Source organism: Adiantum capillus-veneris, chromosome 16 (assembly GCF_014529385.1).
Source record: "Adiantum capillus-veneris isolate H3 chromosome 16, ASM1452938v2, whole genome shotgun sequence".
Classification (NCBI taxonomy): domain Eukaryota; kingdom Viridiplantae; phylum Streptophyta; class Polypodiopsida; order Polypodiales; family Pteridaceae; genus Adiantum; species Adiantum capillus-veneris.
In genome coordinates this window covers 10,956,940-11,101,118 of record NC_140946.1, presented here as the reverse complement: position 1 = coordinate 11,101,118, position 144,179 = coordinate 10,956,940, and the positions used below count along the sequence as shown (strand labels likewise).

The 144,179-nt window shown below is 43.1% G+C and overlaps 1 protein-coding gene across 2 annotated transcripts; it reads left to right on the top strand.

The window, feature by feature from the left end:
• The first annotated feature begins 52,517 nt into the window (after positions 1-52,517).
• LOC147438562 (uncharacterized) lies at positions 52,518-109,657 on the top strand. 2 transcript variants are annotated; one of them, XM_086484646.1, is made up of 3 exons: positions 52,518-52,629; positions 52,714-53,125; positions 108,259-109,657. In XM_086484646.1, exons 2-3 carry the CDS (start codon positions 52,717-52,719, stop codon positions 109,098-109,100), a joined length of 1,251 nt encoding a protein of 416 aa, XP_086340772.1. In that variant the 5' UTR covers positions 52,518-52,629; positions 52,714-52,716; the 3' UTR covers positions 109,101-109,657. The 2 variants fall into 2 exon arrangements, with proteins under 2 accessions (XP_086340772.1, XP_086340771.1); XM_086484645.1 differs by lacking the exon at positions 52,518-52,629 and having other exon boundaries at positions 52,639-53,125.
• Positions 109,658-144,179: the final 34,522 nt, after the last annotated feature.

Below are 144,179 nucleotides of genomic sequence, written 5' to 3'. Positions count from 1 at the left end.
CAATCCTTCACTATTAAGTCTATTCTTTCTGTGTGTGTGTGTGTGTGTGTGTGTGTGTGTGTGTTAAATATCCTAGTCTAGTTGTGTGTGTGGGTTTTGGGAGAGATAGTGAGAGTTTGGTAGGTATGTGCGTGAAGAAATTTGAATTGTTCAAGCAATCATTCTCCCGAATTTCTTCCAACAGTGGTATCAGAGGTTCTGGTTCGAGGTAATCGGCAACTGATTTCAAATTTTAAGGATCAATTTTTGAATTTGCAACATCGAGTCTGCAAATCAAGGCCTAATTGACGGTTAATTGGCAAATCGACCAATTAATTTTGCTTATCAATCATCGAGATTCTGTATGTCAAGCTTTAAGTTCAACCTAATGGCCAAATCATGTGTGGATTGTGAAGCCAAAAGGGCAAGAATCGGACCCTCCCATGCCCCTACTTTCACATAGTGTACTACATCTTTTTAATAAAAGGTGTGGCTTCAATTAACTACCCATGACCGGCCACCCAATAACCATTCAAAATATTACCCTCTAGGGGGAATTTACACTCGTCCCAAAGCCCTTATTTTATCCAATCCTTGGTTGATTACCAAAAAATTTATCCAGCCACTCAGCTCTCACAACTTTTCTCGAATCACCCACTTAAATTCCTTTGACCACCCAACTTACGTCTTATTCCGGCCGCCTACCACACTATCTTCCAATTTATTTTGTCGCCAAGTCAAAATTCCTTGTCCAACCATTTTAAAACTTCTTGGTCACACATCGAGAATGGAACGGCTACTCAAAGTTGAGGATCTGAAGTCGACCGGCAATATTTGATTAAAAGAAACGGGAGCCGACCCTCAAGCAAAGTCTATCAGGCAAATTGGAAACCCTTTACTGATTGCCATCTACAAATTGTGGAAGGAGGCTTGGAAGTGGAACCTTCCAATTTTCTTGCACGCAAGCCTGCTCAACTAATCGCCAAATTTCACCCTTGCTCTTGTGCTACACTTTTTGATTGGACACTGTCATCCAACATATTGCTAAGTGAAATATATACACACACAAAAAAAGTGAGGAAAAAAAAGCACACTAGCATGGTCCATCTTCCACAGTCACCCTCTATTGCTGAATAGTTTGCAAATTTGCAACAATCACTTGCATAATATGAAGGCATGTGAAGCCAGGAACCAGAAGAAAAGCTATTGCATGTTACTCGTACCAAAATTGAACTTAGCAAAAAAGATTTCACATTCAGATGGTACTAAAGATGTTAGCACTGTACTGGCATGGATTAGTCAACTAGACGGCTATTTTCATGATGAAGACTTTTGCAAGCGTGACATGGTAAAGTGTGCATCAAATCGTCTCACCAATGCCACTAAACATCACGATAGAAGACCTCGCATCTGGCATGCATTCATCAAAAAGTTATTTCTATCCCATTTCTTACCCACATAGTACAAAGCTAAAGCACGCCGCCAATTTGCGAAGGTAGAAATGAAGATGTACAGGCTTACACTCACCATTTTTGGAATTGTCTCATTCAACTTCAAGCTATCTAACATGTCAGCCACAAGAAATTAAAGTGTAAGTATATATTTGCATTAGCACTACAAAGTAGTGTTAAAGTAGATATGTTTGAGCCAGATTCACTGTCAAAAGCTATTAATTTGGCACTTCATGCAGAGAAAAAGAAGGCAAACATCAACTTCACGTTGATCAATCTACTAATACTAATTGTAATAAGAGAGTTTCTTTCTCTCCTAACTTTGACAAGAACAAAAATCAGAGTCATATTCTTGACCTCGTGGCAAAAACAACAATCACATGCAGCAGAGGGGCAACCAAAATAATTCCAATGATCAATGTCCTAATCAATCTTCCAAGGGTAATAAAAAGGTGAAACGTTTCAAATGTTTTCAATTTGGGTACTATGCAGATAAGTGCACAACCAACTCTGCTAAGAGCAACGGCCATACCAATGGCTAACCTAATGGAGTCGCATGCAACCACAATCAAAGACCATTCAACAAAAACCGCACAAATAGTGCAAAAATTAACCTCATGGAAGATGCTACTCCTACGACAATGAAGTCAATTACGATTTGGGCTATGATCTCGAGTATGATGCCAATGACAATCCTTCTCTAGGTATTCTTATATCCCCACACACTCTACTCAAAGCAAAAGGCACATATAAAGGTTAAGATATCACGATTCTTTTACATGATGGTAGTAGCCATGATTTCATCTCTACACAATTGGCACAACAACATTCTCTCTCTCAACTCTCTTCACCTCACAAAGTAAAGACTGTTTTTAATAATCATTGTTTCAATGGTAAACTCAAGTCACTACTGAAGTTTGCATTGGTGAATTTTTCCATACACGTACAATTCTAGTCGCACCACTGCATGGTATTGATGACTTTTCGGATGCCTTTTTGACATGAAGTTAACCCACCAATCAATTACAAAACATGCACTTTGACTCTCACCCATGAAAACAAAAACCTACTCCATTCAAGAAATCTTGGAACATCAAAAATTTCCACTGTTCTCTTACACTCAAGTCAAATGAGCAGTTTGAAATCGAGGAAAAATATATCTATTGCTTGTAAACCAACTCTCTACTCAAACTAAAACTCCTCAAGACTCTTCATGCGATGATTTTCTCTCACAATTTAAACATTGGTTCATGCATGATTTGCCTCCTGGAATACCACCATTATACCATGAAGACCATAAAATTGATATTACCCTGGGTAGTGAACTACCTTGTAGAGCACCCTATCATGTAAGCCCAGTAGCACACAAGGAGATACAAAATCAAATCATAGATTTCTTTGACTAGGGACTTACTAGACCTAGTAGTTTACCATACGTAGCTCCAATACGCCTTATTAAGAATAAAATGAAACCTTTCGTTTGTGTATTGACTATAAGGCTCTAAATATGATCACCATTAAGAATAGGTTTCCTATTCCCAGAGTGGATAACCTACTGTGGACAAGTTGAAAGGGACAAATATTTCTAGCAAAATTGGCCTTAAATAGGGATACCACCAAGTTAAAATGTTTGAGGAAGATGTTTACAAAACTGCATTCAAAACACAAACAAGGCACTATGAATTTCTTATCATGCCATTTGGACTAACAAATGCACCAGTTACTTTCACTTGTATGATGAACCGAATTTTCATTGACCATCAAGACTGTCATTGTATTTTTTTATGATATTCTTGTGTTCAAGAAATCTGAATAAGAACATAAGGAGCGTTCAACACGTGTCTTTGATCTACTCTCACAAAATTATCCATACCTGAATCCCAAAAAGAGTTTAGTTTTCCAATTTGAAATTGATTATTTCGGACACATTGTATCAAAAAAGGGAATACATGTAGACCCCAAGACAATTGAAGCTATTCAATCATGGCCTAAACCTAAAAACCTGCATGAGCTACGTTCTCTCATTGGTCTATGCAATTATTACAAAAAGTTTGTTCGTAATTCTACTTATAAATCTCATTATCTTACTCTCCTGTTAAAGAAAAACACTCCATATGTATAGACTGATTTACAAGAAAGCTCATTCACTGCGTTCAAGAATGCTTTGACTAATGCACGTGTAGTAAAATTGCCTGGTTTTGATCAATCGTTCTTTGCTGTAGTCAATGATGCTAGTGAAAAAAGTATTGGTGCAGTTCTTATGCAAGATAACTATCCACTTGCATTTGAAAGTCGTAAATTTAAATCCTGTGAATCGAAGCTCAGTACATATGACAAAGAATTGATTATTGTAATGCATACTTTGAAAATATGAAAACATTAATTAATGGGTGTTGACTTGATTACTAAAACTAATTAGCAAAGTATCAAGTATTTATTATCTCAATCCCGAATAGATGATAGGCATATTAAGTAGGTTGCTTTTATTCAAAGTTTTCAGTCCAACATTCAATACCAACCTGGTAAAGAAAATGTTGTGACTGATGCTTTGAGTCGCAGACCCTCTCTCAATAATCAATCAATTATTACGGGTACTTCATTTAATTCTATGATTGATACTTATGCACAAGATGATGATTTTAACACCCCGTGGTTGCATATGCTTGACAATACAGTGCACATATTTCTTGAATACACAATATAAGATAATTTCCTTTACTTAAAATAAAACAAAAATTGTGTGTCACAAAACCATTCAATGTTTTACTCGTTGAAGAATTACATAAACCACCTTATGCGGGACATGAAGGTTTTGTTGCTACTTTTTAGGATTTATGTCGTGATTTTTATTGGCCTACTATGAAAAGTGATATTAAACAGTATATTTCAACTTGTTTGATTAGATTAAAGCAAGAACAGGTAAGAAATTGGGTCTTTTACACTCTCTCCCCATTCTTGAAATGTTGGGTTTCCAAGCCCGTGGGAAACTCCCCTTATGGCATGCAAGCAAGCTCGGTTAAAAGTGAAGCTTTGCATGGAAAACTTTTACCTTATATATTATAAAAGCTTTTGAACTAATCAATATAGCGATTTTTTCCTTATTGTATCGACTCTCTCTGCTCTCTCTCGCATTACCCTGCTCGCCATGTTTGCACGCTTGCATCCACCTTAGCTGCACCCAACAGTGGTATCAGAGCCCAGGTCGGGTAGGGTGTTTTAGGTGGAGAGTAGGCATTGCAGGCGGGGAGCCCCGGCAGCATCTCAAGACGCAGGTGACTCGGCAGCATCTCAAGACGTAGGTGACCCGGGAGCATCTCAAGACGAAGGTGACATGTTCACTTAGGCGGGCAACAATCTGCAAGTGGAATATAGAAACGCCATAGGTACAAGTCGACTCTGGTGGTCATAGCCCAAGCAGTGTCGCAGGGCATTTTAAAATGCTTCCACAAGAGCTTCAAGGCGGGATAGTTGCGTAGTGACAGTTGCAATAGAATCCTCTCCTTTTTTTTCTGGCATATCAAAACGTCACGATGCAGCAAGCATATCAAAAGGCATCTCAAAACGCCTGTGAAGAGGGAGTATAACACATCATAGTCGACAAGCAAACTCATGAAGAGATTGTCTAGGGTGGTTGCTTGCATATAAAGCATAGCAAAGCATATCAAAATGCTGCAAATCAACGATATACACGAGGTTAATTAAGTCAAAGAGTCTATCGACGAAGACAACCTCTCAACATATAAACCGAAGGTAAAAACAATGCAATAACCAACAAGAACTCCGCAAATCAAAGTAAAGGGATATCTGATGCGAAAGAATCTTTGGAGCGTCGTCAAGCCTCTATCAACAGACGAAGCAGGCACATCTGTTGCTGTTTTACGAGAGCACTATCTGCCGAGCAACAACGCAAGGACAAGCAAGCATTAGGTATTATTATGACATCTCTCGAAGACAATTTTATTCATTACTTAGATGATGTGCAATCTTCTTTTTTTGTTAAAGCAAAACTCACAATTGTGAGTGAATTATATTGAGCAGCCCAAAAAATTACAAGGTCTTGTCATGCTCATGTTCGACCATGACAACATCCATGGACCATAATTACATCGGCTATCAGGGTAGCCACCCCTACCAACCCGCCCCCTCATCCTTGATACACAAGGTCCATAATCTTGTCATTCTGAGATCTTTTATTTATCGATGGCCAAGATTTGCCCCCATCCTATGCATTCCATCTGCTGACAAGAAGGCACAAGTAGTCCTAGACCAATCCTTCGAGTGATGCTTGCGCCCGAGTGTCCATATTAGCACTTTGCTTTCTTGTATAATTTCTGTGAAGCTTGCCACCTCAAAACCTCCTTAAAAAACACGGCGGTTCCTTGTCTGCCATACATTATGTAGGAAGAAGTATCTGACGATCTCAGTGCTGACAAGGAGTGCAGGACTATCTGAATTCTTACCTCCAAGGAATAGGTCAGTCTTGAAAAAACTAATTTTCCATGTTCTTTGGATCCACTTGCATATTTTCCCAGCGAGGCCTTTGATAGCTGGGCAGTCCATGAATAGGTGGGCCAGATCTTCACTAGCTAACCTGCACCTGCACCCGAAGCATCGATCTGACCCAATCCCTCTCTCTTGAATCTTCACCCCCGTCGGTAGAGCACCCCAAATAACTTGATGACGTGCAATCTTCTAGCGCTGCCTGGATACAACTAGAGAAAGTTTTTGGTGCTAAAGCTAAGTATTCAATGATGAGTCTAAAGATGGAGTTGTACTCTCTTGCTATGCGTGCCGATGAAAACATTACTATCTTTAGTTAACCAATTAAAGAGTATTAAAACTCAACTTGTTTATGTCTAAGCCCTAGTGCCAGAAGAAGATCTCACAACTGTTTTGTTAAAAAGTTTTCCTGATAAATTCCATCAGATTGTTATTGTTTTAAAATAGAAAGATCCACTATCCTCCTTGGATGGTATCATCAATTAATTGCAGGAAGAAGAAAGAAGGGTATCCCGTACCAATTCTCCCATTATACCTAGTGCATATACAGTCTCCAATGCAGTATCCCCCATAAGTTCTTTTGATACTCCCAGTGCCTATACAATCACTAATTGTGCTTCTACTTTATCTTCATCTCGACCATCCATTGGTACCAAATCTTGTGCCATTATACCTAGTGCATATATACAGTCTCCAATGTAGTATCCCCCATCATTTCTTCTGATACTCCCAGTGCCTATGTAATCACTAATATTGTGCTTCTACCTCAGCTTCATCTCGATCATCCATTGGTACCAAATCTTGTGCCATTTGTGGGTGCAACAATCACCAGACAACTGTTTCAAGAAGAATCCTCGTGTTCACTGTGGTAAAATAAATCATCCTTCAAATAAATGCTTTTAAAAGGGTAAAAATCAGATTCATGTGATTCATGGAGACATCGAATCTCAAATATTTTCTGTTGACAATGATGTTTTCTAGATCAACTCTTTTCATGTTTTTCATAAGCAAAATAAATTATACGGGCTATAGAAACTGCCACACATGAGTGGTAAGACCTCCCAAAATTTTAGTTTTTTGTTTAAGTCCTATTTTTGTCACACTTCTCATGAGGTTACTGGGTACACCTTAAACCCAAGGTTTGGCAGTGAACCAAAAACTCCATTTATTGGTAGCTAATTTTTTAATCTACATCCTATCTGCTCAAGGGAGGGTTCATTATCATAGCACCAGGTTATGGATACACCAAAATCCTTGGTTGTGAGAGAACCTAAAACTCACAATTACCAAGTATACCAAAAACTTGAGATATCATGAGAGTGATGTAGTTCGGGCTTGAGGGGGGGATTGTTGGGTTTCCAAGACCGTGGGAAACTCCCCTTATGGCATGCAAGCAAGCTGAGTTAAAAGTGAATCTTTGCATGGAAAACTTTTATCTTATATATTGTAAAACCTTTTGAAGTAGTCAATATAGCGAGTTTTTTCTTATTGTGTCGACTCTCTCTGCTCTCTCTTGCGTTACCTTCTGCTCGCTATGTTTGTATGCCTGCATCCACCTTAGTTGCACCCAACATGAAAGACCTTGGGAAAACTTAACTATAGATTTTGTCATTGGTTTTCCACTCACGGTTTACAGACATGATATGATTTGCATTCTTATTGATCGTTTTTCTAAGCAAGCATATTTCATTCCATGCAAGAAAACTCTCACTGCATACAAGTTGCACTTCTCTTTCTAAAAGTTTCCTTTCTTCATCATGGTTTGCCAAAAGTAATCATATCTGATAGAGATTCCAAATTTTGTAGTGTTTTTTGGGCTTTAATTTTTGAAATTCTTGTAACTACAACCGATTTCACTTTTGCATTACATCTTGAGTCTAATGGTTAATCAGAAGTCACTAATCGCACTATCATCGATTTATTGAAATCTTATGTGTCTTCTCAACCAAAGAAATGGGATGATTACCTGCATATTTTGCAGTTTGCTTATAATAATATTACTCATTCTGCTACAGCTAAATCTCCATTTGAGATTGTGTATGGTCACTCTCTTCCTACTACTTCACGTCTTTCTAACATTGTGCATGCTCCTAATATTTTCACTGTAAATTTTTATGACATTTATAAAAGTGTTCACTCTGCTATCAAGCATTCACAAGAACTTTACACTAAGCATGCTAATAAGCACCACAAAGAACATGGATTAAAGGAAGGAGATTATGTTATGCTTCAAACCGAAAGGAGAAAAATCACAAGTGTTGATACAAATATTTTTGTAAAGCTTTCTCCTCGCTTTTATGATCCATTCAAGATTTTTGTTGTGGTAAATGATGTTTCATATCGCTTAGAACTACCTTCACACTTCTACATTCACAATGCATTTGACATTAGTGTATTACGACCCTTTTGAGGACCCCTACCCACACATCATATATATGAGGATCCACCCACACTTGTAGATCAAGAAGTGCAACTCATTCCTACCTAAACAGTTGGACCATCACTACACGCGCTGTCATGGTTTACAATCATTATCTTTTGACTTTAAAGGCCACCCTATAAAAGATACTAAATGGAAACATGAATATTTTTTTGAAACTTTTCAGATTTTCTCCACACATTTCATCACTCAGGATCCCATTGATCCTCTGTTGAACAACTAAGGACAATTCCTATCCCTGGTGGGAGGGATGTTATGATATTGGGTACCCTCTTGTTATATGTGGCTAACTAGAATTGAGATAGTTGACGGGTAATAGTTAATTACTGTGTTGTCTTTTTATTTTTACTAATAGTGAGTTGATGATGTGTAGATTGAAACTGTAGCAGTCGAGAAGAAGGCGTCGTAAATAAATAATTATCTCAGCCATTTTCATTTGCATAGTGTTATAGTTAATTTTGCCAATAAGCCACTATGGTTCCCTTGTAAATACTTAGTAAGAACTCACCATATAGAGGGTTATGGAATAAGTGATAGCCACCACTCATAGACTAAAGTGGAGGTAAGTGTAAAAGGAGCCTCCATATTTTGGCACCAATAAGCCAATAATAAAAATTAAATACCAAACTCCACAAGAGTTTCCGTAGAGTTTCGGGATATAATCTTTAGGACATTCATGTGCAAGATTCCTCTGTCTCCACTCTTATGCTATGTTGTGTATTCACAAATCATGTCTACGCCTCTTTCTCTTATAATCTTGTGTGTGAGTGTGTGTGTGTGTGTGTGTGTGTGTGTGTGTGTGTGTGTGTGTGTGTGTGTGTGTGTGTGTGTGTGTGTGTGTGTGTGTGTTGTCCTGGTCTAGGTGTATATTTGGGTTTTGGGAGAGATGGTGAGAGGTTGATTGGTATGCGTGTGAGGAAATTCGAATTGTTCAGGCAGCCGCTCTCTTGGAATTGTCCCGATATTCAATACAACGTTTCATTTCATTTCTCTCTCCCTCCACACACAAAACAGTGTGAACATTCTTATTGGCACTTTTAAAATAAGGCGATCTTTTGACAGATCGCTTAGGTATGCTAAAACATATCATGCTATAAATAAAACAACACCTCAAACCAACATAATTGTGTCCAATTAGATGATGCTAAAATGCTTTGGTGCTTATCTCTTTTTTTTTAATGCTCATTAGAGCTTATTTTGAATGAGCTCAAAAAAATACATGCAAACTTTGGCATATCCTTTGCACATGGGCTTCCAACATATACAAAAAAAACAGTTAAATGGGCACATAGCCCCTTGAGGGATTTGATGCATTGACCCTCAACATTTTACAAAATCTTTGATATTGCGCTATATTTTTGACAAGGATCTGTCTTCTTCTTGGCAAGACGCTTCCTACTACTTGACAGAAGCCATTCGTAAGTTTCCAACACTAGTTCTGCATGCAACACTCCACTCTTTTTCTAGAAAAGTTGCTTAAACCCATATCGCTTTCAGAACACAAATTTTTATCCTTAGATCTTTATTGTCCAAGAGCTTGGAGCCAAACACTAGGTCTTGTTTAAACAAAGGGGTGCCTAGCTGGCAAAACACCTATCTTTGGTGCTTTATCTATTAAAAGATTTAAAGGAAAAGGTGTTTTGGTACTATTCGCCTTCTTTCTAGTGAGCAAGGGATTCTCTATACGTGTCGTTTGTTTTTCCTATCTGGTTAGGGGTAATTATAACCAATTATTCAATAAAGAAGACTCTCCCTCTAGCTCCCCTCTTGCTTCAAATCCAGCAAGTTTGGGGAAATTGTGTGTGTGTGTGTGTGTGTGTGTGTGTCTACCCTACAAGGAGGGGGAAGGGGTTCACTGTGTGTAAATTATGTATATTTAAAGACTATCTTTACAATTTTAATCTATGATTTTTTTACGAATGAAATACATCTTTTTTCTATTCAATCTATAAACTTCTTCACAATTCTACTTCACGGTACCATTTTGTATGTGAAAATGTGATTAAAAATGAAATTGAATAATCCCTTATGTTGCATAGATATGCATGATTATTAAGTTGGACCCCCCCCCCCCCCCCCCCCCCCCCCCCCCCCCACAAAGATAAGCTCGTCAGCCAATTAACATCGTCAAACTATGACAATGTGATATTAATGCATAAGGCAGATGAGATAACACATTGAGTTGGAAGAGATAATGATGGCTTGATTAAGCAGTGGTTGAATGTAGAGTGGAGGAAAATATGAGGGACTAAAGTAGCTAATGTACGTATCTAAGGTAAATTGAGGTCCTTGAACAAGTTTTCAACTGGGATTGGGATGAAGCGAGGCATGGTGAGGGGATGGGAGACTATGCTCTCACGTTCAATTTTTGGAAAGCCACACGGTTTTTAACAATATAAGTAAAAATCATTTTGTGAAATATGGTGTAGCCACAACGATTGAAAATGACACAACCAAAACATGCAACATCAATATTCGAGGCTTGCTACTCTATGGCGCTTTTGACTGGCCCTTTGATGGTGTTAACCGTTTGTTTGGTGACCGGAGGCTTCGACAGGAAAGAAAGAGAACTGTCTCCATGCAACCTAGCCTATACATTACTAGTGAGATTTGAAACAGACATAAACTTCTTATGAAATAAATCCTCTCTCTCTCACACACAAACACACAAGAGGTTTCATTGAAAATGAAAGCATAAAGTACTGGGGAGATTTGAAACTGGTAAATCAATTAAACAAATTATCAAATGGATTGGTGCATAGCATCGAATGAAACCAAATCCATAATAAGTACAAAGATGCAACGAAAGATGTAGTGCGCACATGGGTCGTTCAGCCAAATGTTCGCTACCCTTCAATGGCCGCTAACTTGAACATGCTCATGCATACATGGTGAGCGTTTGCAAGTTTCATGGCAAGGAGGCAAAAGGAAGTCTCTTGATTGGTTGGTACCTAATGAGCACCGTTAACGCTTGGTGAATGCATGGAGATGAGGGGGACTTGATTACATATATTACGACCGTTCATGGCACGGTACATCTCAATCCAAAATAAGGTGGGTCACCCTCTTCAAAATCCATCGAACGGAAGCCGTGAACGCTTCATGTGCACACTACAAGAGATAAATCGTTCATTATATGAATGCTTAAAAAGCGTCGTCAAAGAAATCTCAAGAGAAATCTAATCACGGATGTGCCAAGAAAGGTTTGCCTCAGCTTAACCTTCCATTGGTTTGAAAATAGATTAAGCCAATTTTAAATGAGGATAAGAGGAAGAAAAATCGTTAAAAAACCCAAGGGAATCAATTAAACTATCACAAATTTGCAAAATCCTATCATGAGTACTTCTAGTTTGCATCTTATTTTTGTCCCAATCGCACAAATCGTGTGCGAGTCAAAGCAAACGTTTGTGACCACTACCAAGGTCGCTTGATTGTACTCAAATCCATGACCCGGGTCACAACGGTCGAGTGCTCAACCAACCAAGCTAGCTCCTTTGGGCACTTTTGGTTTGCATCTTCATGAGGAGGAAATTTGGCCGACTAGAAAATACTCTCCTGCACACTGCTTATCATGCTTTGTTTTATCTTACAACAATCTGATCATTATTTTCTTAAAAATTCATCATTATTTTGAAATTGAGTACAAAATTTTTCCCCTTCACACACTTTTTCCTTGATACACCAAAAATCCTTTTTTTACAAAATTCTATGACTTAGTTGGGGGTTCTGTAATAGAAAGGTGAAGTGACTATTGAGTTGACTTCTCACTCACCATCATACGAGAGAGGAGGGAGGTAGCCGGGTAAGAGAGAAGAAACCCACTTGCACACTTTCACGATGCAATTATTCACTTTCAGAGAAGAAACCCGGGTAGCTGTTGTTGAGTTACACCCTCCCCTTTCACTAACTGCAGTTACATTTCATCTTCTTACCCCCCCCCCCCCCCCTTCCTCGGTGTGTGCGTGATGTCTTGTCTTTTCAAAGGGTCTAATCACCCTCCCTCCTACAATTACCCCCTCTCGTGGATGCCCCTCAGCACTAAAGGGCACGGGTAGAGAGAGATGGGATCCGCGGTGGAGGTCGAAAGGGGGAATCTCGAGGTGAATTGAGGATGGTAAAAAAGAGACGCCCATCGCAAGCACGGGGACTTGAACCCTCGCCACCACCATGAGAGCCCAATGCACTAACCGCTACGCCTGCGATGGACAAGTTGACATGTAGGCAAACCATAAAATGATAAATAAACTTGGACAGGCTCCCTGCTTGTCCAAGTTTACTTTTTCGTGTCTTAGTTTACCCTGGCCATCCTATGGCTACGCGCATCCCGATCCCCGTGTCCTAGCTTCGTTGTCATGGCTCCCACCGCTTGGGCTTCATTAAAGTGCCCGTGCCCTTTAGTGCTGAGGGTGGAGGCCCCTTCTAATTGCATTACAATTACCCCCTCTATGGTGGGAGCCCGTAAACAACTATGGGTTCGATGGTTGTTTTAATCCTCTAACCTAGTGAGTCCTCTAGATCTAATTTTAGGTGAAAGTCAAATGACTTAGTTACATCCAAATGGAAAACAAATCTAAACCCCAAACAATCCGTCAAAAAACAACATTATATCTTTAGACCATGGTCGCCTGGTTGACTATTGTGCCACACATAACTAGCGTTATAGACCAACCTACCGACCAATTTGGCCCCTTTTCTTTGGCTGCTTCGCGGCTAGAAAATAAGCTTGCCCAACCGGTAATTGACAAACGGCCAAAAAGAATTTTGCCCAAACGATAAATGTTTTTCACTTCATTTGCATTTAATTGCAACTACTCCACTACTTCAACCCAACTTGTTGCCATCCAAGTAAACATGCTCAAAACTATCTTGCCTTTTAATTTGCAAAAATAAGTGCAAACCTCAACCTCAAGAGTACATGTAATAAAGTCTTGCAAGCTATTGACAGGTCTCTAGCATTTTAGTAGTCAATACCATCACCACCGTTAAGATGTTGCTTGAAGGTGCAAAATAGCTAGTGAAGACCTAGCCCACCTTTTCATGGGATGCCTGGCAATCAGTGGCATGGCTGGAAAAATATGCAAGTGGATTCAAAGGACATGGCAAATTAAGTTCTTCAAGAGTGATATGTTCTTTGGTAGTAACAGTTTGGGAAGTCCTGCTCTTCTTGTCTGCACTGAAATAATCAGGTACTACTTCTTTCACCATATTTGGCAAGCACGGAACCATCGCGTGTTTGAGGGGGATCTTGCTGTGGCAAGCTTTTGTGAAATCATACAAGAGAGCAGAGTGACGATCCACAGGATCGGAGGCAAAGAAGCCTCGGAGGATTGGTCTAGAACAATACATGTCATGATGACATCTTGTAATAAGTAAAGCCTAGGAGTAGTTGTGGTTTCTCTGTCAAGTAGAAAACTTGTAATCCTTTGACCCTCAAGGCTCAGTCTGAGCTCGAGGTTGGTGTATATTTCTGATGTTCTTAATACTATCTGCTCACAATTGTGAGTTTTGCACCAAAAAAAAACGGGGGCTTGAAGGTCATATTTTTGGCAATGCTATCTTTTTGGTTGTCAATGCAATCATAGTAGAGGAAATTGATGAAGTAATTTGATGGTTCTCTTCTTTCTATTTAATGATAGGCATCCTTTCACCTAATTGTTGCTACACCATGGTGCAAGTAGGTAGTAAGTAATCCGTGCCAATTTTGGTTTTGGGCTGTATAAAAGGGAATCGAGGGCAGATGCTTCCATGGCTCAAAAGTTAAAAAGAGGAAAAGTCGCACGTGGAGGCACGAGGTGGGTGTCGTGTGTCTGACAACCTGTAGAGCCGAGTCAGCCGATGTGCAGATCCTGTGCAAGGGAAGCCCAAGCTGTAGTGCCAGCACCCTCTTTCTCTACTTCCGTATCGTTTCTGCGCAAGGCAAGCCCCATTGAAGAAGTAACATCGGCCCACTTTGGTCTTTTTGAGGAGGTTGCTGCGTGTGGAGCCGCAGCTGGAAGCATACGCAGAAAGCGTTGTCTGTGTTCTCTGTCTAAGAAGGAAAAAGGGGCACATATAACGAGGACAACAGAGATAGAACCAAAGTTTGCTTTGCCCACGAGCTTGGTGAACATAAGTTGGATAAGCGATGAGTTGAGGAAGTCGCTTGGCCTGGCATAGGGAAGCACTTATGGTCTATAGTGTAGGAAGTTTTTCTTGGGGAGGGAAGGGAGTTAGGGGAAGGGAAAGGCACACAGTGTTGTGCCGACCAAGCCATGGCAAGAGAGGGGGGATGAGCTATGCGCAGACAACAGTAGGTAGAAACAGATTTTGGGTCATATAAAAAGATGACAATGCGAAGGAAGATTGGGAATGCAGGGAGACAGACGGAGGCAAAGACAAGAAGAGTTTGTCTGCTGTGGAGAGCGACCGGGAAATGGCTTCCACGAATGCAGAGAGAGACGAATGCGAACACATAGAGGGAGATTCTTCCTGCTATGGCATGTGTGAGGACGAAGGTCCGACCGGGGAGAGAGGTTGTGCAAGCGAAACAGGCAGTGCTTAGGCTGAAGTTGTGCAGTAAGGAGACGACGACGAAGTTCGAACACAGAGGGGACGCAGTACAGGCGATGGCGACAGCTAGTGAGATTCGCAAAGATTCTAAAGAAATCTCGGGTGAATTAAGAGAATGAATGCATGCATAGATGGGAGTTGGGAGAGCTAGGGTTTGGGTTTTTGGTGGGTGGGGGCGGGGGCGGGGGGGGGGTAGATCGACTTGAGCAAGAGATAGGAGATGGTAGGATTCAAGAGGTACACAACCAAGCAATTCTTCCAAACACATGAGTATTTGAAGGCCTCCTTGCATCCTCCTTATGCAAGGCTCCTCTAGCCTTCTCCATGCAAAAAGGCGATAACTTACATTGGTGATGATTTGGCATTTGCATGCTTTTAACGTGGATGTAAAGACTCGAAGGAGTCTCATGATCTTGCAAAAGCAAGCTATAAGAACTTCCAAATGTGGATGCATGTGCCATGATTCATGTGCACAAGCGCAAGTGTACACACACATACGCATACATATTTCTCTTAAAAGGGAGATCGCATTTGTGCTCGTGAAAACGTGTATAAACATCCTTCACATTATACATGTGGATAGCCACTCAAACATTATTTGTGTGTTCTCTCATAGCTTTGTTGCATTGCAATTGTCAACAGATCATATAATTCATATTTCTTACCAATTGCCACCATATTCAAACTCTCCCTCTAAGGCAAGCCCTCTCGTCGGTGATGCGTGAACCTGGGTGTCCCGACAGGGATCTCTAGCAACGTGTCGACAGGGGTACGGACGTCAGGTGTCTCCACTGGAGTATGGGCCCCGAAGCGAGGAGTGTCCACTGGAGTGACTCCTGGGGGAGTAGCTAGTGGTGTGTAGCTGCTAGGAACGGCCGTCAGCCGCGCAAAACCTGGTGTCGACGGCAATGTCATGGCTGGTGTCGGGGCGGGCAAAGAAGGGGAGGGTAAAGGGCCTCATCGAACACGAGGCGGTGTCGAAGCATCGGCGGTGGCATCCCCACAACAACCGCCACCGCCACCACTAGAGCGCCGGTGCCTAGACGAGTGTGAAGATCATCTCGTTGACACGGAAGCTTCGGAGCATGTTGAATGCTCCGAAATAGAGGGAGATGCGGCCGGAGTAGGAACGCGCGATGGTGCGCCAGAGCGATGACGCTCCACGTACCACTGTCTCTGCTCGGGTGACAAAGAAGAAAGAAACTACTCATCATCCATACCTGCATTAAACACACAAACATTTAAACTTAATATTGAATGAATGGAGAAGAAAACATGGACAAGTAGATAGATAGATAGATAGATAGAGAGAGAGAGGGGACTCATAAAGGGGGAGGGATTCCTGTGTAGAGAGATTTTGTTGAATTTCTATGAATTTGTAAAAGCACTGCGCTCCGGGTGCAATGGAGACTGAAGCTACATCGCGAAGGTTTGCTTATAGAAGTTGCTTGCTCCACCACTAAATCTAATTGATCAGGTGAAAGAGACGCTAAGAAGTAGTAGTAGTGCTTCTTAGTGTCTCTTTCACCCGATCAGCTAGATCTAGTGGTGGGACGAGCAGCATCTATATTGAGCAAACCAGCTTCGCGATTGCAGCTTTAGTCTCCATCCCACTCGGAGCGCAATGCTTGTCGTCCCTGCTTGTGAGAACATACTTAGAGCATACATACCTGGACTCATAATGGGGGAGGGATTCCTGTGTACAGAGATTTCGTTGAATTTCTGTGAATTTGTAAAAGCACTGCGCTCCAGGTGCTATGGAGACTGAAGCTGCAATCGTGAAGGAAGTGCATCTCTGCTCACAGATGTTGCTTGCCCCACCACTAAATCTAGTTGATCGGGTGAAAGAGACGCTAGGAAGCAGTAGTAGTGCTTCTTAGCGTCTCTTTTACCCGATCAACTAGATCTAGCGGTGGGACGAGCAGCATCTATGAGCAGAGACAGATCACTTCCTTTGCGATTGCAGCTTCAGTCACCATCGCACTCAGAGCGCAGTGCTCGTCGTCCCTGCTTGTGAGAATATACCTAGAGCATATGTACCTGGAGTGGACACAAAGACCATTAAATACAATGACGCAATGATGCATATAGACATGAATGGACAAAAAGCCACGTGAATACAATATATATTATAAAACGGAGCAAAATTGTTCAGATACAATATTTATGGCTTTAAGAGGTCTCTCTCTCATCCTCGCAAAGCTCAGCATAACTTCCTATATCTATATAGAGCTCTCCGTTTAAACAAATGTCCTCCGTTTTATTTTGTAGATCCTCTGCATGCACCCCATAGAGAGTAGTAGCTTGATGCTCGTCTACCACCACCTCAGAGGCTTCTGACTGAGCATCTTCTCCGATCTCCTCCATTGATGCCGCTGTGATTGGCACATGGTGGCCTTCATACGTCCGTGCACTACGAGGGGCTACCTCTATGACATACCACCAGTTTGATGCAGACTTTGTAGGATGAAATATCACCTGCCAGAGCCACATAACTTACATGAGAGCTTCCAAGCACATAAATTCTAAAATGGGATGTTAACTATTTACATACTTACTTGTTCACAATGCTCGGGTAGTACGAAAGTGTCTCTTAGGTAAGTCCATTTCTTAGTTGAATCCACCTCAAGAAAACCAAACTCTCCTCTATGCACAGTAGCGTTGCGACCCTCCGTGATTATCTTGAACCATTTCACGTCGAACAAGTCGACAAAAAATCCTCTATAATCGATCCTCAAAATCTCTTGTAGCGTGCCGAAGTAAGTGAGTTCCGCCACCATAGGATCTGCATCAGAGTACCGTCGTCGACTAGACTGTTCAAATTTTGCCATGATTCCACAATCTTGAGTAAAACGCTTTTTGTCGATCCGTTCCACCCTAAAATGTCGACCTTTACACCATGCTGCTGTGTATGACTTATACTACAACGAATAAAGATTATGAGTGGCCGTTCAAACATCTAGAAAGTCACTAGTCGTACATTGCAAACTTACTTTGGTCACGCAACCCCGAGAGTACTCACATTCCTCCTGAGTCACTTCTTCACCGCATTGTTGTGCGCTTTTCAATTGGTTGTGCAACCATCTTAAGCTCATGAATGTTGGTAGGCTCTCCAGACCCGTCGGATAGTGCATTGGTGGTCGTCTTCCCTGTCTCCACTCGATTCGTGCCCTTTGTCGCTCTTGCTTTGCATCCTCATATTGTGAAATCCACTTTTGCATCACTGGATTGTGAAGCATGCAAAATCGGTTGATTTTAGTCTCTAGATCTTCCGTCATCTTTTTCTCAACACCGAGATTGCGCATGCCAATCCCAGATATGCGCTCATCATCTATGGTTCGCCATAGTGTGTCTCGAGCTTTATCAAATCCGTCTAGCCACTCTCCAATGTACACTTGGGACTCTGATACCAGCCAACCTTCTGCCATGCTACCCTCCGGACGTGCTTTCTGACGCACATATCCCTTGAGCGTTTTCATGAAACGTTCTAAAAAGAACGTCCATCTGGAATGTACTGTGCCAGCTATTTCCACCTCATCAACTATGTGAACAAGAAGATGCACCTGAATGGTTAGCATGGTAGTAGGAAAGTGTTTCTCAAACATGCACACTACCTCCACGGCGTTTAGTTTGGCGAATGGTATAGAGTCTACGTTGATCTCCTTTTGTGAGATCCATTGCACCAACTTCGCAAGTTTGTAGATTGTGTTACGGACGTCAAGAGACAAACAGCCCTCAATGGCCACCGGTAAAATAAACAGCAAAACATGTGCAGCAATGATATTAAAGTCCACACACAAATTTGTTACACAATTCCCACTATGAACATACTTGACACATTTTATGCTAGTCGTGTGACTTCAAACGGGTAAGCTTTCCTTCTTTAGTAAAACACGTTTGGAGCGAGTGCATTACGCCAGTGGGGGTCCGCAAAGATCGAATGGTCTCTTTTACTTTGCGTTCTTGGGCTCCTGTGAAAATCCATGGTGCTTTAGGGAGTTTTATCGATCCATCGGACGCTGTTTGCAGCCAATATTGCTCCATACGACCCACATTTCTAAGGTCAACCCTGGCTCCCAAAGTATCTTTCGTGCCGGTCAGATGGTCCCATAGTAGATTACCCACATTCTTGAATATGTGCATTGGCCGATCGAGCAAGTGATTGATCATGAGTCGGGGCCAGTATGGTAACTCGTACCATAGAGATAGTCTCTTCATCCCTGGGGGCAAACCGTCATCACACATCTCCTTCTGCTCTAACCATGCTTGTGCAGACATCCTCGGTGGCTCTCTTCCCAAAAAACCGTCGCATAACACATGATTCTCTGGAAGATACGCTTGATGACCTTCGTAGGTTTGCTTTTCAATGAGGGCGCCCTACGTGCATTCAGTCTAGGTCCACATGTGACACATGCTCTGTATCCGCTTGTTTGAAGCCCCGCATGTATACACATGATAATAGATAAGCTTGAGAAAAACCAAGATTTACAGTGTTTGAGTGAGGAGTGTAAATCACCTGAGCATTCTGTTAGTCCGGGATAGTCATGCATGGTCCACATTAGAATGCCTATGATCAAAGCATTCCGTCGACCTGTGTTTCGGCTCATATCCACCACTTCTATACCAATCCACAATTGTTGTAGATCTTCCAATAGTGGACGAAGATACACATCCATATTCTTCACTTTATATCGCCCCGGCACAATCAAGCTTAGCCATAGGTGCCCCTTCTTCGTAGTCAACCACGGGGGAATGTTTTAGTTGACGATGACAACGGGCCATACACTGTAAGATGTTGATCTTTGACGAAATGGATTTACCCCATCCATAGCCAGGCCTAAGCACAAATTTCGAGCTTCCCTGGCAAAATCCGACCATGTTTCATGTATATGTTTCCAGGCTGCGCAATCTGCAAGAATCCATAGCACACCATTCGAAGATTTATTCTCCTCATGCCATGATGCTAGGGCGGCCATGGACTTACATTTGAAGGAATGCTTGATGCGAGGAAGCAGAGAAAAATGTCGCAAAACCTTTTGCAGAATTTTTGTTCCGTGGAGATCTACTCGATATCTCTCGGAATCACATTTCGAACACTTCTCCCTGTCTATGTATTCCCCTCTGAAAAGAATGCAGTCGTTAGGACAAGCATGGATCGAATTGTAATCCATCCCCAAGTTTCGTAAAATATTTCTTGCTTCCTCTAAGGAATCTGGCATCACATTATCAGCTGGCAGTATGTGCTCTTTGAGCAATCTACACAACGAGCAAAATACGGTACAATTGTGTAAAAATCTATCGGATCATTATACATCTAGAGTTTTTTAATAAAGTAAACTAATTGTAATAGATCACCTGAAAAGAGTTGTGATGCTAGTGTCACTCCATCCGAACTTTGCCTGCATGTTGAGAAGAACCAGGAGCGCCTTCAATCTAGACACACGTGCTCCATTATACAATGGTGTATCGGCTTCACTTTTCATATCATCATAGATAAGCCTTTCTGAATCCATGATCGTCTCGATCATTTCATCGATCTCGGGCTCAAACATTGCCTCGTTGGGAATGTGGTCTACATGATCATCCCCCGAGCTGTCAGAGGCTACATCTTGTGGCCTCACATATGCTGCTTGACCAAAGCGCCTGCGAACACGTCTATTGGGTTGCAAGATTGCTGCATGTTGGCCAGCGTTAGAGTCCGGTGAGTTATAATTGGTAACAACTCGATCTATAATAGATGGATCGAACTCGCCAAATTCACGAATGTGCTACAAAGAAACGCGTCTTGTCCGTCGCACAGCATGCTTGCATTGATTACAAGGACATAAGATCCTCGTTGAGAGATAGGTGTTTCGATTGGACGGCCCCACATCCTCGTCACTACTCAAAACCTTATAACCTGGACAACAAATTTAATCTTCTATTGGCATTCTTTGTTATCTCTCTCTCTCTCTCTCTCTCTCTCTCTCTCTCTCTCTCTTTGTTCACACTGTAAACTACCTCACATTCTCTAGTCATGTCCAATCCCTGCACACCTCGGTCTAGAGGTGCACGGAGATCAGAACCACTGGGTTATAATCTTGTCTTTATTGTTCAATGCCTAGATTTGTGGGTACAAGAAATCTACACACCCACGTCTACATGATAGTGCATGTAGTGGACAAAACCCCTTTGCCTCTTCTCTAGCTATAGCATTTCACAGCATCTTAACGTCTTTTCACAGTAGATCTTTGTCTGCAACATGCAGGTACGCCATTCTTGCAATGTAGCTGATTCCTGCTCAAAGCACTTAATTCTTACTCTAGATTTGACGGGCTGTGGTGTGTGTGTGTGTGTGTGTGTGTGTGTGTGTGTGTGTGTGTGTGTGTGAGACCCTTAAAATCGTCATCTTGCATCACTAATTTCTGTGTAGGCTCAATTTGATCTTCCATTGGCTAATCATGACGGCTTATTGTATGGTAGCAGCAGTCGAACATGCAGGTGGAATTGCTGGTCCGCATGGACTGTCTAGGCTGTGAGCGTAGGAAATTTTCTCAAGTAGGAAAACGGTTTTCAGTGTTTTTCATATGAGCAAGTGTTTTTCATACAATGCTTACCATCATGAGCGCACCTTCATTGACATGCACTAAAATCTAACCTAAATCTAAAAAAAAGCTAGTCCATCGAACATAAATCTAGATCTAATTTAATCTTAAACTCAAAATAAACCTAAATCTAATTTAATTTAATGTGAATCTAAATCTAACGTAAATAAACATAAATTTAATCTAACGTATATCTAACTAAAAATAAACCTAAATCTAATCTAATCTAACTTAAATAAACCTAAATCTAACTTAACGTAAGTCTATATCTAACCTAATCTTTAACGTCTCTTGGGATAGTTTCCTACGACGTTAAAACTCTCTTCTTCTCATGTGTGTGTATGTGTGTGTGTGTGTGTGTGTGTGTGTGTGTGTGTGTGTGTGCGTACGTGCGTGCCAATAAAAAGAGGAAAATGGTATAACCTTTCTATCACCCAAGTGTGGTAGATTGGTTATGCCATTTCCCTCTTGAATAGCAGGTCTTGAGTTCAACTCCTCGTCGGCTAGATCTTTAAGGTCTCTTGAATTAGTTTCCTACGATGTTAAATTAAACTCTCTTCTTCTCGTGTGTATGTGTGTGTGTGTGTGGGGGGGGGGGGGGGGGGGGGGGGGGGGGGGGTTGTGCGCGCCAATAAAAGGAGGAAAATGGTATAACCTTTCTATCACCCAAGTGTGATAGATTGGTTATGCCATTTCCCTCTTGAATAACAGGTCTTGAGTTCAACTCCTCGTCGACTAGATCTTTAAGGTCTCTTGGGATAGTTTCCTACAACGTTAAGACTCTCTTCTTCTTCTTCTTCTTCTTCTTCTGTCTCTCTCTCTCTCTCTCTCAAAAACACAATGTGTGTGTGTGAGAGAGAGAGAGAGGGAGAGAGAAAGAGGGGAAGGGAACATGAGAGTGAGGAGAGGGAAGGAGCATACCTCTGTGTGTGTGTATGTGTATGTGTGTGGAGAAGAAAGAGAGAGAGAGGGAGAGCGTGGGTTACCTTTGCTTGCTTGAGCGTGCGCCGAAAACTCAGATCTGAGATCTGATTTTTCGGACGCTCTCAGTTATTTTGTAACTTAGCAAGGCTCATAGCGACGTCCATAGCGACGCGGTGGGTTTTCACATTTGAGCGTCGCACTGCGAGCGTCACTAATATTAAGTACCTCTTGTAGTGTTACAATCGAGCTTAGTTTTGGAACAAAGGCAGGGACCAAGATGACCGGACTTTCTTGACCTCCCTTATCTATCGAAGACATCTCTCTCTCTCTCTCTCTCTCTCTCTCTCTCTCTCTCAAAAACACAATGTGTGTGTGTGTGTGTGTGTGTGAGAGAGAGAGAGAGAGGGAGAGAGAAAGAGGGGAAGGGAACATGAGAGTGAGAAGACGGAAGGAGCATACCTGGATCTCCTTCCTCTCCTCATGTGTGTGTGTGTGTGTGTGTGTGTGTGTGTGTGTGTGTGGAGAAGAAAGAGAGAGAGAGGGAGAGCGCGGGTTACCTTTGCTTGCTTGAGCGCACACCGAAAACTCAGATATGAGATCTGATTTTTCGGACGCTCTCGGTTATTTTGTAACTTAGCGAGGCTCATAGCGACGCCGTGGGTTTTAACATTTGAGCGTCGCACTGCGAGCGTCGCTAATATTAAGTACCTCTTGTAGTGTTACAATCGAGCTTAGTTTTGAAACAAAGGTTGGGACCAAGATGACCGGACTTTCTTGATCTCCCTTATCTATTGAAGACATCTCTCTCTCTCTCTCTCTCTCTCTCTCTCTCTCTCTCTCTCTCTCTGATGAGTCAAGGGCAGGCAGCATGCATACACAAAAACTCAAGTGTATGTTGTATAGCAACGTGTGACTTCTCTCTCTCTCTCTCTCTCTCTCTCTCTCTCTCTCTCTCTCTCTCTCTCTCACACACACACACACACACACACACTCATTTGTGGATGATGAACGTTATGTGGCATCACCATTGTAGGTGCACGGTAGTATTCTGGTGCTTGGGTCAAGCGAGGGGGCCTAAGCTATATGCTCTCAAGGGACCATGACCTTCCCTTAGCCACACCAGATGCACACAGACTTGGTGACAATCACAATAATAGCCTCTTCCTTTCCTTTTGACAGTGCACTATATACCTTTACACTTAAAATCTTTGCTAGTAGCTTGTGAGTCTCCCCTTATCTTCACATTTGCCCCCGATGCTCTCTACATCCAGTATTGTTTTCTTGTATGTTCTTCTTGCTCGCAGACACATCCCGTCCACTTGCTTCTTCTTGCCCACAGACACATCCCAACCACTTCCTCTTTTGCACCTCGCCTTACATTTGCATTGATCTCTTGCCTCCTCTTTTGATGAATTGTAAATGCAAGCAACCTTGGTTGCTCGTGGGGGGGAGTGATGGCATACATCAACGGGTTGCAACGGGTTGCTCTCTATTAAAAACATGAAGAAGAGGGCGAGAGCAAGAGAAGTTGCAAAAAAATGAAGCAGATTGTGCAACTTGCAAGACCGTCATAGAGCCGAGAAAGAAAGGATAATGCATTCAAAAATCGTCTTTATGAGAGGGGTAGAAACTCGGCTGCCACCATGGCCTACTTTTGGGGCTGCTTGTCTTTAGAGAGGGGTAGCAACTCGACTACCACGATGTCCTACTTTTGGGACCGCTACTTTTTCACAATCTCCTACTTTTGGGCAAGCTAGTTCTTCCATGATCTAGCTAGATTCCCTGCAAGACCACTGTGTATCACTTTATTGAGAGAGAGAGAGAGAGAGAGAGAGAGAGAGAGAGAGAGAGGTTTGAGGGGGAGGGATGGACTTGCTGACACCTGTCCCCAATTCCACCAGCCTTAAAGAATGTATTAGATTCAAAGAGAGAGAAAGGCCATCAACATATGCCAAATCATATGAAAATTTGAGATTTTGTGTTTGCTTGCCCTCGTAATCTGTGGGATTTTTTATCAAGTGTAGTACTCATCATGTAGTAGATGTAAGTAGCAAACAATAGTTGTGCCTTCACAACTAGCTCTTTTCACACCCCACTCCTCTAGTAATTGACTGACACCATTTGTGGTAATTAATGCACTCAATGACAACCAAGAAATAGGGCAACAGAGCTGTCTAGCACATATGCACAACCAAGCTCTTAGTGATGTGTGTAATACATGCATGAAAAGCATGCACAATTGTATATATCTGATTGTTTAAACCAGAGAAGGCATCAGTGCCCACAATTCCAAGTTCTATCAACAATCACAAAAGCATGCACAATATTTTATATAAACCAAAGAAGTTATCACTGCTCATCAATGCTCATTGCTCACATATCCACGTTTGTAATGTAAATTTCTTGGTTCGTAATGGAATAAGGTGGCAAGGCCTCGGGAGTATTTGAGACACCCTTGTCAAGTGGGATCAATGGTCGACGATTTTTGAATGATCTTGATCATCTGTTTATTCTTAGGAATAAAAAGATTTCGATCGATTGAGCCCCCGTGACTTGAACCCACCACCTACCACACCGGAGACCAAGGCTCTTCCATTAAGCTATCGCGCGCTACTTGAAATGGAGTAGAGAACGTTCGGTCATATACCAACCACTTGAAGATCACTTTGGGATGCTCGAGGTCACACCATGATCACTTTGAAATAAGTGGGTTCACAAGGTGATCACATGTTGATTGGGATTCACAAGGGGATCACTTGGCGATCAAGTTGATGTTCTCATCAAGTTTACGTGGAGTTCACTTTAATTGTGATCTCATAGTGATCAGTTGGGGATTAATCCGTCATCAAACGAGGCAAAACCAATCCCGCCACCCCCAATCAATAGGGACCATAGATCGCACCTGGCACAGGGGGTGTCAATTAATCACGAGGGTGACAAGGGAGCAAAGTGGACCCCACATATCCACCAATACAAAAGTGGGAGCGTAGGTAAGCCTCGCTTGTAATTTCATTGGATTTTTATTTTCAAATAATTTTATCCTAGTTATATAAATAAATCCCTGTATACGCCATAAGTTATTTTGCAAATCCCGGTTGTCTAAGTGGTAAGTAGGTTGCCCTGATAAAATATGGCTGAATTATTTTCTTTTTTGATCAGTGACTGGGAGGTATGACTGTTCCCGTTGACTTTGGATACTTTGGCTTAGAGTCTAGAGTCTAGACCAAGTCGTTACATACTAATAAATATGATATATCTAGTCAAACGAAAGTTTAAAGGGACACTAATAACTATACCAATATTAAAACCCTCCCCTATTACCAAGTTTGCTTTTGACTTTGAGAGACCATTGGGGAGTCAATCAATCACTATCAATTAATAGGATAAGTTTGAGAAAATGTTCAAATTTTGTAATAGAAGTTGGAAAGACATTTTTGCTGCCACTGTCCACCAGGGCTAAAATAATACATTTTCCCATAACTGAAGAAAATAAGGGCAAACTTGAAATTCTACCGGTTTTTAGGTCAAAAATTGAAGTTTCTGCCAATACTTACACCAAAATTTGTGTAAATTTGCCAGTTTTCTTCAAGGCAAGCTCAATATCTATCCGGGATTTTATGATTTTAATCGGTTAACATACACTGTACTCGTTTTTTTTCTAACATTGTTGTCCACCATTAGGTGTGTCAATAAACACTTAGAATCCCAAACCAAAACCCCTCAAGTAAGTCCTAGAGTTTTTCAAAGTAGGTAGCCACATTTATATATGTTGCCATGTACAGCTCATATAGTGATTACGCAAGGGAGTCTGATAGGAGGTCGGGATTGCACATCGAAGCACGGATGGTGAGGGCATTCGAGGTTGGTCATATGTTTGCCCCTGCCTCCCCATTACTATACATCAAGCGGCAAGCCCCTAGTTTTCTGCAAAAGAATCTCAAACATTAATGAAAAGGAAAATTGAACACCAACGTCCTCCCCCCCTTCCCCCCCCTTTCTCTTCCCTCAAAAAAGAAAGGGGAAAAAAAAAACACACACACACACACACACACACACACAAGCCAAAAGCACATGTGTAACATTTAATGGCCTAGTACTTGTGTGTAGCGGAAAATAGCATAGACATAGTGAGCATTTCATTAGAAAAGCTTCCTAATGAACATAGCAATAGTGCTTGGATGGAGAGCAACAAAAAGCATAACACCTAGTTAGATAGGCATGAACAATACTTCAAAAGAGAGAGAAATTAAGCTATTGACAACAGTTGAGGACCGGATTTATATGGAGCTGGTCCCCCCTCCAAAAGGCTTTGTATTATAGGTTTCCCCCATCAAGGGAGACATTTTACAATACAATTCTTTGTGTTCCTTCAATAAGTAGCTAGTGCAATGAAGATGGAAGCTTCAAGCACTAAGCAAACACTTATAAAACACAACATCAATTCCCTCACGGTCTCAGATCCAAGACCTCACACACCTTCGAAGATGGTGAGAGCTAGCGGGGTATGAGAATAGATTGAGAGGAAGAAGGAGTAGTCTTACGAGAAAGTGTATCTCCTCACATAATCACTCATAAAATCTTATCATAGCTTAGTAATTAGCATGGTAGAGGAGATGAGCATGCATTGAAGCTTGGCTCTTGGTTGGATTTGCATCACAAAGCCAAGAGTTGTTGGTGTAGGCCTCCCTTCTCACAAGCTTGGAGTAGATGATGAGCTTTCCCTTAAATCTTGAGAAGGAGAGATAGAGAGTCTTCTTGCTTCACTCATGAGATTATGTAAGTGTGATAATGCCTTGCCAAAATCAGCCCCCTCTCTCTCTTGGTCGACCCCTCTTGCAAAATACTCATGCTCACACCCCATTCGACCCTGCAAAGCTTAGCCAATGAAAATTGAGAAGCATAAGTGATAGCCTTGTGACATGTGGCCCCCTTTCCCCTTTTGTGAGAGCTTTAGGTAATTAAATAATGCAACTAGACTCTCATTGGACCCCTTTGTCTTGTGGCCAATAGGAATCAGGTAAGCCATTCGGCTGCTGAATGCTCATTGGACCCCTTAGGAGACTGTCCAATAGTCTTCTAAAGAGCTGAATTCTTATTGGTTCTTGTATTAAGTGTTTTTAAATGAATTAAATTAAATTTACTCTAGCTTAATTCTCATTTGGTCCACCTCTATGGCCATCCAATAGGATTTGAGTGCACCTTGTGGGCAACTGGGCTAGGGAGATGATATGTGTCCATTATGCCCTTTGTGTAAAGGGAAGCTTTTGAGTGTGTGTGTGTGTGTGTGTGTGTGTGTGTGTGTGTGTGTGTGTTCTCTCACCTTTTCTCTCTCTTCCCCTACCTTTAGGGCTCGCCTCCTCCTATGTAGGAGTCTTGAAGACTTTTGTGTACACTCACAAAGTATCCAATTCCACTAAGCTTGACCATTTGGACTTACCTTTGAATTTTGGAACCTTAGCATTTTGGAAGTCTTAATGGGCTGAACCTTAGGGTCTTTAAAGCCCATTGTTACACATTGCTCTTTTGCAAATGGACCCCTTTGGATCCCTATTTTCCCTCCTTGGGATCCCTATTATGGTCGGTCTGCCAACTTAACCAATATTCTAGCTTCTTCTCCCCTGGTACTTCCCCAATTAAATGATCAGTTTAACATGAGAAATTATTTAGGAGAATTAGATATTAGTTATTATGACATTACCTCTCTCTTGAAATCATAGTCGTCCTCGACTATGGGGTAGAGAAGGTAAAGCCTATTCATTAGTCCTTTTTCTAGCGGCTAGAGGATCCCTATCTTACCCTACAACATCGTTCCAGAATGGATGACTAATCCATTTGATGCTTGAGAGCCTAAGGCTGCCGCAAGCATGTCTGCGCATTAGTCTTGTCAATCTTCCATAGTAGAGTGACAAGCTCTACTTGGTGTTTGGAAGACGTCATTTGCAGTGTACATACTACTTAACATTTGTGCACAATAAAGAGAAAGAAAGTCTTATAAGATTTAAACATTTGTTCATTTTAAACATTTGTACATTTGCTTACTCTAGGGAAGCATTGTAAGCATTGACAAGGTTTAGGTTATCCTTTAATTGTATGCCTTGCATCCATCTAGCATCTTCAAAAGGATAATTCTTAAACTTAATAAGATACCATCGGATAGTCTTACCGCCTCTTAATACCTTGTCTTCATATCGGAGAATGGGCTCGGGCTGCATCACCTCTTCTTGTCCTCGATCTTCGGTGGGTCTTCAATAATTGGTTCTTGAGGTGGCTCTCCTTTGTAAGGCTTTAATAGGCTCACATGGAAAGCATTGTGTATGAGCCAATGACTGGGAAACTTGAGTTGATAGGCCATCTCATTGATTGGTCTAAGAATCTAGAAGGGACCATAGTACTTTTTTGCTAACTTAGCATAGTACTTTTGGTGTCCCGTAGGATTCTTGGCCGTTGTGTGCCTTAATCGAGCCTTGGGAAAGTTTAGCAAGACCCAATCATTTTTTTAAAAGGCTTGGCTCTTCTGTGCTTATCAGCAGCAGTCTTTTGCCTTTGCTGTAAGATAGAGATAGCATCTTTAATATTTTGGAAAGATTCTTGTAGGTCTCGGCTATACTCATTTGCAGCGAAGATCTTCCCATGTACTTTAAGTAGCAGGGGACTTTTGGATCTTCCCTCAATTACCTCCTTTTCTCGTGGACGTATGTACATTGTTGTTGTAGGCATACTCCATTAAGGGTAAGTACTTCTCCCATTGGGACCTTTGATCTACTTTTGTTACATAGGCTTTTAGTAGATCAAGAATTGTTAGGTTAGCTATTTCACTTTGGCCATCCATTTGGGGGTGATAGGCCGAAGAGAAGTTTAGCTTTGTCGCTAAATTCTCAAAGAGATCTTTCCAAAAATTACTGGTCATTCTAGGATCTCTATCCAACACTATGGACATCGGCAAGCCATGGTACTTGAATATTTGTTATATGAAGAGATTTGCCATTTGATGGGCTTTGATAGTGTTTTTGTCAGGTATAAAATGAGCTTGTTTGATGAACCAGTCTACTATTGTCCATGTTCTCGTATTTCCATGGATAGACTTAGGCAATCCAAAGATAAAATCCATGGATATGCTCTTCCATGGTGAATTAGGGATTGGCAAAGGTTGAAGCATTCCAGGTTACTTCCTTCTATCAAACTTTATCTTTTGGCATACCACACATTTAGTAGCATACTCTTGTATGTTTGCTTTCATGGCAGGCCAATAGAAATATGTTTCAATCCCTTTTAGGGTAGACTGAATCCCTCTATGCCCCGCATAAGGAGGAGCATGAGATTCATACATTAATTTCTCACGTAGTGAGTTAGTAACGTATAGTCTATTTCCATAGAGAAGATAACCATCTTGTATGGTCAATGGTTCCTCTTTCTTCTCTAGTGCAAGGGCTGAAATCACATCTCTAAAACAATGATCAATAGCATACTCATCTACCATAGAAGATAGATCATTGTGAGTTGCTATGGAAACCGCATTCACTCTCGGCCGTCTTGAGAGTGCATAGGCTACTTGATTATGCTTGCCAGCAACGTGAGCAATATGAAAATGAAATTGCAAAAGGAAATTTGCCCACCTCGTTTGTTTATCGGAGAGCTTGGTCTGCGTCATGAAGTACTTAAGGCTTTGGTGATCCGTCCGTAGAATGAAAGGAGTCCCCAGCAAATAGTGCTTCCATGAGTCTAAGGCATGTAGAACTGCGAGGATTTCCTTTTCATATATGCCTAGAGTTTGCTCAACAGGGTCGAGCCTTCGACTTTCATAGGCTATGGCATGCCCTTCTTGGAGCAAAACAGCTCTAAGGCAATGACCACAAGCATCACATTGGACCTCAAATGTCTTTGAGAGATTCAGAAGTGTAAGCACAGGTTGAGAGATAAGCTTTTCGAAAGAATTGTTCTCCTTGGTAGACCATGTATACCTAACGTTTTTCTTTGTTAGTTCATGTAATGGTCCCGCAATTTGTGAGAACTTTTCTATGAAGCGTCTATAGTAAGTGCACATACCTATAAAGCTTCTTAGTTCATGAAGATTCCTTGGATTAGGCCATCCTTGTATTACCTCTAGCTTTGATGGATCCATTTGGATGCCATCTTGATAATGTGACCTAAATATTGAATCTATTGTAAGGAAAACTCACTTTTCTTTCGATTAATTATCAAGTTTATTCTATCGTAAGACTTTAAATATTACCTGGAGGTGTTGCTTGTGTTCGTCTAGTGAATTAGAGTAGATGATAATATCATCAAAGAACACTCCATTAAAGGTTCAGTGAGGCCTGAATAGCTTCTCCATCAAGTGGTTGAATGTGGCTGGTGCATTGGTCATACCAAAAGGCATGACAATGTATTCATAAGGACCAAACGTAGTGCGAAATGCAGTCTTTACAATGTATTGATCAACTATCCTTACTTGATGGTAGCCACTTTTTAGGTCAATTCTGCTAAAGTAGGTCCACCCTTGTAGCTTATCAAATAGGTCTTCTACCCGTGGAACATAGTGATCCTATTTAGTGCTTTATAGTCGACACACATACGATATGTGTCGTCTTTCTTTTGCACTAATAGCACGGGTGAACAAAATGGAGATGAGCTAAGAAGTCCACTTTGTCCACATAGCTTTGGACATGGAGCCTCAATTTCCCAATTAAGGGAGTGATTGAAGCTTCTAGCCCCTTGAAAGCACCATCAGCGAGTAGGACATCTCTCATCTCATAGGCTTGGATGCCTAGCTTGGTGGCCAACTCTGTGGATATGAAATTATGAGTAGAACCAGGGTCATAGAGAATAAAAGCATCATGTTCTCTTACCTTTCCCCAAGCATGGCATAGAGGATATCTTTTGTGGTGAGCTTTCTCTTCTTGGATTTCAACCAAGGTAGCTCTAGGAGGCTCATGGTGGATGTTCTTTTGGGGGCAAGCGTGGTACGCATGCCCTTGCTCGCCGCATTTGAAACAATGGTTATCCTTGTGATAACGCTCAAGCTCTTCGGGAGAGAGTTTGTTTTTGCCTTTGTAAACTCCCTTCTCCTTAGCTTTTTTGTTATTGGAATTACCCTTAGGAAACTTTTGGATATTGTCCTTCCCCTTAGGCTCATTGGAACCCTTGTTTCCTGTGGGCTTAGAATTTCTTTTAGTCCCTGTTTGGAAATTGATTTGTGAAGCCACCATGGTATGGTGTATGACCGCAGATATGGGGCGTGGCCTTTGGGAGTTAACATACTCCACCATTTCTTCAGCTAAGCCTACACAAAATTGTTGTTTTTGCTCTCCAAAATCCATCTTTTTGAAGACAGTCGCTTTGAGATGTAAGTCCCAAAACTTGTCTACTTATTTGTGAATGGATTCATAGGGATAGAGCTTCAAGCTTTGCCATTCAGTGAGTACTTTGTCTTTGGCATCGGTGGCCAAAAACTGCTTTATAATGGAAGCTCTTAAAGCTTTCCATGTTCGTGGAGCTTCACTGTTTTCCCGTAGGCTAGACCACCATTGCCTGGCGGACTTTTGAAAATGCATAGCTACCTGGCGTAGCTTAGAGGACTCCATGAAGCCCTCATCTCCAAACGCTGCATCGAATTGTTGGATGAAGGCCAAGACTTTGTACGTAGCACAAAAGGTGCTTTTTCCATTACGGCATAGGATTTCCTATGGCCTCTTCTTTTGATGGTTCAAAAGTTGCACCATCGCTTTCTTCAGAAGATGAAGAATTTGAGGAAGATGGAGAAGTGGGTGACCTCTTTCTTGCCTTGGTCCTCCTTGTCTGCACCATCACTTTCTTCATAAGAGGAAGAGGATAAAGAATATGGACAAGAGGGTGACCTCTTTCTCGCCTTTTTCGTCTCTTGTCTTTTATCATCCCTCTTTGAATTATGGTGTGGAGAAGTGTGCGATGGTTTTCTCCGTTTAGGAGGTGATGGAGAGCATTTTGCCCGCTGTTTTTGTGGAGCCATCTCCATCGAGGGGGAAGGAGACTCGCTTCTTTCTCGTTCTTTTGGTGAGAGCTCTTGAGTTCTCTTTTGGGAAGGAGATGCATCATCAAGAAGTAAATTTTTGAGCCCTTCGTATGGATCCTCTTCTTCTTCCCAAATCAGAGAGATGCCTCTTTTGGAAGTCTAGCAAGGAGGCTTCCTAGGTACTCTCTTGTCATGGTGGGGAGTTTGGAGAATCCCATGAGCACACAACTGCCATTACACTTCACTTTGGAGGGATGGATTGCCCATGGCTTGTTGAAGCCTAGAAACAAGGTAGTTAACAAGCATAGGGGCATCATTAGTAGCCTGCTCATTAACAAAATCAAAGCTATCAACATTAATTTCACTCTCTTTACTATTGTTAGTCATTCTAACAATATTTAGGTGTCATATTTTTAGGTGTAATTTGGGCATTTCAAGCCCTAGTTGTTCCTCCTCTTTACCCATTTAGAAAAGCACTCAAGCTACTGTACCCGTGGCTCGAATATCATTAATTGCAAGGAATAGAAGAGAGGGTCTTTCAACACCAAAACAGTACCAGCTCCTGTCAAGCTTCTAATAGCTCAATAGTGGTTACGCCATAGGCAAGCCCCGTAGGACTCCACTATTAAGACCATAGCTCTCGACGGTGATGCCCATGCCCCGTTATCTGCACGAAGGCAGGCACACTACAAGGCTGAAAAATCCCTATTCTACTTACTCAATTGCAGTTAATAATAATAACCATTTATAGCTAGCTTGAGGATCTCCCTTCTTGAGCAAGAAAAGAGAAACCTTGTGCTCTGATACCAATGTAACATTTAATGGCCTAGTAACTTGTGTGTAGCAGAAAATAGCATAGACATAGTGAGCATTTCATTAGAAAAGATTCCTAATGAGCATATCAATAGTGCTTGTATGGATAGAGCAACAAAAAGCATAACATCTAGTTAGATAGGCATGCACAATACTTCAAAAGAGAGAGAAATTAATCTATTGACAACAATTGAGGACCTGATTTATATGGAGTCGGTCCCCCCTCCAAAAGGCTTTGTATTATACGTTTCCCCCATCAAGGGAGACATTTAACAATACAATTCTTTGTGTTCCTTCAATAAGTAGCTAGTGCAATGAAGATGGAAGCTTCAAGCACTAAGCAAACACTTATAAAACACAACATCAATTCCCTCACGGTCTCAGATCCAAGACCTCACACACCTTCGAAGATGGTGAGAGCTAGCGGGGTATGAGAATAGATTGAGAGGAAGAAGGAGTAGTCTTACGAGAAAGTGTATCTCCTCACATAATCACTCATAAAATCTTATCATAGCTTAGTAATTAGCATGGTAGAGGAGATGAGCATGCATTGAAGCTTGGCTCTTGGTTGGATTTGCATCACAAAGCCAAGAGTTGTTGGTGTAGGCCTCCCTTCTCACAAGCTTGGAGTAGATTATGAGCTTTCCGTTAAAGCTTGAGAAGCAGAGATAGAGAGTCTTCTTGCTTCACACATGAGATTGTGTGAGTGTGATAATGCCTTGCCAAAATCAGCCCCCTCTCTCTCTCTTGGTCGACCCCTCTTGCAAAATACTCATGCTCACACCCCATTGGACCCTGCAAAGCTTAGCCAATGAAAATTGAGAAGCATAAGTGATAGCCTTGTGACATGTGTCCCCCTTTCCCCTTTTGTGAGAGCTTTAGGTAATTAAATAATGCAACTAAACTCTCATTGGATCCCTTTGTCTTCTGGCCAATAGGAATCAGGTAAGCCATTGGGCTGCTGAATGCTCATTGGATCCCTTAGGAGACTGTCCAATAGTCTTCTAAAGAGCTTAATTCTTATTGCATATTTTGTTAAGTGTTTTTAAATGAATTAAACTAGATTTACTCTAGCCTAATTCTCATTGGTCCACCTCTATGGCCATCCAATAGGATTTGAGTGCACCTTGTGGGCAATTGGGCTAGGGAGATGACATGTGTCCATCATGCCCTTTGTGTGAAGGGAAGCTTTTGAGTGTGTGTGTGTGTGTGTGTGTGTGTTTGCTCTCACCTTTTCTCTCTCTTCCCCTACCTTTAGGGCTCGCCCCCTCCTATGTAGGAGTCTTGAAGACTTTTGTGTACACTCACAAAGTATCTAATTCCACTAAGCTTGACCATTTGGACTTACCTTTGAATTTTGGAACCTTAGCATTTTGGAAGTCTTAATGGGCTTAACCTTAGGGTCTTTAAAGCCCATTGTTGCACATTGCTCTTTTGCAAATGGTCCCCCCCTTTGAATCCCTATTTTCCCTCCTTTGGATCCCTACTGGGGCCGGTGTGCCAGCTTAACCAATATTCTAGCTTTTCCTCCCCTGGTACTTTCCCATATTAAATGATCAGTTTAACATGAAAAACATTTAGGAGAATTAGAATTAGTTATTATGACAACATTTTCACCTCTCATGTTAGTCAATTATCCGTTTGCAAAAGATGGGCCAAGTAAGAAAAAGAAAGCCATTAAACAAGGGGTCCCTTCCACTGTAGAGCTATGATAATTAATACCTTTTTGATCTCATATATAACCTTCACATCACCATTCATGTAATTATTCTGAAAAATTTGGAGCTCCTTAGAACCAATTAAATTTTTTTTGTGGAGAAATAAACTTACCGCTAGACTGTGCAATGAGATAAATGGACGGCTATCACTAAACCGAAGGCTCAGGGTGGGCTCGACATCATTGACCCTATCACTCATGACGGCTCTATGTGCACAAAATCTCTGCATCCTCACCATTTCAGAGGAAAGCTAGGCTATCATGGCAAGGAAAATGGTAATGGAAGCCACATGAAATCCAAAGGTGGTTCATGGTCCAACCTCAACATCCAAAGCAGACTTCTCACCCCCTTGGGTGTCAAGGCTCGAATAGGCGGATTTATTGGGAAGTTTACTGAAAAATGTTGTAAAGCCGCAGATGCTCTCAAGTGGAAGGAAGAGATTAGGTATTGGAAAGGTACGGCTAGGCACTAGTCTCCATGGGGTCCCATAGTGAAAGGCTTGAGCCTTAATAACCATTGGATTGAAATAGCCATGAGTCTGAACAACAAGGGCTTTGACACCTTGGATTCTCTGTGGAATTATCAAAAAGGGGACTGGCATTCCTTGAATTATCTAAGGTGTGTTGCAATCAATCACTCCAAGAGGAAGTCGTCATCGGTATAATTTTAGAAAAGATCTCAAACCTAACCCTTCCTCCTTGCTAGCTTGATTGGAAAGCTTGGAAGTGGTCGGGAGAAACAATTTTCTACTCGCCAAGACTTAAACTCTCTATGAGAAGCTCTGCTTTACAGAGGGGTGGTTTGAACAACTTAATAAGATCTGGTCTAAAAATTGGGAGCTTGCAAATGGAGTCAAGTAGTTGGAAACATCTGGAAGGCCAAATGTGAAGAAACAAAGTCTTCCTTTGGAGAGTTCTGTTTGGTCTCATCCCAACCGGAGATAAAGCCATTGCTAGAGGTCTAGCCGAAGGTGCTTGTATCAAATATAAGCACCCGAATGAAACCCTCACACACTTGTTTTAGGGATGTCCAAAAATCAAAGACTTCACAGGCACTATCTACAGGGGGGTCTACATACATTTGGAAACTCCCTTCTTTAGACACGACCTTGTTATGGGTTCCAAATACATCGACAACTTGGATCTTCTAATTGACATATGCATAGTAAGAGCTACTGTGTTTGGAGCCATTAGGCAGTCCAGAAATGCGCTACTTTTTCAAAATAAGTGTGATCCTCCAGACACAAATGTTGTTCTAGAAACGTGTTGGTGGACTCCGTTGTAGCAGGAACTAAAACTGCAAGCTACATAAGTAAGGCTAGGCGGATGGCTCGCCCCCTTCAATGTTTTTTTTTTTTCGAAAACTTGTGCAAAGGATATGCCAAGGCTATTAGTAACCTTTTGTGATTAATGCAAATTAAGCTCAACTGAGCACTTTTTTTAATAAAAAAACGAGAGAGAGAGAGAGAGAGAGAGAGAGAGAGAGAGAGAGAGAGAGAGAGAGAGAGAGAGAGAGAGAGAGAGAGAGAGAGAGAGAGAGAGAGAGACTTTCCTTAATGTCTCAAAACGTACAATCCCTCCCTACCATTTTCCTTCTCTCTTTGTACTCCGGAGTACAAGCTTGAAATACTCCAAATAATGATCACTGAGCACCCCCTGAGGCTGATCATTATTCAGATTTACTTTGCCTTCGGCTTGGCTAACTCTCTATGATAGGCTAGTGTATATAGGACCCAATGTCTTTATGTGTGGCCATAGCCGGGAAAACTTGTTTAGGGGCATTTTCAAATGCTAGGCAATATCTTTAAAGCAAAAATTCTCTAACTTGAAGGGGTTTGCCTTACAACACTTATCTATTTCTACAACGTCCCCAAAAATTACCAAGCCCACTTGAAGCTCATAACATTGAAGAAGAGGATATTATATGCCTATATTGCACAACTGCATGTACAATACTAGACTTCACAAAGAGTACCGACGCTTTTGGGGTCACCCGATGGGGTTGGCATGAGCGTGGATACTATCGATTGTGATACAGACGTTCATATCAATGTTAGGCTTGGGTAAAAAAAAAATTAAAACATGTCACCAGCTCACTCGAGCTCTTACGGACAAGAAAGAAGCTCTCGAGTCTCATATTTTCTTTTTGACATAACTCTACCTCCCTTCCTCCTTTGTCTCTACAGTCTCTATTCTGCACAACACACACACACACACACACACACACACACATTATGTAAATCTACACATGTACACACACATATTGTGTGTGTGCACACACACAAGACTTAACAGAAAAATTTAAAAAGAAACAACTTTATTCCTATTTTGGCTTTGATTTGTAAAATTAGTAGATGTAAATCCTTATTGTTTAGGAATAATTTTTATAAATTCTTATTGTTTAAGAATAATTTTTGTAAATTCTTAGATTAAGAATAATTTTTGTAAATTAATAGTAGATTCAAGTGTTGTATAAAATTTCTTTTATATTTAACATTTTTATTGTTATTGATTAAAAACTATGCTATCTAGGATTAAAATTGCAAATTAAGCTAATACAATCTATGTTCTTACTTAATTAAGTTTAAGTAGGTTTAGGGTTTAGTTTTGCGGTTACTATAGGATTCCTTTAGGGTTCATTTAGGATTGATTAGCTTAATGCTAGTTTCAAAGTTACTTTTAGAGTTAGTTTATGATTAGTTATAGAGTTAATTCAAAATTAGTTTAATGATTATTGTACAATTACTGTAGGGCTCCTTTAGGATTTTTTGAAGGTTAATTTAGGGCTAGTTTATAATTGGTTCAGGGCCAATTCTATGATTGGTTTAGAATTACTTTAGTGTTACTGTAAGGATAGTTTAAGATTTAAGTTCAAGGGCTAGCTTTGGGTAGTTAAGAGTTAGTTTTGATTTAAGTCTAAGATTTTTTTTAGATTAGTTTAAAACTGATTCAAGTTTAGTTAGTTTAACATTTTAATTGTGGTAGGATGTAAGGTATAGTTAGTGCAAGTTTTTGGTCTACGATTAATTTAGGTTCATTAGCTCTAGCTCAAAATAAAAAATTTAATTTCAAACAATAAACCTAATCCCAAACACTCTACCTTAAGCCCAATTGCCACATCTAAGCAAGAAGCGACCTCAAGCGGCCACTGCTAGTTGTGAGGCTAAATATAGGGAAACTTGCACAACTACATCACAACTACTATTGAGTGTGTTTGGCTTAGACGCTTTTTCATTGATGAGTGTTGGTGGACAATAGTGTACCACCATAATCTTTACCGACAGAGAGTGCTTTGGTAGTTGCAAGGTAACCTTTTAGCAATTTTTAGTATACACATAAGAGGTTGACTGTAGCATGTTTTGGTGCTATAACTACAACCTCAACTATGAGCTCTCTCTTGGTAGTAGGCAGTCACAATGACTTGTAATCCACAAACATTAGGAGGAATATGGACTCAAATTTGGGCCTTCTATTCTTAGGGTTAGGTTGGACAAAGTAAAAAGGCATTCCATTGGACACAATATAATCACAAAAGATGAACTAGAAAAACTAGTAAAATGAGTGTACACGATTGCTCTTAACATATGAGAAATAAGGCATTAAGAGTGTAAAGAGTGTACTACAAACCATGAGAATCTGAAGTATCTCCTCATCACCTCCTAGGAATGTGGGTTGACCACTCTTTGTAGGGGATGCTTTTGGCTCCTTCAAGCTTTGACACCTCATCTATCCTCACGTACACCTAGGCATGAATCACATGACTCGCTTAATGAATTTCCACACTCGCACTCACTATGCATTTCAATATTGTATCAAGTGAGTGTAAGGAAGAGGTGATTTGAATAGGGGGTGCCATACGCAGATACAACAAGGGTGACCCCCTACTTATTTCTTGATGTCTACCGTAGGTTCGGCGGGGGGGGAGGGGGATTGCAAATCACAAAACTTCACCGAATACCCCTTTTGACAAATTCTCAACTCAATATTCAACAATGAGGCACATAACTTGGTTGAATAGACAAGCTTTAAGATGATCTACTAGATCCTCACATCCACTTGAGCGATCTTAACCAAGGTTGGAATCTGTCGTGTTGACTGATTGCGGAGATCCATCTTGTTATAAAAAAGCCATGCAAATGGATGACAAGGTCAAGTGGGGCAGATCATGGAATCTACATACAACTCAATTGTCAACAATGCGACATGGGACCTTGTTGAATTGTTAGAAGCCAAGCAAGCCTTAGGGTAAAGGGGCCATTAAAAAACCGGGGTCCTGTGAAGGGACCCCTGGACCCCTCACTTTAACTTAGTTTGTGTCCACTCTAAAGACACCACTGGCCCCTTGGTGAGCCGGCTAGCGCAGCTGAGGATGCAATCCCCGCTGTCAGATATGTGTTCAAGCCCTGTTGGTGCCATTGGCCTACATTACCCCCCTTATGCGGCTCGCTACCGGTGCCCGTTTTTGTTACACGCAATTCGATTTCCGCCATCGAATGGCCTCGTGAGAGCTTCGATCACGCCAAAAACTTTGCGGGAGGTAGCGACAAATCCGCTCTATCCATTGAGCGCCTTTGCAGCAAAAATGGTGCATTGTGCTGCGTGCAACCTGTTGCCCCGCTTAGGTGGCTCTAAGTTGGGGGTTTTACCCTACCTTGCAAATGGGTTTACAAGAATAATTTTACGTCTGATGATCCCAAGCCTAAGTATAAAGCTATATTGGTTTCTAAGGGATTCATACAATAGAAGGGAGTGGTATATGGCTAATCCTTGCAAGCAGCATTGGATAGCAATGAAACACATCCTTCGATACTTGAAGGGTACAACCAAGTGTTTATGCTTTGGTAACAGTGATGCATATATTGTTGCTTACACGGATGGAAATTATGTGGGTTGGAGAGATTGTAGAACAATAGTCAGAGTGTCGATGCTTTGACAAGAAATCTCCTATTTCACTTCAAGTCAAAACACATTGAGGTGAGTTATCATCTCATTTGGGATGTGTTGACGCATAAGCGATTACAACTTGTCTCCATATATATAACAACCCCACGGATACTCTTACAAAGAGCCTAGCTACTGAACGGTTTACACACTGCATCGAGTTGTTGGGTGTAGGGTGAAGCTTTTGGATGCTTCATAGTTTGAAATACTTACTGTATAGACTAACTTTAGTCCTAGCCACAACCACTATGGCCTTTAAGCGAGAGATTGTTGGGGTAAAGGTCGTCGTGGCGATACCTAGTAAGACACCCACCATACTAACCCTATCTCTTATTTGTATACACTGAAAGGAATAAGGGATCAATTCATATTAAGAGTTGGATCCACCCACTCTTCATGTTCTCTTGCTTCTCTCCCTTCCCGCGCACACACAAGCACGGGGCACACAGCCTCACAACCTAGAGTTATGCTTATAAAATTCATGAAGTACAAATCCAGGTACAAATCCAAAAGACGGAGTATACATCAAACCACACGTCACTTTGGAGAGAGAGAGAGAGAGAGAGAGAGAGAGAGAGAGAGAGAGAGAGAGAGAGAGAGAGAGAGAGAGAGAGAGAGAGACTTTGCGCTTGTCTCCCAAAACCAGATCAGGATATGCAAAATGTGTCTGTGGGTGCTTTTGTGATTGGAACTTCTTGTTTGTATTCCTTAGGGCATATCAATATGAAAAGACCCGCTAAATGTGACAAAAAACATAGCAACATAGTAGTTGAGAGGATGACAATTTGATTTTCTTCAATATATGTGGAGGCGACCATACCTTGAAGTCATCTAAAGCTAGCTACAATTTCGTATTCTACTTGCATCTGTGTGTGTGTGTGTGTGTGTGTGTGTGTGTGTGAGAGAGAGAGAGAGAGAGAGAGAGAGAGAGAGAGAGAAAGGATTATCTTGCAAGCGATGGTATTGATTGCATGCTACCTGAGTAGATTAGGTAGATGCAATCCACAAAATAAGGAACTTTTGGAATTGAAAAAAGTGTACTTGTTGGTAATAGGCAAGCTAGCAAATGACACATGTTAGGATAGTGAACTATTCAAGTAAATCCATGTGCGTTTCTCTACAACCCTAATTCCAACAATTGGTATCAGAGCAGGTCACGTCCTCCCGGGCTTAGTCGCCAGCTGCTTCAGCACACGCCTGCTCACTTTCTCCGATTTCAGTGAGCGTTGGCAAGTGTTTGCAGGTCGAAAAATATTTTGGGTAAGCTCGTAGAGCTTGGTCTGCTCAGAATTTCGATTTGGGCTCATTTTGGCCTCCGTTTCCACTACAGGCAGTACTGCACAGGCTATTTCTTCATTTTGTGTAGAATTTGTGTCAGTGCCGTTTTTTGCATAACAGGTACCTTATAGTCTTCTACGGTTTGTGCTATATAGCACAGGTTGTTCCCGCTCCGTTTCTCCTATTTTCGGGCAGTTTTCACATCAGGTGCAACATTTACCATGGCTGACAACAACAACACAGATGTGTTCAAGATGTTTGCTACTGAGGACAGGTTGGATGGGGACAACTACCCTATGTGGGCTTATATGATGCAACATGTTCTTGTGTCAAAGGGTGTCTGGAACATTGTGCAGGGCATTGATGTACGTCCTGGTTCTGAGGATGTAGGCAATGTTGAGGATGTTGGTGTGGAGGTAATTGCAAACACTTTGCGGCGTGAGTGAGAGGGATTCTCATTAACCTTGCTCCACAGTGGCTAAACTAAACTCCTTTCATGGTCTATCCCATGTGACAACTTGTGCCAAATCAAACCCTACAAGTGGGTCCATAACTACGTAATGCAGAAATTTATTTTTGGCACTACGGCTCAAAATTATTGGCTCTTACATGACCATGTCATCTCTCTAAAGAGCAAAAATGGATGAAAGCATTCAAGCTTATTCATCCAACTTGAAAAAGGCAAGCAAAGCATATTCAAACATGGAAATAAACCAAATCAGATGCATACCTGGAGGTTGAACATAAAGTTCACTTACCTATAGTTACGCGCACTTTGCAAACCAAAAATACACAACTAGAAAGGTGCCTTACCGTAAAACCAACCTTGAATATGTAGTTATCAATTACCTGCTAAATACTAAAGGAAAGATTAGTGAAAAACAAGCAATAGGAACTGGTAACCCATGGTATTGCCTTTGCAATCCAAACCCCTTAGTTAGCTTCTGGGTGTTGCCTTTGTAATCCATACCCCTTGGTTAACTTTTGGGTTGTAATGGAAATGGCCTAGGAACTTTGAGAGTAGAGGAATTAGGAAATTAGATAAAGCAATTTTGTGAGATTACTTTGTGAGCATAGCGGGTGAGCTAATTGATGGTAGCAACATAAACATGGTACTTAGTTAACTTGGCATGAACAATACATTTGCAAGAGAGAGATTTTAGAAACCATGACAATAGTTGAGGACCGGATTCATACGGAGCCGGTCCCCCCTCCAATAGGCATTTATATTATAGTTTCTCCCATCAAGAGAGACTTGGTACAATACAATCTTTGTGTTCCTTGTGACCTAGGTGATGCAATGAAGATGGAAAGCTTCATGCATTTCAAACATAGCATAAAATTTGTAGAAAGCATTAACTATCCCAAGCCTCAGTCCCAAGGCCTCAAACACCTTCGAAGGTGGAGAGAGCTAGCGGGGAATGAGGGTAGGGAAGAGGAAGAAGAAACATTCCATAAGAAAAAGAAATAGTTCCTCACTTATCATCACTCTTCTTGCTAGCATACATAATAGCATAGTAATGAAGATGGAGAAGATGGCAAGCTTAAGCATTGAAGCATGGCTCTTGGTTGGATTTGCATTCCATAGCCAAGAGTGTTGGTGTAAGCTCTCACTTCTCACAAGCTTGGAGAAGGAGGTGGAGCTCCTCAACTTTCACCAAGTGAGAATGGATCCACATAATGAGTGTGTGTGTGTGTGGTGTATATCCCCCCCCGAGGGATTCACCATGGAAAACTTACCGCACCACGTAAGTGCAGGGAAGGGGGATTTTTTACAAGTTACATAAGCGTTTAAGTTAGGGGCAAGCCCCCAATAATTTATCTCCAAAGCTTAAAAATAAACAGGGGTGGATTAACCCAGGTTGATTACTTGTAACAATTGGTCACAAGTGTGCACTAGAACTTAAATAAATTTTGGGGAAGTTTTTTATCAGGTCACACATCAAATTTTGCATCAAGACGGTCCGATAGAAAAGGGTTGATTAGGAGCAGGTCAAGGGTTGATTTACACCAGCTTTGAATGGGTCAGAATTGGGGGATGAGTACATAGAGTGCAGGTTGATCGGGCACATAGTTTGAAAGTCAAACTAAGACACATTGAGGGTACATGTAGTTATCAACACAAGTGGCTCCTTAGTACGTTGCCAGTCACTATGCTACACACTCTTTGACTAGTTTTACTTAATTAGATTATGTGAGACCTAAATTTTATATGTAAGATAGGGGTATGATAGTTTTATTCATTGATTGACGTATAAGCGTGAAAAGGGGGGTCATATTTCCTAATATGAGTCGTATATAGAGGCTTTATCAAAGTTGTCCGCTCGCAGGTGGCGTCCCGTTTTGTATATAGAGTGAATTCCCCGAGATATCCCCCTAGCACACCCCTTGCTTGCTTGGGGCTAGTTGCAACTTTTCCACATGTTGCAAGCTCATTGGACCCCTCTCCCCCCTAGCCAGTCACATGCAACATGCATTCAAGTACATGTGTAGTCTTTGGACAAGTGTCCTCCTTACCCCTTAGAGAGAGAGAGCTTGAAATATCTAGATATTTGTTGGATGGAACTAGAAGCTCATTGGACCCCTCTTTAGCCCAACCAATAGCATTCAAGCACACCATGTGGTTAAGCTTAGTGAGAGTCTGACATGTGTCCCATGTGCCCTTTTAGAAAAGGGGTGCCCTTTGGGTGAGTGGAAGGTTAGGTCAAAGATTCCCCTAACTTTGGGACTTTCATGCATAGCAAGCTTCTCAAGAGACTTCCTCATTAAGTTTGTAGGGTCTCTTTTTGACTCAAGCACCTTACCCCCCATGCATAGGAAGCTTCTCAAGCAACTTCCTCATTAAGTTTGTAGGGTCTCTTTTTTACTCAAGCACCTTACCCCCTATGCATAGGAAGCTTCTCAAGCAACTTCCTCATTAAGTATGATAAGTACCTCAAGTACCTTAGTCATCAAGCATGACAAGCACCTTAGGTGGAGTTCCCACCTCAAACTCAGTCCTAGCTTGCCTAAGGTCAAAGGCAAGTTTAGGTCGGGTTCCCACCTCAAGCTCAGCCCTAGCTTGCTTAAGGTCAAAGGTAAGTTTAGGTCGGGTTCCTACCTCAAGCTCAGCCCTAGCTTGCCTAAGGTCAAAGGACTTTTAACACTAACCATTGGAGGTCTTTAATGAAGCTAACCCTAAGGTTTTTTAAGCTCCATTAGTTGCGCATTGCTCTTTGATAGACTACCTCCTTTTGGACCCGTATTGAGATGTAACCATCTCTCCTCTTGGTCCCCTGCTGAGATAAGTCTAGAAGCACTTATTGCACATTGCTCTTTGGTAGACCATCTCCTTTTGGACCCGTATTGAGATGCAACCATCTCTCCCTTTGGTCTCCTACTGAGATAGGTCTAGAAGCACATTCTCAATTCTAACTCTTGTTCTCGTTTATTCTTCCACATTAAATGATCAGTTTAATATGAGAAAATCATTTGGGTAAGCTAGATATTAGATTTTATGACATGGGTGTTGCCTTAGCAATCCAAACCCCCTTGTGAGCTTCTGGGTGTTGCCATTGCAATCCAAACCCCTTGGTTAGCTTCTGCAATGTCAAATTGCTTGGTTAAACTTTGCATGGAAACTACACGTTCTAGTATCCAATGGTGACAAAGATAGTTTGGAATCAACTCAGAAAGTTGAATTCATCCACCACCCCTTGGCAGATTGCGGACTTACTTCCTTGAATTACAACTGTGTCGGGGACAAATCCTGACTCTCAACACCTATGGAGTGATTGTGTATTAGTAGAGTCATACTCCTGACAAAACCACCTTGCCGTCCCTCAGAGACGAGTAGTCGTTGCTTGAAGCTGGCTCGTAGCCATATATGTTGAGAAATTGAGAGCTATCAGATGTACCCCACATGCCATCGTGGCTTGGGTCATATCAACCTCCAAGAAAAAATGAGATAGACATTGTGCCACGTTCCCCGAAGTCCATATACTACTAGCATATTCCAAACTTTGGAAACTTCTATCAAGATGCCTTGAAGTGAAGCCTTGCTTTGCATAAGTTCATAAAAAAGATGAGACAGGACGTATCTTGAGTGCTCATAGCTAATAGGTGTTCCTGTTGACATACATATGTCAAAGCTGAAAATAATTGACCTTGTCAAAATTCCATAGAGAGTTGTCCTTGCCGAATCGTGCATGCTTATTGAGAATCATGAGATTGCCCAATATTGATAGAGATAGCATCTACAACTTAGCTATCAAGTGTCATTGCCAAACACTACTTGATCGAAGCAACATTTGCTTAACAAGTTGGCATTGTGAAAATTCCTGCAAAAGTGAATAAGTTCAAAAGTGAAATCTAAAGTTAACATACTTACCGACTGCCCTTCGCATCAAAAGTCATAGCATCCCGTATGTGTCGTGGTCGACCTTGAATTCCACTCATAGTTGTGGATGTCAATGTGATTTTCAATCTGCTTCGTAACTTATGTTACTTGCTCACTGTGAGCTACAATGGTTTTGAAGTGATTATGCATCTGATGCATGGAGCCGTGCTCCTGAAAGCCTTGCTTTCCCGCTCCTCTAGGTAGAATGAGGAGGAGATATCAAAAATATAATAGTCGACGTATTACAAAAGTCAATTTTTGAGTGTCGGTATATGGAGCCTTGCTCGTGTAATGTACCTTATGGCAATGACAGATTGAACAGAGTTTAAAGAAAACTAACCTCATCAATTAGTGAACTTGTCAAATAGTATACCGCATCGGAAACATGAAAGCATGGACAGTAATTGCATAAACAAAGCGTACCTGCCCAATATTGTACAGAATGTACCTGCTACCAAGTACTTGTGAAAACTTGTCGGATCACACATGAAAACTTGTCCGGTCACCTTTGGCTCGGGACCGCTTTGAAGCAAGATCCTTTGCACGTATTGAAAGAATTTGCAAACAAAATGAAAGCTACTACGTGCCTTTTTAGTTACTTTTGTCAACTTGCTTGGCTGACCATTGGCTTGTGTGTCGGATCTATCGTATTCAACAACAAGTTATAATTACCATTTGAGCTGTGCTCCCCTTGGTAATAGGCTATCATGTTTACATCAAGATTGATAAAGCGGTGCTTCTCCTTGTACTCCTGATGGAATTCATCCGGAATCCATTGCCAAGGTGAATCTTGTTGATTGACAACTCTTTGTATAGCAATGGTTCTCCACGATCGCACCATGTCATGCATGGAGTTTGCAGGAGTGTGTACCTGTCCATGACCTTGTCAATTGCATGCTTTTTTTGACTGTCATGCCAAGGCACCCGAATGGCGGCCTCTGGAGATCTCAATCTTGGTTGTCGCTTGCCACTATGGCACCAGCTTCATATAGTTTGTGTGTGTGTGTGTGTGGGGGGGGGGGGGGGGGGGGGGGGGGGGGCAAATTAGGGTGCCCCAAAAAGCTAAAAATAAAAAAAATACATGGAAAACCTGCTTCTGCAGACCCGACGATGAAGCTAGAGAGGAGGAAGATGATGGCGCTCTTCACGGGCTCCCTTTGCCCTGGCTTCAGTTATGAAACTTGTTGCTCTAACCCGAGCACTCGCAACGAGCTTTTTTGTGCATAGTTTGGTGTTGGTTGAACTTGACCCTCCCATGGTCATTGCATGGCGCCCTTGACGTACACATCTCTTCTCTACAACACGCAACCCTATCCTCTGTAAATCCTACCATGGGGATCCGAGAGAGAGAGAGAGAGAGAGAGAGAGAGAGAGAGAGAGAGAGAGAGAGAGAGAGAGAGAGAGAGAGAGAGAGAGAGAGAGAGAGAGAGAGAGAGAGAGAGAGAGAGAGAGAGAGAGAGAGAGAGAGAGAGAGAGAGAGAGAGAGTGAAGCCATGCCTGCTAATAATAGGACCCCCTTAACTGCATGGCTCCGTCCTGGCCCTTGGCCTGCCCGGTCTTACCCTAGGCCTAACGAATCTCTAGAGCTTGTTTGAGGCTTGGACATTAAAGTCTTTTGTTGACACCTTATGCCAAGATGCATACAATGCTTTGGCCAACATTTGGAGCATTGTCCACGGATTGATGCACACCATCTTCTTTGTGCATGCAAAGAATTTCACACATAATGCCATCGATGGAAGTAACAACATGCTCCACTTTGGATGGAGTTTGGATGGCATTGCATTTACGTGGGCTTCTGTGAGGACTGGGGGCAAGCTAACCTCTACCCCACTAAGAAGAGGTTAACATCTTTGCCAAACCTACTGCCATCCACATGTGATGGGTGGACAAATAGGTACTGGTGGGTTGCACCTGAATGCATGTCTACAAACCCACTAGTTTATACCAAATCACATGATGTGTATGCGCTAGTGAAGTATATACTAGAATTTTTGGAATACTTGCCTAAGGATGATGACACCAATTCTCTAGTGGGTGTCAAAGTACAAGCAACACCTCACCTTGGCCTTGGATAAAACTATTGTGAATTGCAAAGATGCACACATATTTTTTTAGGCTTAGGTGGCCTAAAGCAAATAGGTCATGGATTATCACCCAAAGCTAAGTTATGGCCATATGATAATTGATAGCCATTGTGGCTTCATCACATCACAAACTCCATTTTTGTAACTCTCCAGCTTCATCACATCACAAACTCCATTTTTGTAACTCTCCACCATCATCAATGAATACAAATTGATGTTGAATCTTTTTCATTGTCATGAATTTGTGACATGATTCTTGAATGGTTTAAGTTGTTTGTGTTGAGTATTAACTACAAACATCACTAGAGATTTCAATCTTGTCTGTCTACTACATCTTTGTTGCTTGGATTAAGTACTAAATGGTCTAGATTTTGTTTTTTTCCTTGATACTTTGGAGTCATTGAATCGTGACCTAATGTTTGGCCTGATTTGCCTTGACAAGAAATGGCCACCAATGCAATCCTGGATGTTGGGGCCGAGATTGACTACAACAAGAGGAGTCCCACTGTTTGGCATGGAGGGACTGTCATCCTTTTTTGGGTAGGACATGTAGCACAAGGGGTTCCAAGGTGAGCCTCTTACCTAAAAGAAGTGCAAGGAGCTTTTCCCTTCATGGTGGGTCAGGCCACTCTTCTCAAAGTGTCTGAACGGGCAAAGAGCTCATCGCCATTGAAGCTTTCAGACCTACAAGACAAAGGTTTGGCAAATTGTTTGTTGGTGGGCTTTATCTAGAAAGAGCGCATTGAGCCAAACGACAACCAGATTGCAATCTACTTCATACAACAAACTTTTGTACAAGATATCTTGGGACAAGCGATGAACTGGGCAGACTGCCCACACAATGCAGGTGTGGGCTTGGGAAGGGCCAAGGAAAGGGTACACCAACAAAGAGAAGATGTAGCCCCCCCATGAAGAAAGAGGCATGCTTTCCTCTTGCCGATCGAGGAGCATGACCAGATGTTGAAGATGGCCACCCAAGGGGCCATGTTGGCGAGTAAAGGGGAGAGTGTAGCATCTCTACTGATGAAACTTGCAGAGAAAGAGGCACGGATAGTTGAGCTCGAGGCAATTATAGCCTCTCTCGAGGCAACGATGGCATGACATGAGGAAAATTACGGGTCTCTTACCCCCCATAGCTCCAATAAAGGACGATGTTTTTGGCATCAATGAGCTTTGGCTAATGAGTGTGAGTGCCAAGGCATATGAACCACCTTATGTTGCAATGTTTATGAATGATGATCACCATTGAGCCCCTGTTTTGTAATTGCAAGTATTTCTATAGATGGAAAAATCAATTTAAGTCTTTGTACTTTGGTTTTCACTCTATAATTTGTATACGTGTGCAGTTACCAATTGAAGATTTAACAAGTCAATGAGTGCTCAACATATTTATTTAGAAAGCAATTCATGCCATGATAAATTTTATGGTAGGCCACTCTTGACACCCATCTATCGCAGACACTACATCATCGATCTTATCTTGATTGGAGTTCTCTGATGCCACCTCTCAATCCATTTCATCATCACTTACTCCTTCTGTAGCAAGGCTCTCATGAGTTTGTGGTGGATGGAAGTGGTCATGCGCTACCTTTGTTGTAATCTTTGATGGGGCATGAGTTAAATGCATGTTACAAAAGACATATACGAGGTCTTTGATGCACTCAGGATGAAGGTGATTTCTATGCTTGGAGTTAATGAAATCATAGGTAGACCAATTGCGTTCGTAAACTACCACTAGAGGCTGCTTTTTGTTAGCACTCAAGTGGCCACATGTTGGAGTTTCACTTTGTCTCCCCCATATTATTTCCACCACACTAGAGAAGAGTCATTTTGATCCCTTCAGTGTGCCATGGCTCTCTAAAGCAACCTTTTCTATCGGTGTAATCAACAAGTTGGTGGAAAGCCTCTCTACCCTCGTCGCCTAGGAGCAACTGTTCGCATACCTTTTTGAAGTCTCCCATGACCTCTCTGTTAGAGCATTGACCATGTAGTTGGAATTTGGGGTCTAAAGAAAATCCTACCCCATGCAAATGTGTATGCATTTGGGCCCAACATCTTTCTATAACCCCCGCTACTTGGGCCTTCTCCTTATAAATAAATTGGTTAAATTCTTTTGTTTGTCTGATAGCTTCAGACATCAACCAATACACCTTGCCAATTACAAATTTGTTGATGTCAACAATACTTAGGAGCTCCACATAAGGCTTGCTATTACCACATACCTCCTCTATATTGTGTCAAAAAATAAGCGTTGGACAAGAGACACACACCTTTGGGCAACGGCTTGATAACTTGGATATGTTGAAAACCATCCCTCCCATCTTCGATCAACAAATGTCTTTGTCAATGATGCTTCAATAGCATGTAGACCATCCAAAACATAGTGCATAGTTGCAAAGCGGGTTTCACAAAAGATTTGGAGAGCCTTGTTAGGTGACTTGACCCCAAATAGGGCATAGGTGAAGTGATTCTCCTTGATAAATTTCACCACATGGTTAATGTTTAGAAAAAATTGCTTTATAAATGGATTTTTCCAATGTCTTTCAAAATCAAGTTCACTGTATGGGCCACACATGATACCCACGTGAACCTAGTGTACATCTCATGGATGACCAACCTTGCACCCTTGTAATTCAAGGCGTTGTTCGTCACAATTGTTGTAACATTATGGCCCCCCTGTACATGGTTGATGACACACTCATACACCTTTGTTAAGAATTTCACTATCTTGATTTTTAGAGAGGCATCAATTGCCTCTAGGAACATTGAGCCCTTGGGGAAAATAACCGTTATGTTCATCAATGGCTTTTTTCTAACTTCTCGTCCATCCATCTAGCGCTATGGTACAACCAAACATTGGTACAAAATCAAACACTGTTCGCTTGAGTATCTCCTTCGTGGTGCCCTTAACTTTGTCAACATATTCTATGCCCATTTTTTTATAGTCAGGTAAGACAAACCCTTGAATTGCAATGGGCATCAAAGCATCCCAAAGAAGGGGATTTCTAATGATGTTGAATAAAATCCCACATGCCATGAAATCATTTGTCCACTTTAGGGCCAATATGTACAAGCCTTGATTTTGAAAAGTTGCCTGCAATGTTTGCAGTGTGGTGGGCCTACTCCTTGCATTTGGGCTCACTTGTGTTGACCCTTTGACACTTGGAAAGGAACCTCTGAACGCTAGCCTCTTTGACCTGTCATACTTATGTTTTCATCTTCAGCGTTCTCGCATACTTCCATTGAGGCTTGGTTAGGGGCTCTCTCTATATCCGAACCAACCTTGCATCTTTTATGAAGCACTCCTTTCTCTCTCTCTCCACTGCTTTATGTAGCTTGCAAAGTGAACCCAAACATCGATAGGCGATGCTCCATAGTTTGACACATTTGTGCCAATACCAAATAAGTACTCTTTTGATGCGAATTGCATTGCTGTTGAAGACATGTGTATAGGTGTTGCATTGGAGCTTGGATACACTTTTGCCACAATGAAGATCTTGCACATATCCCTACTCCTCTCCTCACACCATATTCTTTGAGCTTGATTACTGCTCCCTACAATGTTCATAAACCATATTGTTACTTTTTCCATCCAGAAAAGTGTTATAAGTAACCAAGTACATGTGATTTTCATAAAAGTATAATCAAATTTAGGGATACTATAATTTGTTTAGATTGTGGACATTGACATATTAAGCTACTAGCCTAATTGGAGGTAGAAACAACTAACTCATGAACAATTACGTAACTCCAATTGACAATCCACTATCTATGTCTCCTGGAAGTAAGAGTGCAAGTTTAGAACACAAGGAGACTCTAAAAACATAATTCTACGTGAACATGGAGGTAAGAACCAAAGCTCAAACTCGACCAAACTACGCTTAAAATTCACCATTGACCTTATCTTCCCTAGGAAAAGTTGTTGGCTCAAGCACAACTAGTCAATTCTAAGATACCATTTGTGCTCACTTAGAAGTAAGAGAGTTGGCTCAAAAACAACTAATCAAGCCCTATCATATGCCTCAACCACAAATAGAGCTTACTTGGTGGTAAGAGTATCATCTCACTTTGTTTCTTGCGCTTCTCTTGTCCGTTTGGAAGTAAGAACGAAGGATTATAACAACCAAGAGAACTCCCTATACCAAGCCAATTTTAAAAGTAAGAGCAAGTGCTCAAACAACAAGAGAATAATTACTAGATTGTAGTTTTGAAATCATTATGAGGGGGACTAACTAACTTTCTACCCTAATACACAAAGGTATTTAAAATTTACAATCCTAATCCGTGACACCATGATGTATTAACCTCTACTCCTAGCAAGTGACCCTAATGATTTAATTATTACAAAAAAGCAAGGAATTGTCCATGTCACTCTTTATATTTCTATTAAAAAAAACTTAAAGCTTTGCACTTTATATGCTAATACACATAAACATTAAAGATAGCAAGTCTATTGGTTATCCAATGACATCAACTATTTTTAGGTATTGAAAAGAGATGGAACTATAAAGAACTTTAAGTCATCTATTTTTGATGTAATCTTAGTTCAAAGGCCAAAATTAGTGTATCTTAGATTCAAGCTACATTTAAACATCCTATTTTAGGATTTTTTCTTTAAAAAATCAACTTAATATTTTTTTAAAGTTCATCTCTACGCCTTTCAATGCTTGGGTTAACCTTTCAATTCAAAGAATGGCAGAGATGCTTAGCTGATTAAAATCTAAGGGTTTTTATACTCATTTATATTGATTAATACTTAACCCCACCACTTCTCATCCACCTTAACGAATGATTATCAAGGTAATCATAAATTGGGAAACTCATGTCCTTTTTATCATATAAATGTGCCAAAAAATGGATCAAAGACAAATACAAAACTTGTATATTTCAGTTTCAAAAGGCTGGTCGCCTCTAAGGCTTAAGCAACCAAATGTGAGAACATGTAGCTTCTCCCAAATTTTACTCATCCCGGTGGGGTTGGAGCTCAAGGTGTACGGGCGGTACGTGCCAACTCAAATTTTACATATTGCGTATAGAGCCAGTGTTAGTGCATGAGCTGCAATGTCACAGATTTGGTGTGGCAGGAAATGAAGACCCGTGATTCGCCTGTTGCTAACGGCTCCCCAGCTGCTCTCCGGGACGGAAGCAGCTCAGATTGCTTGAAGAATAACCCGGCCCTTTGTATCAATGACGTGCTGACGGATGACAGCTTGAGGGCGATATTGTCAAAGCTTCCAACCCAGAGCGACAAGAATGTATACGGTTTGGTGTGCAAGAGATGGCTGCAGTTGCAGAGCATGGAGCGACAGCGCCTTAGCGCCCGTGCAGGTCCACACATGTTGGAACGTATTGCCCTCCGCTTCACCCACCTTCTTCACATTGACTTTGCACAGTCTGTCTCCCGTTCCTTCTTTCCAGGTGTTGGTGACAGCGACCTCCACATTGTTGCTACAAGCTTTTCACTTTTGGAAGGGATTAACCTTCGCCAGTGCAAAGGTAACGTTCTGCGGCCCTTGTTTCCTTAAAGCCTGTTTGCACTGCTCAGCTTTGAAATCGTGTTTCCACTGAAAGTTTTATTACAAGTCTCTGGAAAGTCTCAGATCTATGGCCAAAGTTTGCCCCAAGCAATGTAAGTTTGAGAGGTTTTTGCATGGAATTTAGGGAGATGTGGAACTAGCATGGGGGCCGGGGCCTTTAACATTGCCATCTTATAGTCTTCAAAGTGCATAAGTTCTGCTAGACCATGTAAAACTTTTGAGCGAGTAGACGCTGCGTTTGAGGAAGTAGGTTTGTCATAGTGTAATCTAGGCTACATTTTGTTTTTTTCATTCTTTGTCATCATGGGAACAAGTTGGTTTCAACTTAGAGAGTTTTATTCCAAGTAGTTTATAAAACAGATTGGAAGCTGTCATATTAGATATTGTTTTTTTGATCAGCAGCGTTAGTTTCAGCCACGACCTTTCCCCTTTCTAAACAACACACAATGCGCACACACACGTATTTGCTTATGCAATCACCATGTATCAAGAGTTTGGGTATGCAGACTTCACATTGTGAAGTTTTCATCCGAGTTACGACCAGTTGATATTGTGCTAGTTTTTTCTATCTTTTGTGATGTGTATGCCCTATCAACTACCTCTTTTTTGTGCTATTTTTTTTGATTTAATGCTTCTTTTAGTGCTAGGCTTCATTAGGGCTGAGTCTGCCCTTGATCTCCGGAGTCATGATAGAAACTTAGTACGCTGCACTTTGTGTTGATGCATACTCATGAGTGTGCGTGTTGTGTTTGGGAGCATACGTTAGTACCTAGTTCTACACCCACTATGGGGCACTAACGGCGTTAGTGGGGGTGTCGTTGTATTCAGTCAATACTATGCATGATGGAGCTGATGGTTATATTGTCTTGTGGGTGACTACCATTAGTCTATACCTTGCACTTTTCTTTAAGGGTGAATCTGGGCTTATCCTAGATTCATTTAGGTATATGCAAAGGAGAGTAATTTTGGGACTCGATTTTACAGATCAATGACATCCTATTGTCTCGCTACTAGTATTTTCCAAAGATATAGTCTTTTAAATCATAGTTGACAAGATGTGTGCTACTTGATTTGTCATATGTTTCAAGGAGCCTTAAGATTGCAAAATTACAATGAATGTGAAAGGGAATATGGAAGGGGGAGGGTTTGGAATGGAGATGAGGCTCAAGGTATGGAATGGGAACAACTAGGGGAGGCATTTAAAGCACTAAAATTCTGCACTTTTTGGCGTCACGTTAGAAATCTTATTTATCAGAAGCCTCTTGACTCTAATCTTTAATAGATGGGCTGATCTGATAATGCTGATGTCGAGGGTGCTGATGATGATGATGAAAATGGGCTGAAATTTGGCTGATCTGATGACTGAAATCGAATGCTGATGTGGAGCAAAAACGCTATGCTGGTTGGATGCCGATCTGATGCTGATCTGCTGGCGCTAGGGCTGGCTGACTACTTGTCACAAAGTGATGATGTGTCGTGCCCGACTAAGGAAACGGTCAAAAGGACAAGGGAACTGAACTCAGAAAGTGTGGCCAAGGGGCCTCAAATAGAGGAAGGGGGTTAGAGATTTTAATCCTAACCTCAACCTCTACCAACTTATGGAGCACTTGTCAAGGGGCCTAAAACCCATAAATCAAAAGCTCGACTTCTGGAGCTGATTTTCACAAATCGTGGTGACATGCCACGTGGTACTGGTAAGGAATTCCGCGTTTTGCATTGGCAGATTTCAATAGCTTTTGTGTCACAAAGTGATGATGCGGCGTGCCCAATTGGAAGAGAAATTGCCGAGTGGACAAGAGAAACTGAACCAAGGAGATCTTTGAAGAAGTTTTGGCCGAGTGGCCTAAAAAGGGGTTAGGCTAGCAACTTTGAAAATTTGTGAAGCACGAGCGTAGGGACCTAAAACCCTAAAAACCAAAAAGATTGATCTCTGGAGGAGGGTCTCGTAAATCGCGCGGATTGTTGACGTGGCAGGGCAGTACGGAATGTTGACGTGGCAGATTGTATGAAAGTTTTGGATTTTGTGCTACAGTGCTAACGTGGCAGACTGTACGGATTTTCGTAATTTGCGTCGGCAGAGTTTTTAGTTTTTAGGCATGGGTTTTGGGGATTAGAGCTTTTGGGGATAAGTTCTTTTGGATTTGATGCTTTTGGGCATCCCTTATACTGTTTAGAAGTGCTCCTAGGGTCACTTGTTGGGAGCATCTAGACGTAGAGTCTCGGAAAAAGTTGGACCCTCGAGAGTTGTACTCTACGAGCATAATAATAAAAAAATACCCGCTAGTCTCTGGGGCAGTGTCACAAACTGGTGATGTGGCAGGCCCTTGAGTGTACGGACCCGTGAAATGTGCCGACAGGCTAACGTGCAACCAACGAAAAATCCGTCACAAAACGTGCTGACTAACCTGGCAAGCCGTACGGATATCAGAACGGACGTTCCGCTTTTTACGCTGATAGTCGTACGGATTTCAAAGTACAAGAGAGTAGGCAGGCGCTGTTAGGTGCAGCAGAATGAATGTTTGCGCTTTGCTCAAGATGAGTGCTCCGAATTGTGCTTAAGGTTACTTTTGTTCTTATGGAAGGTAGAGCCTTCCGTTCTTAATGAGAGAGTGCTATGATCACAAACAAAGTGAATGGACACTGTGCGTGCAAGTGTATGAGACTGAGAGAGAGAGAGAGAAGAGAGATACGACACCAGAGACGTTGTAAAACCCTCCTCCGAAGGCCCCACTCGTCGGCGAGAGTGGTCTACTTATGATTGCACAAGCTGGTACAAACTGAATGCATGTGACTGATGCAAGTCTAGGCTATTTTGACGACGACGACGGGGATGACGAGGCCGACACTAGGGCTGAAATCTGCAATCTTGTATCTGCTGTCCAAAAGTGCTATGGGCTGAAATCTGACCTGCTTGAAAACGCTAGAAAAAACGCTGATTTTGCTGGTCTTTAGGGCTGAAAATCTGCATCTACTGAAGGCTGAAAACTGATGTTCTTTGGGGCTGATTTTGCTACTCTTTTAGGGCTGAAACTGCAGGTACTTCATGGCTGAAAAACGCTGCATGCTGAGGTTTCAACTGCTGAAAACGCTAGGTCAGGGATCTCCAAAAACGCTAGGTATGATGGGATCAAAACGCTAGGCATGGGGCTGTTGCGGTGAAGATCTGCTTGTGGTGACTACCTGTTGCAAAAACGCCAGGGCTGGGACTTGCTTGGCGATGATGCAAATGGAAAACGCTAGGGATGAGTCCTTGCTTGCTTGGAGGGGAAAACCGCCAAGGTCCTACTTGAGAAGTTGCGCTGAGCTTGGCTCTTGTTGCCTCTTCTGCCCTTTAGTGCTAGTCTAGGTTTGCTTATATACAAACTTACTCAATTTGCCCTACCTACTTTCCAACAAAAGTCACTTAAAAATAATAAGTGAAAAATGTCAAAAATAGGTAAAATAGGCTAAATGCACAGGAAAATTCCCTTGAAGGATTCTGATGGGAATGCTTATGATTATGCTGTGTGCAACCAGAGGATATGCATCTACACTAAGTGACTGGGTATGCACGGTCTACGAATAGACTCACAAAAGTGCCAGATCACTTCTAAATCTAGACTGACTGGACTGACTGAACCCTTGTCGTGCTGCAGCTTGTCCACGGACACATAGGGTTGGATGTGTCACGTGACATCCCCTCCTTTTCAAAGTGAGGTACTGGTACCGAACTGTATGACGTCGAGGGAGATCGCCAATAGCATCCGGAATCCTGGAAGGGACTCTTCGCCGGCCCACTCTGATGTGTGGGTCGTGCGGTACTTGAACTTCATAAAGGTCTGCAATGCTTGTTTCTTTGGGCCGCGCCGAAAGCGACAGTCTTCTGTGGCTCCTTCCATGCTTCAACTTCGTCGAGTGTCATGCTTCTTTCTTCTTCAAGAATCTCCATGGCTGAAAATTCCTGAAACCATTTCCAACACAAAACCATAAACATACCCATTCCTTGTAAAGTGAGTGGAAAAAATCTTGTCTTCTCTAAAGACTGTGTATGCAATGTAGATGAACATAGAGACGGAGTGACAAACTGTTCATCAAACACATGCAAACAACGAGATCGAATCTTTCTCTTATGATCGAGAGCAATCAACTGTGGCAATTCACAACGGAAATGCGCATGCTTGGTGCTCATACTTTCATGTGCTCGTTCTACGAATGTGTCATGCTAAGGAAGAGACAGGGAATGTGACTTCCTTGAATGCATACTTTTCAGCTTTTCATAAAAAATCCGCATACATTCGTGCTCATTCATGAGTGAAACGTGCTCAACGTACAATATGTCATGCCTAGGAAAAGGGATCACATAAAGACTGACTAAAATACAGGAAACGATCACGAATGAAACACTTGTACAGTGCGTGCGTATCAATCATGCGAACACATAATACTTCCTGTGAGGGTTCTTTGGACCGAGGCTCGAGAGCCAAGATCGGTTCTTCGTGAAGGGGTTCTTTGGACCTAGGCTCGAGAGCCGAGATCTATCCTTCGTGATTGATCGAATCCGCAACGAGGTTAGCTTCGCTAGAAAAAGTATCCACTAACACATCATCCTTGTGAACAATCACATCATCTTCATGCAAATTATCATGCTTGTGAGAAATCACATCTTGATCATGCAAATCATCATGCTCATCATTATCATCCAAATCATCATGCTTATCATTGTCATTCAAATCATCATGCAAATTCTGTGTGTCATGCTTTGGAGAAGAAGAGACTGAGAGAGTCTCCTTCTCATGAATCCTTTCAATCTTGTCTTGCATATTAGCAATGAGAGAGGGAGAATGAACAATGTTCTCTCTACGAATGACAATGGGAGAATCACTTTTGGCATGGAGAGTGAAAGTGATAGCCTCCCAATCAATGAGAGGGTTAAGATCACGAAACCATCGAATGCCCAAAATTATATCACATCCTGAGAGAGGAGAGACAAAAAATCTTCTAGTGAAGGGAGCTTGTTGAATTGTAAACAACACACCAAGACACTCCTGCGTGATGAGAGAGTCCATACCGGGAACAAAGCCAGAGACCTCGAGAGGAGATTTCTGACTAACTTCTAGGCGGGCTCTCTCAGCAAGAGAGGGATTGATCACATCATGCATACTACCTGGGTCAAACATTACGACAAAAATGCTACCCCGACACCTGACCATAACAGTTAATGAGAGAATTATCAATGGGAGGGGCAAGAGAAACTTGGGGCACACTCGTGTTGTCAATAATTGCATTGACAGAGGAAGTGCGTTCTGTGGATTCTTTAGATTCATTCGATTCAAGCTTAGGACACGCTCTTTTTATGTGACCCTTTATGTGAATGAAAACAACGACCTTCCTTAGAATAAGTGCTTTGCTCTTCCGACGTGATGTATCCTCCTACAATTCCTTGTGCTACCTTTTCATCTGGAGTAAGCTTAGGTTTAGCAATTGTTTTACCCGTACCCTTAGGTTCATTGGAAGAATTCTTTTCTGAGAGACTGTTGGAAGATTGGTTAGAAGAGTTACCATTCTTACCGTTCTTACCGTTCTGAGGGTTCTGAGAAGTCTGCGAGGTACTTGTGAAAGTCTTGTTCTCCTTAGGCTTTCCCTTGTTGTGCTTCATCTCTTGTGCGAGAGCAATCGACTACCGCCTTGTTGATATCGATTGGGTCGAAGACTTCTACATCAAACTTGATATAGTCGTCTAACCCAAAAACGAATGCCTCTTTGTGGTCATCATCCGACTTGCGTAATTGGGTACCTAGCTGCAAAACACGATTAGAAAAAGACATAACCGGCATACCATTTTGCTTGAGAGCGCGCCAATTGTCCTTCAATTGTGCGAGGTACTGAGGTGGCATAAACCGCACCTTGAGCTTGTCTTGGAAATCAGCCCAATTGAAGGAAAGGGGCGTAATTCGTCGGCTTCCTCTAGGTGCGCAGCTAACTGTGCCTCTTGCCATGCGTGGTACCAATTGATGGCATCACTGGCAAGGTACATGGCTGCCGTCAAAACTTTGCTATTTCCTGTCTTCTTAGTTGTCGCAAAATAAGCATTAAGTTGATGCAACCAAGAATGAATAACCATAGCATCCATCTTACCATCATACTTACTGAAAGTCAACTTCTCTGTGACTGGATTGTTGGAATCCGCATCGTGGCTTGCGCCACTCGAGAAACTCCCACGATCTTTGGTCTTGAGTGCGTAGTTCTCTTTGAGTCTCACGCTCGACCTCCAAGGCCACTCTTTGAGTTTCACGCTCGGCCTCCAAGGCCACTCTTTGAGCTTCACGCTCGGCCTTTCTTTGTGCTTTTCTTTCGTTTCGTTCATCGCGCTCGCGTTCTAAAGCAATGCGATTTGCTTCTTGTTGTGCAATAATTCTTTCGTTTCTTTTTCGCACTCGCGGTCCTTGGCTTCGTGTTGTTTTACTTTTCTTGCTAGTTGTGCCAATGCAACTCGATTCGTTTCTTGTTGTTGTGCCATCATCTCCAACATCGACTTGACGATCACCTCCATAGAAGTTGGTACAACTCGTGGCGTAGATGGCGAAGGGGGAGGGTCGGAAAAATCTCTTGGTGGGGAGAACTCTTCGTCGCCTCTCTCATGCTCACCACCTGTATGCGAAGTATCCATTCCGCTTCGGGTGATGACCATGCACCAAGGTCTTGGGTTCTTGGGTTCTTGAGGGTCTTGAGGTTTTCTTTCGCTTGCAAACCGTGTTTGAGAAGGATCTTGTTAGGTGCAGCGGAATGAATGTTTGCGCTTTGCTCAAGATGAGTGCTCCGAACTGTGCTCAAGGGTTCCTTTTAGTTCTTATGGAAGGGAGAGCCTTCCGTTTTTGATGGAAAATGCTATGATCACAAACAAAGTGTATGGACACTGTGCGTGCAAGTGTATGAGACTGAGAGATAGAGAGAGAAGAGAGATACGACACCAGAGACGTAAAACCCTCCTCCGAAGGCCCCACTCTCATCGGCGAGAGTGGTCTACTTATGATTGCACAAAGTGGTACAATGCGTATGCAATGGACTGATGCAACTTGGACTATGCTGACGACGACGACGGTGATGACGACGACGACTTGATGGCTGAAATCTAAGATCTTCTAACTGCTGATTTTCGGGACTGTTTCGGTGGCTGAAAATGACTGTTTTGTCTGCGTTTTTATGGGCTGAATTTGGGGGAACTTCTGCAACCACTTAGGCTGAATCTGCTGCGTTTTCTATCTGCTGAAATCTGCGTTTTTTTATGGCTGATATCGAGGGCTGAAAACGCTGTGTGTCTGCAGGTTTAGGCTGTGTTTTTATGCATGAAAAACGCTACCATCTTGAAGGTATTCCTAGCGTTAGTAAAAATGCTAAAGTGGCTGATGTGATACTGGCAATGATCTGCAAAAACGCTACTCAACTGATGGTGATGGTGATGGTGATGATGCAAGGTGGAATCGCTGGGGATCTGCTGTTGCCGGCGGTGACTGCAAGGGAAAACGCTGGCTGATGTGTGTATCCAAAAGTGCTGGGGGTGCTGATGGGTTCTTGTGGAGAAGTTACCTGTTGAGCGGGAAGCTCCTGCTGCCTCTTCTGCCAGAAACTGCTAACTTGGGTTTGCTTATATATTAACTTAGCAAAATTGCCCTACCTACTTTTGTTGGAAAGTCACTTAAAAATAATAAGTGAAATAACCAATAAATAGGAAAATAGGCTAAATTCACTGGAAAATTTCCCTAACTGATGCTAATGGATTCTGATGGGAATTCCGATGATCATGCTGTGTGCAACCGGGGGATATGCATCTATGCTAAGTGACTGGGCATGCACGGTCTACGAATAGACTCACAAAAGTTCCAGATCACTGCTAATCTAGACTTGACTGAACTGACTGAACCCTGTTGTGGTGTAGCTTGTCCATGGACACATAGGGTTGGGATGTGTCACGTGACATCCCCTCCTTTTCAAAGTGAGGTACTGGTACCGAACTGTATGGCGTCGAGGGAGATCGCCAACAGCATCCGGAATCCTGGAAGGGACTCTTCGCCGGCCCACTCTGATGTGTGGGTCATGCGGTACTTGAACTTCATAAAGGTCTGCAACGCTTGCTTCTTTGGGCCGCGCCGAAAGCGACACAAAGTCTTCTGTGGCTCCTTCAATGCTTCAACTTCGTCTAGAGTCCTGCTTCTTCCGTTGTCAAGAATCTCCATGGCTGAAAATTCCTGAAATCATCTCCAACACAAAACCATGAACATACCCATTCCATGTAAAGTGAAGGAAAAAAATATTGTCTTCTCTAAAGACTGTGCATGCAATGTAGATGAACAAATAGATGGAGTGACAACCCGTTCATCAAACACATGCAAACAATGAGGTTGAATCTTTTCTGTTTGATCGAAATCAATCAACTGTGGCAAATCACAATTGAAATGCCCATGCTTGGTGCTCATACTATCATGTGACCTTTCGGAAACTGTGTCATGCTAAGGAAGAGACATGGAATGCGACTTCCTTACATACAAACTTTGCAGCTTTTTACGAACAACCCGCATACATTCGTGCTCATCCATGAGAGAAACGTGCTCAACATACAATATGTCATGCCTAGGAAAAGGGATCACATAACGATGTTGACTAAAATACAAGAAACCTTCACGAATGAAACACTCGAACAATGCGTGCGTATCAATCATGCGAACACATAATACTTCCTGTGAGGGTTCTTTGGACCAAGGCTCGAGAGCCAAGATCGCTTTTTTGGGATCTATCGAATCTTCTTGTGGGGGATCTGTGGATCTCGACTCGAAAGCCAAGATCGATTCTTGGTGATTGATCGAATCTACAACGAGGTTAGCTTTGCTAGAAAAAGCATCAACTAACACATCATCCTTGTGAACAATCACATCTGCTTCATGCAAATTATCATGCTGGTCTTTATCATCCAAATCATCATGCAAATCATTATCTTTCAAATCATCATGCTTCTCATAATCATGCAAGTTCTGTGTGTCATGTTGTGGAGAAAGAGAGATTGAGAGAATTTCCTTATCCCGAATCCTTTCAATCTTGTCCTGTATATTAGTAATGAGAGATGGAGAAGGAACAATGTCCTCTCCATGAAAGACAGTAGGAGAATCACTTTTGGCATTGAGAGTTAAAGTGTTAGCCTCCCAATCAACGAGAGGGTTCAGTTCACGAAACCATTTCATGCCTAAAATCATATCACATTCTGAGAGAGGAGAAACAACAAATCTTCTAGTGAAGGTAATCTGTTGAATTGCAGACAACACATCAAGGCACTCCTCCATGATGAGAGCGTCCATTGCGGGACGAAAGTCAGAGACCTCGATAGGAGATCTCAGACTAACTTCGAGGCGGGATCTCTCAACAAGAGAGGAACTGATCACATCATGCATACTACCTGGGTCAAACAATATGACAAAATGGTGCCCCGACGTACGACCATAACATTTAATGAGAGAATCATCAATGGGAGGGTCCTGAGAAACTTGGGGCACACTCGTGTTATCATTCATTGCATTGACAAGGGAAGTGGGTGTTGTGGGTTCTTTAGATTCATTCGATTCAAGCTTAGGACATGTTCTTTTTATGTGACCCTTAATGTGAATGAAAACAACGACCTTCCTTAGAATAAGTGCTTTGTTCTTCCGACGTGATGTATCCTCCTACAATTCCTTTTGCTACTTTTTCATATGGAGTAAGCTTAGGTTTAGCAATTGTGTTAGCCTTACCCTTAGATTCATTGGAAGGAAGGCAGTGTTCAATATTAATTATTTTGGAGAGCAACTCAATCTGTGAGGTTTGTCATCAGTGCTTGAAAACGAGCTCGTTGCTGTTGCGCCTCCCGCTACCCCCCCCTTCCCCCCGCGGCCTCATTGCCTCGTTGACGCTGCCCTTCCCGTCCCCCCTGCCCTCTCTCTTCGCATTGCTCCCACCTGCCTTGCCCTTTGTGTTGCTCCTCCCTGCCTGCTGGCTGCTACCCTTTCGCAACCCTCCTGCCCGCTCGCCTCCCCTCGTTTCATATAGTGCAACCCCCCCCCCCCCCCCCCCCCCCCCCACAACTGAAGTCCTTTTCTGCCTCTGCTTCAACAAGTGACGGGTTTTTGACTTTGCTTGTGGGAGCTCTCGCAAGGAGCTATCTTCACCTGTTCCCCCTTCTTCCACAGTAGCAGACACAGAATGGCGGCCTTTGCTTCATCACAGAGGGACTCCTCAGAAGCCCCCTCGCTCGACCCCGCTGAGCCGACCCTTCGACTTGCTCTTTCGCTAGAAAAGCAAGCGAGCTTGATGGCTGAGGTGGAAGGCTTGCAAGCCTCCTCGGTTATCTGCAAGATCATTGGCACTTGAGCCAGCCGTGGCAGGGTTCGGGACTTACCCTAGGCCCGACTCCTCTCCGATGTGGGTAAGATTACCGATCCAGACCACCGGGAGAGGGTACTATCAGATTGAGTTCGAGTCTCTAGAGATGACCGCCAAGGTAATTTTAATGAGCCGGCTTGGTATCCGAGCAACTCGAGCCTACTTCAGACGATGGCATCATGGTTTCGACCTGACTACAGATGTGCTTGAGGAGGAGGCCGATTTGCCTATCTCGGTTTGCTTCCCAGGCCTGAGGAGAGAGTACCTTCCTCTTCTCCCCAGGATTGGTTCCATGTTCGAGACAGTTCTGGAGTTTTCGCGCAGTGCAACTTCAGTTGTGGCCAAGGCCGCAGGTTTACTTGCTGTGTAGGTTCTTGTTCGAGACACACTCCCTCCCCAAGGTGAGACTGCTGCCTTGGGTGAGTGGGGGATGGATCAGACAGAGTGTGCAGTATTCGGGTCTCCTGAATCAGTGTTTCATTTGCAGATAGATGGGACATTTGGCAAAGGCCCGTCCTCGTAGGAGACCTTGACCCACAGCGCATGCGCAGCCTCCCAAGGTTGAGCATGCCCAACAGCCAAATCCACAGGACGCACATGCTGGTACCTCGACTGAGACCAGCGATTAGACAGCCGACGGTTGGCAGCATGTGCCTGGTCGTCGTCGACAGGGGTGGGCTCGCCCACTGTTGCTCCTGGTGGCGGACCTTCTGCAGCTCAGCAGCATTGGGTTCCGACTGGGAACCGTTTTGAACCCCTTCATCAAGACCTGCCTGAGGAGGCCTCGTCCACTTCAGTTCCTCCACCTCCACCTCCTCCTTCCTCAGACGGTGCCGCTCCGCCTCCCCCGCCTCCTCCCCTCTGTCACAAAGTGATGACATGTCTGCCCGAGAGCATGCGGGAAACCCTAACCCTGACTGCTGCTGAAAACCCTAATTCTGGAAACCCTAACCCTAAAACCTACAAACCCTAAAATCTGCCAAAAACCCTAACCCTAAAAATTGTCATAAACCCTAACCCTAACCCTAACCCTAACCCTAACCCTAACCCTAGGGCAGCAGGGTGAACCCCCGAGAAAAGCGCTGACTCGATGACGTGGCAATGTACGGCTAGGCCCGAAAATTGCGGGGCTGCTTTTGCGGCAGATTTGCCAGGTTTTGGGCGACGGCAGTTTTGCTTTTCTCTACGCAAGAGAGAGAAAGAGAATAGCTTTTGCTTTATTTGAAAACTCAAGAGAGTTTGAGAGAGAAGAGAGAGAGCCTCTGCTTTTATTTTAGGCTTTTGATTTTGAAGCTTTTGGGGCTCTGCTTTTGGCATCCCTTGTAAAATTTAAATAAGTGGTTTGGGCACACAGTCTGGAGAGCATGTGGACGCAGAGTCTGAGAGTGAAACCCGAACCACTCTCTTGTACTTTGGACACTGATTAATACATAAAGAAATACCGAAAGGGGCGCCAGTCTCTGGGGCCAATATCTCTAGGCACGGAACTCCGCCGGGCCAGTGCAAATCTATTGTAACTGTGAACTGTGAACTGTTTTGAAGTGGTTATTTGGTGCTGTCGTGATTGATTCTTGACTTGGAGTGTCCAAGTCTGTTACAGTGGTATCAGAGCACGGCCGATTTCTCTTCTACGGGAAATCCGATCCCAAATTTTTTTCCGTGGCACCTATGGCTTCACGCAAGGATCAGTCGACTCCCTCTGCATCCCGAGATGCGGGCATGGATCACAACGAAGATTCCGGCAGAGAGTATGTCCCGCCTCGGCCTACTTAGGCGGAGCAACGAGAGATGAAGCGTCGTCAATTGATCGGCGATGCAACAAAGATGATGCTTAGTTTTGCGAAGGACCCGAAATTGGCAAAATATACGAGGGAGACTTCTTTTCAAGAAGTGCACGAGCAGTGGCAGAAAACCACAACACCACCCCCGAAACCCGCTCTCAAGAAACCTTCTACTCACAAGCAATATTCAGAGAAGGAATTAGAAGAAGTGGTTGATGCACGGATTGCTCAGCTTTTTGATGCGCAGAACAAAGCTAAAAAGCACGGCAAAAAGTAGAAGAAAGGCATTGACTTCCCAGGATATTTGGGTCGTCAGTCGACATTTGATAAAGCAAACAAACAGAAGAAGCGTGTTCGATTTGAAGAAGTACCCAATTCTTCTTCTTCTTCTTCTTTTGACAGTTCTTCTAGCTCTTCAGATTCGAGCGAAGAAGACAAAAAAGGCAAAAAGTGAAGCAAGAAACAACGCTTCGGAAAGGGCAAGAAAAAGGCAAAGAAGTCTAAATCTCGCCCAATGAGTGACAGCTCTACAGAGGACTCGTCTACAGACAGTTCAAACTCCAATGACGGAAAATTTTATGCGAACAAGAAGAATTTTTATAAAGCCAACGAGTATGACTTTCTAGAAGATAAAAGCAAGAAAGTCCGAGAGTTTAAGGAAGGTGGACAGTCGACCAAATTTGATACTTTTTCAGGATACAAAGATGCTTCGAAGGCTTTGTCTTTTATACAGTAGTTTGACATCGCTTTCGCGGGAGGACGCTACTCAGAGCACTCCAAGATTCAGAGAGCTGCGTCTTATTTTAAGGGGAATGCTCGAACTTGGTGGTCCACACTTCTTTTAAACAAGACTGCGCCAGTTAAATGGCTGAAATTTAAGTTTTGTTTCTTCTTGGCTGACGCAAGAGTATGATTGCGATATACGAGCTGCTTGGAACCATCTTCGGATGACCAAGAGAGATATAGTGGATACTCACTGTGAGAGATTCTGGAGCTCTTTTCTACCCGCCTCTTCATTCAAGAAGATCTCGTTCAGAGAACAGATCGAGCAGTTTACCTTGGGTCTACCTATAGAGATCCGAGACCACTGCTTGGAACTGAAATCAGCTTCTATTCAAGAGTTGATGAGTCATGCAAAACGGGGCTTTGCCATTCACTCTGGCAGTCCGACCTACTCCACCAATGAGGTCATGACACAACGAGCTGGACAAACTTCAGCGAATGAAAGTAGAAAGAGAAAGAGCAACCCAAAGAAGAAGGATGCACGACCCAAGCTTACTCCTCAGGAGAGAGCTCGCTTCATCAGGGAGGGGATGTGCTTTGGATGCGGGGAACATGGACATATCTCCGCGAAGTGCCTTAAAAAGGCACAGAAAGAACAAAATGATAAGGACGACGACATGCCTGAGAGTTCGAGAGCAGCTGAGGAACGTGGAAGAAAAGGCAAGATGAAAATAGGATTGGTTCCAGATTGTGTGGGTACCGATCCCAACACCATGGACGAGAGTATAGAACTTTGCCGAGCTTGGGGCAAAGTGAAAGATCTGATCTTCTTTGATGGAGGAGCCAAGGCCAACTTCATTTCACCGGAATTGGCGGCGCGGCTCGAGATCACTCCCGATCGGATGGGACCACTTGCGGAGGCTGTTCTGGCGGCACCCGGCAAGGATATAGCCATGACACCTGTCATTGGCAAACTTCGGTTGCATTGTCAGGGGTATTTGGGGCATGAGGACTTTTTCATAATGCCTTTGGAAGGTTGTGATGTTCTCTTAGGGATTCCCTGGTACGATAAGAATAACTCCGTGGTCGATTATCGGGCGAGGAAAGCGACATTGACTACAGAGAAGGGCAGAACCATTGTACTTGATATTAAATTGAAGGGCGAGTCTGTCCCTATTGAATCGGCTTCGGCCATTTCTAAATTAATGAAATCTAGTCTATTTGTTTACTCGATCTTTATGAAAGAATTGAGCGATAAGGATAGGACATATATGTCTAAACTTGATAAAGAACGCCAAGATTTTCTCCACTCTTACGCCGATTGCTTCTCAGAGGGCCTACCAGGCGAGTTACCACCTGCTCGTCTTGAAGATCATACCATTGATCTGATACGTGGAAGCACACCACCGAACCGGCCACCTTACCGTGTCAGCCGAGCACAGAAGGAAGAGATTATGAACCAAGTGAAAGACCTCTTGGAAAAGGGTCTTGCCCAGCCTAGTACTTCACCGTATTGCTCTCCAGTGTTGTTGGTTTTGAAGAAAGACGGATCTTGGAGAATGTGCATCAATTATAGAGCTCTCAACAAAATCACCATCAAGAACAGATTTCCGATTCCTAGGATCGATGATATACTCGACATATTACAGGGATTCTCGTGCTTTAGCAGGATTGATTTGAAGAGTGGATATCATCAGATTAGAATCATGCCGGGAGACGTCTACAAGCCAGCTTTTCAGACGACTTTTGGGTTATTTGAGTTTTTGGTGATGCCCTTTGGCTTAAGCAATGCTCCTGCGACATTTAACCGGATGATGGATATGATTTTTGAGAGTACAGGCTATTTGTTGGCACTTTCTTTGACGATATCATTGTTTTCTCCAAGAATGAGGCAGAACATAGAGATCACCTGCTTTAGGTCTTTCAGGCATTAGGAGATCACAAGTTAGTGATTAATGCAAAGAACATTGAATTTTTCCTACCAGAGATACACTTTTTGGGACACATTGTCTCAGCAGAGGGACTGCAAATGGATCTGGCGAAGATAGAGACTATCCGTGATTGGTACGATTTGAAGAATGTCCATGAAGTTAGAAGCTTCTTGGGACTGTGTTCGTACTACAGGCGAAAGTTTGCAGAGGTTGCTTCCCCTTTGCATATCTTGACCCAGAAAGGAGTCCCTTTCTCATGGGGACCCACAGAGGTGATTGCCTTTCAGATATTGAAAGAGAAATTGACTACGGACCAGTTTTGGCCTTTATGGACTTGCAGAAGTCATTTGAAGTATATTGTGATGCTTTTAGTCGTAGTATGGGTGCGGTCTTAATGGAAGAAGGCCATGTCATTGCTTACGAGAGCTGATTGTTCTCAAGGCCGGAGATGACAACACAGATTTATGAGAAGGAGCTTTTGGCGGTTATCCATGCTTTTACTTAGTGGCGACATTACTTGCTCGGAGCGGATTTTACTGTCTTTACAGACTATTAGTGTTTGCGCTACTTCTTGTCACAGAAGCAGCTCTCGGAAAAGCAGATGTGGTGGGCGAACATATTGTCACAGTTTCACTTCCAGATTGTCCATGTGCAGGGACAAAAGAATGTGGTGGCAGATGCTTTGTCTCGAAAGCCGTTGGTTCTGGCTATTTCCGCGATACATCATAGGAGCTTCGAGGATATGGTCGACCAGTATGCCATAGATACAGATTTTGCAGAGGTTCACACGGATATGGATGGGGAGACAATAGCTGGATACTCCATTCGGGATGGCTAGTTGATGAGAAAAACCATGTTGTGCGTTACACAGCCGTTGAGAGAAAAGGTTATGACTTAATGCCACTGTCGACCTTTTACGGGTCACCGCGGCATTGCTACCACCATGAAAGGGGTAGAGAGACACTTCTTTTGGCCGAGATTCAAAAAGGATGTGGAAGTGTTTGTGCGCAGTTGCTTAGTATGCCAGAAGGTTAAGTTTGACAGTCATAAAGCACAGGGATTGTTACAGCCTTTACCCATAGCACCCGCCCTTGGGAAAGTATTGCAATGGATTTCATTTTTGATCTCCCGAGAACACAGAGTGGTCACGATGGTATCTGGACTGTTATTGACAGATTTAGCAAACAGGCTCATTTCATTCCAGTGAAGAAGACAGTCAAGCCGGATCACTTAGCGAGACTGTTTGTGGCCCAGATCTTTAGATTACATGGCATGCCTGAGACGATTGTCTCTAACAGGGACCCCAGATTTACGAGTTTGTTTTGAAAGGCAATTTGGGAGAACATTGGCACGCGGTTGCAGTTCTCGTCATTGTTCCACCCGCAGACTGACGGGCAATCTGAGATTGCCAATTCAGTGGTTCTAGATTTATTGAAGTCTTATATCTTAGATCAGAAGACTCAATGGGAAAAGTACTTACCTTTGGTGGAATTTGCCTACAATAACAGGATACACTCTTCGTCGGGGAAGGCGCTATTTGAGATTGTTGAAGGTGCTGTGAAGGTTCCACCCTTCCTAAGCACGAAAGATAAGATTTTTGAAGCGGATGAATATATGCGACTTAGATACGGCTTTTGCCAAGGTTCGCGAGACTTTGCAGAAATCTCAAGAACGACAAAAAAAGGTAGCGGATCGCCATCGTCGCGACTTGAATTGAAGGAGGATGATTGGGTGCTCTTACGTTTTGAGAAGGCACGCCTGAGAAAGAAAAAGAGAAAGGAGAGGCTTTTTCCAAAGCTTAGTATGCGATACTACGGACCTTTCCAGATCACTGAAAAGATCAATGGTGTCTCCTTCCGACTGAAACTGCCAGATACTTGGAGGATTCACAATGCATTTCATGTGAGTCTCATGAAACCTTTTAAAGGTGATGTGCCCGATGATGGGGAGCCTGATGAGCAACCCGAAGTGGAAGGAAACGAGGAGATCCTTGTTCCTGAACAGATTTTGGCACATAAGGATACGAAGAATAATGATAAAGTCCGAAGGCGGTTCTTGGTTAAGTTCAAGAACTATCCTGCGTTGGATGCGAAGTGGATGGAGGAGGAGGACCTGGCAGATACTCCTCACATTGTGAAACTTTACCTCGATGCTTTTGGTTTAGCATAGTCTACTCCAAATAGAACCCAGAATTCAGCTTGGCCGGAGATCTGGTGCAGTGGGATGCACAAGAGGGGAGTCACTCCGCTCCTTTGTCAACAGATGCCTTGATTTAGATACTAGAGGCACTGATGTCTCTTTGAGCTTCAGGGATATTGAACGCTGACAGTATTTTGTTGTATGACTTTATGAAATGGAATTCCTCATTATGATACTGATTTGTTCTTGACTTCTTCTAAGTGCAGGAACTGATAGACGAAATGACTGCAACATTTTGGTCTGATTGATCTCGAATAGACATGGTTGCAATAGGGGTTAGTCAATCGGACATCGATGACGTCCCGATTGGATCTAGATGGGATTGCTAGCTACATTGCCGATAAATCATGGTCTAAGATCCGAATGAATGTTGAATGTCATGTGATGTCTAGTGATGTCCTGTGATGTCGTGTGATGTGACTGTCGATTGGTACATGTGCTAGATGTGTGTTCCTAGTACGTAGATACTAACAATCAGTGTTTGCTAAGACGGTTTATGGCCTTTGTCTGTTTTGCAAGCGTAATCGAGGGCGATTACAATGCTTTCAAGAGGGGGGTGTGTCACAAAGTGATGACGTGTCTGCCCGACAACATGTAGGAAACCCTAACCCTGACTGCTGTTGAAAACCCTAATTGTGTAAACCCTAACCCTAAAACTTGCAAACCCTAAAATCTGCGAGAAACCCTAACCCTAACCCTAACCCTAAAAACTGTCATAAACCCTAACTCTAACCCTAGGGCAGCAGCCTGAACCCTCGAAAAATGCGGTGACTTGATGACGTGGCATTGTATGGCCAGGCCCGGAAATTGCGGGAGCTGCTTTTGCGGCAGATTTGCCAGGTTTTGGCCGACGGCAGTTTTGCTTTTCTCTACGCGATAGAGAGCAAGAGAATAGCTTTGCTTTCTTTGAAAACTCAAGAGAGTTTGAGAGAGAGCCTCTGCTTTTATTTTAGGCTTTTAGATCAGACAAAGCTATTGGAATTTTATTTGAGGTATCTGTGCCCTCCAACTTGGACTTACTAGCCACTCCCACCCTTCACCGTGCATCAAGCGCGCTCCCGGAATCACTACTCATGTCTTACAGGGCATAAGCCATTAAGATCACTTGCAAGAGAAGGATCCAAGATTTGTTTCAAGTCACTGTTTTTCTCAAAAGCAGTGCCATGCAGATGTTGATGTCTACAGCTACCAAGCAGCACACTCCATGTACTTGGCAAGCTTTCAAGAAAAATTTCGCCCGAAGTTATATGGTTTCTGATATCTTCCTTTTGAGTGCAACTTCTGACAGAGTGGGGTATCCTGAAATGCTTGCCATGGAAACTCTAGCAGATTATAACTTGAAATTTCTAGACATCTCTCAGCAGGTGTCTCTTGTTGATAACCTTGGAGGTTCAGTGCAATTGCTATCTTGGGACTACCATCGCCGCCAAAGGAGCACTGTTTGTCCAATAGCTGACGGACCATGTTGTTCTCGCCTACAATCCTATGGAATGAACCTAACCCTAAATTTTTTTGGTGTAGGTTTCAGGATGGAAAGTTAGGCGACTTTTCGAGCTCGACTGATGTCGAGATTGCTTTTTAAGTTTGAAATCTGTTTAAGAACTTGTTTGGTGATCCTGTTTGGAATTTGTTTGAAATGGATGGTATCTGTTTTGAACCTGTCTTGGTGCCAATTTGAAATGTTTGACTCTGGTTTATAAATACTGGTTTCAATGATTGGTGATTTTACTCTCGGGTGGAGAAGTAAGAAATACTGTTTTTGTATTGTTTGAACCTCGGAACGATGCAAGCCGATGCCTGGGGAGCGTTTCGTTGTATGTTTGAAAACCTCGGAACGATGCAGGCCGATGCCTGGGGAGCGTTTCGTTGTATGCTAGAAAACCTCCGGACGACACAGGCCGATGCCTGGGGAGCGTTTGGTTGTATGCTTGAACCTGCAAGCGACACAGACTACGGTCTGGGGAGCATTTGGTTATACTGTCCTCTGAGCTCATGGCCCCGACCTTTTTAGGTTATTTGCGGGGGGAGTGACGAGGTAGTCGTTGAGTAACTTCATACCGTAGACTGTTTGTCTCGGGGGAGTGCTCAGCGGCGCTGTTTGTTGTGTCTTGTAACATGCATATGTAAGCATTTGTGTTGCATTGTGATGTGCCAACATATTCCTAATTGGATGAGATTGCCTGGGTATGTAATTTTAGTGCATCAAGATACCCGTGGAAGATCCGTACGGTCTGGATGTGATGGCTAATTTTACTACGCCGGAATATCAAGAGTTGCGATCTGGACGAAAGGAGAAGGTAACTCCTCGATCAAAAGAGTTGAAAGGAGAAGCTAACTTCTTCAGATATGCTTTTGTTTTGCAGATATGCTGCAATCGCAGACGATTACTCTCTTTCAAGAAGGGGGGGATGTAACAGACTACTGATGTCTTGGCCTACTGAAGAACGGAGCTACCGGCCAAGGGGCCTAAACCCTAGAAGAAGCAGAAGCAGCAACAGATTTTCGAAAATTGCGTAGTTGCTGATGACGTGGCAGATTTTCAAAAATTACACTGGCATGATGACGTGGCAGGCTGTACGGATTTCTGTAAATTACGCTGACAGCTTTTGGCATTGCTTTTTGGACCAGAAGCTTTTGAGTTTTGAAGGCTTTTCACTATAATTGCTTTTCAGACCAAGGGCCTTTAAATATGAGGTTAGGGCTCATTCTCTGGCATGCTTCTTGGAGAAGGTGCAGAGTCTGGAGTACTGGCTTGTACTGTGTTGATGCAATATAAAGAAATACCGAAAGGGGCGCCAAGGTTGGGGGCCAATACTCTCTGGGGTGGAATTCCGCCACTCCGTGTCGCGTGTCGTCTCTCTTTCAGTTCAGTTGTTATTGAAGTGCTAAAAGTCTGTTCAGTCTGTTCTTTTCTATTGTCACATGGTGCCCGTCTTGTGACATGCCCTTCCCAACTGCGAATGAAACTCTCGGCCCTCGGCCATTTCACATTGGCCACGCAATGTCCGGCCATTTGTGACTTCAAAAGGAGGGTTCTAAAAAATTAAGTAAAAATCATTGGAAAGAAACCAACAACTAAGGTTAGCAGTTGCCACGTCCTCGTGATAGTAATTAGCAGTTGCCATGTCCTCGTGACAGAATCTTCGTGTCCCTACCCCAGACTTATTAGCCACTCCCACCCTTAGTTGCGCTCTCGTCTTGATCACTCTGTCTTAAAGGCCAATAAGCCATAAAGACCCACATAATTTTGTTTTTTTTGGCTTGTTTGAGATTACACGTAGCCCAAGACCACTTGGGCGTGTTAATTTCTCTAATTTGTGTTTTTGAAGAGTAGCAAGTAACCCAGAAAAGAAGGGCTTGTCTAGCCTCCCCTTGTTGCTCTTTTCCACTCATCGAGAACAGACCTTGTCACGTGTACATCTAACCCTATGTGTACGTGGACAAGCTACTTCATGACAAGGGTTCAGTCAGCCTAGCTTAGGAAGTGTTCTGGCACTTTTGTGAGTCTGTTCGCAGACCATGCATGTTCAAACACTTAGTGTAGATGCATATCCTCTGGTTGCACACAGCATGATCATCAGATTACCATCAGATTCCATGGGGAGCATTTTACAGTGCACAGAACCTATTTTCCCTATTTTAGCCATTTATTATTAATAAGTGACTTTGTGGGAAATTGGGTAGGGCAATTTTGCTAAGTTAATATAAAAGAAACCTGGTAGTCACTCAGTAGAGTAGAAGAAACCAAGAGAGCACAAACAGAATCTACAGCATGCCCTCTAGTGTTTCTCCTGAGTAAGAACCTCATCATGAACCATCACCGTCGTCACCGACATAGAGTCAGAATTCAGCAAATACAAGATTTGCAGATTTCAGCCCGTTTCCAGATTTCAGCCCGTCTAGTCGTCCTCATCGTCGTCGACATCGTCGGCAAGTCCATTGCATTGTAGAGATTTGTGCAATCAATAGTAGACCGCTCTCCCCATAGAGAGTGGGGCCTTTGGAGGAGGGTTTGACAACATTTTGGTGTCGTATTCTTCTCTCTCTATCTCTCAGTCTGAGCACCTTCATTCACAGTGTTTATCCACTTTGTTTGTGATCATTTGCACTCTCTCACTAAAGGAACGGAAGGCTCTCTCTTCCGTAAGTAAAAGGAACCTTGAGCACAGTTCGGAGCACTTATCTTGAGCAAAGTTCAACATTCACATCCGTTGCACCTGACATTGGTATCAGAGCTTTGGTAGTGTTCTGTATCACTCAAGGAAAGAACCACAATAATTTTTATTTAGTTGTTGCGGTCGCCTGTAACCCAAGTCCACTTGGGCGTGTCGATTCCTAATCGTGTTTTTGAAGAGTGACAGAAAATCCAAGAAAGAAGGGCTTGTCCAACCTCCCCTTGTTTCTCTTTTCTTTCATTGAGAGCGGACCGTGCACTTAGTGCTCGACCAATCAACGTGAGGTAGGAAAAAGCAACCTTGGTGTGAGCGCAAGGCGGCCAAGGGTTGCGCTTGCGGAAAAGAGTAGAGCTCGGGTAAGAGAAGATCCTTCTCTAACATAGATTGCATGCTAAAGAAAGAAGCTCAAGAATCCCAAGAACCCAAGAATCCAAGAACCACAAGAACCCAAGTTCCTTGTGAACTTAAGAACTGTTAGGGAATAAAGGCCTAAGTGCCTTGTACTTACTAACTTATAAGTTAAAAGACTTATAAGTTAAAAGACTTATAAGTGAGGGGGCCCAAGTGTGAATGGCCCCCTAGTCACTTACTCATATACTCAAAGGTGAAGCCCAAATAATACATAGCGTGGCTTTTCCCAAAAATCCAACGAGCGTTCTCTCTCTCTCTCACGTTCTTCTCTGCGTGTGCTGCTTCTGCGCCACTCTCCTCTTCTCCTTCACTCTCATTGCATAGGACAGCAAGTGGGCTCTCTCTCCTGCTCCCCCACACATGGTATCAGAGCTTTAGGGTTTCCAAGAGAGCCATCTTCGCAACACAGATCAGAATTCTGTTTTTGCTCGCTGCGGGAAGGATATTCAACCGTTTTCGATCAACTCTGTCGCGAAGGGATCCTCTCACCGTGTAGAATCGACCTCCGGTGACAGTTTCCCCAAAATTAGGGTTTCAAAAACTGGCGAACAGCAGCCTATTTCTGCTGAAATTGACCAATTTCGGGGTCAATTTGATGCAATTTCATTAGGGCAAGTCTCACAGGTCAATCTTACAGGTGTTTCCACCAACGAGGTTCTGAAAATTCAGCAAAACAGGTGTTTACAGGTCTGATTTTTGCCCTAAAACAGGGAATTTCAGCAAGCAAATGATGTATACACCTTGTGGAAACCTTTGGTAAGGGTTTGGCAGTGAATGTACGCCGTTTTGGGGTGATTTCGCGTGAAATTTGCTCGCTGTTTTTCTGTAACAGCAAGCTGTTTTTTGCCCGATTGCGCACATTTGGGCGTGTTTAGGTCGGCAAAACAGGGTTTCAGTGTTTGCAATCACTCAGAATGGCTCTAGCAGTGAAAGTGGCAATTTGTTGCACATTCGCAAGCTTGAAGGTGCCCATAACTTTGCTCTATGGAAGAAGCAATGTTATAATGTGATGTTGCAGAAGAAACAGGCGAAACCTATTAAGTTACAGGGTGTGAAACCGGTTGATATGGAGGTTGAAGAATGGGAAGAAGTGGACGAGTTGGCTCGCTCCACGATCATGCTTTCGGTGTCTGACAATTTACTCTTCAATGTAGAGAATGAGCAGACAGCATGGGGCATGTGGAAGCGTTTAGACGAGTTGTATGCACAGCAGAGTGCTGCCAGTAAAGTGTATTGGCTTAAGAAGCTTATGGATCTCCGCATGAAGGAGGGCACGCACATGTCAGTGCACCTCAATGAATTCAATTCTATTTTCAGCCAACTGACAGAGCTGAAATTCACGATTGATGAGGAGTTCAAAGCTACTTTTCTGCTATGCACATTGCCCGAGAGTTGGGATGTATTCCGGACAGCTCTTAGTAACTCAAGTGCGTCACTTAAGTATGCAGATGTAGAGAGTTCTCTCTTGATGGAAGAGATGAACAGGAAGAACGCCACAGGTGGGTCTTCTAATGCATTGCACTTGAGAGGCAGGTCTCAACAGAGGGAGAAATCTGACAGTAAGGACAGGGCACGCAGCAAATCTCGTAGGAAAGATGTTGTGTGTCATCATTGTGGAAAGAAAGGGCATTATAAACGGGAATGCTATGAGTGGAAGAAAGAGAAGAACAAGGGTGCTGAAACTGATGCAAAGGACAAGGGAAATGCCAAGAAGAGCACTGTGTTGATTGAGGAAATCAATGTTGCTAGTAGCTGTGACAGTGACAGCAGCACTGATGTACTCAATGCCTCTTCTGTGGATGCACATACCCTTGCTATGGGTTCTAATGTGGACATGCATACTTGGATTCTTGATTCAGGTGCCTCCTTTCATGTAACACCTCATAGGGATTGGTTTACACAGTACTCAGGTGAGGTGCAGGGCACTGTTTATTTGGGAGACAACTATGCATGTGACATTGCAGGTATTGGCAGTGTCCAGTTTTCCTTTGCTGATGGTATGACTTTTGTTTTGCTCAAAGTGCGCCATGTGCCACAACTCAAGAAGAGTTTGATTAGTACAGGGCAGCTAGATGATGCAGGCTATCACACCACTTTTGGTGATAGCAAGTGGAAAATTTGTAAAGAGGCCCGGATTGTAGCCAAGGGTTGTAAATCGGACACTTTGTATCCTTTGCATGTATCTAGTGTGCGTGACCATGTTGTCGCCGTAACCGAGCAGCCAAGTGTTTCTTTGTGGCATGGCCGGTTGGGACACATGAGTAAAAGAGGAATGGAAACTCTGTCTCGTTGTGGTTATTTGCCGTGTTTGAGGTATGCTGATTTTTCTCATTGTGAGCACTGTATTTATGGTAAGCACAGTCAAACACCGCACAAAAGGTCTCTTTCTTTGAAGTTTGACAGGTTAGACTTAGTGCATTCCGATGTATGTGAAATGCCACAGTTGTCCTTAGGGGGAAAGAAATATTTTGTCTCGTTTATCGATGATGCTACACGTAATGTGTGGGTGTATCCAATACGTGCTAAAAGCGATGTTTTGGATACTTTCAAGAAGTTTCTTGCGTTTGTTGAGAATCAAACTGACAAGAAGCTTAGATCTTTGCGCTCAGACAATGGGGGGGAGTATGTATCAAAAGCATTTATTGACTTTTGTGCTACTAAAGGTATTAAAAGAGAGCTCACGGCTCCTTTTAATCCCTCTCAGAATGGAGTTGCAGAGAGGTTGAACCGGACTATCCAAGAGAAAGTTCGGAGTATGCTGTCACATGCTGCATTACCTCATGGTTTTTGGGCAGAAGCTGTGCAAACAGCTATTCACTTGATTAATCGCTCACCTAGCAAGGCTTTGGGTGGAAAGGTGCCTGAGGAGGTGTGGTCTGGCAAGCCATCCTCATATGCACATTTAAGAGTGTTTGGTTGTGAGGCCTATGTTCACATCCGGAGTGAACTGCGCACCAAACTAGAACCAAAGTCTCATAAATGCATTTTCCTAGGATATGGTGAGGATGGTGAAATGGGGTATAGATTATGGGATCCCGCATTACGGAAATCATACGCAGCAATGATGTCATCTTCAATGAGGATTGCATGCACAAACAGCCCACAAAGGTCGAGGAAGTGCGCCGGGTTGTTTTTCGTGAAGATGTTACATATAGACAGCCAAGAAGGCCCAATGTTCAGCAGCCTTTACATGCTGAAAATGGTGCTGAAAATCAGCCATTAGCTGCTGAAAATCAGCCCCAACAAGTTGCCATTGATGCACCACAGGTAGGGGAACAGGTTGATGCTCCTAGACCGCCCGTTGTTGCGATGCAACCGGCTGAACAGCCTGCTGTTTTTGATGGTTTACAGGCTGAAAATCCACCTGTTATGGATCATTGGGTGCGTAGGTCTACTCGGGTGACAAGGCCCCCCGATAGATATGAACCGTCTTTGGACTATGTCATGCTTACTGATTGTGGTGAGCCGTCTTGCTATAAAGAGGCTATGCAACGGGAAGACAGTAAGAAATGGTTCAAAGCAATGGTTTCGGAAATGCAGTCTTTGGAGAAAAACCATACATGGGACTTGGTTGATTTGCCTAAAGGGCATAAGGCTCTGCCATGTAAATGGGTTTACAAGACCAAGGTCACATCTGATGCTTCTTCTAAGTACAAAACACGTTTGGTTGCTAAAGGGTACAAGCAAAAGCATGGTGTTGATTTTGATGAGATTTTTTCTCCTGTTGTAAAGCTTGCCACATTACGTCTTGTTTTAGGCCTGGTTGCTTCTGAAGATATGGAGTTAAAGCAAATGGATGTCAAAACAGCGTTTTTGCATGGCGATTTGCTTGAGATGATCTATATGATGCAGCTAGAAGGTTTTGTGTCAAAGGGGCAAGAGAAGAAAGTATGTAGACTCTTGAAGAGCTTGTATGGTTTGAAACAGTCTCCCCGTGCATGGTATCACAAGTTTGATACATTCATAAGGTCTCAAGGATACAAAAGAAGTAATTCTGATCACTGTTTGTATATCAAAACGGCAAGTGATGGATCTCTTCTATTGCTGATTTTGTATGTTGATGACATGCTTATTGCGGGTAAAAATGTCACCGAGCTGGATGCATTACAGCAAAGCTTAAAGAATCGTTTTGACATGAAGGATCTTGGTGATGCTAATCATATTTTGGGCATGCGTATCTCTCGAGATTATGTTAATAAGGTGCTACATTGTTTTCATATGGATGGGGAAAAGGCACTTGGTACTCCGCTGCCTCCATATGTAAAACTGACTGCACATGACTGCCCAAACACAGATGATATGCGGGCTGAAATGGCCAAGATTCCTTATGCATCAGCCGTTGGCAGTTTGATGTATGCTATGGTTGCTACACGTCCGGACATTGCATTTGCGGTGGGAGTGGTAAGCAGGTACATGAGCAATCCTGGCAAAAAGCATTGGGAAGCAGTGAAGTGTATCTTGAGATACTTGAAAGGCACTAAAGACTTGTGCATTTGTTTTGGGAAGAGTGAGACATCTGTGCATGGCTTTACAGATGCAGATTTTGCTGGACATCCAGATTGCAGGAAGTCTACCTCTGGATATGTGTTTACATTCACAGGAGGTGCAGTTTCTTGGATTTCTAGATTGCAAAAATGTGTTGCTTTGTCTACCACTGAGGCTGAGTATGTGGCTGCCACTGAGGCATGCAAAGAAGCTTTGTGGCTCATGCGTTTGGTAGAAGAGCTTGGCATTAAGTCACCGGTTCCTGTGCTACACTGTGATAGTCAGAGTGCTATTATGCTTGCAAGGAATCCTGTTTTTCATGCCAAGACAAAGCACATAGAGGTGAAGTATCATTTTATCAGGAGTGTGCTTGATGACAAGTGCATTACACTTGTCAAGGTGCACACAGATGACAACCCTGCAGATCTTTTGACCAAGAGTCTTCCAGCAGAGCGGTTTGCATATTGCCGACAGATGATGGGTGTTGGATGAGTAAGTGCATGATCAACTGATGTATTATAGTTAGTTGATTCTTTGATCTCCCAAGGTACATTGCCTTTAGGTGGGAGGTTGTTAGGGAATAAAGGCCTAAGTGCCTTGTACTTACTAACTTATAAGTTAAAAGACTTATAAGTGAGGGGGCCCAAGTGTGAATGGCCCCCTAGTCACTTACTCATATACTCAAAGGTGAAGCCCAAATAATACATAGCGTGGCTTTTCCCAAAAATCCAACGAGCGTTCTCTCTCTCTCTCACGTTCTTCTCTGCGTGTGCTTCTTCTGCGCCACTCTCCTCTTCTCCTTCACTCTCATTGCATAGGACAGCAAGTGGGCTCTCTCTCCTGCTCCCCCACAAGAACCCAAGACTTCAGCGTATGGTCATTGCCCGAAGCGGAATGGTACTTCGCATGGAGGTGATGAGCATGGAAGTGGCTAATAAGAATTTTTTCCACTAGGAGGTTTTTCTGACCCTCCTCCTTGCCCATCTACGCCAAGGATTGCACCAAATCCTATGAAGGCTTTGGTCAAGACGATGATGGACATGATGAAGTTACAACAAGAAGCGCAACGCGCCGCCTTGGAGTGCGAGCGCGAAGAAAGAAAGGTAGCATTTGATCGTGAACACAAAGAAAGAATGACAGCTATAGAGCGTGAACACAAAGAAAGAATGGCAGCCATAGAGCGCGAGCACAAAGAAAGAAATGCCGAATTGGATCGCGAGCCCGAAGAAAGACGGTTAGAGCGTGAAGTGCAGAGAGACCAACACATGCAAGAGTTGGTCCCACTATTTTCTAATGTGCAGGCAAAGATTGAAAAGAATCAGGAGAAGGAGACTCTCTTAGTCTCTTCTTTTCCAAAGCACGATACGCATGATTTGCATGATCAAGATGTGATTGTTCACAAGCATGATGATTTGCATGATAAGATGTGATTGTTCACAAGGACTATGGTTTAGTTGATACTTTGTCTAGTGAAGCTAACCTCATTGCAGATTCGATCAATCGGGAAGCACCGATCTTGGCTCTCGAGTCGAGGTCCCAAGAACCCCCACAGGAAGTATTATGTGTGCGCATGATTAGTTAGCACGCATTGTTCGAGTGTTTCCTTCGTGATTGTTTCCTTTATTCTAGTCACCGTTTGTCACGTGCACATCTAACCTTATGTGCATGTGGACAAGCTACTTCATGACAAGGGTTCAGTCAGTCTAACATAGGAAGTGTTCTGGCACCTTTGTGAGTCTGTTCGCAGACCGTGCATGTCCAGACACTTAGAGTAGATGAATATCCTCTGGTTGCACACAACATGATCATCAGCATTACCATCACATTCCATCAGGACCATTTTACAGTGCAGAAAACCTATTTTTCCTATTTTAGCCATTTTTCACTTATTATTAATAAGTGACTTTGGGAAAACTGGGTAGGGCAATTTGGCCAAGTCAATATATAAGGAAACCTAGCGCTAGCACTTTCTGGCAAAAGAGGTAGGAGACCACAGTCGAAGTGCACCTTCTCAGCAAGACCGGCAAGGAGACCTAGCGTTTTCAGCCATCAAAGACCAACTAGTGTTTTCATCTACAGCAGAAGGAACCTAGCATTTTCAGCAGTAGCAGACCAACCTCGCGGCAGCAGTTCCAGTAGCGTTTTTGCATCAGATACAGATTCAGCCCTAGCGTTTTTGCACCAGAATTTCAGCCTAGTGTTTTGCCAGATTTTCGGCATCATAACCTTCTCTGCATCAGCGTTTTCAGTTTTCAGCACCTAGACTCTGTATCGCAAGCCCCGAACTTCGCAGATCTCACCGTCCCGCAGCAGCAGATCCTCGCTGCACTGTCAGATTAGCCAGCATTTGCAGATTCAGCCCGGAAAACACAGATTTCAGCATCTGCGTTTTCAGCGCGTCGTCGTCGCAACGTCGTCATCGCCGTAGAGTCAGAATACAGCAGATACAAGATTTGCAGATTTCAGCCATTAGCGTTTTCAGATTTTAGCCCGTCTAGTCGTTGTCCTCATCGTTGTCGACATCGTCGGCAAGTCCATTGCATTGTAGAGATTTGTGCAATCAATAGTAGACTGCTCTTGCCATAGAGAGTGGGACCTTCGGAGGAGGGTTTGGCAACATTCTGGTGTCATATTCTTAAGTCTCTATCTCTAAGTTTCAGCACCTTCATTCATAGCGTTTGCCACTTTGTTTGTGATCATTTGCACTCTCTCACTAAAGGAACGGAAGTCTCTCCCTTCTGTAAGTAAAAGGAACCTTGAGCACAGTTCGGAGCACTCATCCTGAGCAAAGTTCATCATTCATATCCGCTGCACTTACATTGGTATCAGAGCTTTGGCAGTGTTCTGTATCACTCAAGGAAAGAACCACAAGAATTTTTTTGCTTGTTGTGGTCGCACGTAACCCAAGTCCACTTGGACGTGTCGATTCCTAATCGTGTCTTGAAGAGTGATAGGAAACCCAAGAAAGAAGGGCTTGTCCAGCCGCCCCTTGTTTCTCTTTTCACTCATTGAGAGCGGACCGTGCACTTAGCGGCCGGCCAATCGACGTGAGGTGGGAAAAAGCAACCTTGGTGTGAGCGCAAGGCCGCCAATGGATATATGCCCGTGGGAAAGAGAAGAGCTTGGGTAAGAGAAGATCCTTCTCTAACACAGATTGCAAGCTAAAGACGAACCTCAAGACCTCAAGCACCTCAAGACTCTCAAGAACCTCAAGAACCCAAGAACTACAAGACCCCAAGTTCCTTGTGAACTTAAGAACCCAAGACTGTAGTGTATGGTCATTACCCGAAGCGGAATGGATACTTGGCATGGAGGTGATGAGCATGGCAGTGGCGAAGAAGAAGTTTCCCCACCAGGAGGTTTTTCTGACCCTCCCCCTTTCCCATCTATGTCAAGGATTGCACCAAATCCTATAGAGGCTTTGGTCAAGATGATGATGGACATGATGTTATGACAAGAAGCGCAACGAGTTACCTTGGATCGTGAGCGTGAACAAGCGCGCTTGGCGGCCGAGGAACGAAAAGAAAGAAAAGCAGAAAGAAAGGCCGACTTGGAGTGCGAGCGCTAGTAAGCGCGCTTGGCGGTCGAGAAGCAAAGTGCAGCCTTGGAGCGTGAGCGTGAGCAAGCGCGCTTGGCGGCCGAAGAAAGAAAGGCAGCTATTGAGCGTGAGTGTGAGCAAGCGCGCTTGACGGCTGAAGAAAGAAAGGAGGCGACCAAAGAAAGAAAGGGAGCTACTGAGCGGGAGCGTGAGCAATCACGCGAAGCCCAATGCGTAGCGGCCGAAGACAGACGAGCGACCTTGGAGTTGGAGCGTGAGGCGCAGAGAGACCAACGCATGCAAGAATTGGTTCTACAGATTCTCACCTCGAAACCTAGCGGGCCAAAGATGTTGGTGGTTCATCAAGTGGCGCAAGCCGAGATTCGGACTCCAGCAACCCCGTCATTGAGAAGTTGACATTTAGTAAGTATGACGGTAAGATGGATGCTAGTGTTATTCATTCTTAGTTGCATCAATCTAATGCTTATTTTGCGACAATTAAAAAGACAGGGGCACAGTTGGCCGTGCACCTAGAGGCAGCCGATGAAGACGCATACCTTTCCTTCAATTGGGCCGACTGCCAAGACAAGCTCGAGGCGCGGTTTATGCCTCCTCAGTACCTAGCGCGATTGAAAGAAGTACCTAGCGCGATTAAAAGAAGATTGGCGCAATCTCAAGCATAATGGTATGCCAGTCATGCCTTTTTCTAACCATGTTTTGCAGCTTGGCACCCAATTACGCAAATCTGATGATGAGCACAAAGGCTTTCCTTTTTTTTTTTTTTTCGAGAAAAAGATCCTTCTATTAGTTAATGAAAACTGCCCATAGGGCTACATCCACCTCTGCGAGAGAGGGCTACAACAAGCATGATGGGGAGACTCTCCCAATGAAAAAACAACATATATACAATGAGGCTAAATCAAGACATGGGAGGAGAGAGGAGCCACACAGGTGGACAGTAGTGCCATCTGAGCACCCCCTGGACTATGGTGTAGAAAGGCCCTGGGCGCCAGAGTCGAAGAAAAGCCTCGCGGCGCTCCCGCATGCGGTCGGAGCTGCCCTGTAGTCCCTCAAGCTGTCCTCTGAGAGTATGGATCAGCTCTAGCCAAAAGTCATGAACAGTCTCTGCTGGTGGCACAGGACGAGCCTCAAAGATGCGGAAACAGCGGGCCCGCCAGATGAACCAGAGAGCTAGGCCGCTGATGAGCTCCCAACACTCCTCTCTCTCACTGCACCACTCCTGTGGAGTAACCTCTGTAGCAGGCTGGAGTGTAGGTCGCCCCCCCCTTGTATCACTATCATCCTGCTGGAGGAAGATAGCTCAAACTGAAGTGTTGGGCCCGTGAGGGTGGACCAAGCCGCTGCCCCCCAAGTGTACTGTCGAGCCGTGGAGAGGGCAGGCATCAGCCGAAGAACACGTAGCCACACTTGCTGGGCCGAGGGACAATCCCAAAGACAGTGACGCTGACTCTCCACCAACTGGTCACAAGCTGCACATGCGGCTGAGAGACCACTATGCACAAGCTAGCTCCCTACTGCTGTGGCTCTGTGTGCAACCAGCCACTGGAACAAGGTGACTCGCCTCGGCTGTCTAGAGTCCCACAGCCTCTGCCAAAAAGCTGCCAAGAACTCGACTGTGAGGCCCTCCTCCTGCCAATGACGTGCTGCAGCGGGGCGGGCCTCTCTCTTTGCTGCAAGTATATGACGTCCAAGCCGAACAGTGTACTAAAAGAAGGGGACTCCTGGGCGGTCGACAGAAGAGAAGGGGTCCCTCCATAGCCACTCACCAGGATCCCACTGTACTCGTGCCAGTGGACAACACTCCCAAGCCCATAGCCTCCCGTGTCCAGTCTCAAGAGCTGCTGGGTCAGGGTCTATGACGCAAGTCCTCCCACAGATGCCCACAACTCGGATCCTTTGGAAACAACACTCTGCTACTTGCGGGGCCTCTACTGCAACTCGCTGTAATCGTCCCCCACCCTGAAGCTCGAAGAACAGGGCTGGGACAGTCTCTGAGCAAGCCCTGATTGAAATGAGAACCTCCAGTTGTGTGAAGGCTCCCATCCACCGGGGTGCTACAGGCTCGAGAGGCGTGAGCCACTCAGCTGGAACTGACTCTTAGATGTCCTGACACATGCTCTGCACCCCTCTCATGCCCTGTAGCTGGACAACCTGCACCTCCTCTGACAAACCTGTGAACTCTAGCCAGTCACCTAGAGAACGCGCTGGACCTGCCGCCATGGGACCCCAAGAAACATGAGGCCGACTCCCAACCAAGTGGCCTCTCTGAGTGCTAACCATGGGGTTCCAGACGAGGGGCTGCGGTAGGCGCTCCTTCGTGCACGTCGGCTGTCTCTGCTCTAGGCCACGCCGTAAGAGCTCCCAAGATCGAAGCAAACTCACAGCGAATCTGTCCTCCAGGCTCCTGCTCAAACCAACTCGGCGTAGCTCTGAAAAGATCCATCTGGTCGAAGGTTGCCAAGGGCCTCCTGACTGAGGCACCCTGGCACGAAGCCTCTACAACAAGAATTCCTTCCAGGGCTCCTTGCCTGGAAGAAGTCCTCTGACGACAAACTTCCCAAGAAGGGCTCTGCTGTGCTGTGCAGGATCAATGATCCCAAGCCCTCCCTGAGAACAAGGAAGTGTGATGACCGACCAAGCCACCTTGGCTCGGGCAATCTGAGTATCGCGACCTGACCAAAGGAAGTTCCTGATCAGCCTCTCTACCTGGCTGATACAAGAACTCGAGAAGATCCAGCAAGAAGTGATGTACCACATAGTCGCCAACAACACCTGGTTGGCAACTACTCTACCAGCCAGCGAAAGTCGTGCTGAGCTCCAATTTAACAGCTTTCTCTTGATGGACAGGAGAAGAGGAGCAATCTGTTGCTCGGGGAACAAGTCCAGACCAACCTGACAACCCAAGTATCGAACTACAGTCACTGGAGGAATCCACCTGAAACCCTCTCCTGGCATCCAATCTGGCACAGGAGCACTGCCAACCGAGAAAGCCACTGTCTTTCTCCAGTTGATCAATGCGCCCGATGCACAACAGAAGGTCTCCAAAGCCTGCTCACATCTTTGTAGATTGGCCTCCTGGCCCTCTAAGTACAAGGTTGAGTCGTCGGCAAACTCAGCGTCCAGAAGCTCATCTCCCCGTATAGGGAGTGCTAAGCCTCTCAAACCAACCTGCTGTGACACCAAAAATCTGCTCATCGCCTCCGCATAGAACAGAAAGAGAAAAGGGGCAAGAGGACAACCCTGTCTGACCGAACGTGTGAGCATGAAGCGCTCACCTCTACCTCCTGCCAACAGCACTTGACTGTGACCCTGTCTGTACAAAGCTGACACCCCTCTGATCCAAGCATCTGAGAAGCCCATCCTGCGTAGCGTGCCCTCTAGAAAGTCCCAGTCAACTCTGTTGTATGGCTTCTCAAAATCGAGAAGAAGAATCACAGGGTCCTCCCCACGGAGCCGTGCAAGGGCAGAAGCCTCCCAAAAAGTGAAGATGTTGTCAAGGATACTACGTTCCTTGACAAAACCTGTCTGAGTCCCATGTATAAGGCTCTCCAAAAGTGGGTGAATCCTCAAACTCAGAGCCTTAGCAAGAATTTGGTAGGCTGAGTTGAGAATGGTGATGGGGCGCCACTGTCGAATCTCATCCAAGGAGCCACCCTCCTTTGGAATGAGGTAAATCAGGCCCTCACTCATGCTATCCGGCATCACTCGTGAGTCCTGTGTGCAAAATGTACTGAAAGGCACTACAAAGATCTGGGCCAAGCAGGTCCCAGTACTCCATGAAGAAGCTGGGAGTTAGCCCATCCTCACCTGGACAGCTACCACGAGGGAGGGCCCTAAGAGCCGTGTGCAGCTCCTCAAGCTGAAGAGGTATCTCTAGCCTCTGGCGCATCTCCTCAGTCACAAGACAAGGCATCTGTGCCCAAACCTGCTCCCTGCATGCATCCTGTCTCTCTGACTCGGGCTCAGCCGACAGTAACTCACGGTAAAAGTCAGTAGTAACTGCACGCATATCCTCTGGCTCACAAACAATTGACCTATCGGGTCTCCTCAACTGATTGACCTTGGCGTGCGAGTGCCGAGGTCCCATTGTCTCAATAAAAGCACGTGTCACTCTTTCACGCTCCTGAGTCCACTGAGATGCCTGTCGGTGAAAGGCAAACTCATGGCGCCTCTCCTTTGTGCAAGCAATCTCTTGTCGAGCCTGCTGTAACTGCTCCTCCAACCATGGACTGTCTGGATGCTGCTCCTGCATCCTCTATAGTGAAGCAATGCCTCGTCTGAGACGCTGCTCCTCCTCTCTCACTGCAGCCCGTCGAGCCAGAGACTCCCGGAGAAAGAAGTGGCTAAGCTGAGCTAGGCCCGAGGCCACTCTGTTTGCAGGTGAAGCCTGGCTGTTTGCAGGTCCATAGAGCCTCGACCCTCTCTCTGAGTGCTGAGTCTAACAAGACCCGCTCTGGGATGTGAAGCATCGTGCTCCCACTCCTCTGCCCGTCTGCCACTGTGAGGATCACTGGTGCATGGTCCGAGAAGGATGTCCCTGCCAGGATGCCCACTGATCCCCCCAAGTCACTGAAGTGGTCACTAGTGTAGAAGCGATCTATGCGCGATAGATTCACTCCTCCCACTCTGCGGTCCGATCTAGAGAACGCAAGACTCTTTGGAGGCCTCACAAAGCCAGAATGCTGCCATGTGTCCGAGACCCTCAAAGTCATACACAACCTCTCCCAAGCTGCTAACTCGACTCCATGCACAATAGCATGGCTGCCTCCGATCCTATTAGAAGGGTCCTCCAACATGTTGAAGTCCCCTCCTACACACCACTGGTCAACCTGTGGCAAAGACTCAACAATCTGTGACCAAAACTCTGTACGAGCACTCGCCACATTGGGCGCATAGATGTTCAGGAAACCCACAAGGCCACCCTGAACCTGCATAGTAATCCACTGAGCCCTGCCTGGCACAATAATCCCTCTGCCCACAATGGCCTGCTGCAATGAGTCCGCAATAGTCATACATACCCCACCCTGGATGCCTCCAGGTGCAAAAGCAGTTGACCAAAAGGTATCGTTGCGTCCACGGAAAATCTGACCACAACGCCGAATGCGGCTCTCAGACAAATGGTGCTCCTGAAGCATAAGGAGATCAATCTCTCCTCCCACAAGGAAACGCTGAAGCTCCTGACGCAATCGGCCCCTCTGTCGCTGAAACTGAGGCCCACCTAGTCCCTGCACGTTCCACGAGACGATCCTCATGGGGAGCGAGAGAGAACAGATGCTGCCGCAGCAGCAAGACAGGCTATCTTCGAGGCTGGCTTGGATGGGGAGTAATCCGCATCCGAGCGCCCTATAGATAGGCGCCCTATAGATAGGCGAGACTGTAGTGAGTGCGTGGTCCAAGCCCAAACAGAGCGAGCCGTGCGTAAAGCAACCTCCTCTTTCGAGGAGTCCTCATGACTGTATACATAGCAAGGCAAACACTGCGTATCAGCAAAAAAGTACACCACAATGTGTCTACATCCTGCTGAGTCTGGGGGTGTCACCGCAAACTTGGCCAGTGGCCACAAGGTCTGCAGCAAATCTGTAACGCCAAGTTCTCCCATGTGGTGAGAGAACTCAAGAACCTGTGTATGCAACCATCCCACCACTGAGTCGAGGGACCACTCTGTCTCAGTCCTACCACAGAGGGGGAAGGAGAAACCAACTGCCGAGTCCAAGGCCTCTGTCCCCCTGGCGGCAAGGAACAAAGCGTGGACCCTGAAGCAGGCTGCCTCGTGGTCTGCTGCGGAATCGCCGAGAAAGCGAGTGAACCCGTAATCGAAGAAATCCCAGCGGCGTCGGAGGTCAATGCTCGTCAGACCACGAGGGATAGCTGCAAGGGAAGATGTCTGAATCTGCAGAGGGGGCCGCAAGAAGGGCTGACCCTCTCTCGCTAGGCGACTCGTGGCAAAGGCGCTGCCAAGAGATCTCCTAGCCGCCGGCGAGGGACCAGTCTCCTGAGTCGACTGTGGTGCTGGAGCAGGAGGAGGGGGAGAAGGAGCTGGGGGGGGGGGGGGGGGGGGGGGGGGGCGGAGGAGAAGAGAAGCGGGGTGGGGCGAGGTGCGGAGTGGGCGGGAGCAGAGGGCGGGGGAGGGGATGAGGAGGAGGAGGGAAAATCGGAAGGCGGAGTGGCTGGCGAGGGTGAGGCGGAGGTGGAGGCTGGCGTAGGGGGCTCCTCCTGCTCAAGAGGACCAAAGCGGTTCCCCGTGGGGACCCACTGCTGCTGAGTAGGCACCTGAGGGCCACTCTGAGTGCCAGGCTGTCTCTGTGGCCCCTGGCGTCGACGGCCACGGGCCTGCTGCCACCCCTCCTCCGCTGGAGCCCCAGGCTTGGAGGGTGGCTCTGAATCTGTGCGCTGTCGTTGGTTGTGGCTGCGGCCCAGCCTTGGCAGGTTGGGGCTGAGGCTGAGGTGCGGGTCGTGGTCTCCTCCGTGGACAGACTTTCACTAGGTGGCCCATTTGTCTGCAAATGAAGCACTGGTTCGGGAGACCCGAGTACTCCACACTGTGTCTAAACCAACCCCCACTCACCCGAGGCAGAAGGATGACCTTCGGGAGCGTGTGGGTATCTCTGACCAAAACTCGAACTGAAGGGATGCCAGCCGCCTTGGCAGCTACTGATGCTGCCGCACGAGGTGTCTCCAGGACAGTCCCGATGGCGGAGCCAATCCTGGAGAGAAGTGGAAGGTACTCCCTCCGTAAACCCGGAAAGCAGACTGAGATGGGGATGTCCGCCTCCTCTACTAGCACATCCGAAGTCGGGTCAAAACCATGTCGCCACTGTCGAAAGTGGGCGCGTGATGCTCGGATGGCCAATGGACTCATAGCTATGACCTTGGAGGCCATCTCGGAAGTCTCGAACTCAATCTGGTAGTACCCCCGTCCGAGAATCTGGACATCCAAGATCTTGCCCACCTCTGCGAGGAGGCGGGCCTAGAGAAGGTCTCGCAGGTCTCCTCTGCTAGGACGGGTGCCGAGAACCTTGCAAATGACAGAAGTCGCCTGCAAGCGTTCTACCTCTGCGGCAAGGCTCGCTTGCTCTGTCGGCGAAAGAGCAAGTCGAATGATGGGCTCAGCAGGGTCGGGCGAGGGGGCTTCAGGTGAGTCCCTCTGAGGTGGAGCTGGAGCCTCCATCTGTGTCTACTGCTGAGTCGAAGAAGCGAGCGGTGAAGAAAATCTGCGAACGAGTACGCCAAGCACTTGTCCGAAGAGAAAGCGTTGCCGAGCCAGGTGCAGAAGACCTTCGGGAGCGAAGAGGACCGGGGGGGGGGGGATGGTGGGACGGCGAGGGCGAAGTGGGCAGCCGGGTAGTGTGCGGGTGCACAAGCGGCAGCGAGCGGGGGGATGGGGTGGGGATGGCAACGCGAGAGGAGGGCAGCGCGAAAACACGGGGGGGCAGCGGGCGGACTGTGGGGCAGCGCGCAGGGGCAGCGGGTGGGGGGGGGGGGGAGGGTAGCGATGGCGCAGCAAGGGGGGGGGCGAGCAGCAGTAGCGAGCCAACTGGCTTCTTCTTAGTCTAGCTTTCTCAATTATGAAAATTCAAAGGCTTTCCTTTTTAGGTTGGACGAATATATCAAGTTTGATGTAGAAGTCTTCGACCCCGCGGATCTCAACAAGGCGGTAGTAATTGCTCTCTCCCAAGAGATTAAGCACAATAAGGGAAAGCCTAAGGAGAACAAGTCGTCTCAAAGTACCTCCGGGACTTTTCAGAACCCTCAGAATGGTAAGAACGGTAACTCTTCTAGCCAATCTTCCTCTAATTCTTTGGAAAAGAACTCTAACAATGAATCTAAGGGTAAAGCTAAAACACTTGCGAAACCTAAGCTCACCTCTGATGAAAAGCCGCAAAAGGAATTATAGAAGGATACATAACGGCAGAAGAACAAGTCATTTATGCTAAGGAAGGTTGTTGTTATCAATGTCATGTCAAGGGTCATATTAAAGCTGCTTGTTGTAAGACATCCCCACCTAAAGAATCTAAGGCACCCGCAGTAACCACAAGCACCTTAATGAACCAAGCTGAATCTTCTCATGTCTCTGACACACACATTGATGAGTCTCTCATGAAGTGTTATGATCATGTAAAGGGTTAGCGTTTTGTCCTATTGTTTGATCCAGGTAGTATGCATGATGTAATTAGTGCCTCTCTTGTAGAGAGAGCTCGCCTAGAGGTTAGTCAGACATCTGCTCTCGAGGTGTTTGGCTTCGCTCCCGGTATGGACTCCCTCATCACGCAAGAGTGTCTTGATGTGTTGTTTACAGTTCAACAAGCTGCTTTTCGTAGGAAATTTGTCGTGTCTCCTCTCTCAGGATGTGATATGCTTTTGGGTATTAGATGGTTTCTTGAGCATAACCCTCTCATTGATTGGGAGGATAACACTCTCACATTAAATGCCAAGAGTCACTCTCATATGATCATTCGTGTTGAGGAGGATCTGCATTCTTTGCCTCTCATTTCTCATGTGCAGGTAAAGCGTGAATTACGACGAGGAGCATAAGCGGCATTCATTTATGCTGCTCTAGTTACCTAGAGCATTCAGACTCTAGACAGGTATTCAACTTTGTTTACCAAGTTTAAGAATCTCTTTTTGCAAGATGATCTACCATCCCGTCTCCCACACGAGCGGCCGGAGGACAATCGCATCGAGCTTACGGAGGAGGCATAGCCGGTCAGTAAGGCTCCCTACCGTTTGAACAAGACACAGGAAGAAGAGTTAGAGCGGCAACTCACGGAGTTGGTGGCTAGAGGATTCATACGTCCTAGTGTAAGTCCTTTTGCTGCTCCCATTTTGTTTGTCCACAAGAAAGATAGTTCGTCTCTTTGTGTGTTGATTACATGACATTGAACAAGATGACCGTCAAGAACAAGTTTCCGCTACCTCACATTGAGTATATCCTTGATAGGCTCAATGGGGCAAAGGTCTTTAGCAAGGTCGATCTCAAAAGTCGATACCATCAGGTAAGGGTATTCAAAGGCGACATCTTCAAGACCGCTTTTCGCACAGAGCGAGGGCAATGGGAGTATGTGGTTATGCCTTTTGGATTGACAGGTGTCGTGGGTATATTTAACTGTCTCGTGGTAGGCCGTTTTGGTGATATGGTTACTGTATGTGTGACTATCTTTCTTGATGATATTCTCATTTTTTTTGCATTGTGGGAACAACATGAAAAGGATGTAGAAAGGGTATTAACCCGCTTGGATGAGTGTTAGTTGTACATTGCAGCTAAGAAATCTTGAGTTTTTTCTCACTGAAGTTACTTATCTGGGTTATATCATTTCTACAGAAGGCGTCAAGCTAGACCTCGCGAAGGTGGAACAGGTACGTAATTCGGATTTTTCCAAAACTGTATATGATTTGCGTTCTTTTCTTGGTTTATGAAGCATATAGTTCTCACATAGAGAATTTTGCACGCATTGTTGCACCTATGACAGATGTTTTGAAAGGGGTAAAGATTCGCCGACTGTGCGTGGAGGCAGCCATTGAGGCTTTCGCAGCTCTCAAGGTTGCGGTGACTGAAGCGCCGTGTCTTATCCTTGCCTCTTGGGATGACCCCTTTGAGGTATGGACGGATGCGAGCAATGTCGCCATAGGCGCTGTGCTTCAAGAACATGGTCGTTTCGTAGCTTTCCTTAGTCGGAAGCTCAATAGTGTAGAAAATAACTATTCAATTTATGATAAAGAACTTTTGTCTGTCATTTACTCTCTTAAGCATTAGAAGCATTTTCTTTATGGTAGAGAGTTTACAGTTCGCACAGATCACCAAGCCCTCAAGTGGCTCCAGTCTATGCCTAGTGCACATTGGAGTGATCGCCAAGCACGATGTTCACAATTTTTTGAGCAATTTGGAGGTTTGATTGAATATGTACCTGGAAAAAGCTAACCTTGTTGTAGATGCGTTAAGGCGCAAAGGACAGATCTTGGCTCTTGAGTCAAGATCCACAGTTTCTCTTCAGGGTGTATCTTTTGACAGCATGAAGAACGAGTATGCGGATTCCGAGTTTGGTAAGCAATGGTTGCAGGCTCTTGCTTCCCAAGGGCCAAGCAACTGTCTCATTCATGATGGGTTGTATTTTCGTCAACGTCTATGTGTGTTGCCCTCTCTCAGGCCAACCATCTTGCATGATGCACATGACTCTCACGGGTGGGCACGGGGGAATAAACACCACTTTGGAAAAAATAGAAAGATTCTTTTATTGGCCTAAAATGCGAAAAGATGTGTTTCATTATGTCACACAGTGCACTATATGTCAAAAGGTAAAAGCTCCTCGGGGTAAGTAGCAAGGCCTCTTGCTTTTGCTGCCTATTGTCGATGGACCTTTTCAAGATATTTCAATGGATTATAGGATTGACCTTCCACCTAGTTTGCATTCAAGGAATTCCCTCAATGTTTGACAATTGTTGATCGTTTCAGCAAGTTTTTCATGTTAATTCCTTGTAAGACCACAGTCACCGCATAAGATGTAGCACGGTTGTTTATCAAGCATTGGTACCCCCTTTGTGGCTTGCCAAAATCGATTGTTTCAGATAGGGATGTTAAGTTCACGTCCAACTTTTGGCGCGCACTCTTTGAAAATTTTGGCACTAAGTTGAACTTTTCATCGGCTTTTCATCCACAGTCAGATGGGCAGAGAGAGATTTACAATCAGTTGGCTTTTGATGTTTTAAAGTCATACGTGCATGATCAACAGTCTCATTGGGAGCTCCATCTCCCATTGGTTCAGGCTATTTTGAATGACTCTTTTTCCTCTGCCATTGGTCGAACTCTGTATGAGGCAGCTTTTGGCCGTCCGTTCTAGTTACTTTTGACTCGCTCGGTCAGTCAAATGCCTGATGCCAATTCTGAAAGTCAGTCGTTGGATGAGATTTCTGAGAGTGTGAAGCTTTGGCTAAGTAAGGCTCAGGAGTCGTACTCACGGCAGGCTAATAAGCATCGTCAGGATGTTTCGACCAAGAAAGGGGATTGGGTGTATTTAAGAATCATGAAACAATGTCTTAAGCAAGTTGGAAGTAGGTGTCCAAAGTTTTCTTTTTGAATGTATGGTCCAATTTCTGTCATTAAAAAGATAAATGAGGTTTCATGAAATTGCAATTGCTTAACTCATGGTCAATGCACAACGTTTTCTATGTTTCTTGGTTGAAAGTGTTTCAGGGAACACCTCCAAAGGACATTTCTGAAAAAGAAGAACCGGAAATCATCGATGAAGCTAAAGTCATGGAGCCGGAGCAAGTGTTGTTGCATCGGTTTCGTCATGGTTCAAAAAAGCAAGTGAGAGTACTTTTTGAAGTTCAAGGATCGAGGAACCCATGAAGCAGTGTGGGTTGATGAAGAGTTTTTCAAAGATTATCCTGAAATGTTGGTAGCCTACAAGGAAGCCATGCAGATCGGTACCAGTACCTCACTTTAAAAAAGAAGGGAATATCACGTGCACATCTAACCCTATGTGCATGTGGACAAGCTACTTCATGACAAGGGTTCAGTCAGTCTAGCCTAGGAAGTGTTCTGATGTAGATGTATATTCTCTGGTAGATGTATATCCTCTGGTTGCACACAACATGATCATCAACATTACCATCATATTCCATCAGGAGCATTTTACAACGCAAAAAACCTATTTTCCCTATTTTAGCCATTTTTCACTTATTATTAATAATTGACTGTTGGGAAACTGGGTAGGGTAATTTGGCCAAGTCGATATATAAGGAAACCTAGTGCTAGCACTTTCTGGTAGAAGAGGCAGGAGACCACAGTCGAAGTGCACCTTCTCAGCAAGACCGGCAAGGAGACCTAGCGTTTTCAGTCGTCAAAGACCAGCCAGCGTTTTCATCTACAGCAGAAGGAACCTAGCGTTTTCAACTGTAGCAGACCAACGTGGCGACAACAGTTCCAATAGCGTTTTTGCATCATCAGATACAGATTCAGCCCTACCATTTTTGCGCCAGAATTTTAGCCTAGTGTTTTTGCAGATTTCCGGTGTCATAACCTTTTCTGCATTAGCGTTTTCAGTTTTCAGCATCTAGACTCCGTACCGCAAGCCCCGAACCTGGCAGATCTCACCTTCCCACAGCAGATCCTCGCCGCACGGTCATATCAGCCAGCGTTTGTAGATTCAGCTCGGAAGAAGCAGATTTCAGTATCTGCGTTTTCAGCGCGTCGTCGTCGCAATGTCGTCATCAACATAGAGTCAGAATTCAGCAGACACGATTTCTAGATTTCAGCCATTAGCGTTTTCAAATTTCCCCGCCCGTCTAGTCATCGTCCTCATCGTCGTCAAGTCCATTGCATTGTAGAGATTTGTGTAATCAATAGTAAATCGCTCTCGCCATAGAGAGTGGGGCCTTCGGAGGAGGGTTTGACAACATTCTGGTGTCGTATTCTTCTCTCTCTATCTCTTAGTCTAAGCACCTTCATTTACTGTGTTTGCCACTTTGTTTATGATCATTTGCACTCTCTCGTTAAAGGAATGGAAAGCTCTTCCTTCCGTAAGTAAAAGGAACCTTGAGCACAATTCGGAGCACTCATCCTGAGCAAAGTTCATCATTCACATCCGTTGCACCTTACGCCGTCATTATGTGATCCTTTTCATAGGCATGCCACATTGTACGATGAACACGATTCACTCATGAATGAGCACGGATGCATGCGGATTACTCATGAAAAGATGAAATATTTGCATTCAAGGAATTCGCATTCCACATCTCTTCCTTGGCATGACATAGTATCCGAAAGAGCACAAGAAGGATTGAGCATCAAGCATTGGCATTTCCTTTGTGATTTGCCATAGTTGATAGATTTAGATCGGAAAGACAAGTTTCGATTCCATTGTTTGCGTGTGTTTGATGAACGGTTTGGCACTCCGTCTATATGTTCATCTACATTGCATGCACACTTTACAGAAGACTAGAATTTTTCCAGTCACTTTACATGGAATGGGTATGTTCATGTTTTTGTGTTGGAAGTGGTTTCAGGAAATTTCATTCTCGAAGATTCTTGAAGAAGGTAGACACATGACTATAGACGAAGTTGAAGCATTGAAGGAGCCACGTATGACTTTGTGTCGCTTTCGGCGCGGCCCAAAGAAGCAAGCATTGCAGACCTTTATGAAGTTCAAGTATCACATGACCCACACATAAGAGTGGGCCGGTGAAGAGTCCTTTTCAGGATTCCAGACGCTGTTGGCGATCTCCCTCGACGCCATACAATTCGGTACGAGTACCTCACTTTGAAAAGGAGGGGATGTCACGTGCATATGTAACCCTGTGTGTACGCGGACAAGCTACTTCATGACAAGGGTTCAATTAGCCTAGCTTAGGAAGTGTTCTGGCACTTTTGTCGCAGACCGTGTATGTCTAAACACTTAGAGTAGATGCATATCCTCTGGTTGCACACAACATGATCATCAAATTACCATTAGAACCCATCAGGAGCATTTTTACAGTTCCCAGACCTATTTTCCCTATTTTAGCCATTTTCACTTATTACTAATAAGTGACTTTGTTGGGAAACTGGGCAGGGCAATTTGGCTAAGCAAATATATAAGAAACCTAGCGCTAGCACTTTCTGGTGAAAGAGGCAGCATGGACCCGGTGTCCGACAGTGCACCTTCTCAGCAAGACTCCCCGGCAGGCCAACCTAGCGTTTTCTAGCCAACAGACCAAAGATTAGCCTAACGTTTTTCATCAAGATTCAGCCCTGGTGACAGCAGATCTTTGCAGACTCCTTAGCGTTTTTGCATCAAGAAGCAGATCAGCCCAGCGTTTTTGCATTGCAGATTTACCTCAGCGTTTTGCAGATTCCCTGCGACAGATTCAGCCCTAGCAGTAGCGTTTTCAGTTCTTAGCAGTCAGCATCTCGCAGATCTCACCTTTCCGCAGCAGATCCTCGCCGCACGGTTAGATCAGCCGAAGTTTGTAGGTTCAACCCGCTATTCGTAGATTTTAGCATCTGTGTTTTCAGCGTGTCGTCGTCATCGCCGTCATAGAGTGAGAATTCAGCAGATAGAAGATTTGCAGATTTCAGCCATTAGCGTTTTCAGATTTCAGCCCATCTCATCGTCGTCCTCACCGTCGTCGACATCGTCAGCACGTCCATAGCATTGTAGAGATTTGTGCATTCAATAGTAGACCGCTCTCGCGACAGAGAGTGGGACCTTTGGAGGAGGGTTTGACAACATTCTGGTGTCGTATTCTTCTCTCTCTATCTCTCAGTCTCAGTATCTTCATTCACAGTGTTTATCCACTTTGTTTGTGATCACTTGCACTCTTTCACTAAAGGAACGGAAGGCTTCCGTAAGAAAAAAGAACCTTTGAGCACAGTTCGGAGCACTCATCTTGAGCAAAGTTCAACATTCATTTCCGCTGCACCTTACACTTCTATATATCGGTAGGCCAATCGACGTGAGGTAGGAAAAAGCAACCGTGGCGTGAGGGCAAGGCCGCCAAGGGGACCTATAGGAAGGAGTTGAGCTTGGATAAGAGAAAAACCTTTTTAAATGCAGATTGCAAGTAGTATCAAGTACCAAGAACCTCCAAGTATCCAAGAACCCAAGTACCCTATGTACCCTAAGTACCCTAGTACTCAGTGCATGGTTACACTAGAAGCAGGATGGATACTTTGCATGAAAGTGATGAAAGTGGAATTGGAGAAGAAGAAGTCCCTACATCAGGAGGACCATTTCCAGATCCTCCTTCCTCCCCATCTATGCTGACTCCCAAGACAAGCTCAAGGCTCGTTTTATGCCCCTGCAGTACCTTGATCGGTTGAAAGAAGATTGGCAATGCCTCAAGCAAAATGGAACTTCCGTCATGTCTTTTTCTAATCGTTTTTGCAAATTGGTGTTCAATTTCGTAAGTCGGATGAGACTCCCAAGGAGATTTTCCTCTTTGGTTTGGATGAATACATGAAATACGATGTGCAAGTCTTTAACCTTAAGGACTTTAATCACACCGTCAAAATTGCTCTTAAGCAAGAAATGAAGCACAACAAAGTAAACCAAAGGAGAAGTCAAGTACCCTGCGGAACCTTCAAAACCAAGAGAATCAACAGAATGATGAGAACAATGGTAAGAACCACAATATCTCTGCTTCTCAATCTTCTACAACACCTAGAGCACAAAACTAGTCACCTAAGATGATACAACTCAGGAAACCCCTAAGTTGACACTTGATGAAAAATCTTCTCAAGGAATAGTAGGAGGTTGGTTAAGTCTTGAATAAAGAACCGAGCATGGAAAAGAAGGAAGATGTTTTCAGTGTGCACACTAAAGGTGACATGAAAAGAGTTTGTCCTAAGAAAGAACCCACATTTTTTATTAGTGTCATAAATGAGCAAACTAATGTGTCCCAAGTTTCTAATCATCATCTAGGTGAGTCTCTCATGAAGTGTTATGGTCATGTAAACGCCTTGTGATCTTGTTTGATCATGGCAGTATGCATGATGTGATTAGTGATTGGCTTGTAAAGAGCGCACGTTCAGAAGCTATTCCAATGGATCTCAGTGCGTTTTTTGGATTTGCTCTTGGCATGCACTCTTCCATCATGCATGAATGTCCCAGAGTAACAGTTTCAATTCAAAACGTAGGTTTTTGTCGTCAATTAGTTATTTCTTCTCTATCTGGATGTGATATGATTTTCGGCATTAAGTGGTTTTGTGAGCTTAATCCACAAGTTAATTGGAAAGAAAACTCTCTCACTCTCTCTATCGAAGGTGCCTCTCCTTCGGTCATTCGTTGTGAGCACATTATTTCGTCTTCGTTATAAATCTCTCACTCCCATGTTTTGGAAGCGGATAATACACGCAGCCTAGTAGTATCTCTCAGTACATAGTCCCACAATTCAGAAAAGAATCAATCATTGCATGAAAAAAAACCTCATTCATTCTCATAAGCATGAGAAGCATTTTTTGCATGATAGAGATTTAATTATTCGTAAGGATCATCAAGCCCTCAAGTGGCTCCACTCTGTACAAGTACACCTTGAAGTGACTGTCAAGCTAGTTTGGTTCTAGTCTTGTGTAACAAACGTGGACACTCCAAGTCAAGAATCTACCGCGACAGCACCAAATAACCACTTCAAAACAATTCACTGTTCACAATTTATTCAACACTGGCCCGACGGAGTTCCGTGCCTAGAGATATTGGCCCCAAAGACTGGAGCTCCTTTAGATATTTCTTTTTGTATTAATCTGAGTTCGAAGTACAAGAGTGCGGGCAGGCGCTCACACTTAGACTCTGCGTCCAGATGCTCTGAATTGTGAGTGGCCTGCTCACATATTTAAAGATTACAAGGGTTGCTAAAAGCAGAGCCCAAAAGCTGAAAATCAAAAGCTCTGATAAAGCAGGTTCTCTCTCTCTCTAGCCATATTTGGCCACAAAATAAAGCAAAAGGCTTTCTCTCTCTTTCTCCTCACTTGCGTTGAATAAAGCAAGCAAATAGCATAGAAAAAGCAGCCAAGCTTGCGTAGGAAAATGCAGCCAAGCTTTCCATAAATTTCGCTGCAAATGGCGCCGCAAATTGTCGGGGTCCGTACAACTGCCACGTGTCAGCCCTGCTGCCGTACAACCAACCGTCTCAGCATTCTGCCACATCAACATTCCGGGACTGGGGCCGCCCATGTTGGAGGTGTGTGGCTGACACGTCACCAATTTGTGACATAACCCCCTCTTAAAAGCATTGTAATCGCCCTCGATTACGTCTGCAAAACAGCTAGAAGCCATAAACTGTCTTAGCAGACACTGACTGTTAGTACCGACGCACTAGGAACAAACATCTAGTACATGTACCAATCGACAGTCACATCAGACGACATCACAGGACATTACATGACATTCAACATTCATTCGGATCTTAGACCATGATTTATCAGCAATGCAGCTAGCAATCGCATCTAGATCCACTCAAGACCTCATCGATGCCCTATTGACTAACCCCTATTGCAACCATGTCTATTCGAGATCATTTAGACCAAAATGCTACAGTCATTTCGTCTATCAGTTCCTCCACTTTAAAACAAGTCAAGAACAAATCAGTTTCATATTCCGGAATTTCATTTCATAAAGTCATGTAGCAGAATACTGTCAGCTCTCAGTATCCTTGAAGCTCAAAGAGACATCAGTGACTCTAGTATTCTAAAAAACAAGGCATCTGTTGACAAAGGAGCGGAGTAACTCCCCTCTTGTGCATCCCACTGCACCAGATCTGCGGCCAAGCTGAATTCTGGGTTCCATTTGGAGTAGACTATGCTAAACCAAAAGCTTCAAGGTAAAGTTTCACAATCTGAGGAGTATCTGCTAGGTCCTCCTCCTCCATCCACTTCGCATCCAATGCAGGATAGTTCTTGAATTTAACCAAGAACCGCCTTCTTACTTTACCCTCATTCTTTGTGTCCTTATGTGCCAAAATTTGTTCAGGAATAAGGATCTCCTCGTTTTCTTCCACTTCGGGTTGCTCATCAGGCTCCCCATCTTCGGGCACATCACCTTTAAAAGGTTTCAAGAAACTCACATGAAATGCATTGTGAATCCTCCAAGTGTCAGGCAGTTTCAGTCGGAAGGAGACATCATTGATCTTTTCAGAGATCTGGAAAGGTCGTAGTATCGCATACTAAGCTTTGGAAAAAGCCTCTCCTTTCCCTTCTTCTTTCTCAGGCATGTCTTCTCAAAACGTAAGAGCACCCAATCATCCTCCTTCAATTTTAAATCGCGACGATGGTGATCCGCTGCCATTTTCTGTCATTCTTGGGATTTCTGCAAAGCCTCGTAGACCTTGACAAAAGCCGTGTCTAAGTCGCGCATATACTCATCAGCTTCAAAAATCTTATCTTTCGTGCTTAGGAAGGGTGGAACCTTCTCAGCACCTTCAACAATCTCAAATGGTGCCTTCCCCGTCGAAGAGTGTATCGTGTTATTGTGGGCAAATTCCACCAAAGGTAGATACTTTTCCCATTGAGTCTGCTGATCCGAGATATAAGACTTCAATAAATCTAAAACTAGTGAATTGGAAATCTCAGATTGCCTGTCAGTCAACGGGTGGAAAGATGACGAGAACTGCAACCACGTGCCAATGTTCTACCAAATTGCCTTCCAAAACAAACTCGTAAATCTGGGGTCCTTGTCGGAGACAATCGTCTCAGGCATGCCATGTAATCTGAGAATCTGGGCCACAAACAGTCTCGCTAAGTGATCGAGCTTGACTGTTTTCTTCACTGGAATGAAACGAGCTTGCTTGCTAAATCTGTTAATAACAGTCCAGATACCATTGTGACCACTCTGTGTTCTCTGGAGATCAAAAATGAAATCCATTGCAATACTTTCCCAGGGGCGGGTGCGTATGGGAAAGGCTGTAACAATCCCTGTGCTTTATGTCTGTCAAACTTGACCTTTTGGCATACTAAGCACCTGCGCACAAACTCGTCCACATCCTTCTCGAGTCTCGGCCAAAAGAAATATATCTCTATCCCTTTCATGGTGGTAGCAATGCTGCGGTTACCTGTAAAAGGTGGACAGTGGCATTCAGCCATAACCTTTTTCCTCAACGGCTGGGTAACGCACAACATGGTTTTCCTCATCAAGTAGCCATCCCGAATGGAATATCCCGCTACTGTCTCCCCATCCCGTATCTGTGTGAAAACGTTCGCAAAATCCGGATCCTGTGGCATACTGGTCGACCATATCCTCGAAGCTCCTATGATGTATCGCGGAAATAGCCAGAACCAACGGCTTCCGAGACAAAGCATCTGCCACCAAATTCTTCTGTCCCTGAACATGGACAATCTGGAAGTGAAACTGTGACAAGATGTTGCCCACCGCATCTGCTTTTGCGATAGGTGCTTCTGTGACAAGAAGCAGTAAACTCTGATGGTCTGTGAAGACAGTAAAATCCGCTCCGAGTAGGTAATGCCTCCACTGAGTAAGAGCATGGATAACTGCCAAAAGCTCTTTCTCATAAATCTGTGCTGTCAATTCCGGCCTTGAGAACAATCGGCTCTCGTAAGCAATGACATGGCCTTCTTGCATTAAGACCGCACCCAGACTATGACCACAAGCATCACAATATACTTCAAATGACTTCTGCAAGTCCGGCAAAGTCAAAACTGGTCACGTAGTCAATTTCTCTTTCAAAGTCTGAAAGGCAGTCACCTCTGTGGGTCCCCACGAGAAAGGGACTCCTTTCTGTGTCAAGATATGCAAAGGGGAAGCAACCTCTGCAAACTTTCGAATGAACCGGCTGTAGTACGAACACAATCCCAAGAAGCTTCTAACTTCATGGACATTCTTCAAATCGGGCCAATCACGGATAGTCTCTATCTTGGCCGGATCCATTTGCTGTGCTGACACTGTGTCCCAAAAAGAGCGTCTCTAGTAGGAAAAATTCACTTTTCTTCGCATTAAATCACTTACTTGTGGTCTCGTAATGCTTGAAAGACCCGAAACAGATGATCTCTATGTTCTGCCTCATTCTTGGAGAAAACAATGATATCGTCAAAGAAAGCGCCAACAAATAGCCTGTACTCTTGAAAATCTTGTCCATCATCCGGTTAAATGTCGCAAGAGCATCGGTTAAGCCAAAAGGCATCACCAAAAACTCAAATAACCGAAAAGTCGTCCGAAAGGTTGTCTTGTAGACGTCTCCCGGCGCGATTCTGATCTGATGATATCTACTCTTCAAATCAATCCTGCTAAAAGATGAGGATCCTTGTAATTTGTGGAGTATATCATCAATCCTAGGAATCGAAAATCTGTTCTTGATGGTGATTTTGTTGAGAGCTCTATAATCGATGCATATTATCCAAGATTTGTCTATCTTCAAAACCAACAACACTGGAGAGCAATACGGTGAAGTACTAGGCTGGATAAGGCCCTTTTCCAAGAGGTCTTTCACTTGGTTCATATTCTCTTCATTCTGTGCTCGGCTCACATGGTAAGGTGGCTGGTTCGGTGGTGTGCTTCCTGGTATCAGATCAATGGTATGATCTTCAGGACGAGCAAGTGGTAACTCGCTTGGCAGGCCCTCTGAGAAGCAATCGGCATGAGAGCGGAGAAAATCTTGGCGTTCTTTATTAAGTTCAGACATATTTGTCCTATCCTCATCACTCAACTCTTTCATAAAGATGGAGTAAACAAACAGATTGGATTTCATTAACTTTGAAATGGCCGAAGCCGATACAATAGGGACAGACTTGCCCTTAAGTTTAATGTCAAGTACAATGGTTTTGCCCTTCTCTGTAGTCAATGTCGCTTTCCTCGCCCGATAGTCGACCACGGCGTTGCTCTTGTGATACCAGGGAATTCCCAAGAGAACATCACAATCTTCCAAAGGCATTATGTAAAAGTCCTCATGTCTCAGATACCCCTGACAATGCAACCGAAGTTTGCCAATGACAGGTGTAATGGCTATGTCCCTGCCGGGTGCCACTAGAACTGCCTACGTAAGTGGTCCCATCCGATCGGGAGTGAGCTCGAGCCGCGCCGCCAATTCCGGTGAAATGAAGTTGGCCTTGGCTCCTCCATCAAAGAAGATCAGAGCTTCTTGGTCTTTCACTTTGCCCCAAGCTCGACAAAGTTCTGTACTCTCGTCCACCGTGCTGGGATCGGTACCCACGTAATCTGGAACTAGTCCTGTTTTCATCTTGCCTTTTCTTCCACGTTCCTCAGCTGCTCTCGAATTCTCAGGCCTTTCGTCGTCCTTGTCGTTCTGTTCTTTCTGTGCCTTTTTAGGGCACTTCGCGGGGATATGTCCAGTTTCCCGTATCCAAAGCACTTCCCTTCCTTGATGAAGCGAGCTCTCTCCTGAGGAGTAAGCTTGGGTCGTGCATCTTTCTTTTCTGGGTTGCTCTTTCTCTTTCTACTTTCATTTGTCGAAGTCTGTTCGGCTCTTTGTGTCATGATCTCATCGGTGGGGTAGGTCAGACTGCCAAAGTGAATGGCAAAACCCCGTTTCGCATGACTCATCAACTTCTGAATAGAAGCTGACTTGTGTTCCAAGCTGTGATCTCAGATCTCTATAGGTAGACCCAAGGTAAACCGCTCAATGTGTTCCTTGAACGAGATCTTCTTAAATGAAGAGGCGGCTAGAAAAGAGCTCCATAATTTCTCGCAATAAGCGTCCACTGTGTCCTTCTTGGTCATCCGAAGATGGTTCCAAGCAGTTTGTATATCGCGTTCATACTCTCGAGTCAACCAAGACGAATTAAAAAGCCTCTTGAATTTCAGCCATTTAACTGGCGCAGTCTTGCTTAATAGAAGCGTGGACCACCAAGTTGGAGCATTCCCCTTAAAGTAAGAGGCAGCTCTCCGAATCTTAGAGTGCTCTGAGTAACGTCCTCGCGCGAAAGCGATGTCAAACTGCTGCACAAAAGACAGCCTTCGAAGCATCTCTATATTCAGAAAACGTGTCAAATTTAAGACTGTCCATCTTCCTTAAACTCTCGGACTTTCTTGCTTTTGTCTTCCATAAAGTCATACTGGTTGGCTTTGTAAAAATTCTTCTTCTTTGTATCAAAGTTGCTCTCATCAGAGTCTGAATTGTTTGTAGACGAGTCCTCTGTAGAACTGTCACTCATGGGGCGAGATTTAGACTTCTTTGCCTTTTTCTTGCCCTTTCCGAAGCGTTGCTTTTTGCTTCGCTTTTTGCCTTTTCGGTCTTGTTTGCTCGAGTCAGATGAGCTAGAAGAACTGTCAGAAGCAGAAGAAGAAGAACTGGGTACTCCTTCAAATCGAACACGCTTTTTCTGCTTTCTTTCTTTTTCAAAAGTAGTCTGACGACCCAAATAACCCGGGAAGTTAGTGCCTTTCTTTTGATTTTTGCTATGCTTTTCAGCTTTGTTCTGTGTGTCAAAAAGCTGAGCAATTCGTGCATCAACCACGTCTTCTAATTCCTTCTCTGTATACTTCCTGGGAGTAGGAAGTTTCTTGAGAGCAGGTTTTGGGGGGTGGTGTTTTGGTTTTCTGCCACTGCGCGTGCACCTCCTCTAAAGAGGTCTTGCTCATATATTTCGCCAGTTTCGGGTCCTTGGCAAAATTAAGCATCATCTTTGTTGCATCGCCGATCAATTGTCAGCGCTCCATCTCTTGACGCTCCGCATGAGTAGGCCGAGGCGGGCCATACTCCTTGCGTGAATCTTCGTTGTGATCCCTTCCCGCATCTCGGATGCAGAGGGAGTCGATTGATCCTTGCCTGAAGCCATAGGTGCCGCGGAAAAAAAATAGGGATCGAATTTCTAGTAGAAGAGAAATCGGCTATGCTCTGATACCACTGTAATAGACTTGGACACTCCAAGTTAAGAATCTACCGTGACAGCACCCAATAACCACTTCAAAACAGTTCACAGTTCACAATCTATTCGACACTGGCCTGGCAGAGTTCCGTGCCTAGAGATATTGGCCCCAAAGACTGACGCCCCTTTCGATATTTCTTTTTGTATTAATCTGAGTTCAAAGTACAAGAGTGTGGGCAGGCGCTCACACTCGGACTCTGCATCCAGATGCTCTGAGTTGTGAGTGGCCTCCTCACATATTTAAAGATTACAAGGGTTGCTAAAAGAAGAGCCCAAAAGCTGAAAATCAAAAGCTCTGATAAAGCAGGTTCTCTCTCTCTAGCCATATTTGGCCACAAAATAATGCAAAAGGCTTTCTCTCTCTTTCTCTTCACTTGCGTTGAATAAAGCAAGCAAATAGCGTAGAAAAAGCAGCCAGGCCTGCGTAGGAAAAAGCAGCCAGGCTTTCCGTAAATTCCGTTGCAAATGGCGCCGCAAATCCCTGGGGTCTGTACAATTGCCACGTGTCAGCCCTGCTGCTGTACAGCCAGCTGTGTCAGCATTCTGCCACATCAGCATTCCGGGATTGAGGCTGTCCATGCTGGAGGTGTGTGTGTCTGACACGTCACCAATTTGTGATATCTTGGGAGCAATTTGGTGATTTGATTAATTATGTTCCTAGTAAAGCTAACCCAATTGCTAATACGTTCAATCACAAAGGACAGATCTTGGCTCTCGAGTCAATGTCCATAGTTCCCATTCAGAAAGTATCTCTTAAATGTATTAAAAGTCAGTATGCATTTTTCGACTCTCTCATTCGTGACGGTCTCTTGTATTTTTGTCACTGCCTTTGTGAATTACCTTCTCATAGGACAACCATATTGAATGATGCACACGACTCACTCACGAGTGAGCATAGACTAATACATACCCATTGTGGGTTGATGTATCGATGTTAAATAGCATAAAGACATAGCCTAGCAAGATATATGTGCTAGATATACTAGGGGGCTATGCGTTGAAAAGGTACAAACCAACATTGGATATGTAGTGGATTTAATGTGTTGATTAGACATTGTTTAGAAGGGTATGCTTTGTTGGGCATGACTATGGAACCATGTATGATGCTCGAAGAGACCAACATTGGATTGATTTGTCAAGGAGGTCACCTGTGCACTTGTTGCATTAGAGGCTGTGCACCAGAACTCTTGAGACAAACCATCTTTGAATCGGATATCACCCCCCCCTTCCCCCCAATCTATGTTTTGTGGTTTATTGTGTGGTGTGTGTTTGTGACAGGGATGAATGATTGCAACAGTCTCTGCAAGTCAAGTGAATGTGTTTGATTTTACTTGTTTGATTGCATGGGGCCCCTGATATGCTCCGGCCTAAATTTGGGTGCACCTGAGGCCCCAGAATTGCTAGATCTATTTTGATTTGCACACAACTAATTAGATAATTATTTCCTCGTAAATGAATTAATTATTTACAAAGTCTGACATTGCTAGATTGTTAACGGTTATTGAAAGATACCCTGAAGCCCTAGTGATTGGAAAATCGGGTCTTCAATAAAGAGGTAAATAGTAGCCTCAGATTTCAGGCTCAAAAAATTACCGCGCTAGTGCGAGCACAGGAATGAGATGGGGTCCTTAGAACAGTAACCCTAAGGCGTGAATTATTTTTACGGCCTTAGGATAAGTCAGTTAAACAAATTTAAATTGTTTGTGCCGGACCAAATGGTCGGACAAATGCGAACAGGTAATGCAAGAGCAATGTCGGTACAGCATTGTGCTGGGGAGCAGCTAACATATCACTAATTACATCTATGTGTGCAGTTGTGAGTTAATTTGCACATTTCATTAATAGCCTAGGGACTTTTAAATGTGAAAGTTGAATGGTTTTAAAGTTATTAAGTAAGTGCGCCACTTGGCACACTTACCAATGCAAAGTGACTCTCTCACTCACTCTCACCCTCCCTCATTCTCAGCGCCCTCTCTTCCTGCTAGCTATATAGGAGCACCCCCTCCCCCTCTTCACAGGTTGGCAGTACACCCTCCCCCCCCCCCCCCCCTAAAGTGAGCGTGCTCTACGCACCGGAGCTCTCCATTGAAGCTAGAGAATCAGCCCTTGTGGTGTATGTGGAGTCTTGGAGCTCCCATCACCTAGCACAAGGTTTCTTTTGATCATAGGTTGCTGTGGGCGAAGATTCTAGAAAATGAAGAAGTGCTTATCAAGCCACATAGATCAATGTGAATAAGTGCGAGTGGTGCCGAGGTTCTATTGGATGCCTGCTTCGGAAAGGCAGCCGCCTTGTGTTGCTTGCCCAACTGGCAAGCCTCGTACACGCCTGATGAAGAGCATATGGCGGGTAAACGCTCCCCAATAGAGGCCCTAGCAGCTTGCTGGAGCCGCTAATAGCATAAATGTCCAAATCGTGCATGCCATAGAGAAGAAGACTCCGAGGTGTTCATGTGGATACGTAAAGATATACAAAAATGGGGCATCTATCAAAGATTGATTAATCATGACTTCTGAAGCTATTTTATGCAGTAAAACGCAAAATATTGGAGTTTTGAACGTTAGAGCAGTATTTCCCTGGATTCACTTTCCGCATTGGAGCATAGCTTTTGGGCCGTGGGGCCCTTGGGTATATGTATACTATATCTCTTTCATTTGTCAGAACATGTGAATCATGATTGGTCATGATTGCATATTCAGATATATCTCGCTTTTACAAACATTTGCCAACAAGTACCGGTTGTTTTTGAACTTTATTGAAGCATTTTTTGGGGGCCTACCCTGAAGACAGACTTGTGAAGTCCTCTAGTCATTACATACATCTGGCTCTTGCAAATGTTGCCAGCAATTATGACTGTTATTCGACTTTATATATTATGTTGTGGGGGCCTGATGTTATGTACACTCACCGTCCACACTTGTGAAGTCCTCTTTGTCATCCATGGGACCATTATTGAGTATGACAGTTGTGAAGTGATTACATTTAAACATGTCTGCCACTAGAGTATGGATATGCCTTCCAATTAATCAAGTTTGATATGCAACAAAAGTGTCATCTTTCGAACAGTGCTTGCAGGAGTTTAAGAATCAGTTATTTGTGCTACGGATTTCTTAGGAAGTGTGGACATTTTCTTACTGCATACAGGGGTCACTGATTTGGGATTAGCAGCTTTAGGGTCTGGTACTTCTACCTTGCGTTGGATAGATTTAACTGATTGCGGACGAGTAACGGATAAGGGTATATTGGTGTTGGTGCGAGGCTGCTCACTGTTACAGGTTCTGCGTTTGAGTGGTTGCAAGCTTGTGACAGATAGAGCGTTGGAAGCTTTGGGCCAGTCTTGCAAGCAGTTGGCCGAGCTGAGTCTTCAGAGATGCAATAAAGTTACAGATGGAGGACTGGTATTCCTATCCCAAGGTTGCAAATGCCTGCGCATGCTGGATGTGAGCTCGTGCCCAAAGATTGCTAGTTCAGGGGTTCAAAGCATTGCAGGATCATGTTCTGAGCTGAGAAGCTTGAATCTGTGCAGTTGCTTGAAGGTTGGGAACGATGCATTGCAGTCACTGGCAGAATGCTGTACCTCTCTTGATCAGCTGAAGCTTAACGGTTGTAGAATGATAGCGGATGAAGGAATCATGGAGCTAGTTAGGTGTTGTGGATCTACTCTCAATGAATTAGATCTGGGATGGTTGAATGTGTCGGATGAAGCTGTGAGGCTGATTTTTTTGTTCTGCCCAATGCTTGGAGTTTTGAACTTAGAGAGCTGCTCCAGAATTACTGATAGTTGTTTTGCAGCATTAAGCAATGATGGGACTGTCTTAAGAGAACTGAATTTGAGCAATTGCCCTAGCATAACAGATGTGAGTGTTGTGAAAATTGCAAACTCTTGCAGACAGTTGCAGACTCTAGACTTGAGGTGGTGTGGCTTGGTTGATTCCAGTGCTGTGAGATCCCTGTCGTTTCCGGAGGGTTGCAAACTATTATTATAAGTTTTCATGTCCAGTTGGGGTTTTCTTACTTTTTAACAGAGTAATCCAACCAACCAATCTAGCCTTCACACAGAGAATCAAGTGCTGGATGTCTGTTGGCATGAAGCAGACGGAGTTGAAAATATAATCACACAGATAATCATATGCTTCAAAATAATTGGCTTCCCTTTTTTTAGCCAGCTATGTTTTGAGGATTTAAAGTAGTCACTCAGGCTAGGCCTGAAAAATCTTTAGAGGAGCTTTTCTGTCATAAAAAGGAGTAGGGCTTGTGGAGCCTTGAAATCAGCGTCAGAAAAGGCTGAAGAGAGGGCACCGCTATCACTTTCCTAAATAGGCTTGGGCTGTGCAAGTTTTGCGGTCGGCACAGCCTTTCTTGCATTAGATGCCAATGCAGTTGTATTATTTCATCAGACTTCATCAGACTTAATCTCTTCCCACCAGCTCATCTTGTAAACATGAACAGGAATCACCGAAATTCTGATCCATAAAATTTTTGTGACATTGCTGTTGAACTTTATCGATGGTTCAGTCTCTAATTAATTGCAGTTTCTCGGGCAGTTGAATTTATATTCTTTTAAGGATTTTTGGCAGGTTATATGTGTCCTCTTCAGCTCTAAGATGGTGATTTTACCAGTTGACCACTGGTACTTTCTGGCATAATGTCAAGAAGGTTTGACAGAACTCAGCCATTCCTGCAACTAATATCTTTGATGTTTGAGCTTCATGCTCTGGATACCAAAGCCAAACTTTTTCCAAAGTAGAGCTATTGGGCATAATGGCTGATAGTTTACAAAGTTGTTATGTAGAGATTGCATGGTGTGACAGCTTAAAGGCAAATTTTGCACTGTGAGCATTGATAAGAAAAAACTATGCTCGACTCTTGTTGTGAGTTGAATGTCTCTCTATCAAAGAAAGACTCCTATTTCTCATATGACTTTGTTTATGCACATCTCAATAAATAAAGACACCGTTGATCTTGAGTAGGTATCTAAATGCTATAACAATGCAGTTTTGGGTATTGCTATTAGTAGCAATTGAGCGAAATTTACCCATTTTTGTTCTAGGATAAAAGTTGTTGGCTGATGTGAGCAAAGATTGTTAAAAGAGTGAACATGGTGTTGCAAAGTGGTACGGGTATGCTGCAATTCACAGCAGATACACATGCGTCATATGGCTGCGTTAGCCACCAAACGCTTGCATTGTGCGGTGCTTCTAGGGTTTACATTAGGATGAGCGGCGACCACAACTTGTAGTTAGCCTCCTTTGCTTGGCCTTTTTTTTTGGGTCAAGACAATCATTTCAATCAGATGATCATGTGACGTACAAAACTTTTTAAAGTGTTTCTTCTCTGATGTCTTCTTATCTTTAGCCTCATAAGCAACAAGATAGATATCTTCAAACGAAAAAATATTCTGACTATCGAGGGTAGATTGAAAGCTACTAAACTAATGGACAAGACCATTGGGAACAATATGCACAAATGAACTCTCAAGCAAGATTCATTAACAGTGGTTAATTGCTCTTTGGAATCCTTGATCTGTGTCACAAAGCTGTCCATGAGTCAGACTGAGCATACAGATGAAGGCCATTCTAGACTCAATTTGACATGTATGGATTTTCTCGACGAGCATTGGTGAAATTATCACACTAAAGCATTAGAGTTTCCACTCAAAATGCTCAATTATTGCACCCTATACCTGACAGAAAATACTCCTTGACAAGCTGTTGCACGTGAGTTTTCAAGAATGGCATTTTGTTTGAATCAATTTGGATGCATTGACATGAGCCATGATGGATACAAAGAAGTTGCATTCATTTTGGAATGTACATAACAGAGTATAGTTGTGTCTTGAATGTAAAGGTGCTCGTGGACCACTTGTATTGATGGTAGAGCTGTATCAAGCAAGCCATTGGAGAGTGGATGCAGAGCGTGTGCAAGGTTTGAGGGTGCCCATGGTTGTAATGCTTGTGGGCTGCCGGGGTTAACGTGGACATGTATATGTAGGTGTTGTCCGCCTCATATGATGCATATCATGTGTGGTGCACAATAGCGTGCAGTCTAGCCTACTATGGGTTGGTGGTGACCCGAGCTCCTTACCTCCACACTCCCTTGGCCATGGTGGAGTCCGTGGTTGCATTACGAGCGTGGTGGTTCACATCGGATCTTGCCTTTCACTTGGATTTCTATGTCTTTTCCATGCACATCTATAACAATATTTGTGACCCATATATTTACAACTTTTGTCTCTTACCACCTAGAACCTCCATCCCGTGCCCACTATTCTCGCTAACTTTGGCAGCTGACCCACCTCTTGTCTGCCTATCAAGGGCCAACGCGGTTAATGGATTCTCTGTGTATAAGTCGGCCACTCGACTCGGCAAGTCCTCCCCTCCTCTCTTAGTGACAATCTGCTGCTATAAGAGGTGTAAACATAATGTTTTCAACTTCAATTAACAGAAACTCTTCAGCTTCTACACTATTGAACCTTCACAACCTAAGGTTCAATCTTCCTTTAGTAAATTTAAGAAGATATTTCCAGGAAAGTGAATCAGAGTACCTACCTAATTAAAAAGTTATAAAAAAGAAAAACAATAAGATGCACACAAGGCCAGCTCTTTATACAGATGTCTTTTGATTTTCCGCTCTCGAAGGGCTTTTCATTTCTTCACTCTTATCGGGCCCACAGGGGGAGGTGCTTATCCCTTCCAAATATTAGCCAATTTAGAGAAAAGAAAACATTTAGACCCGTAAGTTAGAAACACAATTTACAAAGAAAAAATTCTGACCTCCAGTGAGGAACATATCCACCTCTAATTTAGAGACCAAAAATTTGGAATATTCTTAAAATCTTGTTTATGTGCTATGTTGTGATTTGTTGGCAAGTGTACCATTATTGAACTTTGAGTGTTTCTAATGCTTCAAAAAACCTCAAAAGTGAATTTTTCCAAATCGAGCATTAAAAAAAATACTAAAAAAATATCGACCTTGATATCAGCTGTTTCGTCTTTTCTTGAGGATTTTGGTGCAATGTCTAAATATTCCAAATGATTAGATTTGAAAAATTTCCCACAAAAATATTACAAATGATTATGGGTGCCAATCGAAGCACATGGCTTTTCCCTTACATATCATTGTTGATGAGGCCATCATAAAAAAGCATTACTCATATCAAATTATCTTGTGCAAAAGAAAATATAAAAAATTGATGCTCTTCCTATATCTTCAAATCCCCCAAGTCCCATGTATCAAAGAAAGAGCATCAAAACAGCAAGTGAGGCTGCTATCTAGTTGAATTTTAGGCACATACTTGCTATTTACCAACTTGTTAGGGCCACTGCTATTAGTTGCATTGACTGGTTAGGTGCTATCCACTATAGCTAGTTAGTCAACAACTTACTAGCTAGTGATATGCTTCCTACTTACTTGTTAGGACGTCGGTGTTAGTTGTACTGATTGGTTAGGTGCTGCCCATATAGCTAGGTCAACTTATAATAGCTAGCTATCACTTGCTACTCTGGTTCTAAATATGATCCTATCTTCTCAGCTTTTTAAAATAGCTTGCTAATTACAGATGGTAAGGTCCTTAGCTGCCTTGATGCATAGATGGCTGATTAGATACTTGGATAGCTAGTGCAAGATATCTTAAATTGGCTAATGTGTAAAGGTAAGAAACTCTCACTAATAGTGAATCAAGCATCTAGATTAGCCTTTTAGCTCACTAATTAGCCAAGCAAAATGAACAAGCTAGCTAGGTCATGTCCAATCACCTGCAAGTAATTCAAGTTCAAACTCTTGAGTTAAATTGAGAAGTTTGAGTACATGAGCTGATGTGAGGTATTGTTTAAAACTTTTTTCTCCTCATGCCAATCTATTTTAGACCCCTTTTTGCATTACTTAGTTAAACGTGTAGCAATAAAGGCATAGTCCTTGACAAAGATTCTATACCATCATATAATAGCAAAGAAGTCTCAAATCTCACTAATGGATTTGGTTGTGGCCATTTTACAATATTTTTGATCTTTGCAAGGTCCACTATAATCTCCTCATGTTATATATGAAATCTAAAGTAATTAATTTTGGGAGTGAAGAAAAGACACTTGCTCATGTGGCATACAATTTGTGCTAATGTAAAAGGTGCAACACCTTACACACAAGCAATAGTCTTGCAATCCTCAAGGATGAATCTATGAAATAGTGCCTCAATAAATTTTCCATAACACAAAGTAATACCTCCATCAACTTGCTTAAATTGCATGTCAAAATAATGATGCAAAAGCCCCAAAATTTGACATGTAAAAGGTGCAACACCTTATGCAGCACAAGCAATAGGCTTGCAATCCGCAAGGTTGAATCTATGGAGCAATGTCTCAATATATTTTAACTCCATCGACCTGCTTAAATTGCATGTCAAAATAATGATGCAAACGCTCCATATTTGACAACTCAAAATGGGCATTTAAATTAGCCTTAAAATAAGCAAGGTGTCCCTCATTTGGTATGGTGAGCATGTCATGCATATAGAGCACAATGATTAGAAATACATCATCTGCATGCTTGACATACAAACTTCTCTCAGTTGGACTATTTTGAAAACCAGGCACATCCAAATAAGCATGAAGCTTCTCATATCAAGTGCATGGAGATTGCTTGAAACAATACAATGCCTTCATAAGCGTGCACACCTTGTTTTCTTGCCCTTTTTGAACAAAACCATGAGGTTTCAATACATGAACTTTCTCATTCAAATCACTGTTCAAAAATACTATCTTTATGTCTAACTAAGGTACATTCCAACCATTATGAACTGCCGATACACACATGCTCCAAATTGTGGTTATAGAATGTGGAAGCAAAGTCTCATCTGAGCATACCCTTTTGCCACAAGCTTAGTCTTATAGTGATCAATGCTACCATTAGGCTTATGTTTCAACTTGAAAACCCACTTAGTACAAATGGCCTTTTACTAGGTGGCAAGTCACACAAAAACCATGTGCCATTTTTCACAATAGCATTATAGATTGCACCAGCCATCTTGGCATACCTCTAGTCTACTCATTTTTAATCGTATCCTCATCAATTACATCTTATAAATTTGTATGAAAAATTAGATGACATGTAATGTCATTTTGAAACCTGCAAAGGTTGTATATGTACCTCATTAGGACTTACATTCGCACTTCCGCCACTGAATATAGGCACCAAAGTATCGTAGACATTTTGCAAGCTTATATTTGTTTGCTTGGTTTATGCTAACAAAGGTTGAACTTCATCTTCCACACAATAACATAACTTGTAGGTATGCTTTGTTTGCGGGTGATACAACCTATAACCTTTGCTCTCTAGATTGTAGCCAATAAAAATACAATTCACAGCCTTATCATCTAATTTTTTTTGCGTATTGCTCAAGCCCCAAAGCATAAACCAAGAAACCACACACACGCAAGTGACCAATGGATGGATTCTTGCTATGCCAAGCCTCAAAAGGAGTGATAGGCTGCAATTCTCTAGTGGAACACTTGTTAGTATATATGTAGCACACATGATAGCTTCAAGACAAAACAAATGTAGGAACGCTTGGATTCTAACCATACATCATGCCATCTCCATAAGTGATGAGAGGACAAGGGGAACTCTGCACTCTTGTCCACCCAACCACCACGGGGCCTCCACTATTAACCCTTTATATCACATGTGTTCAAGTATCATTTAAATAACCTCTCTTCACATACATATTTTCACAAATTAAATGACCCCCCTTATTTTAAAACATGTAGATTTTTTTTTCAAAAGTGATTTTTAATTTCCCTTCTTTATTTGTACCTTGAAATGTATTAAGAGACCCCTCCACTTAGCATGCTTAACTAGCCGTGCTTAAGACCTATGGTCCTACCCTTGTGTTGGCATTACTCCCACCTTGAAGGAGACTTTTTCCCTCAAAAAAATCAATGCAAAAAATATTCTTAAGAACATTAATATTTTACTCAAATAAAACTATATCAAGTCAACTGATTCACCTGATAAATACGAACGCATGTACTTATGAGTGGAACTAGTTTCTTGTAGCAAAAATTGAGCTGAGTGATTTCAATCAAAATATCCTCGAAAGAGAATGTTCCTTTGGCCAGAAGGAACCTCAGATTTGGAGCTAAGACTAATAGTAAACCCTACCTCAAGCAAAATGCTCTAACTGAGAAAAACGTATTTCTCATGCTTCTCGAGCACTTCCATCAAGCAATTGAAATGCTTACATACTAACACAAGTTGGTCAAACAATTGATTAGCATTTTGGCACATAAGAAAATTTGGCATCGTATGTATAAGTCCATTGGTACATTTACTCTCCACATGCGGAGTAAATCCCAAAACTGGTGATATACCCCTAAAAGAAGAAGAGTCTACTTTAGAATGTCTCTATTGCAAGAAACGTATCTGTAAAACTTATTAACTCCAGAATCTGATGGATGTTAAAGTGTGCCCAAATCATCACGGATGTACAAGAACTAAACCTACATCCCTTTGCTTGAAATTGTGTGGCATACAATTGTACATTGGTTCTAATTTGAGTAGCCAGACATGATTCTAGGTATGATCAAGGAAAAAATCAAACCATTCATCCATAGCATTGTAGATCCGGATACAGAGAGTGCAAGGGAAGGAGAGAAGGGGAAGGAGAAGGAGATGAGAGGAGACTCATAACTGTTTTGGTGGATCTTGTGAGAAGAGAACTCTCCCACTCTCCTTATTAGCTATATAACCAAACAATATAAAGTAAATGGGGGGGCGCCCGCCACAAGACCTGAAACACAACAATATCCCACTTGAAGGCCAACGTGGACCAAGTGGCTAAAGAAGGTAGGGGCTATTACGTACAACTGTACAAACGTCAAGCATGACTGTAGCTTCACCCTACGCCCATCATCTTTATGCAATGTGCAAACCGCTATGAGGGTAAGCTCTTGGTTAGAGCATTCATTGGGTTTCATCCGCGTGAACTTTGACTAACTCAATCCGTTTGCTAGCCAAAATATCCCGTCTACATGATACCTGACCTCTATGTGTTTTGACTTGGAGTGAAACACTAGGTTCGTACTCTATCGCAATGTAGCAATAGAGTCTGGTGTATACCAAAGTCTCCCATTAGACGAGATAACCACACATCTTCCTTACTGGAACTAGAAACTGCAACATACTCTGCCTCAGTGGTGGAAGACAAAGTGCAATTTTGGATACATGATCTCCAAGAAACTGCCGCTTCAGCAAACAAGAAAACATAGCCAGATGTGGATCGCCTAGTCTCCACACAATCCACATAATCCAAATCAATGTATCCAATGATGGATACATCACTGTTCTCAAAGCGTAAGCACTTGCTAGCTGAGCCCTTGATATATCTCAAGATATGCTTCACTGCTTCCCAATGCTCTCTACCTGGATTTTCCATAAACCTGCTGACTACTCCCACGGCATATGCAGCGTTTGGTTGTGTGCTAACCATGGTGAACATGAGACTGCCAACTGCCGAAGAATAGGACACCTTTGCCATCTTTTCCTTTCCAACATCCGATTTGGGACAATCATGCTTGCAAGTTTTTTTGCTTGCTGCCATTGGGATACTCAATGCTTTCCCCCCTTGCATATTAAAAATGTTGCAAGATCTTGTGAATATACTCTTCTTGTGAAAGTTCAGGTATACCACGTTTGCGATCTCTCTTGATACGCATACCAATAAAGTGATGTACATCACCCAAATATTTCATAGCAAATTGATTGCTTAAGGCATCCTGGAGAAGTGCAATCTCATCTTTTGACTTCCCGACTATGAGCATATCATCCACGTACAAAATCAAAATGATGAGAGAACCATCATTAAACCTCTTTGTGTACAAGCAGTGATCCTCTTGGCTCCGTACGTAGCCTTGGGACTGAATATACTTATTGAACTTGAGGTACCATTGCCTTGAGCCTTTCTTTAATCCATACAAAGCTTTCTTGAGTCTACATACCAGTTCTGTTCGTGTTGGCTTCTCAGGCTTTATCGCAAAACCCTCTGGTTGTTTCATGTAAACATCCTCTTCAAGATCCGCATGCTTCACATTCATTTGGACCAAGTCCATGTCCTTGATGGCTACTAGACCAAGCTTAAGACACAATGTAGTCATCTTAACCATTGGAGAAAATATTTCATCAAAATTTATGCCTTTTGTTTGCTTGAACCCTTTAGCAACCAATCTTGCCTTATACTTAGGCTCGAGATCATATGTGATATACTTCTTCTTGTACACCCATTTGCATGGAAATGCCTATTTACCTGCAGGTAACTCTGTCAAATCGCAAGTTTCATTTGCTAAGATCGAGTTATACTCAAATTGCATAGCTTCTTCCCACTTCACGCTATCATCCATTTGAGTGGCCTCTTTGTAGCAAGTGGGTTTACCGCAATCAATGACTAGCAAGTAGTCCAATCCTGGCTCAAAACACTCAGGTGCACGAGATGTACGAGTAGATCTCCGAAGTGGCTGATTGCTGGATTCCGCTTTCTCTTGAGAAACATGTGTGTGAGTACTAGTGGAAGGTGCATCACTGGCACGTCCAACATAATTCTGTGTGACTGGCGGTGAGGGAACATCCTCAAACCATACTCTGTGATACTCAATGTCTTTCACTATATTTTTATGCATCTTAGACTCGTTGAATATCATATGTGAGCTTCATATAACCTTCATTGATTTTGGGTGCCAGAGACGATATCCCATCTCTCCGTCTACACCATATCCAATGAAGATGCACTTGTGTGATTTGGGGTCCAACTTTTGTCTAAGCAATTTTGGCACATGTGTGAATGCCTCACACCCAAAAACACGTAAACTTTCATAATTGGACTCTTTGTCCGTCCACATCTCTTGTGGAACCTTGTACTGTAGTGGTGTACTAGGTGACTGATTGATCAAGTAAGCAACCATCGTAACAACTTCTCCCCGGAATTCTTGAGGTAAATTGGCCATAGAAAACATAGAAGTGACCCATTCCTAAATAATTATATTCATCCTCTCAACCACACCATTTTGGGCGGGTGTGTAAGGCGTGGTAAACTGTCTTCTAATGCCTCTTTTACTGTAAAAGTCCTTGAACTCGGAGGAGATGTATTCACCTCCATTGCCACTACGCAAAGCTTTAAGATTTCTACCCGATTGGCCAATGCTAAGAACTTCTGAAAGACACTAAAGACGTCGCTCTTTTGCTTCAAGAGATAAATCCGCACCTTTCTAGTAGAGTTGTCTATGAATGTTAGGAAGTAAAATGCTCCCCCTAGAGGCTTGATTGGCATAGGTCCGCACAAGTCACTATGAACGAAATCTAGAGGACTCCCTAACTCCTTGTCCAAAGGCTTGATGTCAACCTAGTAGGTTTGCCATAGATACAATGCTCACATAAAGATAAGTTAGAGTAATCTAGCACAAGGATAACCAGAACACTGCAAGACTTTCATTCTCTTTTGACTCATATGTCCTACCCGGCTATGCCACAACTCTGTAGACGACAACTCGGCTACACAAATAGAAATCTCTTTCACTGAGGAGTTATAAAGTGAGTACAATGAGTCAAACTTTTGGCCTTTAAGCATGACCATATTTTCCTTCTTGATAATCCAAGAACCATGAGCAAATATGGTAATATAATGCAAATCATCCAGTTTGTCCAACTGACATCAAAATCTTTGTCAATTTGGCTACATGTCTGACATTCTGCAGCATAAACTCAATGCCATTACGCATACAAAACCTGATGGTGGCCACACCGCATATATCCAGCTTATAAGAAATGCCTAGCTTCATTGTGCCATGTGTGATAGTGTATGTAGAAAACCACTCCTTGTGAGGAGTCACGAAAAAGCTAGCACCTGAGTCCACAATCCAATTCTGTGCATAACACTCGTCAAGAGCTAACAATGCATCAGGACTCAAATCAAATGTGAAATTCAACACATCATTTGGTACGTCAAAAATTGTCTCAATGGCTGGAGACTCAACCACATTAAGCTTTTTAATTTTTAGGTTACTTTTAGGTTTGTCAAACTCTGCTTTCTCCTTGCCCTTATCACGCTGCATTGTGCAAAAATATTTCTTCAAGTGTCCCTTTTTATGGCAGTAGTAACACAACATTTCGCATTTCTTTAGTGCCAATCTTACTACGACCTTGCCTGCGATCCTGAGAACGGCTACGGCTACGACCACACTGCCTTTGCTTGTCACGATTACCACTAGCCACATATGCATCACCATGCCCACTCGCATCAAGAGATTGACATCGAATCTCCTCAATGAGCAATGCACTAGCGACATCACTGAAAATTAGCTTGCCATTAGGTGCAGAATTGCTTATGGTTGTTTAGAAGGTATCCCAAGACGATGGTAGCGAACATAGCAAGAAAATGGCCTTCATTTCATCATCGAGATTGAGACCTTTTGAAGTAAGCTATGAATACACGTTGTTGAACTCGTTCAAGTGAGAACTAACATTAGTGTCCTCTTTCATATTCATGCGCATCAATCTATTCATAAAGAAAACCTTGTTCGAGGTGTTGTTTCCATCCCATGCCTGACATAGAGCATCCCACAAATCTTTAGCATTGGTCTTATTCATTATGGTAAAGTAAATGGATTCACAAAGGTGTAGGCAAATGTTCGCCATAGCACGCTCATTCAAGTCATTCCACTCATCATTAGTGTACGCATTCTCTCTTCTTGCATGCAAGGGTGCTATCAAACCTTTGTTGATCAAAACATCTTGCATATGATACCGCCAGATGACAAAGTTTGAGCCATCAAACTTTCGATGTAGTACTCTTCTCTTTCAGAAGCACTACTCGCAGCCATGATAAAGAGAATGTAGCCAAAAACTTTATGGCGAATTTCTTGGGACAGAAGCAAAAAATCAAGCCAAAATGTAGTCAAATCAATGTGTAAGAACAATTAGAAATGCTAAGAACGCAGAAAACGGACTTGCGAGAAAAATCCACAAGAGTCTCCTTTGTATGAGGAGTCAAAACTCAACTCAAAAAATGCATAAACTGCTCAAAAGAACCACTGGACATCAATTGCTCAAAACCACTACTGTGTGACCGCCAACTTGGCGTCAAAAGCACAAGAAACCGCCCAGATACATATCCTATGGCAAGGGTACTGTAATAGGGGAACTCCAACTACGTGTATTACCGAAGGTATCTCAAAATTCCAGAATACCCTAGCTCAAAGAAAGCCTCATGCTAGTGACCCTCCAAAGGCTAATGTAGACACAAAACGACTAGCCACAGTCTCAGAAAGGACCCTTTTGGTCCGAGTCTCAAAAACGGTTGAGAAAATTGGCAAGATAGTAAAAAAATGGCTCCACACTTAGTACAATGGGCAGTGTCCACAACTCAACGTACATGAGTGACCGCACTCAAATAAACCGCAAGAACTGTTGCATGCAGTAAAAGTGATTTCCGTGGGGATATCTGCTCTCAAAAGAGCTCAATAGCACTATGGTGTGCTAAAGTAAACATGCATCTGTCCGTAGAGAAAATACTGTTGAAATGACTGCTTAATCGCCTATGAAAGCGTTGTGGCTGTAAGTGTTTAGAAACTTGGAGAATTTATGTGTCAACGGGCTCAAAAGCCCCTTGTAACCTGCGTGTCAGTGTAGATATATGCGGAGTTCCACCGTCGAAGAAAATATGCTAGTCGAATAGCCGTCGAAGGTGCTCAGTGTCAAAAAGTTTCATAAAGTCCGATCGGTGCGCTTGGTGCTGATGCCAGGTGTCACTCCTCTGTGGTAGAGGCACCTCACCTGTGCACGTCGCAAGCACAATTGTCCCCCACGGGAAAATGATCGTCCGCAGGAAGTACGTGTCAGGGTTGGATGTAAGAAATTTTTTGCATAATGTGCAAGAATGGTTTCGTGTTCATCGAGATCGGTGTCGAAATCAATGTGCCGTGTTGTCCAAAAGATGTCAAAAACAAAGTCGATGCCGAAGGACTAACCAAGAGTTGATCTGCTCTCGCCGATGGTGATGGCAAATCGCCAATGTCAAGGATGATGCCGGGTGTGCACACACACTGTGTCGGTGTCGGAGATGGAGCTCTCTCTCTCTCTCTCTCTCTCTCTCTCTCTCTCTCTCTCTATGCCTGAGAGTGGTGTTGATGTTGACGTCGATGTCGGAGAATTGATGTCGAGAAATTCGATGTCGATGTCCAAAAACCCTATTCGCTCTCTCTCTCTCTCTCTCTCTCTCTCTCTCTCAAGCTTGAGGTTGGATGGTTGAGATTCGGGTGTGTTCGAGTGGGGAATTGGGGAGTCGAGGGGGGGGGGGGGTCGAGGGATCCATGGGAGCGGGCCCTTGCACATATAAGGTGTGTGAGTCAAGTTTTTTTCTAAAAAATGAGTTGCTGCTCTCTATCGAAAGCCTGACTTCTGACAAGCTGCAAAGATGGGGTGTGATTGGTTGCCTTGCTGAGCTTCAAACTCTATCGCTCGCTCCTGGCTGCCTCGTCTCCTCCTTTGCCTGCTTACGACCACATTAAGGCTTCAATTTGCTTGCTTCAACTATTTCAAGCTTCAATTCGATTCTCGCTCACTATGGACCTGCTCAAGGTTCGATTTCCCTACTCAACCTGTAGCCCGATTTCTTGCTGAGCTTCAAAAGCTCTCAAGCATCCATTTTCGATGGATCCGTTGCACATGCGGGGTGGGGACGGAGATTGGGAGGGCGCTCCTGAGCTCTGATACCACTTGATGGATCTGGTCCGTGCAAGAGAGGGAAGGAGAGAAGGGGAAGGAGATGAGAGGAGACACAAACCTATTTTGGTGGAGCTTGTGAGAAGAGAATTTTTTCACTCTCCTTATTAGCTACGAGTACTGCCGGTCGCCTTCGGCGGCCTCTCTCTCTCTCTCTCTCTCTCTCTCTCTCTCTCTTCCGCTCCCCTTCATCTCACTTGACGTTTAGCCTTCATCTCGTAGAGACAGACACATGTAAAGGGCTATGTACTCCGCCAAATTATGTTAGTAGATATAACCAAACAATGTAAAGTAAATGGGCGGGCGCCCCCGGCCACGGGGCCTGAAACTCAACAAGCATCCTGATGCAACGAGAATGAATCTTGGTTCCACTTTGTTCAAGGAATTATAGTCATCACAAACTCACCATCTTGTAGACATACTATCTCATAGATATATGTAATAGAAATGCTAAGAAAAAAAAAAAAAAACAAAGAGTACACATCGTACTTGCACACCCCGCAAATGTCATAAAAATTACTTGGAAAACTTATAAAATCATTGCTTGATTGAAATGTATTTGGTGTTCCATTGCACCAAATCTGTCCTCCATCTTCAGGCATACTGTGACTACCTTAGTCCATAATTGCTAGGAATCCATAAAATTGCCTTAATTTTTAATGAAAATTTTGACGAGCACTTTGCTACAAGAACAAAATTGGCAATAAATCCATGTGTAAAGAAGCACTTTGTTGCAAAATTCGGCAAAAATCTTGGGGAGCTTTGCTATAAATTCTAGAAAGAATCAATAATCCAAAGACATAAGAAAATAGACCGTAGATGTCATTAAAGAAACTTTAAGATCAGTGTTACGATCTTGCCTTCGCTAAATCCTTGTGTGACCCTTGAACGTTGCTTGAAAAGCGAATAATGCCGCGAAAACAGCCATAAGAGAAGAAATATATTTATAAATCGGAAGAATATGCTATTCTTGTTAGTTTTTTCATCAAGTGCCTTGCCATAACTTCCTTGTTAATTGAACTATAGAGAAAATTGTTTTTGAGAGAAAACAAGAGTTTATGCTTGAGTTATACTCACAAATTCTACTCGTGAGCTTTTGCCAATTGAACTTGAAGTATATTATTGCCATTCCAAATTTAATGACCATGTTCTGTTATCCAAACTAGTTTGCAATATTTTAAAATCAAGTGAAAATATAATTATGTCGCTAAAACTTGTAGCACTTTGTATTATTGGTCGTGTTTGACCACCACCAACCATTGCCACAACGTGGAGAAAAATTGGACTAATAATAAAAATTGGACCAATGAATAAATTCTTTGCCTCACTTCTTTGAAAATGCAAGAAACCTCCAAACACAAATAATCGCCTGTGTATGGAGTCACAATCTTCCTTCAAAACCTTAGTCATCTCGTGCCATCAAAGCCTTTCAAGGCCTTCTTTACCTTGCTTGCCATGCCTTGATATGGGCTTTTCACGTCCATAGCTCCTTAGCTTTGATCTTCTCTTATGCGCATGACTTTGCATGGGCTTGCTCCTTGAACTCGAGAGCCCTTGCATGGGCTTTGTGTGCACTATGGCAAAACTTATAAAACACATTTTTTCCCCACATGTTAGCGTATGCAGAATAACTAAAAATTAGTGTGGAATCAATCTGACAAAATTCTGTCCTACAAAGTTGGAGACCACAATAATTCCAAAAAGGTTCATAGGAAAAATCTTCAGAATCAAATCCTATATAGAAATATGTTTAACATAGAAAATGTTTGGTTTAGGATTGTGAGATAATTTATAGAGTACAGAGACAGACCTTTTCCCCCTTCCTCTACCATAACTTTGCTACCATTGAGAGGTCAACAGGAACTCAGTATGCTCTTCTCCACCCAATCACCTCCTCTTATAGGCTTCCTAACCTATCTTTAGGTGACTCTTCAACTTAGCATGCCTAGCTAGCCGTGCTTAGGACCTGTGCCCTACCCTTGGTCCTGACAAGTGACCTATTTTTCCTCTCTATAATTCCATTCTTTTGAGGGGTATACAACACTATGAGTTGGTCTTTTATCCCATGACCATCCATAAATGCAATGAACACTACAATTTTAGCCATAAGTAGAAATTTCCTGAAGCACATAAATACTTTGGACTTTGCCTTAAGTGCATACACCGATGCATTCTTGGAGTAATCAGCAAAATGAAAATCACAAAATACAAATGATTCCCAAAAGAACGGCTGTTCACTGGACCACAAACATATTGTGTACGAGCTACATTTTGCAAGTAGCGTGCATAAAACCATCCTTTGGAAACTTGAAAACACTACATTTTGCCAAAAATACAACCTTCACATACATTTTTTGATGACCTACCTCAAGAGGGGGCAACAAAGCAACCATATGAGATTTTTGCAAACATAGCAAACTGATAAAATTCATATGACCAAAACAAGCTTGCCCAAGTTTTACATTTGAAATAGCCTTGAATAAGAGACTTCATGTGCTAAATCTTCCAAATATTTCTAGTAAGCCTTGAGCTTATAGATCCCACAGAACAAAGTACAAGATACCACAATAGTATCATCAAAATTGAGATAAAGCCCGTACATATGTCATTTATAAACTTGACTACAAGACCAAGTTTTGTAAGTGCATATCTAAACAAAATATTCTTGATCCCAGGTACATGCAAGGCATCTAGAAGTGTGAAAGAGCTACTAGCTACACCAGTAAAGCCAAATCTTCCTGATTCCTTGAACTGAATAACATGCATTGTTGACACATGTCATAGTATTCTCGCTAATGATAGTCTTAAGAGAAGTAAAAAAATCACAATGAGACGTAATGTGCTTAGTTGTACCACTATCAAAGTACGAGACATGATAAACATATGTTTCCATACATGCATTAAGGCCATTCTATATCCAACACAACGTTAGCCGAATTCAAATTGGAAGAAGCATCTATAATGGTTGCATTTTCCTTTTTCTTTCAAGACTGTAAAACCTTAAGCTTACGGCATTGCTTAAAAAGATGATCATCTGCCTTAATACTATATTTCAACTTCTTTTTGTCTTTGGCACCAGACATTCAAACCCTCTTGATGTTTGAAGAAGCGGAAAATACGAGGGCAGACTTGCTACTGCATGTAGCGACATTGGGAGTGGTGACAATTACATTTTTGTTTTGTTGTACAACCACAAATTCCTACTCAATAGCATGCTACTTAGCCATTTTTTGTGAATTGGGCCTCTTGCAATAATAAAGAGACACACAATCAAACTTATTCTCACCTTTGCCCTCTAACACAAGCCTAAAGCCTAGGCAAAAGTTTGATAAGAATTTGGAAAAGCATCAAGAACTACCTGCACAGTAGTAATGTTAGGACCAATTGAAATTAAGATCTTCATCTTGGTAAGAAATACATCGTATCATCCTCCTTGTGTATAAGATTGAACTCTAGCTCCTACAAAGGCTAGCAATTTTTACCAAATTCATTCCCTCATGAGCTAGCCTATCCCATGCCTGTTGTGTTGTTTGTGCTGAGGGAATGTGTGGAATAATAGAACACTACAATCAATGCATCAATATATGCATAATCATTATTGCAAGAGCCTGCTCAATGTTAGGCAAAACAATCTTTTGCTTAATCCTTGAATCACTTTCTTAATGTAGAGGAGGTTTCAAGCTAACTAGTGTTACCATATACATGTGGTAGTGATGTGTGTGAACACACTAGGACCGCCGGGGCATTTTTTCCCTCTTTAGGAGGTTTTTCCCCCCTGTGCATTATATATACGCCCAGAACTCTAGGGCTATCTCCTTTTTCCATTGCACACTAAGGAACACACTCTCTATTGTGTGCCTTGAGCTTCCTTCGTCTTCTCCAAGCTGTGTGTGTTTCTCTACAACCCTAATTCCAACAATTGGTATCAGAGCAGGTCACGTCCTCCCGGGCTTAGTCGCCAGCTACTCCAACACACGCTTGCTCACTTTCTCTGATTTCAGTGAGCTTTTGCAAGCGTTCGCAGGTCGGAAAATATTTTGGGCTGAGAATTTTGATTGGGACTCATTTCGGCCTCCGTTTCCACTATAGGCAGTATTGCACAGGCTATTTCGTCACTTTGTGTAGAATTTCTGTCAGTGCCATTTTCTTCATAACAGGTGCCTTATAGTCTTCTACGGTTTGTGCTATATAGCACAGGTTGTTCCCGCTCCGTTTCTCCTATTTTCGGGTAGTTTTCACATCAGGTGCAACATTTACCATGGCTGACAACAACAACACAGATGTGTTCAAGATGTTTGCTGCTGAGGACAGGTTGGATGGGGACAACTACCTTATGTGGGCTTATATGATGCAACATGTTCTTGTGTCAAAGGGTGTCTAGAACATTGTGCAGGGCATTGATGTACGTCTTGGTTGTGAGGATGTAGGCAATCTTGAGGATGTTGCAGGTCTTGCTGCAAGGATTGCAACTGTTAGAGTTGTTTTGCCTACGGCAGGACAAGCTCGTTGGGATGTTAAGGATGCGCAGGCTCATGCATTGATTGCGTTGTCTGTGAAGCGCACCATTGTTCCTCACATCCGTTCAGCAAAATATGCAAAACAGGCTTGGGATATTCTAGCAGGTCTTTATGCAAGCCGCAATGAGGCTAAAATTGCTTTGCTACGTAAAGAGCTGGAGTCGAAGATTATGCATGAGGAAGATGGTATGGACACTTTCCTTGCTAGTGTCAAGGATATCAATGAGCAACTTATTTCTGCAGGTGAAGTTATTTCAGACAGTTCCCTTGTGCAGACTGTTCTTGATACCTTACCAGATTCTTACCAGACTTTTGCTAGTACTTGGAGACTTATGACCCAAGGAAATCCAGAAGTTCTCAAGTTTGATGCATTATGCACTTGCTATTGCAAGAGTCACTTTCCAGAAAAAACAGGACTAGACAGCGTGCAGTTGAACATGCTTTTATTGCTTCTCAAAGAAAGGGTGGTAACATCAATGTAGCCACTTCTTATGGTTTTGCTGCGAGTGGCAAAAATTCTGTTCCTAATGCTTCTGCTGGCAGCAATTCGTCTGGAAATTATGGTGATAAGGGCAAAAAGAAGATGCATTGCCATTATTGTAAAGCCAATGATCACTTGATCAAGTCGTGTCCTAAGTTGAAGGCCAAAGAGGCTAAGAAGAAAGAGGGTGGTTCCACTGCAAATGCTGGTTCCACTACAAATGCAGCCATTGTTGAGTCTTCTGTGAAAGGAGACTGTGTTGTTGATGTTGATGCAGAATGGGGTTTTAGCACAGAGTGCACTTACAATCCCGCTGTCCATGATGCATGCTTGTCAGTTGTTGCTGCAGATTCACATGTGTGGTATTTCGACAGTGGTGCTACAAAGCACATTACCTCACATCGTGAATTGTTTACCTCTCTCTAGTCTTTCCCTCATGGGAATTCAGTCACTTGTGCCAACAACGCCTCTTATCCAGTTGATGGAGTTGGAAAGATTGTGCTCACTGCTGCTAATGGCAGCTCCTTCACACTTGTTGATGCACTTTATGTACCTGGGATGAAGAAGAATCTGTATCCGCACTTGGTAGACTTGGACTTGTAGTCAAATTTGTGGATGATAGATGTACAGTTCATGATCTCAGTTTTGGTGATGAAATTGTTGCATCTGGGCTTTTGTGCCGTGGGTTGTATAAGCTCACTTTGTATGAAAAGTGTGGACAAAATTTTTCAAATGTTGTTGCAGATTCAAGGGCTATTTCAGATGCAAAACTTTGGCATGCACGTTTTGGTCATGTGAATTTTGCTAGATTGCTGCATTTGCAAAAATCTGATATGGTTGCTTCTTTGCCGCCTCTTGAAGCACCTGTCAAACATGTTTGTGAAGGCTGTATTTTCGGTAAGATGCAGCGTTCTAAAATTCCAAAGGATGGTTCAGTTTGGGCCACATGCAGGTTGCAGCTTGTGCATAGTGATGTTTGTGGGCCCATGCAAACTCCGTCCTTGTGAAATTACATGTACTTCGTGACTTTCAGTAATGATTACTCCAGGCATGCATGGGTATTTCCGCTTAAAGCGAAGTCCGAAGTTTTTATGTGCTTCAAACAATTTCTGGCTATGGCTGAAAATGTCTCGAAATGTACTATGGGAACCCTCCGTTCCGATCGAGGGGAGGAGTATATGTCTCATGAATTTAATGCATTTCTGGCTAGTTGTGGGATAAAACACCAATGTAGAGTGCCTTATACACCTCAACAAAATGGTGTTGCTGAGAGGAAAAACAGGTCACTGACGGAAATGGCACGATGTATGGTCAAAAGTCAAGCTTTGCCGCATTCTTTTTGGCTTGAGGCCATAATGTGTGCCACTTATGTACTTAACAGGTGTCCTACAAAAGCTTTGCAGTCTATTACTCCATATGAAGCATGACATGATAGAAAGCCTTCTATTGAGCACATGCATGTTTTTGGCTGTTTGGCATATGCTTTGGTCCCACAAGTGCAGCGCAGAAAATTGGATGATAAGGCTCTCAAATTTATTTTTGTTGGTTATAGTGCTGAAAGCAAAGGTTACAGGCTGTATCATCCGCAAACAAAACGTATTCTGGTTTCTCGGGATGTAGTGTTTGTGGAAGATTCTGTTCAGCCCTTGCTGTCATGTACTAGAGACAGTAATGTAAGCTCACAGGACATTTATGACACTTTGTTGCCTCTTTTCAGTGGTGGAAATACGAATGTAAGTTCCAATGAGGCAAATGTATAGCCTATGGGGGTTTCTGAAAATGTTTTAGATCAGCCTATTACTGATGCAGATGTACATGATGTACTTGATGAGGAAAGGGCTGAAAATGAGTAGGCTAGAGGTATGCCAAAATGGCTGGTGCACACTTTGCGTGACAGTAAATTGGATGCACCTTTGTCTAGTCATACTCGTTCAGGCTCTCGCCATGCATCTTATGCATCAGATTGTTATGCTTTGGCTATGTCTAGCTTACATGATGTTGAGGAGCCTCTGTCTTTTGATGAAGCACAAAATTCAAAAAATTGGATGGCTGCCATGCAATCAGAATATGATGCACTTATAGAAAATGACACATGGACTTTATGTGATTTGCCTCCTGGCAAAAAGGCCATTGGTACAAAGTGGGTTTACAAGTTGAAACGCAAGCCGGATGGTGAGATCGATCGCCATAAGGCTTGACTTGTTGCAAAAGGTTATGCACAGCAAAAAGGCATAGATTATGAAGATACTTTTTCTCCCACTTGTCGTATGACTACTGTACGTTTTCTATGTGCATTGGCAGCTCATTTTCGTTGGGATATACATCAATCAGACATTGTTACTGCTTTCTTGAATGGTGACATATTTGAGGAAGTTTATGTAACGCAGCCTCGCGGTTTTGTCATAAAAGGACAAGAGGACAAAGTGTGAAGATGTAAGAAGGCTTTGTATGGGTTGAAGCAATCTCCTCGTGCTTGGTATGAGAAAGCTGACACTCATTTGGTTAAACGAGGCTTTCGTAATAGTCCAACAGAAAGCACATTGTATGTAACGCGTGAGGGTGATGTACTTCTCATTGTGGTTCTTTATGTTGATGATTTGCTGATCACTGGACCAAATGAGAGACATATTGGTGAATTTAAGGCTGATTTGAATGCTACTTTCAAGATGAAAGATTTGGGGCTGTTGCATCATTACTTGGGTATACAGTTTAAGTAGTGTGATGGTGGTATTGCCTTGTGTGAGAAAAGTTACATAGAGACATTGCTATGTAAGTTGGACTTGAGGATTGCAAACCTATTGCCACTCCCATGGAAACAGGTTTGAAGTTGAGTCTACATGATGCTGGCGATCCTGCTGTTGGCTGCCTCATTTATGTATGCAACATGAGGCCGGATATTCAGTTTGCAGTCTCACAAGTCAACAGATTTATGCATAGCCCAGGGTCTAAACATTGGCAGGCTGTCAAGAGGATTTTCCGCTACCTTAGTGGCACTTTACATCTTGGCTTGTTTTATCCCAAGGGGGGATCATTGCTGCCAGACTTACATGCTTTTTCGGACTCAGATTGGGCTGGTTGTTTTGACACGCGAGTGTCCGCAAGTGGTTTTTGTTTCATGCTTGGCAGTTCATGTATATCATGGTTGAGCAAGAAGTAACCTACTGTGGCCACTTCCAGTTGTGAGGCTGAGTACAGGGCAGTCTTCACAGCTACGTTGAGTGTGTATGGATCAGATGCCTTATGGCTGATTTGAGTGTTGGACAGGACATTGCCAACACTATCTACACTGACAGTCAGAGTGCATTGGCAGTTGGGAGGAACCCAGTTTTTCATGCTCGCACAAAGCACATTGAAGTGCATTACCACTATGTCAGGGAGAGGCTCTCAGTAGGAGAGATCAACTTGGCTTATGTGCCAACACAGGACAACCTTGCAGATCTTTTCACAAAGGCATTGTCTCGTGAGAAGCTTGAAGCTTTCCGCAAAGCTTTGGGCTTACTCCCCTTTGTGGACTGATCCTGTACTCAGGGCATGGCACTTCCCTTTACTCACGTGCCAGCTCTCGCTCATCGCATCACTCTAGGGGGGATTTGTTACCATATACATGTGGTAGTGATGTGTGTGAACACACTAGGACTGCCGGGGCATTTTTTCCCTCTTTAGGAGGTTTTTTCCCCCATGCATTATATATACGCCCATCAATCTAGGGCTATCTCCTTTTTTCCATTGCACACTAAGTAAAACACTCTCTATTGTGTGCCTTGAGCTTCCTTCATCTTCTCCAAATTGTGTGTGTTTCTCTACAACCCTAATTCCAACAACTAGTTGTGTATGTAGGGCATTGCCTGTGTCTAGGTGTTAAGCATAGTTTGATTAAGGTCTTAATCAAAACCCCTTTTCCATGACATGTGCATTCTAGTGTGTGGGAATAGACATGGCAAAAGACGAAAGGCTCTTTGGTGGAAAGTCTAAAAAATTCAAAATTTCCTTGAAGATGTCTATATCCAATAATTTGTGCAAGAAGGTAAAGATGTGGCTTGATTGATCTTGATTGGTCAGTAAGCTAAGCTGAATATACACTCTATTGACCTATTTGGAGCTCATTGTAGAGGATAAGGACAAGGTAATATTGCTTCTCAAAGAATTTTAAGACAACAAGGACTTTGACTAGCTTGTCACTATCGTAAAGGAGAAGGATCCAGTTCTAGAGCTTGAGGATGTCATCAACAATTTCCAACAAAAAGAGAAGAAGACCCTCAAGAATGAGTAGAATGAGTAGAAGACAATATATTGCCTTGAAAATAAAGATTTCATCATTTTTTTCCCTTTTTGTTTCATACAACATGTCCATACGTACACATCAATGTTTTTAATATACCAATCAATGTAGGTAGGTACATCCCTTTTGTAGCCAACATAAAATGTTTTTGAGACCTTGTCAGTTGTCAACTACCTCCAATAGAAAGACACCCCTCCATAAATTTATCACTTTGAGATCTTGTTGGTTGTCAACTACCTTGCATATAAAGACCCCTCCCCACCCATTTCACTAATCACTTGTTTGAGGGCACCTCCAACTTTTCCTTGAATGTTTTTACGAGGAAAGTCATTGGGTCCATTATATCACTCCCCCGTGCCTCATTTCCATCTCATTTTGCATCACCCGTACTCCTCAAAGGCACTATTATACTTCTACATGTCTCTCTTAGCATCATCACTATGACCAATATCAACCAAGCTTGACACCTTCATGTTCATTAGCATCAACCACTGACCACCTTCACCCCTACATGATGCTCATTGTCATCACCATTTGTTGGACCACAAAAGCTCCCCTTGTGACATTTGTTCTTTGACCTCTAGTCATCCCTCTCTTGGTCATGGGGATCCTTCTTGAACCATCCTCATAACCATCATGCTCAACGCCTTCTTGGCATGTACCATCCTCAACACCCTCATGTCATAAGCATCATCATCTTCATCACTCTCACATCATTCAACAGTCCAAGATGCCTCATCACTCTTAGATCTCTTATTTTGATCAACATCGACTACAATAAAAAATTTTCTAGTCACTATCATCACCATTGTCAAGATCAATGCTAACTTTCTCAACATCATTTATGGAATTTTCATCGTGACTATGCAAGGATCTCTGTCAAATCTTGCACATTCATATGGAGTTAGGAAGTTCATACACCTTGTGTGTCTATGGTATGGTTATGGAAAACAACTTCTTCCTCTCAAAAGGGATGCATGGAGCATACAAACACCTACCTTGCAATTTGCCTTCAAAACTCTATATCACATCTATGCACTAGTGAATTTCTAGATCTCATATAGGGTGTCACTTGATCTCTCAAACATAAAAGCATACAGATTTCTTAGGAAAGCCTACATGCATACTAAACAATTTCTCAAGCATGCATGCATGCCTGCATATGAGATCCACTGCTTGAACTGCGTGGCTAAGAATTTGGGGCCCATGGAATGCTCCCACCTTGTACCAAACACACCCCCTGCTTGGTAACAATGGAGTGCTTGCATGCATGCCCATGTACGATGCATGCATAACATCTAATCATTAGTAGAGAGTGATTTTCATGCATGAAATACAAAGCTATAAATGGCAATAATGAGATTTGAGTAAGTTGAAGTTTAACTACTTGCGTACCTATGTTTTCCCTTTTCCTTGAGTGTAGGAGTTGAAAATCCATATGAAGTAGTAAAAACCTTGATCTTGGTCTTCTTCCTAGTATGAGATGGTACAAGGGTGTGGTGTTTCTTCTTAGCAAAAGGAGAGGAGACAACTTGCATCTTGAAGAAGATGAAAGATAAGAACCCATCAGAAATAGAAACATCTCACAAAAACATTATAAAACAAGGAGGAGAGTGTTTTGGACTAGAGGAATTTTGTGGATTCCTCTTGTGTGCTGCCAAGGGTGGATACTAGGGAGAAGCGGAGGGCTCCTTTTCAACACCCTTGAGCTTAAATTTGGCTTGGGATTTTCTCTTGTATTTTATTGGGACTAGCTTATGTTACCATATACATGTGGTAGTGATGTGTGTGAACACACTAGGACCGTCGGGGCATTTTTCCCTCTTTAGGAGGTTTTCCCCCCCAAGCATTGTATATACGCCCATCACTCTAGGGCTATCTATCTTTCCATTGCACACTAAGTAACACACTCTCTATTGTGTGCCTTGAGCTTCCTTCGTCTTCTCCAAGCTGTGTGTGTTTCTCTGCAACCCTAATTCCAATAATTGGTATTAGAGCAGGTTACGTCCTCCCGGGCTTAGTCGGCAGCTGCTCCAGCACACGCCTGCATACTTTCTGCGATTACAGTGAGGTTTTGCGAGCGTTTGCAGGTCGACAAATATTTCGAGAGAGCTCTCAGAGCTTGGTCTGCTCAGTTTTTTGATTCGGGCTCATTTTGGCCTCCGTTTCCACTACAGGGAGGCCTGCACAGGCAATTTCTTCATTGTGTGAATAATTTTTGTTAGTGCCATTTTTTCCATAACAGGTGCCTCATAGTTTTCTACGGTTTGTGCTATACAGCACGTGTTGTTCCCGCTCCGTTTCTCCTATTTTCGGGCAGTTTTCACATCAGGGGTAGCATTTACCATGGCTGACAAAAACACAGATGTGTTCAAGATGTTTGCTGCTGAGGACAGGTTGGATGGGGACAACTACCCTATGTGGGCTTATATGATGCAACATGTTCTTGTGTCAAAGGGCGTCTGGAACATTGTGCAGGGCATTGATGTACGTCCTCGTTTTGAGGATGTAGGCGATGTTGAGGAAGTTGCAGGTCTTGCGTCAAGGATTGCTGCTATTAGAGTTGTTTTGCCTATGGTAGAACAAGCTCGTTGGGATGTAAAGGATGCGCAGGCTCATGCATTGATTGCGTTTTCTGTGTCTCGCAATGTACTATGGGCACCCTCTGTTCCGATCGAGGGGGGGAGTATATGTCTCATGAATTCAATGCATTTCTGGCTAGTCGTGGGATAAAATACCAATGTACAGTGCCTTATACACCTCAACAAAATGGTGTTGCTGAGAGGAAAAACATGTTAGTTACAGAAATGGCACAATGTATGGTCAAAAGTCACGCTTTGCCGCATTCTTTTTGGCTTGAGGCCATCATGTGTGCCACTTATGTACTAAACAGGTGTCCTACGAAAGCTTTGCAGTCTATTACTCCATTTGAAGCATGGCATGATAGAAAGCCTTCTATTGAGCACATGCATGTTTTTGGGTGTTTGGCATATGCTTTGGTGCCACAAACATAGCGCAGAAAGAATGATAAGGCTGTCAAATGTATTTTTGTTGGTTATAGTGCTGAAAGCAAAGGTTACAGGCTATATCATTGACAAACAAAGCGTATTCTGATTTCATGGGATGTAGTGTTTGTGGAAGATACTGTTCAGCCCTTGCTGTCATGTACTAGAGACAATAATGTAAGCTCACAGGACATTTATGACACTTTGTTGCCTCTTTTCAGTGGTGGAAATACAAATGTAATTTCCAATGAGGCAAATGTACAGCCTATGGGGGTTTCTGAAAATGTTCAAGATCAGCCTATTACTCATGCAGATGTACATGATGTACTTGATGAGGAAAGGGCTGAAAATGAGTAGGCTAGAGGTATGCCAAAATGGCTGGTGCACACTTTGTGTGACAGTAAATTGGATGCACCTTTGTCTAGTTGTACTCGTTCAGGCTCTCACCATGCATCTTATGCATCAGATTGTTATGCTTTGGCTGTGTCTAGCTTACATGATGTTGAGGAGTCTCTGTCTTTTAATGAAGCACAGAATTCAAAAAATTGGATGGCTGCCATGCAATCAGAATATGATGCACTTATAGAAAATGACACATGGACTTTATGTGATTTGCCTCCTGGCAAAAAGGCCATTGGTACAAAGTGGGTTTACAAGTTGAAACGCAAGCCGGATGGTGAGATCAATCGCCATAAGGCTCGACTTGTTGCAAAAGGTTATGCACAGCAAAAAGGCATAGATTATGAAGAGACCTTTGCTCCCACTTGTCGTATGATTACTGTGCATTTTCTATGTGCATTGGTAGCTCATTTTGGTTGGGATGTACATCAATCAGACATTGTTACTGCTTTCTTGAATGGTGACATATTTGAGGAAGTTTATGTAACGCAACCTCGCGGTTTTGTCATAAAAGGACAAGAGGACAAAGTGTGCAGATGTAAGAAGGCTTTGTATGGGTTGAAGCAATCTCCTTGTGCTTGGTATGAGAAAGCTGACACTCATTTGGTTAAACGAGGCTTTCGTAACAGTCCAACAGAAAGCACATTGTATGTAAAGCGTGAGGGTGATGTACTTCTCATTGTGGTTCTTTATGTTGATGATTTGCTGATCACTGGACCAAATGAGAGACATATTGGTGAATTTAAAGCTGATTTGAATGCTACTTTCAAGATGAAAGATTTGGGGCTATTGCATCATTACTTGGGTAGACAATTTAAGTAGTGTGATGGTGGTATTGCCTTGTGCGAGAAAAGTTACATAGAGACATTGCTATGTAAGTTGGACTTGAGGATTGCAAACCTATTGCCACTCCCATGGAAACAGGTTTGAAGTTGAGTCTACATGATGCTGGCGATCCTGCTGATGTCACTCTTTACCAAACTACTGTTCGCTGCCTCATTTATGTATGCAACACGAGGCCGGATATTCAGTTTGCAGTCTCACAAGTCAGCAGATTTATGCATAGCCCACGGTCTAAGCATTGGTAGGCTGTCAAGAGGATTTTCCGCTACCTTAGTAGCACTTTACATATTGGCTTGTTTTATCCCAAGGGGGGATCATTGCCGCCAGACTTACATGCTTTTTCGGACTCATATTGGGCTGGTTGTTTTGACATGCGAGTGTCCACAAGTGGTTTTTGTTTTATGCTTGGTAGTTTATGTATATCATGGTTGAGCAAGAAGCAACCTACTGTGGCCACTTAGAGTTGTGAGGCTGAGTATAGGGCAATCTTCATAGCTACGGTTGAGTGTGTATGGCTCAGACGCCTTATGGATGATTTGGGTGTTGGACAGGACACTGCAAACACTATCTACACTATCATATTATTTTTCTTGTATTAATAATTGATTAGAGGTGTTTGTCAACTCCTTCCTCTAGGCACTTCTTATGAGCCTCACTTGTCATTGTTAAGGCAGACAAACAATAGTTTTCGTGTATATCCATAGGCCATATCATGTATAATAATAGAGGGACATCATAGCCTTTGGAGCCTCTATCCACTCCTCTTCTAAAACAATGGTGGCAATAGGCAAACTAGAAAGAATGAGAATCCAAGTTATGAGTGGAGTCTACATTCCTTGTGTTGATTTTGAATGCACGATCTTCAAAAAATAATTTCCTTCTAATTTTTGTTCTCACATAAGAAATCAACGAAAACTTCAATAGGCATAAAAGAGCAAGCCTAACATTTCTTGTTGCTACAAATACTTTTGGAGACTTTAGTGCATCGTGGTAAACCATCATAAAGAGAAATACATTTTCACTCCCAGTTGGGCGATTTTATGTTGATACCTCATGTTATGGTATGCCAACAATTGTATGTTGATGATGCATAATGATATGATGACCGAATCAAACCTCTCAAGCCATTCTCTGATAATATTTTTGTAACGAGATTAGACACTACCCGATGAGTGAATGTGGTCGGTGGTAAGACCTTCCCGATGCAAAGCCCCATTCCTTGTACTTCACCACTCATGAGGTTACCGGGTAAACCTAAACCTGAGGTTAGCTAGAGTATACCAAAAAATCTAAGGTTTGGGCGTAAACCATAAATTTTGCATGATGGTAGCTCGATAGTAGCACCAGGTTGTGAGAAAACCTAAAAATCACGGTTTACGAGAATATCAAAACCTCATGGTTTGAGACAAAACCGAAAACTCTATGTGTCAAGAGAGTGTGAGTTTAGTTTTAGGGGGCATTATGATAAAAACTATGGCAAGTTTGGTGAAGGGGGTGATTGTTGTGAACCTCTTTGTATGTAATGCCTAATCCTAAATGACAACCTCGCTTATTTTTGTGTGCAATTGTGAGCCTTATCCTCTCTTGTGCTTATCTTCTTTGTGTGTGTGTGTGTGTGTGTGTGTCTCGTTTGGTCACTCTCCTTGCCATGTCTAAGGGAGAAGCCATCTGCTTTGCAAGCTCACTAAGTGATGAGCACATCTTGCCATGCTATGAAGATTCCTCTCTTCACTCAAATGGACTTATTTTTGCACTCAAAGTGTCCTTACAAGAATTGAAGATTCTAAAATTAGCTGATGAGATATTTCTGAAAACGAAGCACATATGCTGGTGAATGGATTTTTGTAGAATAATGAGAGCCCATGTAGAGGTGTTAGTCTAAATAAAGTGGCAAAAATATTGAATGTTCATCCAAGGAACTTTTACTTAGCTTTGGGTAGAGTTGAAAGTGATCCTATGTCAAGCACCTTGAAGTTAGACCTATGCAAAAGAAATTTTGGATGTTCTGGGTCCTTATCTGTGACGAATTGAAGCAAACATTTATTACATTTTGTATAGAGCACACTAGGGCGTCTCCAAACAAGATAGATATTTGTAAGAGATGATTGGGAAGAGAGTGTTATGAAGAGCATCCTGTTCATTTACTTGATTAAACAATTATAATGAATAACTCTCAGGTAAAACATCTCATTCTTATGAATAGCTAGCAATTGCTTCTATGGAGTTATATAAATGCTATTATATGTTATATGTAGGAAATTTATGTGTCACGATACTCCACTATCTCTATCCAAGCTATTATGTGCACTATAATCTATAAGTGTGTGTAATAATAGACCAATAAATGAATGCATGCAATTATGTGTGCCATGTATAAGGAATTTATTATAGTATGAGAGCAACATGTGTGCTACGTAGTACATGTGCATGTGATAATAACACAATATCCCTATCTATGCTATTATGTGTCACTCAAGTAGGTGCGTTTAAGAGAGTTGATAGAGAGGATAAAAGGCCACATTAAAATCTTCATCAAGCACAATTTCACTTAAAAATGGTAGGCACATCAATACAAATAATTCTTAAAGGTATTTCCTTCAGATACCATTAAGCACAATTTCCTTCATCAAGCACAATTTCACTTAAAAATGGCAGGCACATCAATACAAAGAATGTTTGAAATTATTTCCTTCAGATACCATTATATATGTAGTAGAATTTTCTGAGAATTAATCATTCAAAGAGCAAAACAAAATACAATCCATGCATTGGCATACTGATCAATGCACCATATTGGTTCACATAACCTACATGCGTAGCAACGAAGATGATAGTGTTATCAAGCATATGCATTGCTACATATCTGACGATAAGAAACACGATACAATATTTGTGCATCATTGTTTTATTCTTTGTGATCAATGGCTTAAATATCAAGGGTTGAATTTCATGAAGCACTGGGTATGGTCAGATGGTGCAACTTCACAATTCAAGTTTGCAAGGCCATTTTACTTTGTTGCTAGATATTACCGACTAACATGTACAAAGATGACATGGAATTTTTTTGGTTCTGGCCATGGCAAGGGGGAGCATGATGACACTAGCACTGTGATAAAGAGAGCCCTTACACATGAACAACTTAACAATGATTGCATTGTTCTTAGGCAAGCTGCAGATGTGGTTGCGTTTTCTACGAGAACAATGTCCAATGCTGCAACTAGCTCGTATGCACGATCCGCTAAAGAATGTCCTCCTATAAACATGATATTTTGGCTAGCAAAAGAAGGGGGGGTGTAGATAGGTCCAATTTATGGGGTTGTGACATAGTAACAGGATCTTGATCACTCCACTACATTTTAGGGTTTTCTCGCCATGATCCTACTCAAGTAAGGACCAGGTAGCTTTCTTGTTTTTGTGATGCTTTCATGAAGGGCCATTGGAGGATTTGTTGCAGCAAATTATATGTAGGCAAGTAAATACATTAAGAATTGAAACTACTCTCTGAGCTACCAGTAGAGACCAAGGTACCAAAAGATGATGATGCAATGTTTGATGGATCCTAGGATATGCTAAGTGAGTATCTCACTAAAGGTCATAACTTTGCAGTCAATGCGTAAGCTGGCAATGCAAAAGGTGTAGAGTTCTTTCTATTGAGATGTACAAAGAGAAAGTGGCTGAGAGACAGAAAGCATTGTAAGAGATAAGCGGAAAAACAAATGTGGAAAAAACACTTATGTTGTCACAAGGTGTTATTATCAATAGAAAGAGGGGCACCCAAATACACTCTTCTTGACAATTAAGGGAGCTACTAATCTGTACTCTCACCTTGTTCATGCAATCAAGTTTGACATGCCTTAGGTAGATGATGCATCAAAGACATATTATTTCTCTCCAAAACTACATGAAACCATTTACAATGCAATGCCTATGAGGCATCATGATACCTATATAATAGGCTATATATGATTCATATAGCCTACACCATATCCTTAGACAGCCAATGCGTTCTCGAGAAAAACTAGGAACATTCATTTTATACTCCAGTGCTCATGAAGGCCAAAAAAGTGGAGAGAGACAATGGAATATGTGAACCATTGGTGGAGCAAGAGACTCTGCGTGTTTAACACAATATGTACTAGTCCCAAATTGTGTTTCAACTTGTTGAGGATTTGGATACATTTTCAAAAAATTAGACAAACGGTAATGTGTTTACCGCACAACATGCACAAGTCTACAAATTAGGCAAATGGTATTGTGCTTAACAGAAGAACACGTACAAGTCCCAAGTTTTGTTTCAACTTGTTGAGAATTTAGATATATTTTTTGGCACATTGTCCTTGTATCTTATCATCAAGTGTTTTCCATACTCTAAGAGTTCATTTGGGTATTTTTTTCCTAAGGATAGTGCTATTGCTGTGTATGTGTAGTAATAGGTGGTATGGCTGATTGTATAACCAAGACCGCATCCAAAATACTCTCTCGCAAAAAATTTATCATCAAGAATGACTTTGTCCACATTCTATGGTGGAAGCATCGGTCCACCTAGGATGCGGGAGAGTGCCTTCAAGGCAAACACTATCACAGTCCCCTCTTGCAACATTTTATTGTGAAAGACCAGGATTGGTGCCTCAAAAAGTTTGTCAAGATATTGTGAAAGAGTTGCATCCCTTTCATGGTACTCTCGGGTCCGACGATGGGAAATGTCATCCTTTTCAACATTTCAGGACTACAGCCAGAAAGAAGTGTCAAATAGATGCATTTCCCAAGACTCCACAAATGCCCTCCAGACCATCTCCCCACTATGGTAGCTTGATGGGCAACAAGACACTGGAACATGGTAACTCTCCTCAACTGTCTCTCACAAAAGTCTATTAGAAACTCAACTGTGAGACCCTCTTCTTGCTAGTGACCTGTTGTCACAAGGCGGGCCTCTCGCCAAAGCGGCCACTATACGGGTGATCAGTTGAAACAAAAGGGTCCCGCCAAAACCACTCCTCAGGGTCCTAATGCACTCGCATGATCCAGTGTAGCAAAAGCTCTTTCCAAGGTTCATCCCCTGAAATACGATCTTAGACAATGAGCTTCTCAAAGGAGAGCTCTACTTTGCGTGCTCGATCAATGATATACCCCCCCCCCCCCCGGCCCGCCCAAGGAGCAAGGTAGGGTGATGACCTGCCCATGTGACTTTGGCCCGAGCCAACTTCGTGTCTCTCCATGTCCACAGAAAGTTTGTGATCAACCTCTCTAACTAGCTGATGCAAGAACTTGAGAGGATCCAATAAGATGCGATGTACCACATGGTGGCCAAGAGCACCTGGTTGGCCACAACAACCCTACGAGCAAAAGAAAGTTGCATCATGATCCAATGCAATTGCTTCCTTGTGACGGCTAGGAGGAGGGGAGTAGTTGGCTACTTTGGTGACAAGTCCAAGACAACTAGGCAACCCAAGTAGTTGTAAGGTGTGAGTTTTGTCCTAGAGTCCTAGAGTATGACTCAAGGAGAGAAGAGGTGCAACTATCCATATGTATTGGTGCAAGGATGTAGAGCTAGTTAAAGTTCATTTCATGAATAAAACAACCTATTCCATTTTGCATTACATCTCCCTTGTTTGTGGTGAGCTTGTGATGGCTTAGCAACTACTCAAGATCGTGTTTATGAGTCCAAGTTAATTCATCTTGGAACCTAATTTTCTTGAATGATAATCAAGCCTACACACACTCACGTGCACCATGTTTTTATTTCATCCACCCTAGCTAGCACGATCCCTTTCCCATCAAGTGGTATTAGAGCTCTATGGTTTGCTAGCTAGGTTTGTTACTATGCTTTTGTGTGATAATGTAATTAGCATTTCCATTAGGCTTCTATTCTTTCTAATCAGTTCTTGATTAGTCTATGTGTGGGTAAGTTCATGGTGAAAATTCCATTGAGCTACTACCCTCCATAGCTAGGTCAAGCTTGATTAAGAGTCATAGGATCTTTACATTCGATTAGTGCATGATTGCATTCTCTTAGCGCTCTCATCTTTGATTTTCCCTCTAATAAGATCACTAATTAAGCATCATCAAGCAAGCTATTGCATTCGTATTTAGGTTGCACTTAGTGTCAATTTTTGCTAATTTTCACCTTCAATTAATTTCATTGAGTTCATTCTCTCTTTGCATTGGTCACATAATCTTGAAGTGCTCATCCCATGCTTTCCATACAGCCTTCAAACTCTGAATTATGAGCCCGAGAGCCCCTCCAATCATCATCCTCAAGTTTATCTATTATTAGGTGTGTGTGTGTGTGTGTGTGGAGCCTGCTAAGTCAAGTTTTTAATCTTCTATTTTTGGCTTTCCTAACACAAGAGGCCTTGTGGCCTTGTGGCTTAGATCATTGACTCTACTTTGAGGGTGGACATGGTCCCGTGCTCGAATTGGGTGGCCTATTTTGGGGGAGAGCGAGCGGACGTGAAAATTCTAGTCAATTGGGCTTAATGCTCCTGTCAAGTCCGCAAGGGAAGCTTCATGTGCAATATCTTTTTTATGGGAGCTCGTTGACGACACTACCCACTTCCTCGACGCCCTGCTCGCGCTGCCCAGTGCCTCTTCATGCCTGCCCGCCCTGACCCCGCTGCCCAAAAGCCTAACCCTCCTGCCCAAAGTGCCTATGCCTGCCCAAAGGTCTACCCACTACCTGGCATCCAGCCAAAGGGACTTTCCCAAGGCCTGGGGCCCTGAGCTCCCCACATTCCCAAGCATCCAGACCCTTTTAAGGGCTCACACCAAGCTGTAGCAAAGGCCCCTAGAGCCCCCGTTAAGCAGCCAGTCCCGTGAGTAGAGCATTCAAAACATAAGGAGGTATCCCTTTGGTCAGCACTTGGTGCTTCTCTCCATCAAAGCTATTCAAGAAATTCTCTTGAGCTTCAAGGCCATCCAAAGGGGAGGGAAAACTTGCAACAACATCATTAGCACCTGCATTAGCAGTTCTTTTACATCAGTATTTTTCCATTGCACTTGTTTTTTCAAGAAAGCCTAATTGTATAACAAAAGGTAGCACATAGGCCTCATGTTCAGATGTTATATGCTATAGATGCTAATTTTTGAAGATGGTTGTGACACATGCCCTATAATTTCCTTCACCAATGACGCACCATATTGGAGGAGATTAATGGGATTTTTGGCAACTTTGAGGAGGTTTCAAAGCACTTTCTAGACATGTTTCTTAGTAGCTTATAGAAAGTTTCTAAGTAGCTTTCCTTGGGAGGTCAACTAGCTTCTTGGAAGGCTCCTAGTAGAGGAGGTTATGAGGCTTCTTTGCATCTTCCTCCACCGCTAGTGGTGCCACATGGTAGTACACATGCACACCACCACATCGCATTCCACATGGAGAGCATGTCAGTGTGTCACATCAATGGCCCACATGGTAGTACACATGCACATTACCACATGGAATTCCGCATGGAAAGCATGCCGCATAAATGGACCACATGGATAGTGCCACAATGGGCAATGCCACATGGAAATACACCTAGATAGTCCACATGGGTAGTGCCACATAGGTCATCTCACATTACACTCCTACATGGTAGTATGCATGGCCAATGTCACTTAAAGAGTGCCACACAGGCATCCTACAAGGATTATGCCACGTGCAAAGTGCCAATTCACATGGTCAATGACACATGACAATCCATATGGGTAATTCCATATGATCACCTTCATGGGCTATTGTCTTTTAAGCACTCTTGGTTTATCAACCGTCATTTTCATGTGCATCGGTATTACTTCTTCCACCTCAATGTCATTGCATCACATGATGCTATATTGCACAAAGATGGAACTATTATCATATATCAACCCCCCCTTCAAAGGCATTACTTTGCTAGACTCCACACACATGCATGGGCTACATCAGTGCGTTCTTCATTTTTGTCTTCTTTCTCTCTTCAAGCATAGTTTTAGGGGATGCATGCACATTTGTCAAATCTCTAAGACACACAAATTACATTTGCAACTCCTATGCATGTATACTATGCCAAGGTGTATGTGCTTGCATGGTGGGATAGGTTACACAACAAGCCCTAATCTCACCTTTCTTGAGGTCTTCTAAGCACGCTTTGTGCCAGTTTTTGACAAGATCACAAGCTTTACAACCTTTGCAAGGTGAATATGGGCACAAAGAACATAGACACTTACTTGCAATCATTCAAGGCTCCTTGCCCCAAGATGCATAGCCTTGAATACCTACCAATCATGCCTCTTCCGTGTTGTCCCCAAAGTATTTATTTCACATTCATTCACAATGTATGAAATCTTGCCCCTTTGACAGGAATAGCTAGATGGTGGGACCTCCTTACTATGGAAATTTTGGTATCAATCCACATATACCCTAATTTTTGTAGCTCAAATCTGGTCAAAGATTGGTCCTAGACAAGTAGAAGACATAACAAAGATTGGTCATTTTCTCATTTCTTCAACTAGCCTTTGACTTCACATCTAGAACTAGCATCACAAGTTGACTATATAGCTTGAAGCAGAGGACCTCAACTATTCAGGTGAAAGAATGAATATGTGGAAGCTATTCATGTGATAAAATTCATAGCATAGAAAAGAAAATGTTGCACTATATTGCACAATTGGGATATACATTTAAAATTTGAAAATTAACGTAGGCCTCTTGTCTTCTCATTCCCACTCTTTTTTATTAATGGGAGCAGTTTCAAGCGAGACCCGGCCACCACCTCTCTCTCTCTCTCTCTCTCTCTCTCTCTCTCTCTCTCTCTCTCTCTCTCTCTCTC

Bases quoted from the DNA above. Each gene is read 5' to 3' on its own strand.
- LOC147438562 (XM_086484645.1), top strand. From the start codon at position 52,681: ATGAGCTGCAATGTCACAGATTTGGTGTGGCAGGAAATGAAGACCCGT. The intron at 53,126-108,258 runs GTAACGTTCTGC...TACTGCATACAG, and splicing joins TAACCTTCGCCAGTGCAAAG to GGGTCACTGATTTGGGATTA.